At 38.5% G+C, this 144179-nt stretch overlaps 9 protein-coding genes across 14 annotated transcripts in view; 1 reads left to right on the plus strand and 8 right to left on the minus strand.

The window, feature by feature from the left end:
• The window catches only part of doc2a (double C2-like domains, alpha), a 33644-nt gene extending 24753 nt beyond the window's left edge, over nucleotides 1–8891 (plus strand). The window contains exons 8-11 of the mRNA XM_066642347.1: nucleotides 1121–1305; nucleotides 2072–2153; nucleotides 2676–2772; nucleotides 3874–8891. Coding sequence (XP_066498444.1) covers nucleotides 1121–1305; nucleotides 2072–2153; nucleotides 2676–2772; nucleotides 3874–4010 — 501 coding nt within the window. The 3' untranslated portion in view covers nucleotides 4011–8891. The remainder of the gene's footprint in view (nucleotides 1–1120; nucleotides 1306–2071; nucleotides 2154–2675; nucleotides 2773–3873) is intronic.
• A 2565-nt stretch (nucleotides 8892–11456) lies between these two features.
• Nucleotides 11457–14219, minus strand: LOC136665220 (uncharacterized). Its single transcript, XM_066642807.1, has 2 exons — nucleotides 13875–14219; nucleotides 11457–12983 (listed from the first exon to the last, which is right to left on the minus strand). Exons 1-2 carry the CDS (start codon nucleotides 14068–14070, stop codon nucleotides 12250–12252), a joined length of 930 nt encoding a protein of 309 aa, XP_066498904.1. The 5' UTR covers nucleotides 14071–14219; the 3' UTR covers nucleotides 11457–12249.
• Nucleotides 14220–21455: 7236 nt separating this feature from the next.
• Nucleotides 21456–50390, minus strand: zgc:66474 (uncharacterized protein LOC327500 homolog). Of its 3 annotated transcripts, XM_066641731.1 has the most exons (10): nucleotides 50072–50390; nucleotides 46483–46964; nucleotides 43146–43514; nucleotides 37742–37960; nucleotides 37326–37454; nucleotides 34725–35261; nucleotides 34223–34420; nucleotides 33884–34114; nucleotides 30890–32359; nucleotides 28284–30447 (listed from the first exon to the last, which is right to left on the minus strand). In XM_066641731.1, exons 1-10 carry the CDS (start codon nucleotides 50259–50261, stop codon nucleotides 29755–29757), a joined length of 4518 nt encoding a protein of 1505 aa, XP_066497828.1. In that variant the 5' UTR covers nucleotides 50262–50390; the 3' UTR covers nucleotides 28284–29754. The 3 variants fall into 3 exon arrangements, with proteins under 3 accessions (XP_066497830.1, XP_066497828.1, XP_066497829.1); XM_066641733.1 differs by lacking the exons at nucleotides 28284–30447; nucleotides 30890–32359; nucleotides 33884–34114; ... (2 more) ...; nucleotides 37326–37454; nucleotides 37742–37960 and adding exons at nucleotides 21456–23160; nucleotides 23551–23781; nucleotides 24033–24566; nucleotides 25227–25324; nucleotides 27027–27162; XM_066641732.1 differs by lacking the exons at nucleotides 37326–37454; nucleotides 37742–37960.
• A 1463-nt stretch (nucleotides 50391–51853) lies between these two features.
• zgc:66443 (uncharacterized protein LOC406856 homolog) lies at nucleotides 51854–56755 on the minus strand. Its single transcript, XM_066642498.1, has 2 exons — nucleotides 56340–56755; nucleotides 51854–54360 (listed from the first exon to the last, which is right to left on the minus strand). The coding sequence occupies exons 1-2, from the start codon at nucleotides 56608–56610 to the stop codon at nucleotides 53396–53398; spliced, it is 1236 nt and encodes a 411-aa protein (XP_066498595.1). The 5' UTR covers nucleotides 56611–56755; the 3' UTR covers nucleotides 51854–53395.
• A 6936-nt stretch (nucleotides 56756–63691) lies between these two features.
• LOC136664376 (trafficking regulator of GLUT4 1) lies at nucleotides 63692–72098 on the minus strand. The gene is made up of 6 exons (XM_066641536.1): nucleotides 71954–72098; nucleotides 71796–71853; nucleotides 68908–69259; nucleotides 68181–68485; nucleotides 67804–67936; nucleotides 63692–67283 (listed from the first exon to the last, which is right to left on the minus strand). The coding sequence occupies exons 3-6, from the start codon at nucleotides 69164–69166 to the stop codon at nucleotides 67267–67269; spliced, it is 714 nt and encodes a 237-aa protein (XP_066497633.1). The 5' UTR covers nucleotides 69167–69259; nucleotides 71796–71853; nucleotides 71954–72098; the 3' UTR covers nucleotides 63692–67266.
• Nucleotides 72099–72976: 878 nt separating this feature from the next.
• mvp (major vault protein) lies at nucleotides 72977–93833 on the minus strand. 3 transcript variants are annotated; one of them, XM_066642719.1, is made up of 17 exons: nucleotides 93680–93833; nucleotides 90098–90261; nucleotides 87845–88040; nucleotides 87469–87592; nucleotides 86807–86938; nucleotides 86475–86569; nucleotides 85917–86153; nucleotides 85356–85481; nucleotides 83357–83548; nucleotides 80994–81229; nucleotides 79049–79246; nucleotides 78310–78454; nucleotides 76875–77086; nucleotides 76321–76437; nucleotides 75773–75899; nucleotides 74900–75088; nucleotides 72977–73601 (listed from the first exon to the last, which is right to left on the minus strand). In XM_066642719.1, the coding sequence occupies exons 2-17, from the start codon at nucleotides 90256–90258 to the stop codon at nucleotides 73479–73481; spliced, it is 2610 nt and encodes an 869-aa protein (XP_066498816.1). In that variant the 5' UTR covers nucleotides 90259–90261; nucleotides 93680–93833; the 3' UTR covers nucleotides 72977–73478. The 3 variants fall into 3 exon arrangements, with proteins under 3 accessions (XP_066498816.1, XP_066498817.1, XP_066498818.1); XM_066642720.1 differs by lacking the exon at nucleotides 93680–93833 and adding an exon at nucleotides 93533–93621; XM_066642721.1 differs by lacking the exons at nucleotides 90098–90261; nucleotides 93680–93833 and adding an exon at nucleotides 88902–88920.
• A 17995-nt stretch (nucleotides 93834–111828) lies between these two features.
• Nucleotides 111829–118034, minus strand: dnal4a (dynein, axonemal, light chain 4a). Of its 2 annotated transcripts, none has more exons than XM_066642117.1 (4): nucleotides 117908–118034; nucleotides 116221–116304; nucleotides 114877–114960; nucleotides 111829–113252 (listed from the first exon to the last, which is right to left on the minus strand). In XM_066642117.1, exons 2-4 carry the CDS (start codon nucleotides 116290–116292, stop codon nucleotides 113088–113090), a joined length of 321 nt encoding a protein of 106 aa, XP_066498214.1. In that variant the 5' UTR covers nucleotides 116293–116304; nucleotides 117908–118034; the 3' UTR covers nucleotides 111829–113087. The 2 variants fall into 2 exon arrangements, with proteins under 2 accessions (XP_066498214.1, XP_066498215.1); XM_066642118.1 differs by lacking the exon at nucleotides 117908–118034 and adding an exon at nucleotides 117785–117877.
• A 5963-nt stretch (nucleotides 118035–123997) lies between these two features.
• Nucleotides 123998–135974, minus strand: LOC136664562 (neuronal pentraxin-2-like). The gene is made up of 5 exons (XM_066641812.1): nucleotides 134423–135974; nucleotides 130390–130642; nucleotides 128734–128975; nucleotides 127843–128022; nucleotides 123998–126693 (listed from the first exon to the last, which is right to left on the minus strand). The coding sequence occupies exons 1-5, from the start codon at nucleotides 135011–135013 to the stop codon at nucleotides 126460–126462; spliced, it is 1500 nt and encodes a 499-aa protein (XP_066497909.1). The 5' UTR covers nucleotides 135014–135974; the 3' UTR covers nucleotides 123998–126459.
• A 4297-nt stretch (nucleotides 135975–140271) lies between these two features.
• LOC136664563 (chromobox protein homolog 6-like) overlaps nucleotides 140272–144179 on the minus strand; it is a 7833-nt gene continuing 3925 nt past the window's right edge. The window contains exon 5 of the mRNA XM_066641814.1: nucleotides 140272–144179. This exon is cut by the window's right edge and continues 1557 nt beyond it. The gene's annotated coding sequence lies outside the window, so the exon portion shown is untranslated.

Here is a 144179-nt window from a genome sequence, read left to right on the forward strand (position 1 = left end):
AATCACCTGTGCATTATTCACAGTTAAAAAACTAATTGAGCACTTGATTTTACTGTTTCTAATGGGAGATCGTCGGCCTAACAGGAAGAAAAAACTGTTTAGACAAATAACATATGCCAAATGTCTCAGTGTGATACAGAGTGTGAAGGAAAAAACAGTGTTTGCCAAAAAAGTCACTTGCAAATTGTGTATGCTGTTGCAGGAACAACATTAATTTAATTCAATTTAATTTAATTCTTTAATTAATTCATCTGCTCTGTAGAAGTCCTTGCTGGGTCAAGATTTTTTTTAAATTAATTATTCTTGGGCACCTGCTCTGTCAGTATTGATGCGGTTGATTAATTGAGCTGTCTCTCTCTCTCTGTGGCTTTCCACTCTGCTGTTATTGTGGTGATGTGAGGGAAATCAGACACTGGGAAAAAGAGTATAGGGTTTCACTTATTCAAAAAATAATAATTGTGTACATCTACAGTTTAAAAAATGTTAGGTTTAGAGATACTGACTCTAGCCCATATGTTGCTCCACATCAGGCACCCTATAACCCGTCTAATAGTGGACCACCATAAGACCACTACTGACCAGACATAATTGACCATTATCAGCAAGGTACTGACACTGACATGTTATTACATGCTTCCTTAATACAGCATTTCTGCTGATATAGTGGCCGAATATTTTTGATTGGTGGACACTCAGCCAAGCAGTCACACTGTGACCACCCTTTTACATTTAAATTCCAGTCACAACAACCATTATGAATAAGTTATTCATTTCTCAGCCTCAGGAAAATGCAGAAACATATATTTAACAGAAAAGTACAGCCTCAGCAAGCATTTATTACATAATGCACTGCATCATTTAGTGTCCACTCTTGCTTTATTACAGCTTTCATTCTTTTCAAGAGATGTGCTTTTAATATTTGCAAGCATAATTTCCCAGGCTTCAAAAATCAAGTCTTAGAAGTCTGTTGCATTTTATGCATGTAAACATCCAAGTAATTATCTTTCAAAGATAAAAGCTCTAATTATGATTAAAGGCATGGTTGTTAGGGGTCCCATTTATAATATAATCAGAGGTGGAGGTGGCATTATCCTCGCTATTTTTCGCTCTGTTTCTGCAGTGGGAGAACGAGCAGTTGCACAGTTTGGAGGAGAGAGGTCGACTTCTGCTCTCGCTGCAGTTTCTGCCCCCGCCCGAGGAGGGAGATGGAGATGGCCAGCGGGGGGGCTTGTGGGTGGGAGTGCAGAGATGTGCCCACCTGGCTGCCATGGACGTCAATGGCTTCTCTGACCCCTACGTCAAAACGTGAGCGGACTGGGCTTTGTAACTTTATCAGCAGGGCTTTGGTGTGGGTGGGTGATTTAATCCTTATTGGGTTTTTAAGGATCATTTAAAGTTGATTGGGTCAGAACAGGAAGAAAATATTTTGGGTTTGGGTTCTTGAACCTTGCAGGATTAAAAATGGTCAAAAGAGCATTAAAGTGGGTGCTAGAATATAGGAAATGATCTACGGGAAAAGGCGGTAGGCAGAAAAGGATGCGGACAAAAATATTTACACTGAAGTGGGATGTAAAGGTCTTGGCACAGCCCCCACTGTTTTTTTTTTTCTCTATATATTTCAAATCGCTTTACTTCTCACCCACATTGTGTGTTAAAATAAATATTCCTTCCTCAGGCAAAATGGCAAGAGAAACAACACGGCCCCTTACCACCCACACACATGTCCATGTCACTCTCTCTCTTGCTCTTTCTCTCTTACACACACACACACACACACAAAACACAGTAAGAATTTTGGCTTTGATCGTGAAAGAGAGTTTGTGTGTGTGTGTGTGTGTGTGTGTGTTTGGGAGGGAGGGATTGAGAGTTAACAGCAGTACATAAGGCAAATCAAAATTTTATGGAGGCCAGTGGGATGCAGAAAAGCAGAAAAGCAAATAGCAGTATGTTTCAATCGATGTGAGGTGGCACAATGCCTCTTTTCCATTGGTTTGTGTGTGTGTGTGCGCGTGCACCTCCCACCTATCTATATCCTTATTTCTCCCTCACACCCCTACCTTATGCCCCCCAGATATCTGAAGCCAGACGTCCAGAAGAAATCGAAACATAAAACGGCCGTGATTAAAAAGACCCTTAACCCAGAATTCAATGAGGTACAACCTTTTGATGAAGCAACCTATTGTGTGACATACCCACTTTAATGTTTGTATGTGTGTGTGTGCATCCATAAGTGATTGGGCATGTGTATATGTTTCCATGCTTTTAGGCATCTCATAACTTCTAAAAGAATGACAGCCACTGTAAGTGTTAATGAGATGTCTGCTCCAGTCTCTCTAACCATCCCCCATCTCTTCCTATCCTTCTTTCCTCCTGTTGTCTGTCTATCAGATGTGTGTATGTGTGTGTGGGCGCTGAATATCATCAGTAAGATGAGTGCCTCGTTTTCATTCCCTCACTAGTCCCTCGGCAGCACAGGCTACTACTGGCAATTACTCCACTGGGCAATGTGGAAGCGTCCTATAGGCCCCAGTGGCAGTCTGTTCACGAAACCATCACAGGACACTGCATTTTAAACTAGCCACATGGGAAATGATGATTCTCCTGCTCATCTCCTCAGAATTCCAAGTGTGCCCTTCATCTGTTTCATAGATTCTCAATTTCTTTTTTGTCCACAGGAGTTCTTTTACGAGATCAGCCTCTCAGAACTGGTCAGTAAGACGCTGGAGGTCACAGTGTGGGACTACGACCTGGGTCGCTCTAATGATTTCATAGGTGAGATCAAAAAAACTGCATATGGTTCATATGCCTGATAGACACAGCACTGCACTGGCTGTTAGTACGACTGTTCACTCTGAGCTGATTGGGGCTCAATTATTTACAAGCTAGATTCCAATATTTCAGAAAATAGCATTCAATGGTAATGAGAAGCAACATTAAAGCCATGGGTCTACCCCAGGTTTCACTCTTACTGCAAATGTAATCAATCAGCCAAGTATGTGTTTGGTATGCAAAGTCCTGCTTATGCACTCGGTAAATTTAATGACTTAAAAGTCTTCTTAAATTCTGTTTGTTTTACACTTAATTATAGTTTCTGTATGTCATGTCCTTGCCATGATTTAAAATGCTTGTTTGAAATAAATTCCCAAATTCCTTTACAAATTACTGTAATTATTATTAGCCTTTTTTATAGTTATTTATATAATTATAATTATAAGTATTATAGTACTGATGATGAAACACTGATTAACAACTGCTGTAGAGCATTTTGTTAAATGTGAGTGAGTGAATGAATGAGATTGTAAATATGTGTGAGTGAAAACACTTGTGAGTGTGTTAAAAGCTTGTATTATAAAGTGGTCAGTAAAAAGCAGAGGGAGTTCCTCCGTCCCAGAAGCTGTTTGTGTGTGTCATGGAGCTTGAGCGTCTGCGTTAACTCAGAGCACTAAGCATTATGAAGGAATAAACAACAGGTGCAACCATGAGCTCTGATGGAAAAATAGAAACAGCCATAAATAAACTGAATATTGTCTTGCTTGTAGATTTACGTAATGAAAAATCAGTATGTATCAAACATTTTGCTGTTTTATTAATTCTAAGGATTGATTATATTTCCAGTCTTAATTATGTTAACCTGCAATTTTACTTTTGTCTATAATTTGTAAACAGAAATCATGCAATTAAAAAAAGGAAGAAAGTCTTTTAAAGATTTAAGAAATCAGCACAGGTTAAGGCAAGTGCATGATGATTTAGGTATACCAGTGGTCTAGCGCTAATTAGTGGCTATAAGCTTCCATAAATTCCTTCTTAACTGCTTAGGCACACGAACAAAAAGCATATCTGTATCTGTGATGAAAAGATCTCTCTCTCTCACAGGTGGAGTTTGTCTGAGCTGTCACTCTCAAGGAGATGCCCTGCGCCACTGGATGGACTGTCTGAGGAATAAAGGACAGAAGGTGGAGCGGTGGCATGTTCTGACCAACGAACTCCCTCAAAGCACCTGCCAGGAGTGAGGCTGGAGAGAGAGACATGGCAGATAATTAAACTTAAATGATACGTGGTGGGCATTAAGATGCCTGATATGCCTGAGGCAGGGTCTCTTAATGCTGTGTGGAGCAGAGATTCTGGCGGTTACAGACTACAGGGTGAGTGCATTTGAGCAGCTCAGACTTTGTGCATCAAGTACACTTCTAAAATTAAAAGGTCCCTGGTTTAATCCCTGGTAAAAACCTCAGCCATCGGTGGCCAGAAGTCCTAGAGGGCACAATTGGCCTATAACCCACATATTGTTCCTTGCCATTTAAACCAACATAGACATCTATCAGCTGATGTGAGAGATCTGGGCAGTTGATGTTCTTTTGGCAGTTTGCGGCTTTTGGAAAAGAAGCAGTGATTGTAACAATGGTCTCTGAAAAAAGGCAGATGAAAGACCTCACCCTCCTAGTTTAGGTTTTTGAACCAGTAGTAAATTTAACTGAAAAAGTATTTCAGAGTGGAGCATAAAATATACCATTAAGGAGCTTATGTTCTTTATATGTATCTCTCTGACAACAAGCTGTTGAGATTTAGATCCACAAGGTTCTATAATATATGGTAAGAATCCAAACTTTAGACTAAAATAGACAAGAGGAAGTTACTCTGTCTATCATGCACATGAGCTAGGCAGCTAACAGTAACAAGTGGCAATGTGAGTTTCAAAAGTAATTGGAGTGATAAATGATAAATAGCTCTTTATGAGCTAGCTATGAACAGATAGTCTAGGTTAGTGTATTAGCATTGCGTCAGTGTATTGTGTTCAGTGTTGTGAAAGTAAGTAAAACTGCTAGCTAACCAGGCAGACAGAATTAATTGTGTATATAATCCATCCATGAAGTGCAAGGCAATACAGAAATCAGATTAATGTCAGGGTAATATTTCAGCTATTTCAGTCAATTATATAACAGCTGCCAGGGGCGGCACCTTGGCGCAGCAGGTAGTGTCGCAGTCACACAGCTCCAGGGACCTGGAGATTGTGGGTTTGATTCCCGCTCCGGGTGACTGTCTGTGAGGAGTTGGTGTGTTCTCCCTGTGTCTGCGTGGGTTTTCTCCGGGTGACTGTCTGTGATGAGTTGGTGTGTTCTCCCTGTGTCTGCGTGGGTTTCCTCCGGGTGCTCCGGTTTCTTTCCACAGTCCAAAACACACATAGGTGGATTGGTGACTTAAAAGTGTCTGTAGGTGTGAGTGAATGTGTGAGTGTGTGTTGCCCTGTGAAGGACTGGCGCCCCGTCCAGGGTGTATTCCCGCCTTGCGCCCAATGATTCCAGGTAGACTCTGGACCCACCATGACCCTGAACTGGATAAGGGTTACAGATAATGAATGAAAAATGAATATAACAGCTACCATTGTATTTCATACTTTATTACATCTACCATGATTTTTCATTCTTCATTATTACTGTAGTTTTATTATATTATTACAATTACAGTAACATAATTAATTACATCTACAGTTGTATTATATTACTACAGCTATAGCTGTATGCAAAATATGAGCAAATAACATTTTTGTTGATTTTCTAAGTGAAAAGGTTTTTTGAAGACAAAAATTTACAGAAACATCTTTATAAACAATCAGTTTATTTCCTGATTTTAAAATATTGCATAAAGGAAAATACACGTAAAATAGTACGCATAAGTCAATAAATAGAAATAGTGTTCTCAATTGATAGTCCGTATGCTTGTTTTAAATCAGCAAACAAGAAAGTTGCCAATGCATCTAAAGTTTTGCATAGAGTTTGTACCTAACGACATCACCAACAGTGATCGACAGGTTCTGCATCCTGTATTTACTCAAACAAAAAAAACACTGAATGCTTTGAATGCTGTTGGCAACATGTATTCACTGCAGCTCCCTAAAGGAAGTAACAAGGAACTCGTGATAAGGTTTTCATTGTGGACTTGTTTTTTGCTAATTACGTAATGTTTTTTTCCCCCATCCTGTCTTGTCCTTGTCCCCAGTACTTTATAACTCAAAGTGACACCCATGACAACAATTAACAAAACCTTATGTAGCAGGATTGTTTTCATCCGGTCCCTACTCAGTGTGTGTGGGCAGGAGAGTCACAAAAACTGACGCAATCACGGTAATGCGTGCACGCTGACTGAAAGGAAGGGAGGATAAAGAAGGATGATGCACAAAACAACATTCTAATAAAGGAAAAAATCTACCCTCTCTACAAACTTCATTTCCATTTCCAATCTACATGTAGACTATAGGGACAAACATTCATTAAATTCAGGTGTTTCATTCAGTCTCATTTCAACAGGTTTAGAAAATCCGGCACTTACCAATGCATTCTGACTTAACACACATTTGAAAGAACAAGTTATTCTAAGGAGCTCACTGAATTTGAGGGCGCTATTGTATAATGACACCACCATTACAGCGGTGTTCACTTTGTGAATTCTTTATAAAATATCCCGCAATCAACTGAGAGTGGTATTATTGAAAGATGGAAGCATTTAGGAACCACAGCAAATCAGCCACAAAATGACAAATCATGTAAAGTTACAGAATAAGGTCACCAGTTGGTAAAGTGCACTGTGCCTAAAAAAAATCAAACTGCTCACTCTATAACTGCAGACCTCCTCTGGCATTAATATCAATACAATGCTGGGAGCTTCATGGCATGGGTATTTTGAACATCAAAGTCTAACCTCATACATGCTCTTCTGGATAAACAGGCAAAATTTACACAACAACACTCCAAAATATTGTAGAATGCCTTCTCAGAAAAGTGAATTTTTTACTTCAAAGGGGGACCAACTCCATATTAATGCCTGTGGAATTAGAATTGGTATTGGAAATATATAGTATGCATTATGTTTACTATCAGAAAACGTCCAGTCTAATAAAGTGTAAAACAATGTATTTTCACATATCACAAGCTAAATTTCAGATAGCTAATAACTTGATTCTTTTTTATGGAAAAAGCAATCATCGGGCGCAATGCAGGGCAGCTCACACTCAAACTGTCACTCATACATTCACAAACATGGACACTACTGCACCTAACAAAGTGTGTTTGGATTGTGGGAAGAAACCACAGCACTCAAGGGGGAAACCAAACACGGGTGTGACATGACATACACTTCTCACAGACCATGACCCACACAACCACAGAACCGTGGAGCTATGTGACAGTGACAATGCCTGTTGCACCACTGTGCTGCCCCTGTGATGAACATGCCAAAGAAAAATTGTCCAAAATTATAATTGACAATTTAAAGTGTTGTTTCCTTTCCAAATTTAGGATTTTGTTCAGGCATCAACATTATATATAAATTACTGAATTAGGCCCAGAGATCAAGTGTTATATTATCTTTTTCAACATTATTTTAAATGAGATGTGTATTGGTGTATAATTTACAAGACCTCTGTCCACATTATAAAGTCTTTAAGAGACAAGAACCAGGGAACTTTTTTTTTTAAAGAAATACCTCTGTGCTGCATATTTTAGTGTTTTCTTCTCACACATCCACTCAGGAAGGGCTAGATAGTTAGCTGATTAGTTGGATCTTGTGTGCTAGAGAATGGAAAACACTAGAAGTTGCAAGACAGTTGGACCAGGACTAAATAATCACTGCTGTGATTAATTAATGAAATTAATTTGAATGGAAATGTAAAATATCAAAGATGCACAAATTCTGTGTTGCTAAATGTATTACCCACTTGTATTCTTAGTACAAGAGGTTGATGGCTGGGCTAACAGTTGCCTCTTGACCCTGATGGACCACCCTTCTTCCTCTCCCTCTCTCTTTCATTGCTGCACGTTTTATACACATTTTTGTAACATCAGAGTGAATTAAAATCCTCATAGTTCCCCATGTAGCACTATCCTCCTGACTGATTGCTGTAGAAAATGCATTTTGCTGTTTAATGCTTCAGTAACCTCTGCTTCTGGCCAGAGCTGAGAAGAGGCATGCAGTACATCAACAGACTTTGAGGAAACATGCCATGTGCCTGTCGTAAACTCATTTATACTTTGTACCATACAGTATTGCCATGGAACAATAAGAGCCAGTGTTTTGACCAGTGTGGGCTGGTTTAGGATACAGAATGTAAAAACTAAAGACCTGGATTTTTAGTCAGTAAAGTATCTCAGATGTGCTTGGATCTAGGGCGTCTTTCAGAATTCACATATCGATGCTCCTTCCACAACTGATTTTTCACAGGACAGGCTGGGAGCTTGAATAAGATTTCAAGGCAAAGAAAATAATGTAAATATTGTTTAAAATGAAGGAAATTCTATGGGTTGATTTGCTGTATAGGGGGACTAGCCCTAGTCCTGGTCTACAAACCGTCTTGAATGGAGAAACACCATTTAAGGGAAAATGTAGCCCAGGACTAGACTTGATATTTTTCCCAGAAACCGAACCTACACTATTTAACTTAACAAAAAATTGGCTATAAAAGAATGATGAATCAACAATAGATTCATTCAAAACCGGATCAGTGATGCTACGCTGAGATACTTTATAAACACCAGTCCCGTCGTATGATGAAGACTGACTTCATTTATTTATTTATTTTTTTGTAGCATGAAGAAATGTTTACAGCATTTTTAGCCTGACCCGGCAATGTTTTCCAGGGCTGTGAATCTTGCGGTTTTGAATTTCCATTTGCTACTGTTATTTTTATGGGTTTTACAGCCATGCTAATATATTCATGCTAGTTGATTTCTAAAGTTTTGGACTGATATGTTTACATGTGCAGCGTCCTGGGAATGTGTCTGCATGCCCGACGGTGCAAGAGTGAGTTTACATTGCTGTGTTCTCTTGATATTTATTGAGTGTTGTATTCTTGAGGAACAGTGATTACTGCATTTATATGAAGTGTTTATGTACAATTTGGAAATACAACTGGAATGCATTGTTCTAAAAATTAAATGTGTTACGTCATTTCTTTTAATTCTGTAATATTCTGCAACAGAGCATACAACAGAGCACTACTGGTTTCTGTTTCACTCCTTTGAATCCCCTAGTTTCCCCATCTGTGACTCTTTGAATTATACAAGTTAACCTCTCTAGTCCATATTACACTATTGATAATGGGGAGGGTACTGTATGCTTTGAAACTTTAACACGTTTACAATATAACGTGTATTATATTAATTGCTATTTGACAGGTTTTGCTGGGGTTTCCTCATTTGAAGTCTTTCAAAGTACACGGCGACACTGCCCCCTAGTGTATGTAAACATACACAGTAGGAAAAACAACAACAACATAAACAATAAAAATCCCTTCACATAAGTTTAATGCCATGAAGGAGACCACATGACTGTGAACAAGTCAGAAAAACACTCAGTACCGGTACAAAAAAGCAAATCCAAAACATTGGGCATCCCTAGTCTTGATTCTTAATTATACAGCTATATTCACAATTTAGTCTATTAGCATAAATAAATAAAAGACATATAAATATTATTCATTAGCTACTTACTAGTTATGCTGGTGCTGATGTCACCCATCCCTGAGTCCTCCTTTGCCTTATTTCCTAACCTCCAAAAATGGGGCTGATCGCTGGCTTAATATATACAAGCCTCTGATGTATCAAGCTGTTTTCTGGTGAGCAGACGTCAAGAAAGTCTTCAAAATAAAAAAATAAAAATAAAAATAAAAGAAGAAGATCACACTCTCAGAACCTAGTCTTCAAAAATTTATTTTAGTACACACACAAAAACAAAATAAATAAAAAACTTGGCTAGCTCACCAAGAGCAGACTCATAGTTGATGTTTCAGCCTTAGGCTTCAAAAAAGCCTTAAAACTCAAGAAAAAATGAAAATAAAAAAAGAACATAACACTCTCAAAGCCTAGTCTTCAAACATTTAAATAAATAAATAAATAAATCCACTTGGCAACTCACCAAGAGCAGACTCAAAGTTGACATTTCACCCTTAGGCTTCATCAAGTCATAAATATTTGAAGACTAAGTTTTCAGAGTGCGGATTTCTATTTCTTTCAAATTATCATCTCTTTTATTTTTTCAATTCAGAACAACACTAACGGATTAAAGGCATCAGGACAGCGACACTTTGTGCCAACACTATGTTCATAGTTAAAACCATGTCTATCACCAAAAACAAAAAGGAAATAGTGTTTAAACATACCATCGGTGTAAAGATTTTTAAAAGGAAAAAAAAGACAGATATGGAAGCCATTTCACAAAACAGCGGTTATTTTATTCAGAGCTGTCATTAACTACTCTGCATGCAGTCAGAGCATTACTTACTACAGCAGATGTGCCTCTTTCAGCTTTAAGTCTCAGCTACAAAAATAATTATCCATGCCAAGCTTTCTGTAGACAGAATCGCTGGCATCATTATTAAGGAAACTTCCATGTATTTAATGTTGTTACAAGTCGTTCTTAGAGGTTGGGCAATAACAATGTTGTCCGTAAGTGTCCAACGATTAAAAGGAATTTTTTATTTGGTCCATAGTTCAGTCCCTGTCATGCAGTGATATTTCATGTGAAATGCTGCGTTCGGCAGAAGCTTGGAAATAATAAATGGTGTTCCTAGGAATCAGGGCTGCAACGTGTAATATTTTCTCTACATCTTAATTATTGTTTTAAGCAGAAAGTCATTTCCCTTCTATAAATGCATTAATGCATCAAATGGAAACCTGTACTACTGCATTACTATGGAAACTGAGAGTCAATTATAATAATATTTTATGGGTGAACAAATTTCAACCTTGATACATTGTTTTACATGCTGTATACTGCACTACGCTGTAAATAGTTTCTTCAGCCATTCATTCAAATGTAATAAATGTTTGAGGTTCATAGATTTACTCAACCATTTGGCAATGATAATCTGTCCTAGACAATCACTATTCACTTGAACCTATTCTCCAAAATTCCTGTGGTACAATTAATCTGGCCCTCAATGACCAAAAACACTGTACAGTCTGAGAGCTGTATTCATGAAACTGTAAGGTAAAATTATCTAATGTTATAACTGTCCTTTAAGTTAAATAAAAATTCACATGATGCTAAAACATTGGTTAGTGAATAAATGTCTGTATATGCTTTGCAGACCTGACTCCTGGTTACAATTTACAATATAGATGCAGAGTTGTGACACCTAGTCAGCCCATGTGATCCAAGGTCACTAGTCTCTATATGTGAGGCAGGTAAAAACATTTTCATTTGCTAACAAACTAAGGATAGCAATGCCATTTGAGAAGTGAGTCCGTGATTAATTTCATAGTCTTAGGAGGACCATGACTGCTGTAACCCTGGCCACAAAAAGCCCGACCTCATAACTTTATGCAAAACTGTACAAATCCTGACAGTTCTTCTGCCACTGTGTGTGTAGGAACTGAAAATATAAAGTACAAAATGAAGTCATGAATGTTAAAATGAACATTTTAAAATGTTTAATGAAGAAAAACAGTTCAAAGAAAAGACTCAGACACAATAATGTTATAGCACAATATGAATTCCAAAATAGTAACTGGGCTGGTTATTTTATTTCAGTAGTGGGCATGAACAATAGCATGGAAGGCCAAAGCTACAGTCCCTATGTAAATTTTTAATATTCAAACCTAAAGACTGAGCTTCTGAGGAGAAAGTATTTCAATTAGAAATATAAATAATAAATAAAGAGCACAATAAATTAGTAGATCTGCTAACTATTCTTCAAACTGCACATAACCCCAAATTCACTTAAATAAATAGTTTAACTTATAAAAACATAACCTTGACTAAATATTGTGTAACGGGTATGATATTCCTCATTAAAAATACTAAAAACATACAGTCATTTGCAAGCCTCCTGGTCAAATTAGTTTATTTAATAAATTTATTTAATATGTTATTAGATTTCCCAAAACATTTGAGTGTAGAGAAAACGTTTAATGTGTGTGATTTTTGTTGTTTTTAATTAGAAAAACAACAATGCAGTAATTTGGCTGGGATGTTTACATTTCCCATGATGATGACAACAGAGACCACCCCTACGTATTGTTATTTGAAGTAATGATGCAAGAAACATTTTGACAAATATGTCCTTCCACCAAAACAACCCTTAACCACTGGTTGTCATAAATAAGCTTTATAAATTTTGCACTGGTATTAACAGGTAACTAACAAATAAAGGAGTTTTCTAGCCTTCAGGTTAGCACCGTGGTAAATCTATACTAATTTTAAAGCTGGTAAAATCACTGCAAGCAAAGAAAAAAAGAAACTAAAAAGAAAGGTCAAACATCAACACTTCCCATGTTTCATACGGAGATGTTTTAAAAGTGCTGACGTTGTATATTCTTTAACACCCCGAGATATCACTGCCTTGCACATGAGACACACAGCCTTACTGCAGTCTCCCTCTTTTAGAGAGAAATACTTCCATACTGGGCTTGATTTCGCTATGGTTCTCTTCTGCATTTCACAGTGTTTGCTGGTACAGTGCAGTGTGTTATTGCATATAATTCGGTTTGAGTAACTGAATGCAGCTCGAAACTCTACAGGCCTGTTTTGGGAGGCAGACTCTACAGAGTGTGTATCTTCAAAGTTGTATGGCTGTTGACTCAATACATGCTGTGTCCTTCTCTGGTCACTGTTTTCCGAAATCACGTCCCAGTTGTGTGGAGACCAGCTAAGCGTGCTTGCATCTGCATTGTCCATGATATCGGTGTTCACTGACTCTATTTTGATCTTTGCTGGAAATTCATAGTCTGTCATCTCTTGGTCATCAGTCTGTGTGTTTAAGAGAGAGCTACATTGCACAGAATCTTCTGGGAAGTCTGTTTGTTTTTCAAAGGTTTGCCTCGCTTCAGGCTCAAAGTGAGTATCTGTGGAGTAAGAAGGTTGCTCTTTTTTAATTTTCCAGTTTTCTTCTTTCAGTCTCTGAGGTTCAGTCTGACTCTCCTGGGATTCGGACTCCAGCTCTGAGTTTGAGTTGCAGTCTTGTTGTCCAGAGGGCAAAGCTGAGCTGACCACACCTAACAAGGATGAGATAAATCAGTCTGCATGCTTCAGAAAGCAACAAATAACTAGAATTTTGTTTCATTTACTCAAGCAGATACTTACTGCATAACACCAAATTGGATTTGTATTGTTTACTGAATATGTAATTAGTTACATTTTAGGCATTCATATTTAGTTCCTGTTCTGTATTTGTGTGTGTGTGTGTGTGTGTGCTCTGCTTGGAGATTGGGTCACATCACTGACTCTGATGCATTAGCATATTATTTTAAACCCCCGAAAATCTCATTCCTGTCCATTGGAATGACATATTTACATGTTATTTAGTCCAGAAATACCTATAATTCTTTAGTGGTTTAATATATCTCAGCACATACTTCTTAGTTTAATATGTGTGGATGCTTGAATATGCAATATAATAATAGAGTCCCCACATGGAAATCTCGAATTACCATTCCACAACTGGCCCACAGTCCACAAGGTGACAAGATTGGTTTCATAGGTTCATGGCATAATAAACCATGGTTTCTGAATTTGCTTGCTGTACACAGTATCAAAGCTGAAATTTTCAGCCATTATTTCACTCATGATAAAAAAAGATACATGTTAACATGGTAAAACACAATATGAAATGTAGGGTGTCTTTAAACAAAAAGTAATTTCATTAGTGAGAAAGCAAAGTTTAAGTTGTGCCGAATAACTGGATTAAACGCAGGATAGTATGTAAAAGACAAACACTGTAGCCAGGAATTCATAAGGCCGTTTTAATTGTGAAATTATTTTAAAATAACGACAATAAAATATCGCGATATTTACCTGTAACGTTATGGCGATGCTTTAAAATATCGCGATAGGTTACATTTTAGCTCCCCAAGTCGTGTTCATTAAACAACTTTCATTAAACTTACCTGTGGTTTCTTCTGTAACACTGCATTCTGTAATTTTAATCTTTAACAGTTCCTTTAGATGATAATTTTCTTTTCGTATCCGAGCCGTTTCCTCCTCGTACTCCTTCATCGTCATGTTTACTGTGAAAATGATCTCATTCAGTGCCGCAGACAGTCTCTCGGACAGGAACGAGTTTAAACGGTCTAGTTTGGTCATTTTACTCAACTTCAAATGAACTGAAGTTTATTTGTATTCTTGAAAATATATGTCTTCATGCGCTGTTTACCGCGTCCCTGTCTTTAGCGTTACTCATTCGGTGACTCAATAGATGAACACAATGTGACACAATTCAAAGCTGCACTGCCGCCCACTGCACAGGAGAGGCTCTGACAACCACAGCAAGATTCAGGTAGGATTTTAATTCTTTATATTTACACTGTTCTTTTACATGACACCGTTTTTACACAGCTAATAACTACTAAACAAATTTTACTACATACCCAAAAAGACCTTCAAATTATTGGATATGGCTACTTTGACCTCCAAAATAAATGTAGACAGATTTTGGGCTACTACAGCTTGAAATATTTGTCTGAACCCAGCAAGACAGATTCAGACATCATTTGCCGAATGTGTGTTTGCTTAAGTTTCTTGTCCAAGTTCTCACTTTTAGCATATTTTATCCTGATTGCTTTATGGATGTTTTTCTTTTTGTCACTGATGAGCATTTTTTGTGTGTGCACCTTGGACCGCACGGTGGTGCAACAGGTAGTGTTGCTGTCACGCAGCTCCAGGGTCCTGGGGTTTTTGGGTTCGAGCCCCGCTCCGGGTGACTGTCTGCGAGTAGTTTAATGTGTTCTTCCCTTATCTGCATGGGTTTTGTCCCACAGTCCAAAAACACATTTTTAGTTGGATTGACTACTCAAGGGTGTTCATAGATTTGAATTTGTGAATGTGTGTCACCCTGCGAAGAACTGGTGCCCCCTCCCGTATTTGTTCCTGCCTTGCCCCCCGTGATTCCGGGTAGGCTCCAGACCCACCGTGACCCTGAATTGGATGGGGGGGGTTACAGACAATGAATGAATGGCCCATTTCTGCTTGGCAGTTTGTCACCTTGGCCTCTGCACCCACTGTGCAGTTCATGCATTGTTGTCCTCCCTGCCTAGGAAGCAATCTCTCAGACAGAAACTGCAACAACTGCTGTGGTATGTCAGAAAAGAGGCTTTGCATCAATGCTTTCTCCACAGCAATTTCTGACTCTCTTCTGATGTGGGAGACTCCTTCCCACCCTTCTTGAAAATCCAGGGCCATGGCTTATTATTTAGAGGAGATTATTGATGTGGATTCTCCAAAGAGGAAATCTGAAAGAGGATAACAATGATGCACATTCTCTTGCCCATCACCTCATCCACAAGTCCAAGGAGGAGTGCGACACCATTTTGACGCAGCCTGTGTCTAGGTCAATTGATTTGCCTAGCACCAATTAACAGATGTCTCCGACCTGTTGAGACATGCCAATCCTTTGGCCCAATCTTCTGCACTAGTGGATAAAGTTCTGAATGACTTGTTGTTCTGCAGTTACCAGGCTGAGCTACTGAAAGAGCTGGGGGCTCAGCTAGATCTAGTTATGCCAAGCTGTGTGATCAAATCATGGTTGTTTTAGCATGGGAGGAAATCTTGATTGTCATGCTCTGCATCTCTTGTGGCACTGTCCAAAGCAAAGCAGACCAGCAGTTCCACAACCCTGGTTTGGAAGTATCTCCCCTCCTCTGAGGAAAAGTGACTTGCCACGCTTTCAATGCTGTTCCATACTTTTTGGAGGCTGGTTCACATCAATCAAATGTAAAGATGTTTACCTTCACATAGGCATCCACCCAGCTCTGAAAATATGAGGTTACAAGTGGCTTAACAGTCCAGTTAGGATTCAGTCTGGCTCTGCACATCTTTACCAAGTGTATTGTGGCTGCACTAACACCTCTATGGGGAGTGGACTTTTAGAATTTCAGCCTATAATGATAATTTTCTACTCGGTTCCCCCTTCTCAGGCTCATGGTGAGAGAGAGATACCAATTCTGGTGTCCCACATCTCCAACCTAGGATTCAATATAAAACACACCAAGAGCTGTTTCGCCCCCAGCCAGGAGGTAACTAACCTGAGCCTGAATCTAAACTCCATCTCATTCCACACCATGCTCTCAGTATTGAGTACTGTGTCATTCAGACACTGCGTGTCTCTTTTCCACAGGGGCCAGTCTGTCCGGTTTAGAACATATCTTCATCTCTTAGGCCTGTTGGCATCCACTCTGTTGGTGGATAGGGAGGTTGTGGACAGGGAGGTCATATATAAGCAGCCAGGGATGCATGTGCTTCCTTCAACTTCACAAGCTGACACACAAACTTCTCCAATGGAGAAGCACACACTTCAGCTTGCTGCATGTGAAAGACCACATGAATGTTGGAATGTTGGGGCAGACTTCCGCCCCAGGGGAATCCTTTATAAGGAGACATAAGGATGTTGCTTAGGGTGAAAATAGATTAGGGTGAAATACAGCAGACATACACACAAACGTGATGCCCTGTTTTCTCACTGACACACAACACAACTCTTGGAATAGTAGGGTAATGTCTACTTTGTGTTCCCATCTGAATCGCCTACCAGCCACTCTAGCCGGATTACTACACCTAGGATTACGCCTCCTCCTGATTGCCCAACAACACCTCAGACATATAGAATGCACTAGAAGCTTTAGACAATCTAATCAGCCCTGTCTTTTGGGTACTTTTGCTCAGAGCTTAACTTGTGTCATCTCAATGCTTGGCTCAATGAATGGTGAAAGCTAGCATTTTAACTTGTACTACCATGTGCTTACAACCCACTTAAGGCCTCCAAGCTCATTCTGCCTAAGGCACTATTTAAATAAATTTGAACGCTGCATGGGATTGCTCAAGATGTGTGACGGCATCACTGTCTACAATGAGCAGGTGGGAGAAGGAGTTAGAAACACAGTGAGCACACAAACAGGAAGGAGGAAGAGTCTCCTGCAAAGTTTTCTCATGAAATATAGTCAGACAGACTAGAAAGGTGAAGAAAAACAGGAAACAGGAAACAGTAAAATTTGGACAAATTTTAATGTGACAGACAATTCAAAGGCAGAGTGTAAATTGTGCCAAGTTAAAATTTCATTACAAACAACCCGCACAGGCCAATGCAAACTCTTCATTTTTCAGTGCAATTAGAAAAGACAAGCAACCCCATCAAACGCATTTGGGATGAACTAGAACAGAGATTGTGAAGCAGACCATCTTACTCAACATCAAATGCTCTTCTGTATAAATGGGCAAAACTCCCACAGTCACAGTCCATAATTTTGTAAAAAGCCTTCCCAGAGTGGAAGATTTTATAGCTGCAAAAGGGGGACCAACTACAAATTAATGGCTATGGATTTAGAATGGGATGTCATAAAACCTCCTACAGGTAAAGACATTCATATATAGACACAATTTAGAGTAATATATTTTTAGGTGTGTGTGTTTTTGGCACTTTTGTAAATATCAGAACACTGTTTAAAAAGTACTTTTGTTTGGTAAAGATTCTTAAATTAGTTAATGTTCCCACTTTTCACAAAGTTTCAGAAAGCATGTGTAGGTATAATGTAAAAAATAAAACAACATTGGTCAACAGCTGGCTTGGCAGCACTCTTCCTGTTAAGTCGACCATTTAATATCTGAACTATAACTGCAATCCTCTCATCTCATAATTACTCATATCTGAAATACTTAATTTATGCATCAATTTAGGTGTTTGGCATCAAATATCAATCAAATGAATGAATAGGCCTTGATTTACTGTGTTCAGGAGTATTTTCCTCTGTTAAGAAGAATCAGATTACTCAATACATAAAATAAAAAATAAACTAGAAATTAATCTGAATTGATAAAACAAAAATATCTAATGAAAAACCACAAACGGTTGCAACTGACACTAAGCACTTAGCAGCAGTTCAGACAGTCTATATTTTGCAGTCATTCCCCAGCAGAATATCCTCAGGTTTCCTGTCTCTGAAACAGAAAGAGCCAACTTACATGACAGTAAACACCTAAATATTTTTTGTAAAAATGGGGTATTCAGTGGGAGCTTATGTAGATGACGTTGTGTTCTATGGTGGCCCCCTGAGTCACATAACTACGTTTACAAAGCAAACAAAAACTCAGAACACAACAGCATTAAATAGAACACAAATACATAAAATGCTGCACTGAAAAAAAAAACGATGCATAAACTCAGAACACAACAGCATTGAAGAGAACACAAATACATAAAAAAACAAACACTGCATTGGTACATAGTATTTAAAACACTCAACTTATTTCTGATGGTTGTATGGACTACTTATTAGAAATAAACCTTTTATGGAGCATGGAACTTGACCAACCATTAAAAACTTTGGGGATTTTGGATGCCATTTACTTAAAAACTATACAGTAATATCACTTCATATTTCATAGCTATGTAGTATGGAAAACACTGAAGAAGAGTAAGCTTTCTGGTATCCAAACTTCTATCCATCGCTTCTCTCCATTATTGACTTCAGGATGTTTCTTGCTTTGCTAAGGCTTTTTTTTTTTTTTTTTACAATGTCGAAATATACAGTGCTCCTTGCGGCTGGGGGCATGTCCGGTGTGAGCTATTCTCCAATACAGCATTTTTTTCAATGCTTTGTAAATGTTGTTGTGATGTGACTCAGGGGGCCTCCATAGTGTTTGCTGTAGACGACTTGAAACTGGAAAATTATTTACCTTGAAATAACTCCAGCAAACAGTTTTAGTTCATATCACATTTGAGACTGGTTTCACTATTAAAAAATCAAGAGTCACCTGTTTGCAGAGCTAGCTCTGTGCTGGGTTTTCTCTATTGACTGACAGTATCTGTTGATTTTTTGCCAGAATTTGGTCCAGTCTTAACAGTGTGTTTCCTGTAGATAGAGCAACATAAGTTTAATAATTTAAAAAACATATCACTGTGAGACACTTTCTAACATCTGTTTCAATATTGAGGGTTGTTCTCTAGTTTATTTGCAGTTTGTACAACAGCATAGGTTTAAAAGGGAATATTTTCCATTTGCTTCAGTTAATTTCAGTTACACATAAGTACACGTGGATGTTTTCCTTAGTTGTATCTTCAAAAATATGCAAAGATTAATACAGATTACAGTGTACATACCTGTGAATGGACAAGACAAAAAAAACAAAAACAAAACAAAAAAACCTGATTGCGCCTTATCAACCAAGGCAAGTGCAAAAGCACATTTAAAGACAAGTTAACTTGTATTCACCATGACGGGCCATGTGGTTTCGAAATCGATATTTCTGAATAAAGCCCAAGTTACACTGCCTGCACCAGTAAGGCCTTTCACCTGCAAAAGATCAAAATCTGACTCTAAACAACATAATATGCAATTTCATTGACATAAATCTGGAAATATTACAACACGTGTTGGAGAAGAGAAACTTACAACTGCATATATACTTACTGACCTGTGTGAGTGTACACATGTCTGCGTAGGTGAAATGCACTGCAGAAGGCTGCACTGCAGTGATGACAGGTGTGCGTTTTGGTGTTCTGCAATGTACTTTTGTTTTCATCTGAAAGATTATTATCCACTTTTGTTGGCTTTATATGGAACATAAAAATGAAGGTAAAAACAAGGTAAATTGAAAGAACATATTTAAACATATTATTATTTGGGTGCTCCAGAGTGGCTCAATCATAAAAATATTAACCCTAAATCTAGGCAATGTTGAGTAGGATCTCCATCAATGCATTGGTGCCTTCATAACTGTTCTTAATTTCTTTGCATCAGCAATTTTACCCTTCATCTTCCTCTCATTATTCAGTATGATGCAAGAAAATGCAATAATTTGTAGGGTGATTTAACTGAATTGACTCAAAGTATTCTCCTCCAAGTGTGTTTAGAAATCTCCTAGAAGGAATGAGTGACAGGAGATGCATCTGTTTTCACTATTACTGGTTTCTGGTTTATTGTAGCTCAGACAGCTAGTTAATACGTAGATGTGAAGATTTTTAAATTAGAAATTGTTTTTGTTGCACTGAAACAAGCATTATATATTCTGAACCAAGATGTTCTAGTTTGGCGTTACATGTAACTGATTTACAATGTTACAATGTTATGATTTAAAAAAATTTGTTTGTGGATTGACATTCTGGAGATTAATTTTGTACAAAATTGGGATTTACTGTTAAATTCAAGTAAAACAAGTATTGCTCACAAAGAGTTCCAATGTTTATACTGACTAATTTGTTTATATTCACATAATAAAATCAATTTTTGAATTTGATGCCTGTAACACATTCCAACAAAGTTGGGACAGATGCAACAAACTTCTAGAAATTTACATTACAGTTTAGAAACATTCCAAGAAATGCAGATGAATTAAAGGCATACAATAAGCAGGAACTAAGAGAATCAGGCCCTGTAAGGACTTGCGCATCAGCGTCCAGGGCATGGAGGATTATATCATTGCTTTCCAATGAAAAACACAGGAACTGTTCTTAACATTGTGTAAAAAAATGACGAATGGATCATTAGAAATTCTCTGAAATTACTTAAATATTTTATTTTTTACATTGATTTCCATTAATGGTTAAGAATTTTCCCTCTCCTGTAATGTTACTATTTTTGGAGATACACGTATGTCATTAGACATTGGCGACTACCACATACAATTGATGTGGAAGTATATATTTGGATTTCACAGATATGCTGCAATCAGTGTAATATTTTTCCCAAAATCTATGGTTATTTCAGCAAAAAGTGTCAGATCTACTTCTGCATGTGATACAACTCCATGGTTTTATAGACAAAGCTGGTGTACTTGACTGGCCTTCCAGCAGTACAGTTCAGTCTGCTAAGCATTTTCATTAATAGAAGGAATCAGTGTCCACCATGCATTGTTGAGTAGCTAAAGATTTATAAGGCTTAAACAAAGAATAGGCAGAAAATTTATTTGCAGTCCTTGGTATTTGAATTTTTAAAAAGTATAATTTAAAATAAAGTGGCTGCAACATTGGGGCATGGTGGCACAACAGGTAGTGTCGCTTTCACACAGCTCCAGGGGTTGTGGGTTCAATCCCTGCTCCGGGTGACTGTCTATGAGGAGTTTGGTGTGTTTTTCCTGTGTCGGTGTGGGTTTCCTCCGGGTGCTCCGGTTTCCTCCCACGGTCCAAAAACACACGTTGGTACATGGACTGGTGACTCAAAAGTGTTCATAGGGGTGTGTGTGTGTGTGTGTGTGTGTGTGTCACCCTGCAAAAACTGGCACCCCTTCCAGGGTGTGTTCCTGCCTTGCACCAAGTGATTCTGTGTGCCTGTCTGAATTATTATTATATTTTTTGTCATCTATATTTTTTTTAAATAATACACTCAAGCTGGTCAGTTAAAAAGAAAAAGTATTTACGTTTGTTAGTTGAGGATAAGATTTGCAAGAAAGGTTCGCACTCAGCAGATTCTTGGTTTTAATTGGTTTTTATGTGTTCTGAAATTTTTTAATTTGAACCAGGTTTTGGTCAAAGAAATCCTTTATGGCACAAGTTTGGAAAAAAAAAATCCTTGACCTAAAATAAACATAGATTGGTGTGAACATTTTTTTATTAATGCCTGAGGATTTTGCTGTTTTACAAGGAACTTTAAACACCAGAGTCTGTTCATTTGGATTATCAGAAAATTACAGCCAATAACTTCTACAGTCTTTAAAAGGATGCTCACAGCAAAACAAAAACAGTCCTTATAAAACACAACAAACATACCAAGTGTGGAAAATAACAATAAAACTACTATACAAAACTAGAGAACAACCTGGTTCAATTTAGAGGCCTTCCCCTTTCAGAATCAGTTGTTTTGTGCACTGTCAATTACAGATTCTGGAACAAAATTAGTATGAAAGTATGAATAAGGGTATATTATGAACAGCTTTTACCAAATATTAAACCACATCATACATGTAGATGTGCTCTTATGGACCTTGGAATTGGTCGGCGCTATCTACCATCTCCTGTCAGTTAGCTGGAGGGCCATCACGTGCGTTTTGTTCCTTTGTTATATCTGTTATAGTCACAACATCTGAGGCAGGGTCAGGAGATTTTTGTGAAGAACTGGGGAGAGAACTGTCATCTGTTTCTGTATCTGCCAATATTTCAGGTGCAGTGTGATCTCTGGCTTGGTCTTGTGTATCACAACATAAAGTGCCATTCAGTGGTTCCACACTGGGAGAAATTTGGGCCAACTCGTTTGTGGTGGTGTCTTTCATACTCAAGTGTCCAATCTGAATTTTACTTCTTGTGTATGTTTCCTTGTCATCAAGGTTATTGGATTTATGATGGCAGTTACTTTTGTCATCATCATCATCGCCATGATTTGTATCAGAGATGTTCATACAGACTGGCTCTGGCTCAGCTACTTGCGGCATGGAAGGAATGAAGTAGGATTCAGAGGAGTTCAATTCTGAAACTGTTGTTGGAGGTACATCAGCAATGCATTGATCTATGTTGCCAATTTCAGACTCGGAGGATAGGGAGACATTGAAACCAGATTCTGTTTGTTCAGTTATACTTGAGATGTCACAAACAGGGGCTCCTGATTTTTCAGTTTCTACTGCAACCAGCTCTGGTTCAAGTCTGTCTCTTATTCTCCCGTCATAGTGTTCTGTGGTCTGCTGGTCCCCTGCTGGTATGTATCCAAGCACATTTTCAGGGTAGGATGTATTTTCACAAGACTTACCATCCAAATCTAACCTAACAAAAAGAATATCTGGATCGTCTGTCTCAGATATAACAGTAGACTGTAAACCAGGCGTACCATTCTGGCTATCATAACAAGCATTCATGTTTTCAAGCAGGGTTTGAGAAAGATGGCACTTCCCTGAGTTAAACACAGCATTTTCAGTAGCAGCATCCACTGCTTTTTTGTCAGAGATGACACTAGCTTCAGAACCGACTGATCTAATGTCATCCTCTCCACAAGGATCCCAGGTCTTGGATTTTGGAATAACTCGTTGTAGAACAATTCTAGGCTGCAACCTAGAGTGGCTTAAGGCATGGACGAGTGGCTCTGAATCAGTTCTTTGATGATTCAAGCTGTGGCTGGAAGCAGCATTATTTGACTGCAGAGGTAGTAGGCTTAAATTTCTACCAACACTTGTATGATCATCTTGGGACACTGGAGAAGTCTTATTCCTAGAAAATGTGAGTTTTCCATCCTTTTCCCTTTCATCACTGACTTTTCTTTCAGCCTACGAAAAGAAAATTTGATCATTTTAATTAATGTAATTTTCAATTATTTGTCATTTTACAATGTACAACGTAGCATGTCTTACACTAATAACTCATTCGTGGCAGTGAACAAAGGAAGCAATCTTTATTCCAGACTGATGTATGTGGTGACATCACAAAGCATTGAAGTGATTTCGTTTTTTTTTTTGTTTGTTTGCTTTTAATACAGCACACAATTATTCAATAAACATCTGAATGTATTACACGTTCCACTCTAATCCTAGTTTTGGACAGTGGCAACAATTTTATTTATTATTTAAAAATAACAACAACAAAAAAAAACTCATTTCTCAGTGGTGTCACTGTGACATGTAGTCTTTTGCTTATGTGTTTCACAGCCTTTCTCCTACCTCCTTGCTAAAGAGTTTGGCAACTCCAGCCCTTGTTCGGTCACTGTAAACATGTTCTTTAGGTGGTTGGTGGGAGCATGGTTTCTCATTCAAGTGGATCTGCATATGCACCATCAGCATCACTGCTCTTCGAAAGACTTTATCACAGAAGGGACAGGAATAAAACCCATTTCCTCCATCTTGTTCTTTTTTAACTGTATATTTCTTGGTGTTAGGATAATCTTGCGGCATCTGAAATTGTGAGCAGAAAATTGTCCAAAAAAATGGAAATTTAAATAAACCATACAATAAATCTTAAATCACAAATACGTCTTTTTTTTTTTTATTACTGATCCCTTGAAGTACAGATGGATACAATCTCAACCCTAATGTATATTTACTTGCAATAAATGGTTATTTAAAAAAAAAAAAAGGTTTAGTAAAATATTTCATACTTTAGTAAAATTATATTGATTATTTTATAGAGCAACAGACAAACCTACCTTTTCAGTTTTTTGTGGGTTCCTTGTTGGCCCTATGTTGTTAAAGCTATGCTGCCTCTCTACGAGCTCCAAGTTTTTGTTTTGCCTCCTTTCCATCATAATCTCTTCCGCTAGACTCTCTATCTCCATTTTCATTCGCTTTTGTCTAGGTCCATCCACAACAATCTCCTCATGTTTTGGGTTCTTCTTCAGCATCTTCTCTCTTTGGTGCATCCTCACATGGGTTTCCAGCCATCCAAATAACAAATACGTTTTGCCACACTCCTGGCACTTGAAAGGTTCCCTTGATCTTCTGCGTCTAGCTTTTCCGGTTGGCTCAGGGATTCTTTTTGAACACACTTCGATTTCTCTGGATTTATTCATTATTCTTTCAGATTTATTACAACTTGTTTTGAATTCTGACTTTCTTTCTGATTCCAGGGTGATTTTGTTGGGCTCAACAATCTTTTTCATTGGATGTTTAGGACTTCTCTCCATCTTGTCTTGTAGCTCTTCCATAACACATTCACTCTCATCACCACTTCCTTTGGACAGCTAAAAAGGATTTAATTAAATGGAAGAAGATTATTACAGTTGAAATCTGTATATTTCATCATTTAGCTTTGTTCAAGCAATGTTTTCTGTAACAAGTGCACTAAGAGTTATTGGCCCTTCCATTGCTCCATGGTCCAGTTCTGATGCACACACACGTCAGTGATTTCAGCAGCAGGTAGGGGTCAGCATGGGCACTTTGTTTTGTTGTTTGCATAGCCTTAGAGCAGTCAAAGTTTTCTGACACCTTTCTATCAATAGCAAACAGTAAATGTTTAATTTGTGCTCTTTAAGCTTGCTCATTTGAAATGCAAAAAGTGTTTAAGTCCAAAAACCCACAATGAAAAAAAACACATCACAGAAAAAAGGCAAGTGACATGATCCACAAATAGATTCAATACTTTTAAATACATATTAAATTTGAGACTGTAAACAAATGTATTCATCTCAATATAAAAGTCATGAGATATATATATATATATAAAACCAAAAACATTTGTACCAATTGTAGAACATGAGACACAGACTGGGCTATATTTATTTTTCTTTTCCTCTCCACAGTAATCTTTCTCCATAGAAGAGATTTACCTCTTACATCACATTTGAGACAACAGTTTTACTTTACACTCCAATTAAAATCTGAAGCAATATCTAATACAACACCTGTTTGCAGAGCTTGCTTTGTGCTGACTTCTCTCCATTGTCCGGTAGTGTCTGGTGCGTTTTTGCCAGAATTTGGTCCATACTCGACTGTCCCTCTCCTGGAGATGGAATAAAAACTAAAAAAGTTTATATGAAAAAAGCCCCAGAATGATCTCACCTAAATATTAAGAGCTGTTTTCTAGTTTATTTGTGGTTTGCACAAGAGTTAAGGTTTTACAACAACGTATCTTACCAATATAAAAATGTGGGCATAATTCATTCATCCAACATGAGCAAGGAATTATACAAGTGTTCCCATCTGTGAAAATGGACCAACCTAAAGGCAACTTAATGGTATTTACAATATAACTGGGGTGTAAGAATTCTGGATGGCCGTCAAAGGTGGCAAAGCCTCTATTCCCCCTGCTCAGAGTGCAAATTGAGAAATTATACCAACAAACCACTATCCTTTAAAGGGTCTGCTCACAATTAGTAGTCTGAGCAGTGCTATTTTCTGGGTCATGAACCAAAAACCATGGAGTGTAGCCTCAACCATCTCATGTATTCTCCCTTTTCGCATTGATAGGTGCCCCACCCCCTGCTATTAGCAGATGCTGTGGTGCTTCAGAAAGGAGGCAGCATGATTTTAAGTTTGACAAGAACATCATGCATGCATCTGCATGGATGTTAAGGCATCGGCTCTCTGGGTGTATTGCCTCTTCTGAGGAAGCTACAAGAGAATCAATGCTGTGGACCACCAAATGTATGTGACTCCAGCCAAGACAGGATCTGCAACAGCATACACCCGAGACGAGGCAGAGGTGAATACCTCAGCAAATGCCTTGCCACTACAGGCTCTCTGAATGCACGACTCTCTTTTGCTCTTTGACCTTTTTTGAACCTCAGCTCAGTTAAGGCTGACCAAATAGTGGTTAACGAAGCATGTCCATGAGCGAAAAATTGAGCTTTGCAGTAAGCTGTGCTCCATGTGAGTAGCTGGATAAGCACGAACTATGGTGCAAGCCCTAGCCATACTGAGGCTATCACTCACCAGCATGTGCTTGTTTAGCTTTCAACCACACAAACTGCAATTCCAGAGTAAGCACAAAAAACAGAATGATCCGTGTGGATCTCAGATAGTGAAAGCATGAGGCAGGATGAGTGCAATCTGCAGTAGTAATGACTTTTGAGTGAACATGACTTCTGAGTGAGACATAAGCTGCAGAGTGGAGGCCACTTTTTTGTGTGAACCGTGTTCAAAGGCATGCTTGATGAAGCAACGATACCTGTCTCTAGACAAAAGTTTACTCCATGAAGCTTAGTGCTACAAGAGAGAGACAGGATACCCAAAAAGCACCTCTGAGTTAGGAAGCATAGTTCTGGACCACCATTGTTGGAAAAGCTTAATACAGCAGACAGCGACAAAAAAGGTTTAACAAACCATTCCATGCACAATGGTGAAAGACAACTCCTGAGATATCACAGCTTTATAAGTCCAAATACATGAAGCACAGTGGGACCGTCCAGAATATGCCAACCTATTAAAAGTGGGCAATGTCACACATGATTTTGTTGGTATCATTTCTTGATGCACTCTGCACAGAGGGAAAGTAGATCCAAAAGGTTTATGGCTTCTGATAGTCAGGAAGCATTAAGAACTTTGCACATAATGACAAATTATACTTCCTGTTCCAGTAAAACCTTTCATCTGCAAGAGCTTACTATTTAACGGTATGATATACAAATATAGCATGTAAATCTGGAAATATTACAACATGCATATTAGAAAAGATGGGTTTGACTGCATATATTCTTACTGACCTGTATGTGTATACATATGTCTGCGTAGGTGAAATGCACTGGAGAAGACTGCTCTGCAGTGACGGCAGTTGAGAGTTTCGTTGTCCAGCAACGTGCTTCCATTTTTAGCTGAAAGCTTTTTAGCCACTGTTGTTGGCTTTATATGGAAACAAAAATAATAAAAGTAAAAATAAAAAAAATGAAGGTAAACTGAAAAAGCAAATCAACCAACTCACATGCAATGGTTATCAGAAAACTGATTACAACTGTTCCAAATCCATTACGTTTATTTGTGGGCTTCAGAGTGGCACAAATTATTTTGACCCTACATTTAGGCAGCATACCTAATCTTGTTTGACCTTCCTCCCGCTCATCACTCAATTTGATACAAGTCAGTACAAGAATTGATTAGCTGATGTAACTAAATTAGCTGGACGTATTTTCTTCCAAGTGTGTTTACATGTCCGGTGACATGCTGCACTTTACATATATAAAAGGAAACAGATCCTACCTTTCTCCTTCCTAGATTGGCAGGAGATACTAATGGAAAGAATAGCCAAAGAGTAGAGAAAATATTTTGGGGAAGGGGGGGAAAAATAGAATAGTACTTAATGTGTGTACATTACATGAAGACAACTTCTCCATTACCTGAACATTTATAACCAAATCATTAAACATGATTGTAGCAAATTAAATATTCACACTCATCATATATAAAGAAATAACTACAAAATTGTTTACCTGTGTTTGATTGAGAGCTTCGTGTCCTGTCCGCTTCATTCTGCATTTGTCACCTTATCTTGGATACTGCTAGTTCTGTTTCATTGTACCCCAGAGAGCTGGAGACCATTCCACTGACTAAAAGGTTTGGCTACACTACTGACAAGACTATTGTTGGGAGGGTATTAGATTGTAAATTAAGCATTAAGCTTACGCTTATTAATTTTATGTATTTTCGGTCAAGATTTGTTGCCTTGTGATAGACTGTTACTGAAGGTTAATAATACTTTTGTTAGTTAAATAAAATTCTGGAGAAAATATTTAATGATTTGGATGATCATTTTGATTGTATTTTATAAGTTCTGAAATTAATTGATGCCTGCAACACAAAAATAGGTAGGAAGCGAAAAATATGAACGGTATACAGAGAATTCAAGTAAAAGAAAAGGACAAATTATTCCTGATTATTCCGATTGATCCAGTTTCCTTTATTTACAGCTCGTCATAATATTTGACACCTTTAGCTCTGTATTGTACAGTAGTTTGAGATGCTGTGAGAGCAACTATTTATAATCTAAAATTGATATTTTCCACTTTGCGGTTTTCAAAATTGGTTTGAAGGTTTGTGATCCAGGTTTGGAAAAGGGTTTTCTCTGCTAATGACAGCCACAAATTAAGTATAAGCGGCAGGTTTAGAAAGAAAGTTCTTTTTTGATATCAGTGGAAGGGGGGGGGGGAGCTAAAAATAATAAAGACAAAATATATAGGCCTAAATATCTAAATATTAGGTGTGCAAAAGTTTTAAAGCAAGTTAAAGCAAGTTTTGTGTAACACTAATTCAAAATTAAAACATTCTCCTGTTTTGTCAATTTATGGTAACCCTTGCATAGTATTAAAAATGACAATTCTCATGTTATTCAACAAAAAACTATAAAAAAAAAATTAAGTAGTTTGAAAATGACAATCAAGTAGAATTTATCACAGCTTTCATTATGGGTCCCAATCAAGTAAAAAGCAATTCAAAAGCAAGTGCATCCATTTTTTTTTTCTGTTCAGTTTGTTTTGTTCTTGGGGAATAATATTGAAAAGTATGTGAGTTTGGTTTAGACGACAGGGATTTCAATGTTAGTGATCTTTTTTGGGGGTCAAATTACACCACAGCTACCATAAAAAGACGAAGGACTGGGAGAATAACAATTTTGAATTAGTTATATGTTACAAACAAGCACTTTAAAACTTATTTGTGACTAATTGTAATTATAAATGCTACCCTTTGGCAGTATTTTGTGGAACACATCTTACACTTTCTTTAAGGAATACTACAAACATCTTATATTCTCCATTTGGATTATTGAAATGTAAAACCAAGAACTCTTCAAGTACAAGTCTACCTTAAACACGACGCATCTCATTAAATAAACAGCAAAACAGATGAAGTTGTAATAATCTATTATTTACAGTGTTGGTCACAAACAGCAGCCAGCGTGAGGAGTAAGATGTCATTATTCGCTAATAGAGTCCAAAGATAAATTCAAATACTGAAAGTAGTAAGACATTGAACGCCATGAGAATAGCAGCATAATACTTAACTCAAACTTTACTTTCTCTTTCTTAGAATGCCAGGGACATATAACAGTTTTTCTAGTAATCTACTATACATGCATGTATACTGTTTATTCTATATGTAATTAAAACTTAACATGGGTATGTCTAACTTCTGTTTTGGTTAATTTCTATTTTGCTGGAACATGAATAAAGAACACTAAAATCAAAGTTACACCCGATCTTTTCCATGTCACTTGTGACACAACCTTAAACATGAAAATGTTCCATTGCTGGTATGCATGACTTTTCGATGCATCTTTTTTTGATAACAAAACTGGACGACCTGATTGTAGGTTAGGGGTTCTGCATTCACTGCTGTCAAAAATGTGAATGCAAAGAGTTCCATTTTTTGTGTCATTTTCTGTACATCTTCAAAAGGATCTTAAACATAAAAATGACTTTATTCTGAATCAGACTTTTTGAATCAGTGGTTATCATGTTGGTCAATTATGGCAATCTGCTCCAACATTCCACCAAAAGACTGCATAGTGCTGGGATTAACTTCTGGTGATGATGCACTCAGTGATTCAGGAAGACTCTGTTGTGCTCTAATATCAATGGGATACACAGATTTTAAATCAAAGTAATTTGGTGCTCTGCTGGGCCTTGTATTTGAGCTAGTAATTTGAGTATGTACACTTCTGTCATCTTCAGGCAGAGTCAACATTTTTTCTGGTTGTTTCTGTTCACATACTAACGCATGGTTCCAAAATTGATTCCTTTGATAAGATCCCTGACAGAAGAGACAATTAATAAGGTCTTCATCAATCAGTGTGTTTGTGATACCAAGTTCTGAGCTTTCCTTACTGCAAAGCTGGCTCAATAATTCCATCCTCTCTTCAGGAGTTTTGGTAAAATGCAGTGCTTCCATCACCTCAGGTTCTTCTGGGTGATCATACTGGAGGTGCAATTCAAGTTTTCTACAGGCTTTCTTGCAAAATCGGCAGTACAGAGTTTCCTTTGACTCCTTTGATCCTCTGCACTTAGTCAATGGTTTTGGGCTTTCTTTGGGGTTCTGGTAATGGTTAACATTTAAGTGACCCCCAGTTGATTTTGTTGTTTTTGCTTCCACTGGTGCAGAGCTGACTGTTGCATCATCTCCATGTACTTCTGATGACTTCAGGAACAGGACGATTTAAAAAGAATACAAACAAAAGACAAATCAGCATTTCATCAAATTGGTAAAAATCCCACTTCCAGCAAAGTTGCTTTATATCGGTTCCCTGACCTCCATGAATACAAGCTGAAACCTGGATTCATGACCACATTGTCCACTGTCTTTTGGGCAATCTGAAATTTGGCTTAGAGAACTCAGTAGGGACTCTAAATTTGTGCAGATTGCCAAGCCCATGTGGCTACATTACAGTAGTACAACAGTTTCTCTTGCAATGCCTTCTGAAGGCTCAAAGGTCTCACATATTTAACTGTTTTCTGACCTTGTTCTCTACCTCTAAATAGCAGTGTTTTTTTTATTAAAACATAAATAAATAAATGCTCATGCTGCACAACAAAAAACTTTAAGTCTTAGTCAAATTCTCCCCTCCAACAGAGATGCATACCTGAAAATGGTCTTGTTTAATATTTGTCTCCTGGTTCTTAATTGTTTTCTTTAGTGTCCTGACGATGGACGATCCCTTGCTGATACTTCCAGAAGTAGAGTGCTCCAGTATATGACGTGACAGGGAAGATAGACTTGCAAATTTTAAGTCACATATAGTACAGGTAGGGGAGCTCTTATGGACCTTGAAATTTTCCTCTGTTCGCTGGTTAGAGCTAGTTAATATCTCCTCTCTGTTAGCTAGTAGCCCATCACAAGCATTTGTTTCTTCTGTAATATCAATTACAGTCATTACATCTGAGGCAAGGTCAGGAGACTTTTGTGAAGTGCTGGGAAGAGAACTTTCAATTGTTCCTGTAGCTGATAATGTTTCAGGTGCAGTTTGGTCTCTGGCTCGACATAAAGTGCCGTTCAGTGGTTCCACACAGGAAGACAACTGGGCCAACTGATTTGTGATGCCGTCTTTCACACTCAGCTGTCCAGTCTGAATTTTATTTCCGTTTGTTTCCTTGCCATTAAGATTATTGGATATATGCAACCAGTTATCATCATCATCATTAGGGATGATCACACAGACTGAATCCTGCTTCATTCCCATGCAGCAAGTAGCTGAACCAGAGGACATACATTCTGAAACTGCTGTTGGAGGTACACCAGCAATGCATTGGTCAAGGTTGCCTTTTTCAGACTCAGAGGATAGGGAGACATTAACTGAACAAACAGAATCTGGTTTCATACTTGAGATGATGTCACAAACAGGGGCTCCTGATTTTTCAGTTTCTACTGCAACCAGCTCTGGTTCAAGTCTGTCTCTTATTCTGCCGTCATAGTGTTCTGTGGTCTGCTGGTCCCCTGGTGGTATGTATCCAAGCACATTTTCAGGGTAGGATGTATTTTCACAAGACTTACCATCCAAATCTAACCTAACAAAAAGAATATCTGGATCATCTGTCTCAGATATAACAGTGCATTTTACACCAGACATACTCTGGATATCATAGCAAGCATTCATGTTTTCAGGTGGGGTTTGAGAAAGATGGTGCTTCCCTGAGTAACCTATAGTATTTGCTGTAGCACCATCCACTGTTTTTATGTCACGGATTTGGTGAAGTTTGTTGACACAAGTTTCAGAATTGACTGATCTAGAATTATCCTCTTCACAAAGTGCCCAGGTCTTTGATTTAGCTATAATTGGATCTAGAACAATTCTAGGCTGCAACCTCAAGTGGCTTAAGGCATGGTTGTCTGATTCTGAACCAGTTCTTGGATGATTCAAGCTGTGGCTGGAAGAAGCACCATTTGACTGCAGAGGAAGCCGGCTGAATTTTCTGCCAGTGCAAACTGAATGAGGTTGACCAGTTTCCATAGGCTCTGTAGCATGTGTGCCCTCTTGGAACACTGGAGAAGTCTTATTCCTAGAAAATGTGAATCCTCCATCCTTTTCCCTTTCATGAATGAATTCTATTGCAGGCTGCAAGGAGGAAAGTTGATCATTAGTAATTCTTTACACGAGAAATGTCCACACTGTATGAAAAAGGTATTTACTTTGTTGTTTTATAATTGGGCCCATATCTTGGCAAGAGGCATCACCCAGCACTTGCTTGTGAGATCATATGTGCCGCATGAGTGATGCTGCAGTGATAACAGCAATTTAAAAAAAAAAAAAAAAATACAACAACCCTTGAAGCATTGTATTTTGACATGTCTGAAAAGCATATCATGGATGAGTGACCGATAACGAGTCATTAAAAAAAAAAAAAAAGAAGATATATATATATATAAAAACACAATGTGCAGATTATTTGCAATGATTGATTATATAGAGGTTATATATATATAATATACAACTTTATTACTTGTGTATTTATGTCACAGTTATGTATCATTTTCATTATAATTTTGCTCAGACACCTCAGATGTCTGTAAATCTGGTTACATTTCATTACATCTTATTTTGTAGGACAAGTGAGACAACTGCAGGCATTGTAAACAAACACACTAAAGAAAAAATATATATAAAACTAACAGCTATACAAAAGTCAAGTTTATTTTAAAAAGTATTACATGAAAAAATAAAATAAAATCCAGCAGACTTCACTGCTCTATATGTCTCTTGTTTAAATCATGGATTGTGATGAAACAGAAATTCACCAGAAAACCTGATGAATGTCTATAAACATAGTTCAGAACAGTTGATTAACAGTAGGCATCCACCAGCAATTTTTGATGCATGGTTCAGCTCACCACCTAGGCATTACTCTGAGGTCATGAAAATGTAAAGAATCTGTTGCATGCCAGTCAAAACCAGCAGAGGTTCCATCCGCTTGTGTCTGACTGGTTAAATGCAATGAACATCAGTTCACTTTTACCTCACTGAAAATTCTCAGATGGTGTGTGTATTTGTGAGCTGCATACACCATTTATGCCTTATGATGTGAAGAAATTCCCAATTGAAATGAACTGGATATAATGTAAGTACATCTACAGCTTTGTTCAAAGTAGTAGCTTGCAAAGGTCTCTTTGACATCACATGGGAGTAGTCAGTCTTAAAGTACAACACAAGACAGGGAACAGATTTTTGTTGGAAAAGCATAAGTGGTTAACCGTTTTTCTTCCTGACTAATGACATTTTAAAAAAATGACTAAAAAGACTGGGCAGTAAATCAGATATAGTCCACTTTTACCCAGTGTGAAGATGGTCTTACAGGGATACCATTAAAATACTGCATTAACTCTCAGGGAACGCCGTTTAAACTGCAGTAAAATTAATCCAAATGCTCAATTCCAGACTGATCTGGTGATTCGACAAGGCATTGAGGTGATTTTTTTTTTTATTGACAAGCAATTGTTCAATAAAAAGCTGAATGTATGACATGTTCTGTTCTAATCCTAGTGTTAGACAGTGACAATTTATTTTCAAAACAAACATTCCTCAGTGGTGTCATTGTGACATGCAGTCTTTTGCTTATCATGCGTTTCACAGAATTTCTCCTACCTCCTGGCTGAAGGTTTTGGCAACTCTGGGCCTTGTCCGGTCACTGTAAAACTGTTTTTTACGTTGTCTGTAGAAGTATGGTTTCTCATTCGAGTGGATCTGCATGTGCATCATCAGAATCACTTCTCTTCGAAATACTTTAGCACAAATGGGACAGGCATATGACCCATTCTCTCTGTCTTTTTCTTTTTGAACTTTAGAATCTTCAGTCTGTGGATCATCTTTTGGCATCTGAAATTGTGGGGAGAAAATTAAGTAAAAAAACAAAACAAAAACACACACACACAAAAAAAATTGCAATCGAAATAAAACATACAAGAAATCTTGAATCTCAAATACCTGTACATCATGACTTTTCTCTGGCTCATCATTCTCTGTTTTCTGTAAGTCTCTCATTGCTTGCCTGTGGCTGAGCATATGTAGATTTAACCAGTTCCTTCTACCAAATGCTCTGTCACAGTGTGTGCAAATAAAAGAACCAGAGTTCTTTTTTGCTCTGGGAGACTGATTACCAGATGACTCGTCCTTTATCAATGGCTTAAGGGTAGAAAGAGAAACAGTAAGGTGAAAACATGAAAAGAGAACATGGAGAACCAAGTGAAAATGGCTTCTTACTCCTTAATGCTAGACTATCACACTGAACTGAGCTGTAGCTCATTGTCATTTAAAAGGAAATGTCTCTGATACCAGCCATTCTGAACAGGCCTGTGTTAACTCACTGTGGTACTTTGAGCAAAGCATCCCCTTAAGAATTGTTTAAAGATTTTTTTAAACTTATTAAGTAATGGAATTCACAGTTTATTCAGATATGATTACCCTAGACAGGAACAGCCAAACCTACCTTCCCAGCTCCATTTGTGCTCCTTGTTGGCCCTATGTTTTCAAGGCTGTGCTGCCTCTCTATGAGCTTCATTTTTCTCTTTTGCTTCCTTTCCACCACAATCTCTTCCACAAGATTCTCCTTCACTGCTTTTCTGCGCTTTTGTATAGGTCTTTCCATCTTCCTCCTCCTCTTCTGTCTTTGGTTGTCCTTCAGCATCTTCTGTCTCTCATGCATCCTTTCATGGGCTTTCAGCCATCCAGGAATCATATAAATTTTGCCACACTCTTTGCATGGGAATGTTTTCTTTGATCTTTTACGTTCTGCTTCTCCTTCTGGCTCTTCAGGGATTATTTTTGATACCTCTGTGATTTCACTGGATTCATCTGTTATTCTTTCAGATTTATTACAACTTATTCTTGATTCTGATTTTCCTTCTGATTCCAGGGTGATTCGGTTGGGTTCAAAAATCTTTTTCATTGGATGTTTAGGACCTCTTTCTGTCTTGTCTTGTAGCTCTTTATTCCCCCTTTCTGTCTCAGCAGCTCCTTTTGAAAGCTAAAAAGAATTAAATGGCAGAAACAATTACAGTTAAAAAATCCATCGTTCCCATCATCCAACTTTTCTCAAACTATATTAGCAGTAACAAGGTCACTAAAAGTCACTGATTCAAGGCACAGTAGCACCCCTTATAAGAAGTTCTGAGATGTGAATAAGTATGTGGGGAAATATCACTCATTTCCAAGTGTCTGACTATGTATGTTTTGTTACAATCCAAGTGGTGTCCTGTAGTATCTGACATCAGTTGTCGACAGTTACAAACTAAATGTAAACATCAACGTACTTATGTAGCATACCTGTCACTGTTACTGAGAACAGGAATTTAGTATTCATTCATATTACATGATCTACACAAATAAAACGCATGAATATCTGTAATTATATAACCTTTGCTCTTCCTGCCATGTTTTAGCGCTTTCATTATTTTATGGCCAACTATTGTTTTACTCCTCTCAACCTTCACTGTAATTTTATAAAACAGAAAATGAGACTTTTTAGACTGTGTGTAGTGTCAGTTCATATTGTATTACACATTTTTTTAAGTATTGAGAATGTAAATTGAGAAAGTAATTTACTAACTGAAACATATTAACTGGTTTCATTACCAATATCACATTCATAACCCATTATATTGCATGGAATGGAATGTTTCTTCATTTAAAAAAAAAAAAATCTGTACTTTCTCTTCTGGAACAAATTATAATTTAAAGTTGACACAAACCTCTGGATTGCTGCATTCCTTCTGACAGAAGAATTAAGCCAGACTTTACACTATCATTTAACAACACAAACTCTTTCCAAGAGGCCGTGCTTTTTGCCAGGCTGTTATTGTAAATAAGAAGCTGTTCGTAATGACTTGCCTGGTTAAATAACGGTTTACCTAATCAAGTACTGCATTTCATTGGCTTTTGCACAGTGACAATAAAGTTGAATCTAATCTAACATTGTTTGTGTACAATGCCCACCACTGTCGGATACTAAGACGTCAGCAGCAGATGCTTCAAGTCTTGAAAGCAGTGAGGTGGAGCTTTGATCATACCAGGAACACCTCAAGAGAAGATGCTCTGACCCTGTTGTTTTGCCCATACCAAATTGCTCATAACGTTATGTTTGCCTATTTTTTCCTGTTGCTAACACATCAATTTGAAAAACATACTGCCTAATAATATATCCCACACACAGATAGGAATAATGTCATCTTGTAACACTGGGACTTATCAACTGTCAGTTCTATTAATTGTGTGTAATGAGTTTATAGAGGGTCCAGCTGGAACAGGTCCCATTTGCCGGACTGAGTGTCAAAATTATCAGCTGCTATTACTATACTTAAAAAAAATAAAAAAAATAAAATAAAAAATAAAATAAAAAAATTCGGCTACTGTTATAAGATTTTAACAGCACAAGCACAGTTTTTGTTTTGTTCCATTTACAATTCAACATAGAACAATTTACAGTATATATTCCATCAATCTGAATGGTGAATCTGAATAGAAGCCTTTCACAATGCAGAATGTCCTTTCCTGAGATTTATGTGTTCAGGCCCCTATAAGCACTGTCATTACTGAAAGACCCATGAAAAAACATCTTTTTGAAGAGAAACAGCAAAAAGAGGGATAAAAAGATGTGATGATTTGATTAAATAAAAAGGCAGACTTGTCTGTGTTCCATTGCACTACCACTCAGTAAGGATAGATATCTGGGCAAATAAAACACAAAAGGAATGAGCCCCCATTAAAAAACTTAGAGGACGGTTTTAATTATGTGTACGGCAAGACTCAAAATTTTGCATGCAGCAGAGATACTGTTTTAAGCTATGTCTGGAATGAAGAGAGTCACAGTGTACTTCATTGGCATGACATTTACTTCTATTTTCATTAGCATTTGGTTGTCTGTAAAGCAACAGCTCTGAATTCTAGCTAAACTTTTGTAAATTTAATCACTCTTTTAAAGCATGTGCTATACAAAGATAACCCCATCAGATAACCTTTGTTTGTTTTTTGTGATGCAACATCAAGGGCATTGTGGTTGTACAGGGAATGGTATCTACAAAATAACACCAACCTGAGACATGGCACGCCGAGGCCTCTTACGAGAAGAATTCAGAGAGACATTATGTGGAAAAACATCACTTTTTGGTTGTGTCTTAAATAAATGACTCTTAATGTCATTTGTCCTTTTGTCCTTTGTCAGCTACAAATAACAAAAAATGAAGGTAAGCTAATCATGAAAATGATGACATGCAAATGTTCAATTTACATGAGTAACTATGTATATCAGTAGATGCAAGATTAACATGATGAAAAGGCTAGGTGCAGTTCATTCAACTGACATATTACATGCACTTACTCCTCCTGAATTTGCATTTCAATACTAAAAAAGTAACAATAATTTAAAAAGTTAAATAATAAAAAAGGTGATATAGTATGTTTGCACTACATTGAAGCTCTAGATATCAAATATTAAAAAGTTGTAGCTACCTTTTTTAAGACTGGGGTTACTGTCTTTTTCATCTTGTTACTTCGAAGCTGCTTTTGGTTTTTATGGACAAATGCACTATCCCGTTTGTGTGATTCCAGGTGAAAGGACAGCCAACAGGAACGAACAAATACCTTCTGACACTCAGGGCACTGAAATTCGGAACGGTGTCCTGCTTTGGCCCTTGCAACCTTGGTTTGATTTTTTCTAATTACTGGTCTCTAAAAAGAGGTTAAAAAGCAATAGATCAATCAAACTCAATGAAACATTCGGACTGGTAGACAGGTTAGATTTTGACAGTGATTTTGTTTCCCCCACTGACCCTGAAATCACAATCAACACATTAACTTCTGTTCCTCACTATATTTTAATTTTAAATATTTAAAGTTTAGTACTACTACCTCGATACTATATGAAATTAGATTCTGTAAAGATGATATTTTATGTGGAAATGGCACAATTGCACTTTCTGTTCCCACACTCATTCACAATTATTTTATTATGGGGGCTGATGAGATGCAGTCATTTAGATATTTTAGTACTTTTCTGAGATCTACTGCACAGTCCTACAATAATGGCTAGACTCTTGGCCCACCTCAAACCTGATTTGGATAAAGTGGTAACAGAAAATTAACAAATAAATGTAAAAATCGGCCAGACAGTACTATATTATTTCTTTTTGTAATATTCTAGATAGAGCACAGTTCACTAATGGCACAAACAACGGGTCACACAAGAGGGAGTGAAATGATATTTACCTTTGCAAAAAAGGAAAAAAGACCCCAAAAAAAAAAAAAAAAAAAAAAAAAAAAAAAAAAAAAAAAAGACGCACAACAAAACACCAAATCCAATACTGCATGGGCACAATTTACTAATATACAGGTACAGCTTCCATATGCATGGCAGACACTTTATAAGGCATTAAAACAATTTCTAAAAATGTGTGAACAGAGTCTTATGGTCATGCATTAATCTTTTTCAAAAACAGATGTAAACAAAGCCCTAAAGGCATAACATTACTATTATCAGTTCTGCAGCTCTTCAAGGAATGTGTATTTTGTGGGATGTATTTATTTATTATTTTAGTACTGTCAGGCAAAATTTGTGACAGTATTGGATTGAATTAATTTTGTTTTCCTTCAATCAACAAAACAGCATTTTATACCTTAAAAAGGATTAGTTTAATTTCTAAAATCAAGCAATAAATTACTTTTTTTTTTTATAAATACAAGTGTCTGCTATGATGGAAATTACAACAGGGAGATTCAATTAATTCAATATATTCATTACGAATCCCATTCTCATACCGATTTTTTTATTATTATTGTACATGACTTGACATCTGAATTTTCAGTGCAGCGAGGTTACTAAAGCCCCTGGGAAGACATTTAGAATTTTTTATAATTCTAAATTGGGTGTTATGTGAAATATTCAGAAAAGTAAAAGAAAATAACAGAAATATAACAAATCTCTCCTCAAAAATGACCAAAGTACACTCCTCAGAGCTCTCAGAGTAAGGTGTGGGCATGGTCCAATATACTAATATCCGTGTGTGACTGGCAGCTTTCTATCACTGGAGAACAGAATGCTGTGTATGTTACCATGGCAACACAACATGCACATTCATTCTGCTGTAGTTCTTAAGTTGTTTACATACTTCACATCAGTTGAATGGGCAGACTGATAATGTAAGTCAGTACTCTAAAATGTATGACTACTGAAGTAAAACCAAGAGAATTCGTTATTCCATACATGAGATCTCCACAAAAAACCCACAAAACTGTGGCGCCACAAAGCCTGAAGAGCCCACAAGCAATTCACACACACACACACACACACACACACACACACACACACAGGTCATACCAAATTTGAGTCTGTCAATCCACTTGTTAGTAATCCTCATGCTTGGGTAAACAGTGCTTGCAAAAAAAATAAAATAAATAAATAAATATATGTTCCCTGTGGATCTTTGCTATGGCTGTGTAGCTTGGGCTCTCTGCTTAACGACACATCAATCGAGTCTGTAGACCAATCAGGAATGATGCTCAACCAAGGAGACGGGGAAGCAACCATGTTTCAGTGCCTAACAAACATGCACTGCGAGAGACGACGCAGAGTTTTATATGGCAAAAGCAAACAAAATAAACAACAATCAAAACAATAAATAAGTTTTCAAGGCATAGATCCCTTTTGCTGTTTGTCCTTTCCCTACTGAGACCATTTAAACACAGGAGAGGAGTGAGGAAGGTGCCCTGACTCTACAGTCAATCGGGGAAAGCTCCCTCCTTTCAACACATCTGGCCTTAAAGAGGAAGAGTACTGGGTTAGAAACAAGACTAAATATCAGAATAAATCTAGGTGAGTCAGAACTTTTTTCCTGTTTAGTGAGGGTAAAAAGCCATTTTGAGACGTGCATGAAATTAGTTTGTCAAAGAAAATAAAATGTAAAATGTTGCCATTAAGCTTTGATAATACAGTTTTTTTCTGCAGTAAAATGAATAATTTTCCTTATGAAGAGTTTGGGGTCTTTGAAAATTCCAAAGAAGATTCAAAATTAAATTTAGAAAAGTATGTTTTGGTTTTTTTTAATCATATTTTGACCACTAAAGATTTATTTCAATATCTTTAAAAATTCGGAAGGCTTTTCAGTAACATTACTTCTTAAAATTGCCTCTTTTTTATTCACTGCCTGAAGATTTAGGAATGTCATTTCTGGTGGAAATTAAAAAAAGAAATTGGAGTGTTAAGAGGTTAAAAACCAGCATGAAAAAGAGCCATGATAAAATCGATCCTACAAAAGAAAAACAAAAAACATAATGTATTTTTGCCATATCGCCTACCCCAAAATGTGTTTCCAGGGGCTTTAAATAGATATTTAACTGCCATTTGTTGTATTCAACTTTAACTAAATGAAAAAGAAACTTTAGAATTCAAGTTATCTTCACCCTGTAATACATTATATGAGATTCTGCTGTTCTATAGTGCCTTAACTTTCTAAATGTAACATCAACGTTTGAGCTGGCCAGAAAAAAAAAATCTTTATTCAAGTAAAGTTAATTACTGAATGAACAACATCCAAATTAAGTAATTTGAGCTTCGTCAAATAATTTCTCAAGTCTCAAGACTAATGTAAAATTTTGAGAGCCCCAACAGTGCCTTTGGTACCCTATTTGATTCAACTGCAATAAAATAAAATCACATTTAGGGGTGAGTAATATAATTATTGGAATTACTGTATTAATTATACATTACATTTTATTTTACAATATACTTTAAGCGTATTACAAATGTTAACTTTTTTTCCTTTTTACTTAAAGGCAGAGGTGGAAAGTAACCATGTTAATGTAATTAAGTAGTTTGTGTCCTTGCACTAAGTAGTTTTTAAACTCTGTAACTTTATTTTTACTTAAGTACACTTTGCTTGAAGTATTGTACTTCGCTACATTTTATAATCACATTCGTTACTGGGTAAAAATGTAAATAAAAATGCAAGGAAAAAAAATTGCACACCAGAAAATACCGGAGTGAATGATGGGCTGGAGAGCAATCTACCACTAATATCACAAGAAATATGGAGGCAGACAAGTCCGTCACCGATGCAAACCCAGCTGAGTGCGAAAGTCCATCGAATTCTGAGTTGCTCTGGAGAGAAATTAACCCCTGGCCATTTTTAAGGGACCACTTTGGCTTCGAGTGCAAGAAAGGCAATATCTTAAAACTGTAGTGTAAGCTGTGTTTGCCAAGAAAGAAATAGCAGCTTATGAAAACTCAACATCAAACCTGTGCATGTACAGGTACATTAAATGAAAGTTGTACCGTTGCATTGATAGTTAGAAATAAGTTTCCCTATTTTAGTAAGGGGCTCAAATATTGCAAAAAAAATACAGTGTGTGTTGGTTGGTATTATTGAGCCGTTACCTCTATTGATGTTTAACGACACGATCAGCATCAATTTTAATTTTCTCCTATACTTTCATATTCTGTATGTATTAACATATTTCACTGAACTTTGTTGCACATTTCTCTATTTGAGGTACTATATCTCTGTTTTTAAAGCACTGTTAAAAAAGTAACTCACTATGAATAAATTTCAAATGCACTGATTTTTACTTGAGTACATTTTTATACCAGTAATTTTATTTGTACTTGAGTAAAATTTCATCAAAGTTACTACTTTTTCTTGTGTAGAATATTTTAGTACTTTTCCCACTTCTGCTTAAAAGAACACTAAATAACTGCATATTTTGTTTCAAAGTAAGTCTTGTTAGTCCATCTTAATTGGAAGTGCTGTACAGTGTCTGAAATGTTGTACAAAAATAATTCACTTAGTTGTCAGTGGTATTAAATCTGGCACTGCTGGTCTGTTCCAACTTATCCAATACATCAATTAATCATTAAATAAATAAATATTGTGCCATATGGTGTAATGTGAACATGCACCATGATATACATTTTTCCATATAGGCCATCCCTACATAGCCATTTCAGATAATAATAAAAAGTTCCAACTGTCCTGTTTTGATTAATATTGCTTAGAAAATAACGGGTTTTAAAAATACAACTCGTATTATTGTATTCAGAGCAGAAACTTAGATGATGCTTTTTCATTCTCCATAACTCACATTGCTTTCCACTCAGGTGAATAAGAAATCTGTAAAGGAAAGATTAAAAAAATAAAATAAAATAAACCAATAATTTTTTTAAAAAGTCAAGCTTAAATTAAGTCCAACACTGAAATGAAACTCTACATAAAATTACAGATGGACACAATCATACTATTTAAATTCTTAATCTGGAAAATGAAATCCTAAAATCCAAAAATATTTTGAATCTTACCATAAGACAGTTCTTGATGATGCTTTTGAAAATGAGTCTTCAGATAAGCAACACTCTTCTTTCCTTGTGCATTCCATATGGAGTTTCAGAAATTTTAATTTAGCATATATTTAACTCAGGTTCTCTTCAATGCAGACCTGGCGTTTATGTGCTTGACCACAAAAATTCACGCTGCTGATCCAAAATTGTTGTAGAACTAAATACACTTGAAGGAGAATGCTCAATGACCAACTATCCATTAGTGACCTAGTAGGCAGCCACAATTGGTTAAAATCTCTTAGAATCAACAAAGAATGTGGAATTCACCATCGCTTTCAAAGAGGGTACCCAACATAAAAAAGCCCAGCAATAGAAGTTAATTGTGCCACTCTGAAGCAATTCTTTCTACATATTTTAAAGTAAGACTTTAATTTGTCTTTGTTAATGCTTGTTAATTATTTGGTTATTACATAACGTGTGTAGTTATACAAATGAATTTCTTATTACAACCAAACAATTCTTATGCACATATGTAAATACATAATCCTTTCTCCTTCCAGTTACAAAGATATGTTCAATGTTTATTACCTTATGCTTCCGTGGTCTCTTGACTGCCCTGTCAGCGTCTTCGTACTCGTTCTCATATTCTTGGCTGGGAAACACTTTCCCATGGGCCTTCACCATGTGCAGCCTCACCCTTTGTACATTCTTAAAAGCTCTTCTACACTCTAGGCATCGTGGCCATCTTGCTTTGCCTCCTCGCTTGCTTCGTTTTTCCGTAGTGTCAGCTGCACAGCTATCAGTGTTCTTGCTACTTCCAGTGTCAACTTCATTAATTTCCTTGTTGGATGCCATTTCTGGGCTATTGCAGGGAGAAGTCCATGGAGGACTGATGCTAGTTGATCTTGCACTGTGTATCGAAGTGTTCTCTATATTGTCCATAATGTCTTTTGATGGCTATATAATCACAGAAAACAATTAGTTCCTTTTTCACTCATTTAAACATTTTAAATATGGCTGCTGAACCCTAACCCTGACATAGATTGCCAATCAAACTAAAAATATGGAAATATTAAACTACACATAAATGTTAAAATTAACCTTTCATGCTCCTTTGGTTCCTTTTAAATGCAGTTTGTTTAATCACAACCTCTGTTTCACTGTATCTAAAGCCTATTAGTTTAAATTATGTTATAAATGTTCATTAATTGTCTATGTCATTGTCGCTTGTCAACCTGATCACACTTCTTTTAGCTGATGGCAGTTATACAAATCCCATTTCCAAAAATGTTTGGAAGCTGTGCAAAATGTAGATAAATACAAAATGCAATGATCTGCAAGTCTTGTAAACAAGGTTTAAACCTTATATTTAAAAGGAGGTAGTCTGTAATACTGAAAGAAACCATTTTTAATGGGTATTTGAGTCTAGGAATCGGCAGTATCCACTGCCAGCACACTGACACATGTTGATGATATTTAAAAAAGAAAAAAAAAAAAAACCCCGTTTCTGAGAGCAAATTTCAGCGACTGGTTTTGAAGGAACCGAAAATGTTCTACACTGTTCAGAAGCATTGCTGGTCAGCTAACAGACACTTGTGGTTTAGCACGCCAAAAAGAACAGAGGGATGCCCAGTGAACTGAGGCTCAAATCCCAAATATTTAGAGGAAAAAGCTCCATACCTTTGCATGGCTACCGCGCTTGTATTATTTTTTCCTCCCTCCCGTTTTCAGATTGTGACATCACCAGTCAGTGAGCTCACATAGTGCCCTCTCCCTGTGGCTCTCTTAAATGCATGTAAATTAACTGGTTGGCCTTGTACTTTAACTTTTTAATTAAGAAATGTGACACACCACACACATCATAATTTTGAAATACAGCCCTCGTTGAGATTCTGTCCCCATTTTTAACACCATGGTATATGCTATTACCATCCAACTCTACTGCAGTCCAAACTCAAAACTAGAACTGTTGGTATTTTTAAGTAACGAAAGAAACCTTGAACAAAAGGGATAAATACAACTAATCTGTTTCACCACTTCAAGCAGAAACAGCTGGTTGGAATGTAGTTAGAACAGTTCAACAGCCAATGAGCTCTAAACCAAGCAGAAACTACACTGACTCAGCACAACAAATATTCTATGTTTTTTATTTAATGCAAAGCTTTATGGTTATTTTGAAAATTGTCATTTGGTTGGCACTTTGGTTTTTTTTTAATTTTGGTAAGTTACTGTTTACAAAACAAACAAATGTTTGCTGGGGTTCATCTTCTAAATGCTTGAATCCATTTTTGAATCTGTATCTGTTGAATTTGTAGTAAAATAAAACCACTTAATATTAATACATGAAATATTTTTAATTTAACATATTAATATATAATTAATTATTTTGCAATAGTGTGTTCTTGAATTTAGTACAGGTATAGTTCAGTGCTTTGTCATATTGCCAAATATATTGTTATCACCAATATACCCTGAAATATTGATATGTTTTAGGGCCATGTTGCACACTGCTATTGAAAAAAATAATGATATATATTCTGCCTTTGTACATAATGACAACTATGGCATATTTTTGTTACTCAAGTCATTTATGCACAGCAAGAAGGTGAACACCTTCAATAGTTTAGAGGGGGTTTGGTTATATGATATACAACAAACCATGGTTATATGGAAGTCATTGTCCAAACAAAAACATGCATTGAACTTTTGTGGATTTTTAGTTTACTACATCATTTGGAAACAGCAGCAGTCCCTCATATTGTGCGACAGCTTCATTATGAAGGGACCAATAGAAATGCTCCAAAATTACTTGCAATAAATAACTTTATACTGACTTCCTTGTAAAGTTAGGAAGTTTTTCCTTCTCCTGTAAAGTTTATATTTTTAGAGACAATTTTCAGTGGACAGCGATGATATGCAAGAAGCCTTTAAAAAAAAGGGAGGAAAACAACATCTGTTTCACCACCCAAGTAGAGCACCCATTTGAGTTTGAGGAAAGTCAAAGGCCAGAAGGAGAGCTTAATGGTCAGCTTAAGCAGACAGTTGGCATAGATTCAGTTAACTTTTTGCATTTGTTTAGCTATTTACTGTGAAGCTTTATTGAGTGCCATTTTACATGCATGTACTAAATGTCATGAAATATATTATTTTAAACAAAATAAGAAACTGCTGTTTACAAAATAACGAAATGTTAACATTAGTTTTGGGTGGTTTGTTTGTTTGAAACTGTTACATACTAAAACTTTTACATGTAGGGCTGTCCCCAATACCATTTTTAGGCTTTGCTTTGGAGCTACAGAAAAACCAGAGTTTGTGCTGCAGCTCCCTAACTCACACATACATTGTGTGGCTATGGGCACACAGTATACACACAGGTTTGCTTACTCACATCCATGGTTGCAGCACACTGTCTGCTATTGTGTTTCATGCCTGGCAACACAGATGAGATGTAAGTGCTTAAACTTAGCCTGTTTCCTTAATCTCTGATGCACCCTGATGATTTTATGATTTAGTACAGTTAATATTTCATATTGCTCCTTGGCCTCTTTGACACCACCAATCCCTCCCCATCCATCTGCTGAAAGACTCAGCCTCTCCAAGGCACTTTTTTTAAAACCAATCATGTCACTGACATGTTGCAATTTAATATAATCTGTTCTTTTGTCGTATTACATAAATAAAGTCTGGTTTTCCTATACTGTCTGTTTTCAAATTTAAAATGGGCATATATTTAAAAGAAAATTCAGTTTAAACATCTCTAACATTCAGTTAAATACAGGTTTATAATTACTTGTATATCATTGCATTCTGTTTTCTATAAAATATACCAACTTTCCCGGAAATGGGTTTGTATTTTAAATAGAATTTTAAAGTTTATAATTTAATAACATTCTGATCACATGCACAACCGAGTTTTAAAACTTACATGTAATTTGGAAAGACCTTGTAGGTTCTTCTTCCGTGACTTCTCCCCATAGAAGCAAGCTTTGCGTCTGCGGTATGCATAAGGCCTTACAGCTGAGTGAATACGCATGTGGAACATCAGCGTCTGCTCCCTCCCAAACACTTTACCGCAGTCAGGGCATGCAAAAGACATCCTCTGACTCCTGCTCTTTCCCTTCAAACCCTCCACCACCGTGGGATCAGAATCCAGAGGAGCCATATAACTCTCGGTTGAATTCCACAAGATAGTGTCAGGAAAGTCAACACTTGTGACTCTTTGACTGGTCTCAGGATTGACTGTTTCTAGATCAGTAGTGTGCACTGGTGCCATAAGGCTGGCGTCAGGTATAAATGACTGGGAACCAGAGGCATCAATGGGCTCTGTTTTGATCGAGAGGCCCTCAAATACTGGTTCATCATCTTCCACATTAACAAGCTGTTCAGGAACAAGAGGGTCAGCCTCATCTGAAACACACAAAACCAGCTTGGTTAATCAAAAGGTTTCAGCAATAAACATAGCAGGATAGATTAGATATTAATTTCTAGAACTGCTTTAGGCCTATCACACCAGACTTGCTCATCCAGGTCTTTGTGGACCTTGCTTTGTGCACTGGTGCTGAGTCATGCTGGAACAGGAAGGGGCCATCTCCAAACTGTTCCCACAAAGTTGGGAGCATAAAATGGTCTAAGGCCACTTTCACACCTACCACGTTTGGTCTGGACATTCTAACTTTTCAGTTTGGTCAGAACCAAAATTGCAGGTGTAAAATGCAATAGAATCTGGCTGCAGACATGCATTCCCTATCAGATGCGCACTCTGCCTCCACAACGTCATGTACTCTTCCACAATGACAGAAACTGCACAGCGGAACAGTTCTGTTTGGCTGTTTTTGCTTTACAAGTCGATGGATATCTTAATACATTGTAATGTTGTAGAGTTCTGGTGATATATATGATGACCATATCAATATTGTAGCGATTTCTGGTGCTATACGATAACAGCTTCCACTGAACCTGTTTCATGCAGCTGAGCAGTAGCTTTCTATTTCTGCTAACAAAACAGACCTTATCGTCATGGTAGGGTTGTTTATTATTTATTATTATTATTATTATTATTTTTGTTTTAAAAAGGTACCATAATCATCATTTCATCCCATTATTATCAATGTAGAGCAATGGTATATCATGTGTTTAGTAGACATATGCACTTTGTAGTGTGTACCCTGCTCCCTCACTCTCTGTAGGTTGGAACGTGCCTGGTTCACTTACGTGCTGTGTACCTCTACAAGCCGAAGCGCTTAACGAAACAAAACTGCTTTATTGCTAAACTCAAGTCTTTTCTTGAGCTTATACACTCAACAATCAGTCTGAAAAAGCTAACGTCCATTCAGTGTCAGTCATTTAGCACTACAGTAAGTGGTAAGTGGTAAGTGTCAGCAGAGTGACAGGATTTACTCTGGGTTGTTGTCATTCTTAATCCCTATACCATTCCGGAATGTCACATGATACAAAGCTTGTATCAGTTTCTATTCTAAATTTCATATCTTTGTATCAAATTTTGGTTACCTGAGATTTATTAAATTTTGTACAAAAAAAAAAAAAACTAAACCTTGGAGTCAGTCATTTTTTTTTTCAATTTATTAACCCACAATTGTGTTTAATAACACCATTTTATATTAAATTAAAAACAAAATGAATAAATACAGCTAAAACCTAACTAAACTGCAACTACATTAAAACAATGTGCCAAAAATAAAATTCTGAAGTTACAAAACATTTTATTATGACAATTATTACAAACCTTTGACCCTTAATCAGTGTAGTCTCTCACAAAGGCCCACATATCATGCGCAAGTATATTCCTCAACAGACAAAACCTAATTCAGTTTCTGTGGCAGAGAGTGCACTGACGTCATGAATAGCCTGGCGGTGCATATGAGGCACAGAGTGCATGTCTGCAGCCAGACCCTTCTTGTGAAATGTGCCTCGGACCACATTCCGGACAAAGAACAAAAATTTGGTCTGACAAAAGAGATGGTCTCGGTCCGGATCCAACTGAATCATGGTTCGGTTCGCATGCAGTGTGAAAACACTTTTTGAATGGTTTGGAATTTCAGACCAATTAAAGGAAGTTGAGACACCCAGTAAACAATAGAAGAAGAAGAAACTGAAAATAAGTAAACACAGCATGGGGAGAGGAGGAGATATTTCATACACACACAAACAAGCATACTGTAAGTGCTGCACTTGAAGTCGGTGCTTCTGATAATACTGCGATTAGGAAAATTAATCTGTTCATTTTGAGTAATGAGCAAGTCCTCAATAAAGTGGCTACTATACACTGATGTGAGTATGCATCCCATGAATATAACATAAGATCTTAGCAATCCATTATGCATTTCTGAATTCTGTATTTTTCATCTTATTCGATAAGCACATAAGCCGTTTCTGCTCCTGACGGGAAACTCAGTCCACAAACTACACACCAGCATTTATACTTAGGCATTACAATTTTTCATCATGTGTTAACAATGGGCTGCAGAGGGCCCAAGCTTATTGTCACAGTGGCACAGGCCCCCTGCTTCCCAACCCAGAAACACCATTTAGAGGTGTAGCGTTTGAAAAACAAGTGAGCAATAAGATATAGGTTGATTATATTCTGTGAATGAGGTTCTATGTGAATGGTGTGCACTGGGACATCACTGGGGGCCTTTCTATTTGCACACTCCTAACATTCAAAATTTCCAATGGATAGTTTTATACCTTAGTAAAAATACTAATAGACCCTCGAACTTAAGTATAATCTTGAAAAGAGAGTTTAAATAAATATTCTTTATTTAAATATATTAATCCCAGTCACAGAATGAAAAAAAAAACTTTTTTACAATTAATACAGCTATGTGTAATGTCCGTTGTCACCGAGAGTTCCTGAAAAATGTTCACCCTGTGGACTATAGAGGGAGCAGTACTGAGGTGGACATGAAGGGGGGGGGGGGGTCAGTTCTTTTGGAGCGAAAAACTGCTCGGTAGAACGGATTTTAGGATCATTTCCATTCCACATTAAAAAAAAAAAAAACTTGTAACACTGAAGCTGAAAAAAAATCTTCATCTTCAGCTTTGTCGATGGAAACGTGGTTGAAAATAACCGTCACTTTGTGAAAACCCCTCACGGCATTATGTTGTACAAAATGTAGACATGAAACAAACAAAATGTTCCACCAGTGAATAAAACGAAAGACACTAGATAGTGCAGAAACGGAATTGTATTAATAACGGCTGACTAGTTAGCTGGCAGCGTAGCTATGCTATGCTATGCTAAGTGTCTAACGAAATGATACGATGGAAGATGCAGTTAACGTACTTTTACTGTACGTGTTAGCTAGCAGCTGCATAATTTAAGGTGGACCAGAATTACACCGATAAATTTTTGAATACGGAGCCGACTCCAGCCTCAGAGTGAGTTGCAGAAATATAAACCGACTCCTATTACACACTTCATCTCTACTCCGTCTCCCTGCTATAATTTTATCCGCAGCCGCAGGCACCTAATCCGGCTTTGTCGCTGGTGTTACCTGGCCAGTCGACGGGAATGTCGCCCTCCATCCACCTCAGCCTCCGCCGAAGAACCTCGTTTTCTTTCCGCGCCCGAATGGTCTCGGCTTCGTACTCCAGCACCGTGCCACCCACCATCTCCATCACCTGTTCCACCGCCGCCATCAGCCGCTCATTCAGAGCACGGTGCAGCAGCTGCAGCTTAGTCATATCTACCGTCGCTTTCTCCAGATTTAAACACTTTTATCTTAGTTTAAGTACCAAAAACTGTAGCAGGACAAACAGCCAACTAGCTATTTGTTAGCGCTGTTCTTCTTCCTGTGTCTGTGTCCGTTTCCTCTATCGCCGCCTACAGGCTGGAGAACAGTGGGCACTGGATAGCTTTTACACGGAGAGCAGTGAGAGGCCTGTTCCACGAGTTTAAAATATTAGAATTTATTATTTTGAATAGGGATTAGAAAGTTTCACATAATTATGACGATGATATCTCATGACTTAACATCTTATTAAAGTATGATTTTTTAAAAATAGGGACATACATTCACACTAGTATTTTGGGGCAGTGAATACACACATCTGAAGCAGTGGACAGCCATCTTGGGCACCTGGGGAGTATTTTGGGGCTTACGTGGCTTGCTCAATCATAGCATGGGCTATCCAAAAGCAGATCAGCACATCCAAATCTGAGGCCATGGTTACCTCCTAGAAAAACATGACAGTCTCCCTTCAAGTAGGGAGCTAGAACCTACCCCAGGTGAAGGAGTTGAAGTATTTTCAGGTCTTGTTCTCAAGTAATGGGAAGAGAGATCATGAGATCATCCACAGGTTACGTGTAGTGTCTGCAGTAATGCGGTTGTTATACCAGATTGTAGTTGTAAAGAGCGAGAAGAGCCATAAAGCAAATCTCTCAGTTTACTCGTCAATCTGAATCCTTTTTTGCTTGCCCTGTTGCCAGCACAACCCTGAAAAGGCCTAAGGGGAAAAGATCATGAAGATCTCATAAGTCCCCGTTGAAAGAAATTATATGGTCTTTTTGTATCTTTGTGTGACCTTTTGTTATCGCTCTCATAGTCCCATCCCCATTCCCACCAATCATTCCCCCACTTACATCATACCCCTCCTTTCACACCTCTTCTTACCCTTCCTTCCTCTATCTTATCTTTCTTTCTTTGATCATCTTCAACATCCCCTTTACCCCTCCTCAAACTCCCCTTCTTCCTTCAATTCCCTTCCCCCACTACTCCAATGTATATAAGGCCCTTCTAAAATATTTGGTGTTAGACTGGATCGGGACCAGACTGGACTGAGAACAGACTGAATTGTGTACAGAATGTACTGGCTATAGACTGAAATGGTGACAAACTGATGACCAAGCTGTGCCCGTGCTTTTCTGCATGCATGTGAAGGAAACCTCTGAACCTCCGGTTTCCAAACTTCAGATCATCTTAAGATAGACTGAGATCATCCAGCTGTACTCATACATGATCCTGTGTGTGTATAAATAAACTCCAGTCTCCTGACTCTTCAATGCCGAATTTCTAACACAGTTATTTTGAACTAGGTCACTATTTTGATTCCCTTAAGCCTTTATGAGAACCATTGGCATTCTCCTTTAAGACACCCTTTATACAGGTTCAGTTAATAGAAAGAAACAAAACAAGATCAGACAAAAACACAATACACAGCAACCATAAATATGCTTGTTTATTCCTCAAGTCCACAAATGTTCATATAGTTGCAACAATATATAAATCCTAAGTACTTAAGATGTTACTAATTGTAAACAATTGTAAACAAGCCTCTGAAATGGCACAGAGTGATGCAAGAAATTAGATATTCTTTTTTTAAAGAGATTTTTAACCAGCTATATATGCATATAAATATTTGTGATATTTAAGTTTAATCTCATATTAAATGTAGTAATAGAAATGACATTAGGACCAATCTTAATATATCCTCAATATATTCCCACTTGAAAAAACCCTCGTAACACCAAATTGATAGCTTTCAAGGAGAAGCAAAAGAAAAAAAATTCCAAATTTGAAATATAAAATGATTGTTGTCTGTATTATTTAACAATCAAAGTTATTTCAGACAATTTGTTAGTACTTTTATCTTGAAAACATTTATGCAACATGAAGTGAAATGGACTTTTTAAAATGTGAAATTAACAATCAAATAATACAGATATCTTGGTATCCAAAATATTCAAATCCATCCCAGAAATGTTGTAACATTATGTAAAAAAAATGCAGTTAAAACAAGACTCTGTGATCAGGTCATTTGTTTGAACCTTTATTTAACTGAACAAGGTACAAAGAAAAGATTTCAAATGTTTCTATGGTCTTGACTGTATTTTGTAAATATAAATAAATCTAAATTGCATGCCAGCAATACACTTTATTACACCCTTTTGAAATATTCCACTATTAACAGGTAACTATAAAAGGAGCATTCCCCAAAGGCCCAGGCTTTGTGAAAAAAAAAATACAGGAAATCTAATGAAAATTCCGCTTGTGTAGGACAAGGGCACCGTAGGACACCACATTTAAACGTGTGACCTTTGAACCATTGTATGATACTGTATGGAAAACTGTCAAGTTACTACAATAAATGTAGCCACTTAGTCATGACTTAACCCAAATCTGCTGATTCAAGAAGAAACCTGAAGCGGCCTGAAAACCTATTGCACGAAGAGAATTCCATACATCAATTCTATGCCAAAATACAGGTGAGCTTTCTGGGCCCAAACTGATCTCAGACAGTCTGAAAGACTGAATATGTGCTGTATTTAGATGAATCCACGTTTCAGATTGTTTTCAGGAAAAACAGATAAAGAGTTCCCTGTGCTAAAGTGGAAAGGGACCATAGAGATAGCACATATTTCCAATGTCTGCATCTGATGTGTCTTTGGAGGAAATATGTGACTGTCCTCACCCTCCCAATGTTGATGACATTGTGTGTGAAAGGGAGAGTTCAACTTGCACCTAACAGGGTTTTATTTGAGACAAAGTTTAGTTAAAAGGAAAGGTGATGTAACACAGAATTTTGCAAAATACAATCAAAATGGTCAATGAAAACATTGGAAAACATTTCTTCCTACTTTGTCAGATGAAAAAAGAGGATGTGAACTGAATTTCTCCACAAATACGTTTAAATAAGTATTTATAAGAGAGGTTTTTTTTTTTTTTTTTACATACATCCATGACACAATAAAGGCTTTCAAATAATCTCACACAAAAAGTCCTTATAGCACCTTCGCTAGATGCACTGTACACTTTCTGTAGAAAGTCTCTTATCATGTTTGGTAACAAATATGCCTAGCCTATGTTGATATGTCATTTCTACTCTCTTTGCTCTATAAGATGCTGCTTTAGCAGGTGTAGCTGTAGTGATCGAGCCACTGTGAAACTCTTGTCACAGAGTGAGCAGCAGTAACGATCCTCATAATGTTTTCGCTGGTGTTTCTTTAGCGTGTGTCCATCGCTGAAGCTGCGAGAACAGAGAGAACACTGGTATGGCCTCTCTCCAGTGTGTATGCGCACATGCCTGCGCAGATTGCTCCTCTGGCTAAAGCTCTTGGAACACCACGTGCAGCGATACGGCCGCTCGCCTGTGTGTGTGCGCAGGTGTCGCCGGAGGTCAGCTGATTGGTAGAAGCCTTTACCGCACCAGTTGCAGACAAAAGCTCGCTCATGAGCCTGCTGGTGCATCTGCAGTTTTTTCAGCTCACTGAATGACTTCCTGCAGTGTGAACACTTGTACAGTGCTTCACCATGAACCTCATCTGTAACATTCTCTGAGCAGCTTAATACTGTTTGATTCGGATGAGCGGTTTGGATGTCTGTCAAGTGCAAGTCAGAAAGAGGGGCACTCTGGCCACCTCTACTGGGACTCTGTGTCCTCTGAGAGCCTTCGGGGCTGTAGGAATGGCCTGAGTTTGTAGGAACATCAGTGTCTGGCAAACACACTGCAATTTCAGTCTCCTCTGGTTCAATCTTTACCCTGTGCAGTCTCACAACAGGCAAGGACACATCCACACTCTGCTCAGAATTCTGAGCTTGAACGTCTGCAGAAGTGAGAGACTCCTCCTGAGTGACATTAAATGAACATTTCTCTTTCTTGCAATCTGGTACAAGTGTATTTGGGCCATCCTTATGTAATGCAAGTTCCCTCCATCTCTGGACATTTTTCTGTGGTTCCTGCACCTCCTGAAGTTCTTCTCTCTCGTCCAGGCTGATATTCCACTTCTGTGAGCCACAGGGAGAGCTTTCTTCTATGACAGAATTGGATGCATTTTGGACTTTTTCTGGACAGGATGAGACAAAAACAGTGTGAGAAAGACTACTCATCTCTATAAGCAGTCATAAATGTCAAATCTGCTATTTTATTTGATCATTATCATGAATATTGCTTGTCTTAATAAAAAGACAGATTTAGACCAAGTAATGTGTCTGTAAAGAGTGACAACCAGTTTAATTGCATCATATTATCCTGGGACTGATATAATGTTAATGTAATCATTTTAAGTTATGTATTTATTATCACAGATTGTTTTCCTATTTTGTTTATATTTGTTAAAAAAAAAACTATTTTGTTGTCTGCTTCAACTAAACAAATTATGATAAGAATTGCAATACAAAACAACCAATCATAATATTATGAGCGTTTCTTTTTTCACTGATTTCTAGCCACTTAGTCATGACTTAACCCAAATCTGCTGATTCAAGAAGAAACCTGAAGCGGCCTGAAAACCTATTGCATGAAGAGAATTCCATACATCAATTCTATGCCAAAATACAGGTGAGCTTTCTGGGCCCAAACTGATCTCAGACAGTCTGAAAGACTGAATATGTGCTGTATTTAGATGAATCCACGTTTCAGATTGTTTTCAGGAAAAACAGATAAAGAGTTCCCTGTGCTAAAGTGGAAAGGGACCATAGAGATAGCACATATTTCCAATGTCTGCATCTGATGTGTCTTTGGAGGAAATATGTGATTGTCCTCACCCTCCCAATGTTGATGACATTGTGTGTGAAAGGGAGAGTTCAACTTGCACCTAACAGGGTTTTATTTGAGACAAAGTTTAGTTAAAAGGAAAGGTGATGTAACACAGAGTTTTGCAAAATACAATCAAAATGGTCAATGAAAACATTGGAAAACATTTCTTCCTACTTTGTCAGATGAAAAAAGAGGATGTGAACTGAATTTCTCCACAAATACGTTTAAATAAGTATTTATAAGAGTTTTTTTTATTTATTTTTTTTTTACATACATCCATGACACAATAAAGGCTTTCAAATATTCTCACACAAAAAGTCCTTATAGCACCTTCGCTAGATGCACTGTACACATTCTGTAGAAAGTCTCTTGATAAGTTTGGTAACAACTATGCCTAGCCTATGTTGATATGTCATTTCTACTCTCTTTGCTCTATAAGATGCTGCTTTAGCAGGTGTAGCTGTAGTGATCGAGCCACTGTGAAGCTCTTGTCACAGAGTGAGACAAAAACAGTGTGAGAAAGACTACTCATCTCTATAAGCAGTCATAAATGTCACATCTGCTATTTTATTTTATCATTATCAATGAATATTACTTGTCTTAATAAAAAGACAGAATTGCAATACAAACCAACCAATGATAATATTATGAGCGTTTCTTTTTTCACTGATTTCTCACTGATTTTTTCTCTCAGCTCCACTAACCATACAGGTGCACTTTGTAGTTCTACAACTGTTCTTCCATGGTCAGGACCCACACACAGCGGGTAATTTGATTGGTGGATCGTTCTCAGCGATGCAATAACACTGTTTTGGTGGTGCTGCGTTTGTTTCCATAGCACATTTTGTTATACTTTATCATTCGCTGCAGTTATGTATGATTTTACTCACATAATGTGTTTTATCTCAATGTGTTTTTTATATACACATATTTTGTTGGTAAATAAACATTTGGAGTAAAAGGAAATTCATAACTGTTTTGTGAAGCGGGACTTTTATTTTTTATTTACAGTACAGCAGCAGGGTCATGTGCCCAAACCGCTCTCTGTGATTGGCTATTCTGCTGTAGGCGCTTTAACGCTGGATTCCTGACTTCTGTAGCTGGAGTCTATTGGGATCCCGGCCAGATGTTTGCAGCTGTCTCGGTAGCAGTTCTTTACGGTGCTGCAACTTTTTCTCTTATCATTCGAGACCAAAAAACTCTTGTAATGCATGGGGTACGGAGCCTGGTCTGTGTCTCAGTAAGAGCGTGTGTGTTTGTAAGAGAAGTTAGGCTGAAATACACCACCTTTTCCCACGGTCTCCGAGCTTCGCAGCGCGGCTCTCAGCTGCTCCCGGAGCCGCTGGTTCTCCATGCGGCTCTGTGCTGTCTCCTGGCGGTACTCCGTCACCGTGGCCTCCACCGCCTCCAGAATATCCCTCACAGCCGCCGATAGCCGCTCCGTCAGATACGAGTTCAGTACATCCATTTTTGTGACGTTAGAATTCAGTACATCCATCTTAGACACGTTAGAGTTCAGTACATCCATCTTAGACACGTTAGAGTTCAGTACATCCATCTTAGAGACGTTAGTGGAGCAGGAGCGGCCCCGCAGTGGCGGACAAATCCCTGCGCCACAGTATCGCCACAAGGAGATCAACGGGAATAACGAGAGGTTTCACTAAACGCCTTCCGGTTGTCTCTGAGATTTGGAGCAGTGTCAGTTTTACACAGCGACCACAGGCGGGCGCCACAGTCACCGTACACTACTGTACCGAGGTTCTTTCCCTCTCCTTAAGAGTCATGGAGCCGACACGCATTAAAGAGTCGGTTATTAACACGAGGCGACAAACTCCTTGTAAAACTATGACGTTGTTTTAATGGTAAAAAATAAAATAAAATATATAAAAACAATATAATCTTATAATCATACACAAGATAATATGTTAACTATCTATGCCAGTCCATTCACTTAGGGCCCACCACACTCAACTCTAAGTTTGCTAAGGTTGCTGTGGCCGTTTATGATCCGATCAGCAACTGGCTATCCTTATCATCTACGGTGACTCAATGAGCCCAGCCCATGAGTACCCAAACCAGTCACTGTATCACTAGCTCTTTACAGGGGTCATCAGGCAGGCACCTCCTCTGTCGTAGGTGTTTTGCTCAATTAAGCCCACAACACCTCCAGAAGGCTCAACAGTGAAGTCTGGCGTCCCAGAACCACCCCGCTCCAAGACAAGTTCACTGTCCTACCTTGCCCTTTACCGTCAACAACTGCAAATCCACACTGGCCTCCCTGGTGACTAGGGCTGTACCTAGCCCCGCTGGCACTGTTAATGCATGCTCAGTGCCACCAGTTCCATGTGAACATTACATGCTACACCACCAACAATCCCAATAGCACTTCTACAGTGCATTTCCCCAAGTAATCTGTGCTCTCCTTATCCACAACCACTGACTAGACCTTTCAGTTGTTTTTGATAACTCCTTCATAGCTGCCCTTAGTTTCCGGCCCCTGATGCCGAACTGAACAAGGAGGGATGTGGCCGATTTGGCTACAAGTCCTCTAACACCTATCTCCACCGGTCTTACATGTGCCTGCCACCCACTTTCCCTCACCTCAGCTGCCAAATCTGCGTACTTCAGCATCTTCCTTTCGAATGCTTCATCTACTTCATCCTCAAATGGAACCGTTAACTCTACTCTTTCAGAGTAGAGCACCATATCTGGCCTCAGTGTAGTTAACATAAAGCACTCAGAGATCTGCAGCTTTTTTCCTACGTCCACCAGCAATTTCCAATCTTGTGCTTCACTCCATCTACCAATATTTGTAGCCTGCACACTTTCTTGAAAACATTCCCCCTCATGCACAAAGCTAACTATTTTATTACTTAAAAAAGGAATCAATAATAATGCTATATAAAAGCACATGGGAACATCTGCTGATACTAGCTGAAAGTGCATACATTAACACTTGGTTGTCCACATTATGTGGACAAAATATGGCCTCTCACAACACATTCCATAAGCAAAGTCAATCCCAGACTATGATACTAGGCATATATCGAGCCCAAACAACACATGCCAGTGACATAACTGTGCTGTAAGTATCAAAACCGTCCGACAGAATGGGTTCGGTTGTGTCTGGAAAGGGACATTGAATATATCTTGTGCACACATATAGTAAAGGAAGCAGTGCTCCATTTGGGATACAACTACTCTATTTAACCACTTGGTGTCCTTACGTGTGTTCATTTGGTTGTCTCATTAGATGGAGAATAAAAAATTCTGCCACCTCCTGGTGTTATTCAAAAGAGTTTGAATCCGAGAGTGAATTCCCAGCCATCTATGGTGTGAAATGACCATATTTCAAGATTCAAGTTCAGTAACAAGGAAAAGTCTTAAACACACGCATTCTAACTTACACCTGAATATTTTCTTGCAGTGTCATACATTAAATATACCACTTTGACCTAAGAGAATGCAGCATCAATGTGGGACATCATACAGCTTCACTGTCCTTCACACAACTAAGTGCTCTAAATGTGACATAGCTGAAATCGTGAGGCACTAACCTAGCATGTGACAACAATGTCCATCTGTCCAATGTCTGTCCATCTGTCATCTTCCTCCCCCTACAGTGCCAAGGCTATCCCAAATTGTATCTATGTATTTATGCCCTCTGCCTTAATAAGGGGTGCCATCCACAGTTGCGAGCGTAACTTCAATAAAGTGACACTTCATAATAAAGTGAGTGTGGGGAGTGACAGTTTTGTTTTTCTAATTCAGAGCTAATTATTTGGCATTAAAACATGACCTCACTAATGTGCCTGAGATTGGGTACAGTCTGATCCAAGTTCAAACATCTAACGTTCCCAGTGTCTGTTGACTCGTTGTTAATAACATTTATTTAAAAAAAATATTGCTCCTCTCCTGAAATGCTCTCCTATTGCTCCTGAAATGTATGTGTGCACTGCACTATGTACTGACAGAAATCAGGAAGCAGATGTCCTCCTGATTATCATTTTAAATATATTTTTGAATAAGTTATGCATTGTCTGGCTACCCAAAAGGCTTATAGTAAAACAGCAGATGTTGTTCCATTTTCAGCTGCTCAGAGGCGTTGTTGCAGCTGATCTACACAGTCAACATGGCACAGTTTTCACACCTGATGCCTTCTCATTTGAGTGGGGCTTGAGACAGACATTAGAAGTGCACAGACCAGAGAATCCCCCAGTGGCTGGCCAGTAGACATGTAGAGAGCACACCAAACTCCACAAAGATGCTGACTTAAGGTGAGGATCAAATCCTGGATTCCCCTGGATCTGTGGTGTTACTAAAACAATTAGCCTGTTAAAAATCGCACATGTTCTCAGTAGACATTGCTTCTACCACTTTTACTGTTTGTAAGGAATGAACTGTGACAACCAGGATATCCTTAGAATTTTCCAAAATGACATTCAAGTACAGATTCTTTCACTAATTCACTCTTGAAGTATATCATAGATAAAACCTCCACGTGGTCTTCAGTTACATCAGTTCTATAGGGGACTGTGTTATCTTAATTAAACTGAGTGGTCATCTAATAAATATCATTTCCAGCTATCCATAAGAGATTAACTCCTTGCACTGCCAGTAGTCTGACTTCCTGATTTGAATTTAGTCCAGCAAGGCTTGGTGACCTTTCTCTAAAGCGTATCTAATCAGGAGTCTTGTTTTATGAAGGCTGTGCAAAATTAGGCCAAGAGTCCAGTAAAGAGGTGTGTGAAGGGTTTGGCTGAGGGAGAGTAATTGTCTTGTAACAAGTGGAGTCTCTGCCACTTTCACCTGGTCTTCGGTTTCTATCACTGTCACAGTCAAAGCAGCTCTGCAGCTCACTAAACACGGAGACGGGGACACAACCTCTCCCAGTTAAATCAGATTTATTGATCGTGTAATTTGATTCCAATGTATAATTAAATCCCCCAAGGTTAACTCCAGTGTATGGCTTGTTTATCTCCTCCATCACTCTGTGACATTTGCTAATCACTCTCTCTCTCTCTCTCTGCTCTCTTGCCGTTTTCTTATAAAGCAGCATTAGGGACATATTTGTCTGAACGAGAACGTTTTAGAACATTCAGATTTTACATCAAGTCTAGATGAAGTGAGTGATTTACTACTATTTTGTATACAGTTCTCTATGAAAGTTATGCCTTTGTTGTTTATTCATTTGCCCAGTTATTTAAGAGATTCTTCTGAGGAGATTCAATATTAGATAAGCCAAGGAAAGGGTATGTAAAAGGAAAATGAGTGGGAAATATACAGAAGTTTAAAGTGTTTAAAGCTTTCTGCTTTGAGTAATAAGAAACAATCAAGTCCCATTTGCACGGTGGTGCAGCAGGTTAGTGTCGCAGTCACACAGCTCCAGGGACCTTGAGGGTGTGGGTTCAAGTCCTGCTCTGGGTGACTGTCTGTGAGGAGTATGGTGTAAGCGACTCAAAAGTGTCCATTGGTGTGTGTGTGTGTGTCGCCCTGTGAATGACTGGCGCCCCCTTCAGGGTGTATTGCTGCCTTGCGACCAGTGATTCTGGGTAGGCTCCCATTTGTCCTTCCAATAGGTGTTTTGTCAATTGTAAGAATAAATGTTTTTGAAAGTATGTATATCTTTCGAGAATCCATTACTGAGAAAAGGAGAAGAAACACTGCAAATCAAATCAAAAAGAGATGTTGGCCATTTTAGAACAATAAATAGAAATAGACAGACCCTAGACCTCAACCTCACTCAATGTGTTTGGGATTACTTCAGTTGTTAGAAGAGGAAAATGCAACCAAATTCTGTGACTGAATTGCAGGGGGTTTAATGACATTTATGGAACAAACATTTCCTAGCACATACATTGCGACACCCTGCTGTGTATGGGACGCTGACCACTGTCCAATATCCAAATGGTCCACAATGGACCGATGAGCAGTGAAACTGGACCTTGGTGCAATGGAAAAAGACTGACCTGGTCTGGTAAGTCCTGTTTTCTTCTACAGTATGTGAATAGTTGAGTATTTATGTGGTATTTACGTTTGCACCAGGACCCACTGTGGGAAGAAGATAAAATGGTGGAGGGATTGTGATGCTCTGTGCAATGTTCTGTTGGGAAACCCTGGGACTGGACATCAGTTTATCACTTGCCACTGAGCTAAACCACATTTTAAATGTTTTGGTTCTTTGGTGTACATTGCTCTTTTATCTCATCTATTTCAGCTTTTTTTTTATCCTGCATTTGGTTTTCAACTTGCCAGGCCCCTCCCGTCTTCTTCCTTCCTCTGAGCTTCAGCTGCATTATGACAGTTTTTTTTTCCTGCACTGTTATCCCCAGAGTTGTGCTTCCTCGCGCCGTGTTCATTACTCATTATCCATCAGTGAAAGTTTAATATTTTTACATTCTTACTATCCCTAGCTGACTTTGTGGTGACATCTGGGTTTTATTTGGCTGTGGTTTTGTGTTCACATGTGATGCAGGCATTCTTTTTCAGTTCAGTATAAATCTATATTCTCCCTCCCACTCTCTTCCGTCTCAGTTTGCATCACACACCTCCATTTCACTGTTAAACACCTGTCTCATCCTCCCAGATTTTACAACCTATGGATTCCCCAAAACCACCTCCCCCTTTTCCCCAATTCCTCCAGCAATGCTGCTAGAAGCTTTTAATAATTCATGATGCTTTAAGATTAATATGAGATTTTTATTAACACACCAGCGCACACTCCCTTTCACAGAACCTCACTCCTTACTGATCGTTGCCTTGGAAACTGAAATAGTCCAGAATCACATGTTGTGGCAGAGATGGCGAGAGAGAGAGTTAATGTAACTAAACAATCTAAGACACAGATTTAATACAGTGTCCAAATCAGGGGCCACCCTTCATTTATTTAATTCCTGGTCAAAACATTCATTTTTCATCATCTGGGAAAATGCAGGCAATTACAGAGGAGCCTGATCAACTAAATACAATAGAGAATGTTACAGTAGTAATTTAATTAGCTCTTTGCATTTTGAAAGTTCAGTTTATGTGTATTGTTGTATTATCACAACCCAAGCAATCCAAAATAGTGAGAGGAGAATATTAAACCTTTGAGAATAATTAACACTCCACTGCTTTGATACTGAACTTTCTACAACTTTCATTCTCTTAGTAACAGCCTCAAATATAAATCCTGTCAGTAGCACATTCACAGTGGATGGATGGTCAGACACACCTGTGAATTGTTTCAGACCTGACATAAGAGTGGAGCTTGATATTTTTCCTTCTTTCTCTTTTAAAGATGAAAGTTTAAAGTGTTATTTATCTAATGGGATCTGTTTTGATGATCTACCAGGTCTGTTCTTTCAAACTTTAGTAGTCCAATTTCTTTGTATGTTGTAATAACTCCAAAAGATTCACCTTTCCTTAAAATTGTACTATCTTATAATTATATATATATATTACATTGAAGGCATAATTCTATATAACAATAAAAGTATGTTTAACAATAATCTCATTCATTCATTATCTGTAAGCGCTTATCCAGTTCAGGGTCGCGGTGGGTCCAGAGCCTACCTGGAATCATTGGGCGCAAGGCGGGAATACACCCTGGAGGGGGCGCCAGTCCTTCACAGGGCAACACAGATACGCATACACACACACATTCACTCATACCTACGGACACTTTTGAGTCGCCAATCCACCTACCAACATGTGTTTTTGGACTGTGAGAGGAAACTGAAGCACCCAGAGGAAACCCACGAGACACGGGGAGAACACACAAACTCCTCACAGACAGTCACCCGGAGCGGAAATCCCTGGAGCTGTGTGACTGCGACACTAATCTGCTGTGCCACCGTGCCACCCTATATATATATGTGTGTGTTGCAGTCACACATGCTGATTTTTGCACCGTGTTAGCATTCCAGACACAGTGGTTAAACAGTTTATTCACTAAGCTCAATGAATCATTATCAATAATCAGTCCATGACTGAAAGAAGATCAATACAGAGAGCTCTATCAAAGGCTTTGTCTTACATACGGTGTAAATCACATACTGTTGTTTCAAAGCAATCCATTAAGGCATGCACAGGCAAATCTGCACAAAATTAGGATTATAGGAGCAACAGGGCTTATCATAACACCACAAACATTAAGGTAAAAATAAATAAATAAATAAATAAATAAATAAATAAAAAAAACATCAGCCTCTGGCACTGGTGATTTACTCAACTTGAAGGAGAATTTGTGAAAGGAAAGTAATTCACATTCATGAAACGAGAGGGACAGATGGAAATGGCATAGAGTGCTTTTAAAATGTGCATAAAGAACATAAACATTACAGTGAAGTAGAAATGGATTGACCAGGAAAGTTTGGTGAAAAAAGAATGAAACCCAGAGATTAGCACTCTGCTGGTGTCACTGAAAGATTACATGGTTCCTCCTTAAGAATATCACAGAGCAGCATGTGGATTCTGTATAAAGTGTGTAAACATGCGAGGTCAAAATTCACACCTCAGAAATATACCAGAAAAAAACAATAACAGCCAAAGAAGTGACTGCAAATTTCAAAAGCTATGTTGAATATATATATATATATATATATATATATATATATATATATATATATATATATATATATATATAATTACACTGAAGGCATAATTCTACATAACAATAAAAGTATGTTTAACAATAATAATAGTTTCAGAATAGCATTTGTGAAAGCACTATAGTGGTAACAGTCAAGAATTTGCATTACTAATATTCTTCGTAATTAATCAAAGAGTAACACAGAGGCGGAAGTTAGCAGTACAAATATATACATCAGCATATGTACATATGTATATACATTAAAAGATGCTAGCAGTACAGGCAGAGTATATATCTTTAGCCATTAGCATTTCAAGAAAAAAAAACAGGTTCTCACACCGATTCTTAGAGTTTTTGGACTGATGCGGAAACAAAAATATGCATGCTACAGGTTCTTTATCTGCAGGCCTCAAAATGCAGCAGATCTTTTCTGCCTGAGATGTCTTATGCTAACCTAGGACTAGCACTGGATGCTAGTCTTGAAGTGGTTTCAGAACACAAGTCCAACTTGCCAACATTACGTTTTTTTTTTGTCCACCTGACTAGAATACTGAGCAAAGAAGTTTCCCTAAAAATTGTGTGCTATTGTATGAATCATCATCAGCGTGGACCTGATCATTCATATTTAAATCCAGTTTTAAACACTCTTTGAACTGCATTAGCTTCTCCAGCTGAGGTCTGGTAATGCAAAAATGTAAGATGTGTCATAGCCTGGACTTTCTGTTCAATCTAAATGGGTCCAAACAATCAAACCAAAATAGTAGTGAAGTGGGCTACCTCATTTAACAAACGCCATCTAGCAGGGCAGAAATGGACTGCCCTTTAAGAGGTACTTTTATTTTCCTTTTAATGAGGCCACCAGCAAAAACTCTGTACATTGCAGTTGCCGTTCCGAATTTTAAATAAAGGAAGAACAATGCCTCAGCATATTTTCCATATTAGCCATTAGCCTTGTGTCCTCATTACCAAATACTAAAATTTAAAATAGCCTGTAGAATTTAATGTCAGCTGTCTGGCTTCTTTCGTAATCTCAATCCTGCTACTAGGTGTCAGGGAAGATTAAAGTTTTTACTTTCTGTACCTGAAATCCATCCCCCTAATCATTACATTTCTGTGAGACTTAATCAGAACAGTACTAATATGGGTAAATGAGCTTCAGGTTTGATGAGTTATGCAAAGTAATTTAAATATTAATTTAGCAGCACAGTTATGGATCTCATTGGATCCAAGCACCTCCTCAGAAAAACTAATACAGTTCAAATAGGATGGATTTAACACCCAGTATTGATTCCAAAAATTAAAGCCAAAGCCCATGTCCAGAATTCTTGCTTTTGCACGTTCAGACTAAGGAGTGCTTAGTGCTATTTAGCGCCGTCTAGTGGACAAAATTTCATTTGTGGAGCTTAGAAACGTGAAAAGCACGCAGGCTCTCTCTAATGATGGATTTAACCCGCATTACACTGTCTAAACCCAGAACAAGGGTCTGATTGGTTAACAGTGCTGTAAACCTTGTCATATCCAGTGTTTCTGTTCAACATCACATATAAACAAAGTGCTACAAAATGAAGGTCTAGCCTTCAGAAAAGCTGAGCATAAAATTTCAACATCCAGTTTCACCACCTTTTTGTTGTCCATTCAAAATATTCATCATGCTGTAAACAAAAACTTTGGATGAAAAGGGAAGAGTCTGTTGTTTAGGGACTAGGTTTTTTAAATGATAAAATCAGAAGTGATTCTCTGAAAAGAGACAAAAACATTGTGAAAATGTTTTTTGGAATGGAAAATAATAGCTAAAACAATCTTTAAATACTTACCATAAATAATTACCATTGCCAGTCTAATTACTTCACCTTAAACACACATACACACACACACACACACACACACACACACACACAAACACAAACACACACACACACACACACACACACACACACACACACACACACACACACACGCACACGCACACGCACAAATGCATCTTCTGAGCCAAAGAAAAAAGCTGTCCTTCAGAGACTTGGCACAGATTCATTGTTTTGTGCATCCAAAGAGAAATGAATCAGATATAACACGGTGAAGTGAAAATGAGTCAACCAAATGAATTGATTCAGTTGTGTTTATACTTCATAGTGAAAGGGTCCTGATCTGGTTACTGATTGTGCAGGTAAATACTGGCTTCCAGTGTTGTAAACATTAAGATATACAGTGTACACGTCTTACTATTAAATGACTGACTGAATAAATAAATGAAGGAATTTAATGAATAAAATGTAGGTAAGTTAATAAATTACCCAAAAGCTACTAAACCAACACACAAAAACATTGAGACATGATTTACCCTGGTGGTCGAAAGAGTATGGGACAGGCGAAGTAGAGAGGGAGAGAAAAGGGTGCAGGGGACTGTCACTAACCTCCTCCCCTACACACATATGGTGTGCAGGACCAATCAGAATTTTTGTTCCCAATTTTCTCCACACCACTGCATTCCTTACTTCTCTCCATCCCTTGAGTATCGTTTCATCAGCAGTTTGCCACCTCCCTCCTCCCCTCCCTCATCTCTCCATCTGTGGGAAACAAAGGACTGCAGACCAGCTCAGCCCTCCCTCCTTATCACTGCCCCCACTCCCTCCAAATCCTCCAATGCGCTATAGATACCCTCCCAGAGCCAATCAGCATCCTCACAACATGCCAATGTTCACCTGCGTTTCTCATTCCCTGCTTTATCACCTCCCACAAAGCCTGTTTTCACACAAACCCAATGTGTTTTCACACAAATACAGTCTGAATCATATTTAGTAGTCACTAGACTGTGAACACAGACATGAGAACAATGATAGATAGATAGATAGATAGATAGATAGATAGATAGATAGATAGATAGATAGAGATGCTGTAGGAGTGTTCACGCTAGTCTCGTTTACAGTCATGTTCCTCTGGGACTGTGATCATGTCTAATAGTAATGAATAGATTTAGATGAAGATAATGCTTGGCCATCTCATCAGTCTCTCACCATGTTTACCAAGAGAAAAATCTTCCAAACGTCTACAGAAACCTTCTGTGAGAATCATTCACTTTCCCCAGTCTATTAGTAGACACACGTCCTCTTGTCAATCTGCATTTGGGGGGAAATCCTAGCTGTTTTATCTGTGCCATTTCTATTTATTTATCAAGCTGGTGCTATTATTCAAAACCCTTATTCTCTGAGGAAAGCCTGCTTAATGCTTATTTGCTCTTTGTTCTTCTCTCTCTCTCTCTCTCTCTAGAAACACACACAAACACACACCCATGTCACTTGACACAAGAAATGAGATCATACTGGGAGCTTCCTCATTGACATCATTTAGAAATATTAGTCCGTTTGTTGACAAACACACAAAAAAACCCATGCACATTGCCATTTCTCTGGCTTCAGTCATTGTACCTGCATTCAAACGGGTTGGGGAGGTCTACGCTGTTGATTTCATTCTACAGGTGAAAAACAGGGCGTTGTTCAGCCTCAGAGTCTTGTGACAGAGAAAAAAACTGAAAAACAAAACGCTCCAAGTGCTTCAGAATGATGTGGAAGTGCAGGATGAGATGTTCATTATGGATTGGTGGGTTGGTCAGAAATTCTCCCTCTGCCCTGAGTGTCATGGCAACCCTCAGGACTTTAAAATACCTGGAACGGGTATAAAGAGGTGTGTCAGAGGGTGCTGATGGTGACGCAAAAATTAGAAGAAGAATAAAGACATGCAAAAAAACAGAGTGAAAACAACCTGTATAAACTTAGTTTGTATTTGTACTAATTATATAGTAATTAACAATGCATTCATAGTCAGTTATTTTAATTCAGATTAATTAATGGGTGATTGAGTATATTAAAATACAACTTCTAAAATAACACAATGTCTTCTTAAATGAATTGCTACAGTTCCAGTAAAACAAACGCCCTGAAATTTCTCCAGAAGAATAATGGGACAAAATAAGAGGAAACAACATCAGTACGGTAATGATCATAAGTCAATTTAAAATATAAATTGAAGCTTAAAAGCATTACAAATAACAACATATTGAGACATTTCCTGAGACATGAACCAGAAAAAAACGGCTTATATCTGGAAACAGAATTAATCCACCAAGCAATCCCACATACAGCTGAATCACAAATGGCTTCTATCATCACACACAACAATACCCACCTCCCCAGTTGATGACAATGGCGGTAATAATGAGAACAATTCCACCCACAATGGAGACAATTGATAATATTTTAGCATTGCGGCCAAGACGTCGTGCTCCATCCACATTGCCCTGCTGCAGACTGTACCGAGACTGAGGGTGAGAAGTATGCACACACACACACGCACACACACACACACACACAAACAATGTATCAATATCAGAAAGAATAACTGAACAATGGGAAAGGCATTAATTAAGTGATGCAAATGACACCTCACACTTTGAATCTCAGTAAACGGTAGTTTAGCTTTCAGAATCTGTACGCAAAATCATAATAAAATTTGACCTCTTCTACGTTTGAGGAGCGGGGTTTTATGTGTTTACAAAGACATACCATAACTGAAAAGGTCAGGCCAACAATGTTGATGGGCCAGACTGGACAGATGCAGGCGAGTATGGCCAAAATTAGGTAATCATTAGGCTTGGATCCATCCCCTTGTCCCTCGGTAGCGGAGCTGGGTTGGCGGGTCAGTGATGGGCGAGGAGTCCCAGAGTAGCTCATTGACCCTGAGCGACTGCCCAGTCGAGCGTGACCATTAGTGTAAGCGTGACTTTGCTTAGCATGTTGCGGACGAGGAGGAGACGAGCGAGAAGAGGCTGGAGGAGAGGCATCCATAGCAACAGGGCAGACTCCATTACCTACTCAGACAGAGAGAGAGAGGGAGAGAGAGAGAGAGAGAGAGAGAGAGAGAGAGAGAGAAAGAGAGAGAGAGAGAGAGAGAGAGTGGAAGGTAGGACAAAGAAGAAGAGGGATGTCACAGGAGTCAGGATATGAAGAAAAACAGATGGACAACTAGGAAATGGGAAAAGTGGGAAAGAAAGAGAGATTAAATTATTGCTATGTGTCTTAGTCACTCTCTTTGAAAAAAGAACACTTAGAGAAATGAGGAAAATGTTGAGGAAATTAAGAAAACCCTCAGAGGGGTTCATACATCAGAGTGTGACTTAATGAATTCAAATTAAATTGAATTAAATCAAAGGGGTATGACACTGAATGATTAAATAGAGATGCTTTGCTTAAAAAAACATTAAATTCCGTTCTATTTCATGAGTGTGTTTACTTGTTTCCATTGTTTCATCAATGACAGTTAGGCGGTCCTTGGGCAGGGCATCTGTCTGGGTGGGGTCTTCTGGGACAGGAGTGGGTTCTGAGGCAGGGGGGGTGTCTTGCTCAGTTTTCACTGGCTGAGAGGAGATGGGGGCATGGTCAAGTTCACCGTTAGGTTGCAAATCTGTTCCTTGTTCTGTTTTTTGCTGCTCTTCCTCCACATTAATATCTGGAGCAATCACTGGTGGGTTAGCATCCGTGTTCAGAGCCATGTTGTAAACACAGAATTACAGAATTCACGTTTTCTTTCTGTCTGTTGAATATAAAATGTGCCTTTTGAGGTGTTAAGGAGTGAAGTCCAAGAACTGTGGAAAAGAATAAAAATAAAGAATATTATATTCAACCCATTTATGGTTTGGCTGCTACTTTTCATGATTTTTGATCACTGAAATCCCATTAGGTGGTTTGATGGATTTCCTGTACAACTGTTTGATATGCTGTGTCATGCACTTTGAAAAGGTATCAAGTGAACAAAATATGTATGTCTCTTTAAACAGCCTAGTCTTCAGGGTAATTATATCCATTAATGATGGATTAAAAGTGCTCAGGGGGCATGACAGATTAATAACTTAATATATTGTATATAAAATCCCTTGCAAAAGCTTATTGAGTTTTTTTAAGTTTTCACCAATGGCACTTTATATTTTGTGAATATTTCATAAGCAATTGTAAGATTTAAAGGGAGGGTTAAACCTTGTCCTAGACTTCACAGCATTTTGAATAGTTTGATTCCATAGAAATGATGATATAATCCAGGACAAGGCCTAATTTGAACATATATTTAACTGAGCATACTCAAATTACATTTGTCTTGGTGTTTTTGGGCCCCATTCAAAAAGCAGTCCAGGCTTTTTAAACCAGTCAAATTTCAGTGTGATTGCCATTTTTGTGATATAAATAAACCCATATAATTCAAGCTAACTATTTATGCAGCTCAGAAATTACTTGCACATTTTTAAAACAATAGTTAACCAGCACATCAAACTCTTACTAACTAAACGGTTAAGAAACGTTAGCTCATTTTTCTGCCTTTACACCGTACATCAATAAAGGTTCAGCTTGTGCTGAGGTGGCCGCCTGCTGTTTCAGCAGTCCCTTAATGTGGCATTAAAGCCATGTCCTAACAATCTCACCTCAGAGTCTGACTCTGATGAAATATATCCAACCATGCTTCTGTCTCACTGGCTCTGTTTGTCCTTTACCTAACCTCACATTGTATTCAGACTTATACATCTGCCAGTGTTAAAATATGCTGAGAAAGGAATGTGCCCATAGATCAGTACAGACAAACAGCCTGTCCTAACTGAGCAGAGAGGAGCAGACAGCTGGCTGTGTTCTCCACCCACACTCGCTGGGGGTGTCAAATCCACAGGATGCAGACCTGAGCCCCATCAGCCCAATCCAGATTCCACCGCTGGGGTTCCCAATATGTGCGGTTAGACTCTCCCACAAAAACATCTTGTTCAGCCCATTAGATGACATCATGACTCCAGTATACCATTACAAATAAATTACGGTTAAATTTCCTTTGAGGCTGTTGGTGGGGTCACTACTCAAATTAATACAGGCTAAAAATGCTTACTATTGATTATCAGTGGAACATATTTTCATACTGTAAACGTCTCTCATATTGCAAAAATGATTAAGTTTCAGCAACCTCACTCAACCCTAAATGCGTATTTCCGTCTCTTAAACGTATAAACAGATTCCTGGCTCTAGTGCAGGGTTGTTCCAGAATGTGGGCTAAATGCCTTCCACAGAAGACGTTGATTTATCTTACGCCACAGCACCCTAAGCTATATGCCATTACAAACACATTACATGCTGATTTAATTAATCTATAGCCTTTGGAGCATCCATCAATCTGATTAAACCTCAATGCTCACTAAAAACTGAATATTATTTTTTATACGTGGCAAAAGGGCTTGGAATATTTAAGGAAAAATAAAACTTTACATGTACTGCACCTCACCTGCCGTACAATTAATACATGCAGGTTTAGAGTACATGGCATAGCAAGAGAAAACATGTACCATCTGAAATCTGTGTTAGTGCAGAATTAGTGTGAGAAGGAGAGAAAAAGAAGAATTATGACACACCCGTCTCCAGAATCAGTTGCTAGCAGATAATCCAAATGACAACATACAGTCACAGTCATTATAGCACTATATAAAGCTAAGATCTATTATAATCCAAATACCTTTCTATTAATTTGACATGCCTGTTAAATCCTGCAGTAATCTGTAATGCTTGTACTGTACTTAGCCATAATGTTTGTAACTGTGCTGTAGGTACAATAGGAACTTATATAGTCATTATATGAAATGACTAGACTCTCATCGTATACAGAAATACACATGAACATATAGGTGCCTACAAAAACAGCAGATACACTCACACAATGCAACATCAGCATTTAACTTCTGTATCTCTTATTTATCCTGTAGAAATTCTTATGAAAAATATGATAGGGCTTTTCATGGGGCTGAAAATAACAAAACCTAGATAGTTACCAACTTCTATTAATTTCATAGGAAATCCTCATAAGAAATGACTAGATGTTTTACACAGTGATCAAATCTCACTATATATGAAGGAATGCGTTGGACAACAAATAACAGACGTGTACTGTTTTCATATTGATGTGTATGCTTTCCTACTGTCACATATGCTTAGTGTGCATGCGTGTTTGAGAGGGGCAAACACAGGAGGAGAAAACGAGCGTGACACACCCACGAGGCGGCTACACATACACATGCCCCGTCCTGCGCATTATACTGCATAAAACTACATTCTTAAAGCATGAATTTAAAAAAAATGTATCACAAACACTGCACCTACCTTCTCTGTCTCTCTCTAGTGCGAGACCAGGTGGAATATTCCAGCTCGCGCGCTCATGCTGAAAAAATGTAGATCCACACAAGGTGAGGATGGATACAAGAAAATCCTACACTGATACCAATAGCTTAAACAAAAGCAAAGCAGACGAGATAACCTACTGCATTTGTTCTACTGCACCTCCCCGTCTGCCTCAGCAACAATCCCTCCTCTCTCTGTCTCCCACTGTGTGTGTGTGTGTGTGTGTGTGTTTTGGGAGGGAGGAGGGGGGTCGTGATCATGTAAAGAAGGCGTGTGCAGGCTAATTTCAATCGACGAATAAAAGCTGCACCGCGTCTTTTCTCGCCTGTACTCTGCTGATCAATCCCATATCACTCCGCCAGTTTATTTATCTGCAATTTTCCTCACTTCGTCCCACACCTTACACAGCCCTACAGAAGGTAGAGGTTTGGTAAGCTTTGGGAATATTTCATGAACCCCCCCCTCCTGTTTGCTGGGCGCGCTTAGCCTCAGTAAAAGCTTTTTATTATTCACATCAGGCGCCACTGTTCGGCTGTGACCCACTTCCCGCGCTACACCGGTTTTACATTTAAACACGCCGGGAAAATGATGGGTCTGGAAGAGCTACAGGCTAGATCCTTCCTCCATAACATAGTCCCTATAGTTTGTGTACGGTGTTCTTCTCGACTGGGTCCATCTGAATATCCAAGCTTTTAACGGCCACCGACAGTGGCGCAGAATGGAGAAGGGACCCGAGTGGAGTATTTCAAAAGTCCAAATAACGTTTTTAAACATAGAGCAAGACTATGTTTGGGGGAACATAATACACGTTCTCCTGTAAAAATAAACACATATATGAATCCACTTCTTGGCTTAATTTTAGTGAATTGTAACTGTTTTGCTTAACTATCACTTTAATTATGGTAATTTTGTTTTGAAGCTTGAAGCATAGGGGTTTTAAAAACCTTTAATTTTATAATATATTTATTTATTGATTATCTGTCTAATTATTGGACACTGAACAACCCAATAAGCCTTCTAACCAATTAATGGGTGAAGCTTGTGACATGGTGGATGCAGATTTGTCAGTCTTATTTTGATGGCTTAATGCTGACCATTAGCTGAACCAAGAGGGCAAGCCCAGCGGAAGGAATTATACCAATAGTAGACTACACTTTTACAGACACCAGAAAGTTTATTTGTTTTTGAAAAGTGAAAGATCCATCCTACAAGAAATTGCCTGTACACGTATCTTTGGGTTAACTGCATGCATGTTCTAACCTAAAGGAAGGCCAATTCAATGCATCATTTGTAAAATACACTTTCTTTTATTATCATCAGGCTGTAGAGGTATTCTGATAGTATAGTGTGTTAAACTTTGGTACAAGCTCTAGTGAGCTACATGAGGGGAAACAGGAGCAGTAACTATACTACATTACCATCAGTACTGAAAGTACATGTTTTAGGTGTAAAGCAGAGAAAAGGCCCAGTCTTTAACAATTAGACTAACGTGCTGCTTTCATACCTGGAGTGCAATATTTGTCAGGAATAAGGCAAGTGAAAAAGTCTGAATAACAGAAATGAAAAAAACATCAAGTTTGCACACAGTGATATACAGTATAGAAAGTGGTATTCAGGCACATCTTATATAGTTGCAGGAAACTCCCATCACTTTCTCTTGCTCCTTTATTGGTTCTCACTGGACTTCATTGCCCCCAGGAGGCCGTTGGCGGTAGTGAACAAGCTGATAGGAGAAGAGCCATCTGTGATTAGCGTGGACTTCAGACCCAATGCTTGCAGCAATTTCACCTGAAGAAAAAGAGAGCAGAGGTCAGGGAAAGGCCAGGTATGAGCAGTTCATAAACATAATGACTTTAAAACAGGCAATAATTATGATGTACATATATGCAGATCAACCATATCATGACCACCTCTTGTTTCTACACTCATTGTCCATTCACTCAGCTCCACTGACCACACAAGAGCATGTTGTAGTTCTACAATTACAGACTGTTGTCCATCTGTTGTTCTTCTGCATACACTGGTGCCCCCTTTCACCTTGTTTTTCCAGTGGCCAGGATCAACCGAGGACCACCACAGAGTAGGTATGGTTTGGGGGGGGTGTTTCATTCTCAGGATCATTCGCTACAGTGAAACTGACATTGTGGTGGTGTTTTAGTGTGTGTTGTTCTGATAGTGGATCAGACACAACAGTACTGCTGGAGTTTGTCCATGGTGTTCCCTCCTCCCAGTCTGTTACAGTCAGATCCGTCACTACATTAATGAAAATATTCACATGCTCTTATTCTCTGCTGCACTCAACTAAACTAACTGCTTCCCCTTTACTGTTTTACTGTTTTCTGAGAGAATGATGGCCCACTGATGGAAGATTGTTTGCTGGATTCTCCTACGGCCCAAACCAGACCAGCTGCTCACCTTATTATTATTATGTAGCATAATGACACTTCATTGGTGATCATTTAAAATTCAATCTATAGTTTGATCAGAGGAGGATGGGTCCCCTTTGTGAGTCTTCCTCCAGCCTCGAGGGAGTTTTTCCTTGCCACTGTCGCCTTCGGCTTGCTTGCATTGGGCTTTGATTTAAATGTTCTGTTTTGAAACGGTGAAGCTGCTTTGTGACAACGTCAGTTGTAAAAGGTGCTATACAAATAAATTTGATTTGATTTGATTTGTTTAGATGTAAAGACAAAGACAGTAACCCATCTGTTGCTGCAAAGTTGGTGTTAGTCATCTTTTAGGCCTTCACCAATGGTCACATGACACTGTTGGTTGAATGTTTTTGATTGGTGGACTATTTTCCGTCAAGCAGTGACATTTTAAGTGTTTTAAATACTCAAGTAGCCCTGCTTTGTCTGAGCCACTCATACCAGCACAACACAAACTAATACACCACCACCAAGTAACTGACACTGAAAATGATCCACCACCCAAATCATACCCGCTATGTGTTGCTCCTTTCCATAGAAGAACAAGGTAAAAGGGGCATAAAAAAAGAAGGCAGTGCAACACATGGTTTATAATCTCTAATTGTATGCTACAGGTTACACGTCACTCTCTCTGTGTGAGTGTGTGGTGGAGTGGTTTACCTGGAGTTCTGGGCCGGCCCTGGCCATTTCTGTCAGAGTACCACTGCCAATGGCCTCAACAAGCTGTTTGAAGCGCTGGCTCTCAATATCAGACAGTTGTTGTTGCTTCTGCACCTCCAGATGGTCCAGTTCCTTCTTGTAACCGAGCTCCTGGTCCCGTGCTTTCGACAGACGTTGTAGCTCTGCTTCCTGCAGAATGGGTTTATTTCATCAGAATGTTTGAAGGTTTAAAAACACAGGTCTGGTTCCATTTTTATCCTTGAGATAAATGTTTTGTTAATTCTGCTATTTAAAAAATAAGATCAAATGTGTTTAAATATGGTGAGCATAAATGGTATAGAAAAAAGACATAACATTTCTATATATCATTTGTACGATAATTTAGAATAAAACGTATACATGTCTTTAAAAATACATTATAGAATCCTTGGTGAAACATGGCTTTATATTTACCCTAATATAAATAAAAGTAACAGGTTATTTATGTCACAGTTTCTCTAAATGCGCAAACAATCTTGTGTGGAATAATATTAAATAATGATGAAAAATAAAAAGATATTTAGTGACTGATAATATCAGCTTCACAAAGATCAGTCATGTAGTAGCAGGGAGTATTATTGGGCAACACCATGGCAGAGGAATGCTACATGAAGACAACAAAATAACTAATAAAAGGAACACAGAGCCCAATTAAGAAGTAAAGAAAAAGGCAAGAGGAAATGTGACAATGAATTTAATTCATCGTGAAAGATACTGCTTGCTATCCCTCAGTGCAGAAGACAGTGTTATAGTGGGATGGTGAAGTGATGTAGGATGAGAGGGAAAATGAGGAACTGTAAATATTGAAGGATGAATAAAGACACTTTGACATACCGCTTCAATTCTCTGAGCCTCTGCCTTAAGCTTGGCCTCACTGACAGCCGCTTCACCCTGAATTCGTGCTGCTTCTGCCCGGGATTGTGCCTCAGCCTTTGCTGCTCCTGTGCTCTCGACTGCAGCACTACACACACACACACACACAATTACTCAAGTGTCCATATTTAACAAGACATATGTATCACTGATCAGCCAAAAAATAAAAAGCACTGGCAGGTAAAGTGGAAAACACTGATTATCTTGTTGTTACAATGCCATGGGACGAATTTGGCAGTAAATGAACAGTCTGTATTTGATGTTGATGTTTTGAAAGCAGGAAAAATGCCAATGTAAGGTTCTGAGTGACTCTAATATGGCCAAATTGTGACAGTCATTTTTTGTGGTGGCAGTTATGCGACATGTAGTGCATTTCCTTGATATGATGCATATGATGATATATCCATGTTAAAGCGAGTCTTTGTGCCAGCTACTGATCACTAGCTTTTTAAATACATTTTGCTGCTATGCTACTCACTTGGGAGAAAATCAAGCAGGTTCTCCATTACCTGAGTGCCTCCAGTTCCAGCAGCTCTTTCCTGGCTTTCTCAGCCTCAGCCTGGTCAGTGATTCTCTGTCTCTCAAGCCGACCACGAGCCTCCTGCTCCAGACGCTCTGCCTCATGCCTTAGAAAGAGAAGAAAAACATATGCGAGTGATCAAGCAAATGAGAGGAAGACACTGTTTACTTATGTAATTAGTAAAGTGTAAAAAAGATTTAAACACTTACACGCCAAAGATTTTAATTAAATGATAAATATTTTTAAATTTACAAATGTTTACTATACAAACATATAATACGGCTTTTCTCCTGTCTTAACGCAATAAGGTATATATGCATTAGGTTATTAATCTTAAGGTGTATTATACATTCTTTTGGTTACAGTTGTGAAACCTACATTAAGGTTGAGGTCAGTGTTTGCTCCAGTGCAGATTGTAACAGTTTAAGAACCAAACAGATTGAAGCAAATTATGCAATATGACTTAAGAGTACAGTGCAAACAAAATATAACTTAAAAAAAGAATAAAACAAACAAACAAAAAATAAAATAAAAGCCTCTGACCGAGCAGCAGCTTCCTGAGAGTTGGTGGTGATCTCAATGGCCAGCTGGACACTCTTCTGAAGGGCATCTCGTGTGCGCTGATCAACAGGCTCCACAGACTGGATATCCACACTGCTGATGACCAGGCCATTCTGATTAAAACGCAAATTGGAACGCACCGCCAGCTTCTCATCAAAGCCAAACACAGCTGAGCAGATGATACGATTTGAGTTCTGCAATTGGAAAATGACACATCAGGGGGAAGATCATTTTAACTTTATTTCCAGTACTTATTAATTCAATATAAAATAACAGAAATTCCAACATTTTTTCCAACTTTCTTCCAAACTCCAGATGATGTCGTTGAAATTTCAGTTTGCAATACATTTGAACAGAAAATGTGTTTATTAGATAACAACTTTATATTTTTGTTTCAAAACACCCCAAGAAACTCAGGGAAACCCCAGTTCAGGGTCGCGGTGGGTCCAGAGCCTACCTGGAATCATTGGGCGCAAGGCGGGAATACACCCTGGAGGGGGCGCCAGTCCTTCACAGGGCAACACAGACAAACACACACACATTCACTCACACACTCACACCTACGGACACTTTTGAGTCGCCAATCCACCTGCATCATGTATTTTTGGACTGTGGGAGGAAACCGGAGCACCCGGAGGAAACCCACGCGGACACTGGGTGAACACACCAACTCCTCACAGACAGTCACCCGGAGCGGCAATTGAACCCACAACCTCCAGGTCCCTGGAGCCGTGTGACTGCGACACTACCTGCTGCACCACCGTGCCGCCCCCAAGAAACTTTTCATATTATGTTTGTTCAAGAAGCACATGGGGCACAATAAAAATATGCTTTATGAGAGGTGCATTGGCACAATATAGAAATATCAATATTATAATAACCAATAGCAAATTCAAAAGAGTCCAAGGAAGTATGTGGCTGACAATGTTCAGATATAACAGATTCTGCACATCCTGACCAATTCAATTAAACAATTCTCCGGAATAGTGTTTACACTTTACAGTTTATTTAGAGGCAAATATCTTTCTAATTTCAGAGATTGTGTTAAAGAATGTCTTGAGAACACGTTCATTTTGGTAAGGATGATTATCCATGTGTACAGTGTGCTTGCATATCAATATTTATAATTTAGAGAGTGTCCAGTGTTATTGGGGAATATAAATGGGACCGATATCAGCTTTGGCAATGTTTTAATTTAATATCAGGTTCAAAACAGTGATTTTCAAAAAACAAATTCATTATTCAGATGAAGCCATGGCTTAAACCCAGCATTCCTAATATTGGCATGACAACAAATTACATTATATGCCATTGGGGTTTTGTATATTTTATAAAATCTTATGCTACTGTTCTATGTGAAAGGAACTGGGTGGCTGTGGCAGAAAGGAATGAAAATAAAGCAGACTTTGACAGAGACCTTGTGGAAGTCATCAAACTGCACTGAAGCCACGGCTCCTCTGATCCTGGAAGCAATGGCTTTACAGGCATCCCCTACAAAGTCAGGAACAGAGAACAGAGCAGTTGCCTGCGCAGGGTCAGAACGGTTCTTTATATCGAAGTGCCTGAAGGTTGGGATAGGAGAGAGAGAGAGAGAGAGAGAGAGAGAGAGAGAGAGAGAGAGAGAGAGAGCGCAAGGGGTAAAGAAGGAGAGAACTTAATTATTATACTTTAGTAAATACATTGAAATCTGTGTATCAGGTATGCTCTATTTGGGAGTAAATCTACTTGCCTTTGTAAATAAAAAGTAAAAATATCACTAATCGAGACATGTACATAGTAAATGTAACACAGAGACAAAGCAGGAAATGGAACTGAGAGAAAAGTGAGGAACAATTTAAAGAAAATGATGGCTTGATGAAGAGTGGGGAGGAGATAGTGTATGCATGGCCATTTGAAACATCAAAATAAACAAAATCAGTGCACTAATCTTTGACACGCTGAAGTGTATTGGACATGGCATGGCAGTAATACTATATTATCTGCAGTAATGTTACTTACAGCCATGTTAAAGGCCAAGATACCAGATACATTTTGCTGCAGGGCACTGCTGGATTTATATGCACCGAAAAACAAATGCATCTTTATGGAAACCTGTAGGGTGGATTTATCACAAAGAGCCAGAATCATACAGACAGACAGACAGATGGACATGTTACCAGTTGTATGAGAGCTGGAGCTGAAGGCGAGCATGGTCAGCCGTTTCTATGGTGATGATGTCGGTGCAAAAGTCTGGGCCAAGCAGCAGGCAGATGGCTTTAATGACGTTGGGCCGTTTGGGCTTGTCACCAGACAGGGACAACACAGTGAACTGCTCATCTGGACCCAGCATCACAAGATCGGGCCCAAACACTACCCTGAAAAATAAATTATATTTTTGAGATGTAGCCATCGCTTTTACTAAAATAAACACACAAACACACATCAGAGAAAAGGCTTTTTTCTCCCCAGGTATTGGAATGAGAAAGTCAAAGGACAATAATTGAAATAGAAATATTGGAGCTTATCCAGTTCAGGGTCGCAGTGGGTCCAGAGCCTACCTGGAATCATTGGGCACAAGGCAGGAATACACCCTGGAGGGGGCGTCAGTCCTTCACAGGGCAACACAGACACACACACACACATACCTACGGACACTTTTGAGTCGCCAATCCACCTACCAACGTGTGTTTTTGGACTGTGGGAGGAAAGCGGAGCACCCGGAGGAAACCCACGCAGACACAGGGAGAACACACCACACTCCTCACAGACAGTCACCCGGAGCGGGAATCAAACCCGCAACCTCCAGGTCCCTGGAGCTGTTGCGCCACTGTGCTGCCCATGTTAAAATCAACCATGGAAAAACATTTTCCAATAAGAAGAAGTGTTTTTTTTACACTATAAAACATGTATGTAAATTTACATTAGTCACATACTACTCTGTAGTCTTCAAAATAGAGAGGAAGTTAGAGCAAGATAGTGTTAGGCAAAACTGTCAATGTTTCAAGAGCAGTACTGTAAATCAGAGTGTATCTAAGTCTAAGGTTTCTAGAGATCTATTACGTGACAAACACGTTATGTTTAGAATTTACATAGGTTATGTTTATTATAACACTGATATCTGAAATGCCTCAAAGACTCATGACTTATATTTATATGCACCCCTTCATCCTGCACCTGTCTGTTGAAGTGTCATATTCAAGTAAATAGTAAAAAAACTTAATGGTGGGGGATAGCATGTGTAAAAGGAAACCTTACAAAACAGTCAGCATTCCCCTAATGTAAAATCTGCAAGTATCCCCTGACATGCATTAGTGACTCTGATTACGTAGGCAAGATGATGTGTAACACTGTAAGAGCACTTTTTAGCTACCAGAGAAGGAAAACAGCAGCAGATCCTAGTTAGATCACAAACATTGAGTGTTTGTTTTTGTTTGTGTGTACAGATGACTAGTTTAACCTTTGTACCCTTTTAAACTTAGAATTTGTGCTTGTTTCCAATATGGCCAAACATTTCTAATTATTAAGACTGGATGTTTCAGCCTCACCCACTGCTAAGAGGTGTATAAAATCAAATCTCTTGTAGCACAATGGGCCATACTTAAGAGCTCAGTAACTGAGTAGCCCATAAATAATGGCCTGGGGCTCTTCTGTTTTGTCTGGCCTCCTAGTCATATTAATAAGTCATATATCATGTGCCTCTTAGTCATAAAGAGGGTGCTACAGCACAGTATCATTTTAGAATCATACATTTCCTTAAAGCAAAGTCAGGTGGAACAAAGCTCTCCCAGAAGAGTAACGGGGTATTGTAGCAGCAAGAGGGGACACCCAGGGATTTAGAATTGTTTGACAAACACATCTGGTTTCGAGTTGCTGGTGTCCACATAAAGTTGTCTATGATTTATATTTATTGTGTTCTATTCTACTGCATCTTGACTAACATTCAGTTTATGGTAACAGATTAGCTTAGGAAGCCAATAAAATCCAGTACATTTTGTACACTGTACAAACCCCATGAAATGTTGATTTCTATAAAGCTAATATTAACTCAAAGAGTTATATAGTGTGGTTTCAGCATCTTTTTGAGTATGTTAAACACTCCCAAAAAAACCCAACCATACATACCTAGCCTTCTTCTCTCTGTAGTCGTACACCTGGACTGCAGCATTGTGAGGGACGCGAAAGGACACCACTCTGGTTTTGTCTCGTGGGCCGTTGAGTCCACCTTGGTCTCTTTCAGAGCGTCCGGACAGAGGGTCCCGTGAGCTGTTCAGCAGAACCTCCACATTTGGGGGCAGCTCCTTCTCCCACAGTTCCTCATCCTGAGTCAGCATGTAGGTGTGGCCAATCACAGCCCTCACCTGCACAGCCCCATGAAACAAACAAGCAGCTCAGCAATTCATTTCAATTTAAAACACATAGGAATCAGCATAGGATTAAGAAAATCAAATATTAAAGTAGATACATCCACTCCATTATTGCATATATGTGGTCACATTTCACATGTACTCACAATGCCAGATCCACCACATACCTTGCTTTTCTTACCATAAAACATGCTTCATCATATGTTTGACAGGTATGTTTACATACCAGTTATCAATAACCCACCCACCATCAAATATAATCAGTGCAAGGGCTTTGTAACAACAGGGTGGGTCCACTGTACTCTATAAACATTTCACAAGCACTCTGTGGGTGGAGACAGAGGTCAGTAAATGCTTCCTTTGTCAGGGAGACTAGTGTGATCACCGCTGGTTTACATTCTTAACGACAAGCCCTGTGTACCACCCAGATAACCTGAGCCAACAACACATGACAGGTTTAAAAAGAAGTATGATAAGTTTCAGTATGGTTTTCGCAAACGTCACTCTACTAAGACAGCCCTTCTGAGGGTCTCTAATGAATTGTTAATGTCCTCAGATGTAGGTGATGTTTCAGTTTTGGTATTGCTTGACATCAGCTCTGCGTTTGATACTGTAGACCATCGTATCTTAATTGATAGGTTAAGGGATTGGTTGGGCTTATCTGGTACAGTACTAAAATGGTTTACATCACATTTTACTGAGAGAAGCTTTGCTGTGACAATTGGAAACGTCTCTGAATCTGCTCCACTGTCTTGTGGAGTTCCGCAGGGTTCTGTTCTGGGGCCAATATTTTCTCTTCATATTTTGTTATTTTCTCTTTATATGCTGCCTTTGGAACAGATAATAGTTTTATTATTGCTTATCATTTATTTGCTAATGACAATTCGGCTTCAACTTTCATTTTGACCTAGTGAAATCCAAAATTTACATAGGACAGTCATACTAATTGACTGTCTGGATGCTATCAGGGACTGGATGGCTGAGAATTTCTTACATCTAAATGCTGACAAGATGGAGGTTCTGATTGGTGCTCCTGATTCCTGGTGAGTGATTCCTTTGACTCCAAATAATCTCTTGGGACTCCTTCTCCTGCTGTCCGCTTAATTTTGTGTAACTTAGGTGTTATGTTTGAGCAGTCTTTTTGTTTGACACACATGTTTAACAGCTGACAAGATTCTGTTTCTTTCATTTGAGAAACATCAGTAGATTGAGATCTGTAGTTTCAAATGCAGAGCTAGAGATGACTATTCGTGCTTTCATTTCATCTCCCATTGATAACTGTAATACACTCTTCTCCTCGTTTAGCATGTCTGCTCCTAACCACTTGCAGGCAATACAGAATGCTGCAGCTAGATTGCTTACTAGGTCAAAAAGACAATCTCATATAACTCCATTATTAATATCTCTGCATAGGCTTCCTGTCGAGCAAAGGTTTCAGTTTAAAATCCGTCCCCTTACTTATAGGGCATTGCATGGTCAGGCTCCCATGTATATATCCGACCTACTTCATTCACATGTATCAGCATGTTCTTTTGGGTCAAGTAACTTGAATCTGCTATCTATTCCATGTTCTCGACTGAAGACCCGTGGGGATCAAGCATTTGAAGTTGTTGCTCCTAAATTATGGAATACACTACTCAACTTTTTAAAAGTTGCTGATTCGTTGGAGTCTTTTAAAAAGCAATTAAAAGACTTTGTAAGCAAGCATTTGGATAATGCATCAGGCACAATATCTCATACTTTATGGTCTTACAATGTGTATTTTATGTTTTATTGTTATGTTTGTTAACTTTAAGTTGTGAAGGAGGACCTATTTTGTAAAGCACTTTGTGACCATTGTCTGTGACAAATGATTAATATATTTTACTTAAACTTACATATTACATTAAATACAAAATTCTGAATTTTGAAATTGTATGTATTCAGCACAACTTTAAGTACGTTGTTGTCTCATTCAAAAGAATTTCTTCAAGTTTGTGCAAATTAGCAGGAATCTGTATATATATATATATATATATATATATATATATATATATATATATATATATATATATATATATATATATATATATATATTATCCCCCCCCCCCGATACTGTGTAGACTAGACTATGGCACACACCTTTCCAGTCTTAATGTCCCGCACATAGATTCCCTCGTTCTCATCTAGCGGGATGGCCTGCTGGCGCAGGACCACTTCCACAGTGACAGGTGGTACATATTCAATCGGCCCTCGAAGCATCCATCGATCACCGGGGCGACGCTGCACCCCAGCTCTTTTGGCCGTGGCCTCCTTTTCACCATCTTCTTCTTGCTGATGAGGAGAGAGGGGGAAAGAAGGGGTGAGACAGAGAAGAAGGGAAGGGGAACAATGGCAACGGCTTCTGGCAGGTGGGGACAGACACTGCTGCACATGAATCATGCACATGTGTGTCTGCATATTATATGTAATGGTGTTTATGTACGCATAAAAATGCATCACAAATAAGCAGCAAACAAGTGTACAACATAATTGCAAAATTAAAGAAAGAAACAAACAAAATAACATAAAAATGGAGGATGGGGATTAAATAGTAAAGAGGGGGAGAGACAAAAAAGGGTGAGTTAATGATTCAGGCTATCGCCATTATTTCTGTTATTATGTTATTATTATTCTGTCTTATTATCAAGACCTTCCATTATGTATAAGCATTCAAAAATGTGGAAGAACAGATAAGCTCATGTTAGAGTGCTATTAACAATATAACTGTCCGTTATTATGGTTTTATTAAGCCTTATCAATCTAGTAGATGTTACTGAATATAGCAAGTCATGCAGTAGCTGCTTATTACAAATTACTAAGCAGTAAGTAGAGGTAATTATGCATTTCCCAGAGCCTTTGCAATTAACTTATTAAGCCTTTTCAGGCCTGTAGGTGGTAATGAATGGCTTTTTGTCCAACCCCCCCCAAAAAACAAAAAGAAAAAAAAAAAAAAAACCCACACAAACAAATTATTCTAGTTCTTACTCTGACTCACTCCTCCTCACCACACTGTGCCCTAAATAACACACTTTGTGGTTACTGCTTCTGGTTTGTCTTGTGCTTCACTCTGTGTTCTCATGGGAAAAACACAAACTGTTTTTTTTTTTTGTTTATTTGTTTTTTAAAGTTAAATGAAATCTTTTACACTCTTTGTCAAGTACTATGACTCTACTATGTACAAATAAATGTTAATGATAATTAACTTCAATAATCACTTCATTAAAATGATAATTAAATTAATAATCACATCATTAAAAACACAGATTTTTTTGGGACTTAAGCATATTACAAGGACATTATAATATTCTCCTATAATCACAAAGTGTCAGAAAAACTGTCTCTGTGGTGTAACCCTCAAGTGTACATATAGTTTGGACCTTTAGTTAGGGAACATAATGGTACCTTATTCTATTTTATTTTTACACAGATCTATAATGAAAGACACAAATGTGTCTTCCTTTGGAGAAAAGCATGTATGTATCTTTAGGGAACACAACTGGACCTTAAAACCAGTGTTGTTCTGTTTAAAAAGTACATTTACACTGTTTGGACCTTTAGTGACTAATAATGTACCTTAATAATGTCTACCTTCTGAAAGCGTTTCAATTTTTAATATTAATAACAAAACTACATTAATATTTCAGTGTATAGTATTTTAAATTTAAAGGTAATACAGAAACACAGAGCAGATATCTAATGATTTTTATAGCCTCTACAAAAACTTAAAAGGTTCACACACACTAGAACAGTAGAGCCGAACATTAGTGAGCAGCAATTTCTCTACAGTTTTTAGTGTAATCAGTGAACTTGGCTTTTTAAAATGTGAAAGATAAATGACAGGGTGTGTAATATTTCTGAAAGGCTACATGCTTTGTGAGGGTGTGTGATGTGGGTTTTGTGGGGCGTGAGCATTACTGGCAGCTACAGGTGAAGAAACACATTGTTAGTATTCTGGCTGTACAAGTACAGTAATATGCACTTTGTAGCACAGAGAGAATTGTCATGTTCTGTTTGCCTCCTGTGGCACTGTCATCGATTTATCTTTCACAAAAAAGTCTATGCTCAAGTCTTCTTTTGTTTATCTGTTTGTAATTCTTACCGCTTCTGTGTCTACAAAGGCCTCCACAGCACGCAGCACCAGACCTTCTTCCTCAGACAACACATATACGTCCTGAATGCCCTGCTCCAGATGCTCACCAGGCCTCAGGAAGAATGAACGCTCGCCCTTTAAGGTGAAAATAACATGCATATTTTATTTGAAGAAGAAAAGATTTATGTTTATTATTAACTGCACAGATAACAATTATCAATGACTTTATAATTAGCAATGATATGAAGGATCTGCGATCATTTTTCTAATTTAAATGTCTTCAAATAAATTACATTTATTAATATTCTACAATGCCATATCTACTTATGCCATTACCATTATGACAACAAAATTGGTTTCAAATATAATAAATCTGCATAAGACTGAGCTAACTCTTAGTTAAGAGAAACTGTAGATATGCTTACTGGAGTATTATTATGCCAGACACTTTTGTTGATCAATTCAAATTTAATGTAGTTGTAAAATAATAAGCTTAACAATGTAAAGAAGAATATCGTCACACTGCTAAGGCTAGAGGCTATGATGTGAGGAAGTGGAGGATGAACGCACCTTCACCACTCTCTTCTGTCCGAGCTGGGGCTTGCCATCTACTCCCACAGGGTCCAAAATCACGCAGTACTGTCTGCTGCTCAGCGTGGTCACATCCACCACCCCCACCACCTCCTCAGCCACGGAGGGGATGTGAGCCTCCCTGTCTGCCACAGTGACCAGCCACTCCTCCCCTGTCCTTCTGTCCCGTCCACCAGCATCCTTGAATGGCCTCAGAGCTCGCACATGTAGAGCATTCTGTAACACACACACACACACACACACACACACACACACACAGAGAGACAGGATTAAAACAGTAATTAAATGAGTAGTACAAGACATTCTAGCCATGTCTCTTAAGACTTACAAATTTATTAGTCTCATGAACCTTACGATTCTGACCTTTCAGTAAAACTGTAAAACCAATTTAATGTCTTTACCCACAAGAGAGGGAATCAGAGAGAGAGAGAGAGAAGATACAGAGACTGACAGAGCAAAAGAGAAAGAAAGAGAATGAATGAAAGAAACAAACAAAGACAGAAAGAGACAGACAGACAAAAAGAGAGAAAATCGTACCTTGTCAGTGAGGATGAAAGCATTCACAATATCAATGACCTCTTCGTGTGCCCCAGGCAGGTATGCACCCACCTTACAAACCTGCCACTCCTCACCTGTCAACACATACAACATAAATTTATTCATTCGTCTTCTGTAAAAGTGTCATCACAGGGCTCCAGAGCCTAGCCGGTGTCACTGAGAAGAACACACTCTGGACTAGGTGCCAGTCCATCACAACACATGCAAAATATTGATATGCGAATCATTCTACTTTATACAAGCAAAGATATTTTGTGTGTCTGTGTATATATATATATATATATATATATATATATATATATATATCTAACCTGTAACTCTGCGAGTTCCACTGCGGTCCACGCCCTCTTTGCGAGCTCGGAGGCGAATAGCCTGGTTTTCTCTGATGACTGTGGCTTTAATGGTCTCTAGTACTACCACCTCCTTCCTCGGTATGTATGTTCCTGCAGGAAAAAAAATAAAACTTCAGCCACTCTGTTCATATCTGTGGATTATTTGGAAGATTGCAGTGATACATTTGATTGTTGACCATACAAAACAAAAACATTTAATTGCTTTCTCTTTCTTTTTCCAATCTAATAACTCTGGGCAGGCTGTTTTCACTAACAACACTCATTACTTCAGCATTATTGGGACAGGTTACACTGCTGTGGGTTAACTGGACATTTGAAAAATATTAAGCTGTTCATAGTTGTGACAGAAATCAGACAGAAAAATATATTGGGGCATACTTTCAGTTTATGAAACTCAGAGCTTGGCTTGGAGTTTGGATTGGCTCAGAGAGCATCAGGCTCATTTCAACACAACATACCACTGCCAAACATGGGCCCTTCGAATGAACAAAAGACACTTGTTGCACAGTTTCCCATAATAATGTGGGTACTGAGTGTAGTAATGTTTCTTAATTTGAATAGTGAGATGAATGCAAATTATTTTGCAAAAGGAAAGAGATATAAATGGAGGTGGAAATTACCTGGCCCTTCAAACAGCCACTCATCTCCAGCCACACGCTTCTCTCCGTTCTCTTCCTCAAAGTCCAAGAGAGCCTGGAGCCTCAGGGCAGTATCAGGATACACGATTTGCAGCGGAGTCACATTCTGCAAGACAAAGACAGGAAAAATTATATTAATGTATTAATAGTTAATTAAAAAGCCATTTGAAAACACATATAAGATTCATTTCAAAAACTTTACATTTTTGGACACACCCAGTTCATAAAGTTTGTACTTTTTATTTAAAAGATGTGAAGTAACACATAGCTAGATTATTAAAATAAACAAATTACGTCAGATCACATTCAAAACCTGTGATCAGGAACTTAAAGGACTTGAGAGAAGTAAAATGCACACCTTCTGGATCTCTTCTCCAGGGAAGAGGGGAAAGGGGTCCTGGGCCAGACGGATCTCCAGGTCAGCATGGCGAAGTTTGGCCTGGCCAGCGGTGTCAAACTGGACATCGCCTTCATCGTCACGGACCACAGGGTTCAATATTACGCAGTAATGACGAGGAGGGATCATAATCATCCGGGTGGGGGTGAAGAGGACCCTGCAGGTGGACAAGAGTGATTAGAGCGATCAATTAAACAAAATATTAAACTGATATTAGTAAGACAGCTTAAAGCAACCCAAAGTGTGAGAGATTTGATAATGAACATACACAACTGACAGATTTCAATAAAAAAAATGTACTTTTAAAAAGTATTTTCATAAGAATGTTTACCATCCTATCCAAAAATCTTTTTGGACAAATCCAAAAACATGATATAGCTAAGCACCAGCTCTATGAAAGTGTCAAACAAATAAATACAGTGGAATTTGAGTTCCTAACTTGTGTTTATTGATAGTCAGAAAACACGTTATTTCTTATTAATTCAAGGAATAATGTTTCAAAGACTGTTGACACCCCCCCAACGGTGTTTGGAAACTCTAATAGGCGTCTTGCATGTGACGTAGGTGGTGGACAACAAAAATATCCAGAAAATGGACTAAATTTGTCAACTTTAAACGGGCACTTTGGAAAGGACCATCCGCTCACTCCGTTATCTGTAGCTCATTTCACTGGCGCTTTTCCAACAATATGGGCATGTAAGGACACCAACGAAAGGTGTTCAAGAGCCTCTGTAACATGGAGGTAAACAGGGTAAGGACACTCACTTCGCCTGTTTTAGTTGGTGTTGGTTAACGTTAGCTTGACTCGCTAAACTCGGTGGCTCAGATTATACTCGGCTACGTAGCTGCATTACGGAGGTTTATAGTGTCGGATGAATTCGAGTTGGACTTCGATCACATTTACAAGAATAACGGTACCTCTACATTTGAGTTTAGCTTATTGCTAGACTATTGTCATGAATAATGTTGGTTATTTAGCTAGATACTGTCATAACAGTCAGTCATAACGGTGTTTTACCGCGGCGTTGTTCAGCTGTTGCCCACAAGTGACGTCACGGTTGCGTTCAAGAATTTCCGTAGCGAGCTCGGGTTTTTCCGTAAATTTAATAAAATTGTCAGTTTTAAAGCAAATTAAGCTGCTATTTTCATTTTATTTTATACTTATATATGTCAGTAACTAAAATAATGTAATATTTATGGAGGTCCATTAAGTGGTGCTTAGCCTTTAAACCTTTACAGAAAAACACTCCCCTGACATTTCACAAATAGGAGGGTTTTCACATGAACAAAGTTATGAGACCCAGACGTAGTAGACTTTCTAAGTGAAAGTAAGTTAAAAGTCAAACCACAGAATACAGATGTAAATACGTATACCATTTTTCACCAGTTCTCCTGCACAATATATACTTACTTGCTACATTCAAAATATAAACAGGAACTGTGCACTGAAACAGGCATTTGTTATTTATCTGGATTTGTTTGTGTATTTAAAATATTTATTTATTTAATTTAGAAAGAAACAGTGATTTGACAAAAAAATATCCAAAATTGTGCATAGGACTGATGATTAGAACAACTACACTTAAGAGACATCTGCAAAATTTGTTGAATTAAATTAAATGAAAAGTAAGTAAGAACCCTGTTTTTGGGTACATTTTTTAAAGATTTAATTAAAATAACAAGTAAAATGGGCAGCACGGTGGCGCAGCAGGTAGTGTCGCAGTCACAATGAAATCGCACATAACTTAGTCCATTAGTGCAAAGACACTGTATCATAATGCAACTAGGTTAGGGGAAAACAGGCTAAAATCAAATACAGTAATACTCTTTAAAGCATGTTTTATATTATTACATAATGAGGTTATTTCAAAATGCTAAAGCTATTCCAATGAAAACTATGGTTAGTTCCACTACGGAGAAAAACATTTCTGCAATCCCTTTTTTGTACTTAGTGGATTTTTTAAAATAACTGATTCACACCAAAATAATGTAATCAATTGTAATTAAACTGAGTAATTTAATTTAAAGAAATTGTTTTTAGGCCAAAGAAATGGCTACAGTTACACAAGTCAATGATTTCTTACTTAAGGAATAATGTACAATGCATAACCACAGAACGCTGAGCAGGACTGTCTGAGATGTCTGAGACGATACAGAGACAATATCAAGAACAGTCCGGATAGGGTGGGTATTGTGTGGTGTGTGTGAGAGTACCTTTCATTGTCCTGGCGGATGTAAGTGAGAGGACCTATCTCCACCCGGGCAATATTGGTGTTCTGATCCAGCACATGGATGTAGTGGTGGGGTGGGATCCTGATGATTGAGGAGTCAGTGCGTTCAGTGTCCATTTGACTGGGTGTAGGTCTCTTTGACATAACCTGAGAAACGACATATTACAACATTTACTTTTTGATCAAGCCATCTCCAGAATCTTATATGACATAAAATACTGAGCAGAGATTTCCAAGTACATAGTAAACATTTTATATAATGTTTTTTTTTTCCATTAGTTCACATTATTTCACATGTTAATTCTAATTCTTAGTTTCAGAATAACTCAAATGTCATGAGTGGAGGTGAGCAGTCCCTTGGTATGTGCCTTCAAATAGTTTAAAAACAACCTTACTTGTAAATACTGTGAACATGTGACTTAAAATATGAAACCAGGTTGATTCCTTTTCTGTGCAACCAGAACTAACCAGTTTGGTCAAAGGGCTTGCCAGATATACAGGGGTTAGACAATGAAACTGAAACACCTGTCATTTTAGTGTGGGAGGTTTCATGGCTAAATTGGAGCAGCCTGGTGACCAATCTTCATTGCACATTGCACATTGCACCAGTAAGACCATGTGCATCCAATGGTTCAAACATTGTGTCCTGAAGGCGGTGCCATGTATCAGGACGACAATGCACCAATACACACAGCAAGACTGTGTGTAAGATTGGTTTGATGAACATGAAAGTGAAGTTGAACATCTCCCATGGCCTGCACAGTCACCAGATCTAAATATTATTGAGCCACTTTGGGGTGTTTTGGAGGAGCGAGTCAGGAAACGTTTTCCTCCACCAGCATCACGTAGTGACCTGGCCACTATCCTGCAAGAAGAATGGCTTAAAATCCCTCTGACCACTGTGCAGGACTTGTATATGTCATTCTCAAGACGAATTGACGCTGCATTGGCCGCAAAAGAAGGCCCTACACCACAGGTGTCAAACTAGATCCACGGAGGGCCGTGTGGGTGCAGGTTTTCTTTCCAACCACGCAAAAGCCCCACACTACTGAAAGTCAAGATCTACTGATTAGATCCAATGATTAAAAACAGGTGGAATGAGGTGTGGTTTCTGCGTGGTTGGAAAGAAAACCTGCACCCACACGGCCTTCCGTGGATCTAGTTTGACACCCCTGCCCTACACCATACTAATAAATTATTGTGGTCTAAAACAGGTGTTTCAGTTTCATTGTCCAACCCCTGTATGCGTTATTCACTTCTGCAGTCAAGTGCTGTAAGGCCTTGTATTTTCATTAAACTACCAAAGTAGTTGAGCTTACACCCAAAATTATATATTTATCTGTTCCTAACTGTGCATAGCATCTTAAACATGCATATAGAATCTGTACTAAATTTTGTAACTGGGCTCTATCTCGAAAATGTGTTTACAAATAATATTATTAGCACAAGAATTTGAGTGAAAAAGTCCTTTTACTTTTTTGTACACTCTTTGCTTTAATGAAAACACTGTCAATCTTAAAGTGCATGACCTCCACAAGTCTTCTTAACTTCATTTTTTTTTTTTTTACGTTTTCTTCATTTAAACTTTTTTTTTGGTAGTCTTTTTATATCATTCAGTGGATGTTTTCTCATTATTTGCTCAAAAATGGTCTAATGTGTATGAAGCCCTAATGTCTGAAAATGGGTATAAAAAACTAAGTGTTTCAGTCTAGAATGCTAGGCTTTCTCTCTCTGCTCAAAGAAAAAAAACAACTTAATTTTGCAGGTTTTTAGACAAAGATCCCTCCAATCATTGAATAGCATGAACCGAGATGAGATTCTCCTGTGCTTTTGCTTTTTCCTGCTTCATAGGTGGGTAATTTTGACTTATTTTTCCTGTAGATGGATCTAACTAAAAAGAGTGCTGACTGCATGAAAGTAAACACAAACTGAAAGTGCTACTAAAAGAAACTTTTCAAGTTACAAATGAGTTTTTGTGGTAAATGTAACAGCGACAATTTAAACTTCAGCCATGTACAAACAACATTTTTTTTGCCTCAAACATACCATTCCACCTTAATAAAATAACTGAATTATTTGTAGGTGAGGAACCACACTGCATTGGGGCAGAGCTGAATTTGAAGACAGAACATGCCTCACATTACTTATCTCTTATGGTCCATAATCATGATAGTGTTACTAAGAAACCCACCTGAAATCACTGTTTTTTAAGATACAGAAGGTCAAAATGAGTAGACGTCTCTGATGTAATCTCACTCCTATTCATAAAGCTTCCATGAACTTTGGAACATGGTGGATCCTCTTATTAAATCACTTGAAAGAATTTCATGACTCAGGATACTTTTAACTGACATAGCACAATTTTACCATCCAAACATTATTGATGACAAAGGAATCAATAGTAAGAATCGATGGCACTGGATGGTTGATATGACAAAATTATAATATCACATTTTTACTTAATTTAGCCTATTCATAACTCCGCTAATCACACAATGTCTTTAAGTATGCCACTTAATAATAAGTCCTGCCACTGGACAGATGAACATGCTTGCAGGAGAACACTAACTGCCCAGCTCTGTTAACTAGCAGATACCCAGTTTGACAAATAGGATTGGGGAAAGGAAGCTGAACACGTCTTACCTTCTCCTTTTTGAGAGTTTGTAAGCATAACCAATATCCTCATAATTGACCACATACCAAAATATCATCATACTGCCCTCCTCTGTGTAACACAGATGACAAACTGACAAATGACTTACACAATCCCAGTCCAAACAAACCTGGGTGGAGGGCCCATAATCCATCTATGGCATGAAGAAATGAGGCCTCAAATACAGGTTACAGTTTTGAATGATTGCCAAGGCTTTATTATTACTCTAAACCACCCTTTAACCTGCCCTTTCTCAAACAGCAACCAGGTTTTACACAAACATGGCTCAGAGAAGCTTACACACGGCACCTGTCAAGTCACGCATTCATCACTACGTGGCGTAATATGATCCCGTCATTATTTATTATGCTCAAACACTGGCACATTCATATTTAAACTGAATAATATGAGTAAAAAGGAGATTAAACAACACACGGGTTGTACTTATTGAGAGCAACTAGATACCAAGATGGAGTTGTAATGGATGTGTTTTATATGGACTTTCTACGTAATGCCCCTTTAACTAATCAAGTCAAGACAAAGATGGATTTTTCCGCATACTGTTGTTCGGCTAAAAATGTGCGGCACTAAGCAGTAGTGCTAAAGTTGTTGGGAGCAGACAAAGCAGTTTATATTGGTATGGACTACATTTACTTTTCATTATGGGTATTAGAATGCACTTTACACACGGGAGTGTTACAGGGATTTAAAGGTGTTTTTCTCGTTTTAAGTAGCACGGTTATTAAAAGGTTACTTCTGCAATACCTGAAATTCACTGACGCCTCTGTTTCTGTAGCTCCAAGCTCAAAGTCACTGCCAGGAGACGTAAACACCACTGTGGCACAGTTAGCGACGAGTTCGCAGTGACGTCATAGACGACTACATAAAATAAATGAACATAAGCAAACTTACCTGGTCAGGGGATTGTGTTCTGCGTCCGTGTGACGGTTCGTAAGGGCTGTAGTGGACACTTTATGTATTAAACTCTCCCTTAAAACCCTGGAGCTGTGGCAATGCGGAAGAGAAAGAAGAGCATCGATTTCTCCACCCATATCCAGGCAACCTGAAGGGCGGGGCTAGAATTGAGCCGAGGTCTCAGATCGCCTCTCAAACCTAAATTCAACTGACCAACTGATCTCCCACTCGTGAAAAGAGCCAAAGGTCAAATAAACAAACAAACATAATGCGGATTCCACAAGCTATAACATTTATCAGCAGAATACACGAAAATAAATGAAAATAAGTATCAAATATCTGCAAAGAGTTGTCAGTTATTTTCAGCTGGGATTCTAATGCAGTGTATTGACTGGCAGCAGCAACTCGCAAATGTGACTCTGAGTGAGGGGCGGGGGTTGTCTGAAAACGGGTGGTCATTACTAGAAACGCCGTCATATATTGGAAAGAGTATTACTTTTCTTTTTTTCAGAAAAATGTTGTTGATCTTTTCTCAGTACAGAATTTTGTAAAGCTGCTTTGCCACACAGTTGTAAAAAGCACTGTACAAATACATTTGAAGCATTAAAAAATGAACATAGTTGTTATGAATCAGTGCAATCACTAACCAGTAAACAATTAGCCGTTGATTCAACGTTGAAATAACGTAATGACTGCCGTCTAATCAAAGTTCTCTTAAGGTTGAAAACGAAACTTAAAAAGACGTCTAAACACAGACATTGAATAGACGACTATTAGACGTATTTTGGACGTCCATTGACGTTATCGATTGGTCACCACTTAACTAACTTATTAAGATGGATTTTGGAAGTCCATTGACGTTTAAAATATGTTTTTGACTTTTAGACCTATTTGGAACGTCCAGGGACGTTCCTTGTTTACTGGGTATGAGCAAAAATCATAGTAAATTTATAATCATTTTTTAGATTTTTATACCACATCCTGAGCACTGATCATATTGGTATTAAAACATTAGGAATATTGTGCTTGTATATTTCATTGTTTTAGAATATTTTCAAGAATTGTATATATACCAATATGTTAGAATACCAAGATAAATGCTTTTCTTTTAAGTTTCTATGTGGAAGCTGCCCAGCTAACAGGGAACGTTCCCACAAATTAGGCTAACATTATGTAAAGGTTCTCCTAATGTTAGAAGCAAATATTCTTACAGTGACGTTACTTGACCTTGATAAATGTTCTCCTAATGTTCGTCTGAAACGTTCCAGGTGAAAGTTACAAACCGGATTCTAAAAAAGTTGGGACACTAAACAAATTGTGAATAAAAACTGATTGCAATGATGTGGAGATGGCAAATGTCAATATTTTATTCGTAATAGAACATAGATGACAGATCAAAAGTTTAATCTGAATAAATGTAACATTTTAAAGGAAAAAAATGTTGTTCCAAATTTCATGTCGTCAACAAATCCCAAAAAAGTTGGGACAAGGCCATTTTTTACCACTGTGTGGCATCCCCCCTTCTTCTTACAACACTCAACAGATGTCTGGGGACAGAGGAGACCAGTTTCTCAAGTTTAGAAGTAGGAATGCTCTCCCATTCATGTCTAATACAGGCCTCTAACTGTTCAATTGTATTGGGCCTTCTTTGTCGAACCTTCCTCTTCATGATGCACCAAATGTTCTCTACAGGTGAAAGATCTGGACTGCAGGCTGCCATTTCAGTACCCGGATCCTTCCCCTACGTAGCCATGATGTTGTGATTGCTGCAAAATGTGGTCTGGCATTATCTTGTTGAAAAATGCAGGGTCTTCCCTGAAAGAGATGACGTCTAGATGGGAGCATATGTTGTTCTAGAACCTGAACATAGTTCTCTGCATTAATGATGCCTTTCCAGACATGCAAGCTGCCCATGCCACAAGCACTCAATCAATCCCATACCATCAGTGATGCAGGCTTCTGAACGGAGCGTTGATAACAACTTGGGTTATTCTTGTCCTCTCTGGTCTGGATGACATGGCGTCCCAGTGTTCCATAAAGAACTTCAAATCGTGACTCATCTGACCACAGAACAGTCTTCCATTTTACAACACTCCATTTTAAAAGACCCCTGGCCCAGTGCAAACGTCTGAGCTTGTGGAGCTTGCTTAGAAATGGCTACCTCTGTGCACTGTAGAGTTTCAGCTGGCAAGGGCAGATGGCACGGTGGATTGTGTTCACTGACAATGCTTTCTGGAAGTATTCCTGAGCCCATTCTGTTATTTCCTTGACAGTGGCATTCCTGTTTGAGGTGCAGTGACGTTTAAGGGCCCGGAGATCACGAGCATCCAGTAGAGTTTTATGGCCTTGACCCTTACGCACAGCAATTGTTCCAGATTCTCTGAATCTTTTGATGATGTTATGCACGGTTGATCATGATAACTTAAAAGTCTTTGCTATTTTACGCTGGGTAACACCATTCTGGTATCGCTGCACTATCTTTCTGCCCAACAATGGTGGAATTGGTGATCCTCCTACCATCTTGGCTTCAGAGAGACACTGACACTCTGAGAAGCTCTTTTTATACTCAATCATGTTGTAAATTGACCTAATCAGTGTTAATTGGTCTTCCAGCGGTTTGTTATATGCTCCATTTCCTTTTTCCAGCCACTAATTGCTACTTGTCCCAACTTTTTTGGGATTTGTTGACACTGTGAAATTTTGAATCAACATATTTTTCCTTTTTAATGTTACATTTACTCAGATTAAACTTTTGATCTGTCATCTATGTTCTATTACGAATAAAATATTGCCATTTGCCATCTCCACATCATTGCATTCAGTTTTTATTCACAATTTGTTTAGTGTCCCAACTTTTTTGGAATCCGGTTTGTAAATGAACATCCTTTTATGTTTTATATATATATAAATATTCTAAAGGAGTGTATGTGTGGTGTTCTTTAGACGTATATTAGGAAAGTGTCCCCTGTTTTACATCAATGTTTGAGATTAAGGTGCACCATTGAAAGATGTGGATCTATTGATTGTGTTCAACAAAATGAACTTTTTTGTCTTATTATACTTAATTCAGTAATATATTTAAGATAATCTATTACTTTTTATGTTTTACTTACTTTGTCTTTTATCTTCCAAACTGAAATTTCAAAACAACTACATGAAAAACTTTTGTTAGGAGAACTAACATGGAGCCGGTTTTGTCTGGTTTTCTAGATGGGGCTGCTCTATAGGCAAGGTAATAATTGAGGAATAAAATAGATATTTTGATATTATTACCTGTTTTATAAGGTTTGTAGAGCTTTGTAGACCAGTGTTCCGCAGCGGGCAAAAACACTAATTGCTTGTAACCATCAGTATATCTCAAGTATTACAGGTCCAAAATCGACAGTCACAGTACCAAATTAAAGCTTTACGTCTCTGCTTTTCATAGATTGTGCCATTTTCTACATATATATTTAAAATTCCACATAAAGAGTAAATATTTTTGGTCTAAATATACCTTGCCAGGAAAGTTATAGAAAAATATTAGTGGCAGTATAGATATTCAGATCTTTCACTGAGCCAGATTTGAGTCAATGTGTCCTTATAAATAATGTGCAATTATTTGTCATCGTATAACATACAACAGAATGTGTCTTCCGCATTTAACCCATCTGTGGCTGTGAACATACACCCAGAGAGGCGGGCAGCAAGCATTTGGGGGTTCAGTATCTTGCTTAAGGGCACGTCTGCCATGGATGTTCCTGCTGGTCCTGGGGATTGAACCAGCAACCTTCCAGTACCAAGTTTTTCCAAACTTCAGATAAACTATCAAAAGAACACAAAAAGAGCTACCAGATTATGTTTTTGCTAAGTTCTTTGGTAATGTCATGCTTATCAGTGCAAACTTATCACAAGCGAGTAATTTAGTTACAAACAAAGAAGGAATAAGAAGCCACAGGCACCCCTTGCACATGGACTACTTGTAGGTCAAAAACTGAAATGTAACTTCAAGAAACCTTTGTGTTTTAATTGCCCCAAATGGCTTGGGTAGACTGGAAAAATTATTTATATGAACTGATAAATATGAAGAAATACTTAATAAACCTGTTTGTTTACTTTGCAGGTGATGATGATGATGATAAATATTTTTAAGTGAATTAAGCTTGCATGTCATTATCATAGCAGTTGAGTTTTATCATTATTGAATTAGACCATTATTGAATCAAGACTGATTTGGATTTTTTTTTTTTAAATGGGAATGTTAAAAGGGTTATTAAAATAACTACATACTGAGAAAAATTAATGGAATATTAAAAGGACCAGCCTTGCACCCAATTATTTCAGGTAGGCTCCAAACCAACTGCGACCCTGAACTGGATAAGTTGTTACAGACATTGAATGAATGAATGAATGAATGAATTAAAAGGAACATAATTAGAAAAAAATCTCAACTTTTGACTCTGCACTGCTGACTGTTCCTCGTACATGACACAAGGTGCAACAAATCAAAAAAAAAAAAAATAATATGATAATTTGCAAATACTTTTCAACCTATATGCAATTGAATACACTACAAAGACAAGATATTTAATGTTCAAACAGATAAACTTTATTGTTTTTTTGCAAATATTCACTCATTTTGACAACACATTCCAAAATAAGTGTTCAATTTTGCAGCACTTTCCAAAAAAGTTGGGACAGGGGCATGTTTACCACTGTGTACATCACCTTTCCTTTTAACAACACTCAATAAGTGTTTGGGAACTGAGAACACTAATTGTTGAAGCTTTGTATTCTGAATTCTTTCCCATTGTTGCTTGATGTACAACTTCAGTTGCTCAACAGTCCGGTGTCTCCATAGTCGTATTTTGTGCTTCATAATGTGCCACATATTTTCAATGGGAGACAGGTCTGGACTGCAGGCAGGTTAGTGTAGTACCCGCACACTTTTACTACGAAGCCATGCTATAGTATGGGCAGAATATGGCTTGGCATTGTCTTGCTGAAATAAGCAGGGACGTCCCTGAAAAAGACGTTGCTTGGATGGCAGCATATGTTGCTCCAAAACCTGTATGTACTTTTCAGCATTAATGGTGCCTTTACAGATGTGCATGTTACCCATGCCATGGGCACTAACACACCCCCATACTATCAGAGATGCTGGCTTTTGAACATTGCACTGATAACAATCCGGAGAGTCCTTTTCCTCTTTGACCCGGAGGACATAATGTCCATGATTTCAAAAAACAATTTTAAATGTGCACTCGTCAGACCACAGGACGTTTTTCCACTGTGCATCAGTCCATCTCAGATGAGCTCAGGCCCAGAGAAGCCGGCGGTGTTTCTGGTTGTTGTTGATATATGGTTTTCACTTTGAATGGTATTTCATTCAACTTTGAATGGAGTTTTAACTTGCACTTGTAGAGGGAGTGATGAACTGTGTTCACTGACAATGGTTTTCTGAAGTGTTCCTGAGCCCATGTGGTAATATCTGTTACAGAATGATGTTGGTTTTTAATGCAGTGATGATGTTATGAACTGTAGACGATGAAAATCCCTAAATTCTTTGCTATTGTTCATTGAGAAACTTTGTTCCTAAACTGTTGGACGATTTGCTTACTCAGTTGTTCACATAGTGGTAAACCTCGCCCCATCCCCCTTCAGGGATGCTCCCTTTATACCGAATCACCTGTTTCTAATTAATCTGTTCATCTGTGGAATGTTCCAAACACGTGTTTTATTAGCATTCCTCAACGTTCCCAATCTTTTGTTGCCCCTGTCCCAACTCTTTTGGAACATGTTGCAGGCCTCAAATTCAAAATGAGTGAATATTTTAAACAAAAAACAATAAAGATTATCCGTTTGAACATCAAAATATCTTGTCTTTATAGTGTATACAATTGAATATAGGTTGAAAAGGATTTGCAAATCGTCGCATTCTGTTTTTATTTATGTTTTACACAACGTGCCAACTTCATTGGAATTGGGGTTGTACATCCAGCTTCACTTGGGTAGGTTTGGAGTGACGATTTGTATTGGACCTGACAACCCTAGGATATATGCCAGCAGCAGCACAACACCCCACCACCACCCCCACCCCTGAGGAGAATCCCAGTAGTCATGTGATTACTCCACAAACAGATTTAAACAAACAGTATGTAAATAAACACAAGCTGCACAAAGGGATACACACACATTACACACACAAACTGCATGGTGTAATACAATACCAGGCCAGGATTATATCTTTTGAATGTAGTTTGTGGAGCTCTAGGTCTGTGTCCATTGCCTACCTCCTGCGTCAGCTTGTGTCCTGGTCCCTAACCCCTCCCTCGGCGGACTTAGAGTGCTGATTCACAAACGACTGCTGCCTACCCCCTTCCTCAGCAGGCTCAAGGTGTAAATACACTTTACTACATTTCCCATAATCCTGTGTGTCAAGATGATAAACAGGACAAAAGTAGCAGCAGTATTGTATACCTTGAGAAGTTTCTATAGTTTCTGTAATAATAGCTTCTTTTAAGTTATTTCCAAAACTATTCTACTCTATTGGGCAAAGACCTTATGAGGCTTGGGTCAAGTTTTGTTAATTAAAAAAATGCATTTATATTGACGTCATTTCAGTCATATCATTTCAGTAAATACATGTTTTGTAAAGTTTAGCGAACGGGAAACAGTGTCTCAACACAAAATGGCACTGTGTGTGGGGTACGTTTAGGTCCAGACATTAAAAGTCATTGTCCAGAATAGAGTACAGCACCTTTAATACCTTTCCCCTTTAACTATGATGTTCTAGCTATGAAACTGTCCATAGTTATTGCTCCACATCTGCGTATCAAGAAGGCCAAAACCTTACAGGAGGCCACAGTAAGCATGTATCGAAAACCTTCTTGATGATATGGGAATGAGAAATGGATCAGCCTACAGCTTTAGGGTCCATGTGTGCACATACATTTGTAGACTGCCAGAACCCAAATGCATTCTGGATGTTAAATATACATGAAAATCCCAAATTCAATCAATTTTCCATTGTCAGCTGACCTCAGTTAAAGACGTTTACACAATATTTTTTCAACTGTTCCCACAGGGGACCAGTGCACTATAGGTCTTAACCTTAAGATAAACGTGTTTTCCCAAACTGTGGATTCAGTTAAGTGTGCACCATACATATATGACATAATAGTGCCCTATTTTGTTATAGAAGCCAGACCTTTGTACTACAGTTTGTCAATCATGGAACATATCTAATGTCTATAGTGAATGAAAGTCAAACCTTTTAAGGTGGACACAAGATAAGTTTTAGCACAAGATCTGCCCATGTTTGGAGTATTACAGTAGTTAGTTGTTAGAAGCCAGATTTAAAGTACTAATGCAGCAATAAGGAATTTAAGCTGATATCCCTATAGAATGATCAATTTCATATTGCTACTAAGCTAGCGGTGGTGTATATTAAGCACAGATATTTGTTATTCTGTATGCTCCAATTTTTCTATTACACCACTAGTAAATTAATTAATTTACTCATTGTCTGTAACCTTTTATCTAGTGCAGGGTCACAGTGGGTCCAGAGCTACTGGGCCATAAGCAGGAACACCAGGATAGCCAGTCTTTCACAGGGCGACACACCAATCCACCTACCAAAGTGTGTTTTTGGACTGTTGGAGGAAACCCACACGGACACAGAGAGAACTCCTCACAGACAGTCACCCGGAGCATGACCTGAACCGACAACTTCCAGGTTGGCTGCACCACCGTGCCGCCCCCACTAGTAAATGTTTGAACTTAAAGCCTGTCTGAACATGGCAGCATAATGATGGATCAAGAACGTCCCTGCTCATTAACATATATGAGGCAAAGAAAAGGTCAACAAAAAAGTATATCAACTAGAACTGGAATAATTAGCCATATAAAGGGGCAGTTATGGTGATTAGATAGATAGATAGATAGATAGATAGATAGATAGATAGATAGATACTTTATTGATCCCCAGGGGAAATTCAAGGTCTCAGTAGCTTATAGACATCACATACAACAAGCCCTAACAGCAATGGACTAATTAAAAAAAAAAAAAATAAATAAAAAAAATTATTATACAAGTATAATGATATAATATTGAACATGATCATACATCTTTTAGAATGTACAAATATCTCTATAACAGTCATGTATAGGAGAGCAAAATAAATGCTTTAGAGAGGACAACCACAGATGAGAAATATTCCTTATTGTAATGGAGCATTTGCGACTGCCTACACCAGATGGCAGTAGCTGCATAACTCTTTCTTTGAAAGGAAAACACACACACACACACACACACACACACACTCTCTCTCTCTCTCTCTCTCTCTCTCTCTCTCTCTCTCTCTCTCTCTCAACACTTCACACTTTTCAGTTTTCCACAACAGCAGCACATACTCAATACCCATTAGAGTGATTGCATTTATTTAGTTTACAGAGATTAAGTATATTTTAAAATAAGCATGTTTTTACTTTACAGTAATTACTACAGACTAAATGTTGATTTGGATGCAGTGTACATGGGTATATGGCAGTTCCTAAGCAACAGTGGTACATAAATGAGTCCCTAAAGCCAGCTATCTTATTTTATAGCCCACTTTATGGTCATATTTGGAGATAGCAGGCCAATTTAAGGCAAAATAATGTTCCAGTAAAAAATAAAAATAAATGCTGTATACTGAGGTATAAAAGAACAATCTCTCACTCTCGTCCATCTTTCATATTAGCAGAAAGCTCACTCAGCTCACTAAAGGTAAAAAAAAATGTAAAAATGACTGGGTGCTAACAACCAAGAGATGAAACATTTCTACTTTTCTTGCTGAACTCACCACTATCCTTTCAAATATAGTGCTGTGTCTCATCTCTAGATCAAACAGGTATGATCAAACAGTGAGCTGAATTAAAATTAGGAGGATAAGAGAACCTGTCACAACCCATATTTTCACAGAATCGTTTCTTATCTGATTATGTTCTGCAGAGGTGAAACTGCCTTGTAAGATCTAGCTAAACTTTACTATATAAAATTTGGACAAATGTGTAATGAAACCATGGGAAAAGGGCTTCATCGTCATCATCAAATTTTCCACTTATCCATTTCAGGGTCGGAGTAGTTAAAAAGGGCTTTTTATATGTTAATTTTTCCCCTCCTGAGGTCCACTTATGACTCTTCTGTGAGTGTATGCACAAAATGTAGTCAGAAAATGTAGAATTAAACATTTTTTGTTAGAACGTACATGTTACAACTACAGATCTTTTATAACATTCCATCCTAAATCCATAGGCATTAATATGGAGTTGGAGGTTTTTGAGAGGATTGACATCAGGGCTCTCAACCAGACCTTTTACGGACCTTGCTTTGTGCACAGGGGTACAGTGATGCTGAATGGATATCATGATGGAAATCAAATCACATCAGATGGAATGCTATGTTGACTGCCCACTCATATGAAAACTATTTAAATTAAGATTAAAATAATAATAATAATAATGTGCAATATGAATAAAGAGGTGGTTTGTTCATTACAAGTCATTAATGTCCATTGGAAAATGTAGTGTGTAATGATTGTGTGTGTGTGTGTGTGTTGAGGTGGGGTAGACTTAGTTTATTTTCCTAAATTAAGAGCTTCTTTTCACACGCTCTGTCTTTGCCTTCAGAGAGTGAAAGCACTTCCCTGACTACAACAGAGAGAAGAGTCCATTATTGAAATGGCTGAGGTCCTACAGAGTCTTCCGGGCCTTGCTCCAGAACTGCTTGTTGTAGATGGTATGCAGGTCAGGAATCTTTGTTTAAATGATGTACTCAGCTTAACACACCACCCCCTGGAAAGACCATCTGTCTTGTTTGGTGCTGTTCCCATACCAGGCTAATGTTTCCGGTGAGGATGCTTTCAGTGGTGCAGATGTAGAGGTTCTTTGAAGAGCAGTCTGAAGTCCTTAAGGTGTCTGAGGTCATAGAGACAGACCTTTGCCAGAGAGTGACAAGCACAACCATAACAGGTCCTGCAAGATGTAAACTCCAGGGGACGTGACCTATCCACCCTTTCTACCTCAACTCTGCTGACATGCTTCCTTTCTCGTGCTGATGTTAATTAATTAATTCTTAACCTGGGACAAATCCTCCCAGTAGGCTCTTACATCATCCTCAGAGACCAGGCCTACCACAGCAGTGCTATCTGCAAAGTTGGTAATGGTGGTAGAGCCGGAAGTAGTGACCCATAAGTGTATAGTGAGTACAGCGGAGATCTGGACACAATCCTGGGGACTCCACACTGAGAGTGAGGGAGATTGAGACATGTTTGCCAACATATTTATAGCGTTTTTCCAAGTATTCACACAGTTTTCTGGAGTTTTAATGAAATAAGTCTACTGTTGCATGTTTTGGTAAATATACCACAAGGCTGTTCTATATGACCGTGTTTAGTGATTTTTCTTTAAATTAAATTGAGTCTCTGTTTTCTGCCACCGTCAAGTGTCCAGCATTGAGGAGCAAGTAAACACTCCTTGTCAGCCATTTTGATTGGTTCCTTTTATTCTCTCTCCTTGTTGTTTCCATATTTAATCTCTGTATGTCCAGGGCTGTATTTGGAGAGACTTAGATGAAGAATTTTCTATTCATTTCCAGACTAAGGTAGATGACAACAAAAAATATTGAGTTGTTGTAAGTCATGGTTTGTGGATGTGGAGGTGCTCCAGAACCCCAAAATAATGTGCTCAAATAACTGAAAAATGTTTTTCATAATATATCCCATTACACCCTACAGCTAACGTTTTATATATAAAATGGGTGGAACATGGTCTTTCATGGGACTGGTTCTTAAAACAAAATACCCAATAAATTAAAGATAAAAACATCTGTGTAATGTAAGGTGTATTCTAGCCATACATTGGGCATTCCTGTTGTGTCATGTCATCTAGCCGCAAATCTAGGCTAGTAAGTATTAAAGCTTGTCTTCCTGCATACATCAGCTAATGAACTTATAAAAAACTAAATCTCACCTGGAGGTTGTGGGTTCGATTCCCGCTCCGGTTGACTGTCTGTGAGGAGTTGGTGTGTTCTCCCTGTGTCCTCGTGGGTTTCCTCCGAGTGACTGTGAGGAGTGTGGTGTGTTCTCCCTGTGTCCGCGTGGGTTTTCTCCATGTACTCCCACAGTCCAAAAACACACTTGGTAGGTGGATTGGTGACTCCAAAGTGTCCGTAGGTGTGAGTGAATGTGTGACTGTGTGTGTTGCCCTGTGAAGGACTGGCGCCCCCTCCAGGGCGTATTCCCGCCTTGCACCCAATGATTCTAGGTAGACTCTGGACCCACCATGACCCTGAATTTGATAAGCGGTTATAGATAATGAATGAATGAATGAAAATCTCTAAACAGTTGTCCAAAGCCAGAGCAGCTGAACTTTTTCAAAAGTTCCTTGCACAACCAACGCCAGCTTTTTCAAATCTTCAAACTGCAAAATGTCGTTCTAGAAACTACTGATCAGTGATGTGAGGACGTGAGCAGACATGTTTACAAGACATAGCGATTGTAACATTCTGTGCTCTTTGATAAAGCCTACTCTGCTGATGTCATATGACAGACAACAAATTTAAAAACAAAACAACATGAGATCACATCAAATGGCCATCAGTGGGATAAAAAAAAACCAAGAACCAGGATTTTTTAAAGTCTCATATGGCTAATTAAAGAAGAAAATGTAGCAAACATAAACTGGAAGAAGAAGAAATATAAACTCATACTTGACATCAACATTAATGGAATGAGGCATGCATAGATGCAGGGAGCATTGGAGAAGCCTTTAAAGCAGAACTGATGTGCAGCTTTGGGTTTTTATATAACAGGGAGCAGAGAGGAGGCGAGGGAGATGATGGCTTTAAACGGCTGTGAGACTCTGTTATCCCTCTGGAGTCGCTCCGTCTCACTGCCTGCGTGATCTGCACTATCATCGATTTTCTCTCTCTCACACATCACACACAGAAAGAGCAGAACATCAAGCAAGTATTCAGAAAAACACTGTAAAATGTTTTAAATTAGTTGTGCATATTTATGTAATATTTTTAATCGCTAAAATGTTCATTTTTTGTGACAGTCTCATTTATAATTTTTTTTTTCACATCAGTTTAATGTAGTGATATACACCGTATACTACTGATTATCACTAGATTCTGCCTGTGCCTTTAACATATTAATACGCATGGCCAAAATCCATAATTCAGCTGTAATCTACTATTTTTTTCAGGATTTCATTTACAGCACACACAGCCATTTCATTATTTTATAAGCTGCATGTAAACAGCTGTTATATTTCTCAAAGTGCAGTGTTTTTCTGGTGATATTTTGGGAATTGTTTCTCCCTATATACACCCTTTAACAGCTTTATTATAGAAGTAGATCCCTATTCTGGAGGAGCACATGCTCCACGCCCACCCAGCACCCAGCAGGAGAGAGACAGACAGAATAGAGAAGCATCCTATTTGCTGTTAATATTGCATGTTAGCAGAATAGAGTAAGAGCTCAGTGGCAGAGGCTAAATCAAGTATTCATCCACCATCTTTCTGTCCCAACTTTCTTCCTCTACTGTGTAGCTTTCAGATTATGAATTCATGTTTAATGCTAATGAATGAATTTCCTTGGCAACTCTTCATTTTTTATATCTAATCACATAAGGACACCACAATACAATAAAGAATAGGATGCATGATGATATTGTAATCACATATGTTTTAGGAGATATTTACAACATGGTAAATATTTTATTTATTTACTTACGTTTTTTACTTACTTACGGCACGGTGGTGCAGCAGGTTAGTGTCGCAGTCACACAGCTCCAGGGACCTGGAGGTTGTGGGTTCGATTCCCTCTCCGGGTGACTGTCTGTGAGGAGTTGGTGTGTTTTCCCTGTGTCTGCGTGGGTTTCCTCCAGGTGCTCCGGTTTCCTCCCACAGTCCAAAAACACACGTCGGTAGGTGGACTGGTGACTCAAAAGTGTCCGTGAGTGTGTGTGTTGCCCTGTGAAGGACTGGCGCCCCCTCCAGGGTGTGGTCCTGCCTTACACAATGATTCCAGGTAGACCCTGAACTGGATAAGCGCTTACAGATAATGGATGGATATTTAGCATGATGATTTTAATATGTTATTCTATTTGATATGTGTTCTGGGAGTTGATTTTCATAACAGTTTGCGGATGAATTTACAGTAAATGTCTTTGGCCATAATACATGACAAGAGTGTTGGCTTTACTGCTACAACAAATATTAAATATATTAATGATTCTTATTTAATATTACTTATGTGTATTTGTATTTAATACAAATATTTCTCTGTGATGATAATATAGTGTGACCAGACGTCCTCTTTTACCCGGACATGACCTCTTTGTTAAACTTAAAAAAATATCACAAACGTCCGAGATTTTATTTTTCTAGAGCTTACATAGAACTTCGAGAAGTTTCGTTCACAAACTAGTCCCGCCCTCCCCTACTCCGATTGGTTCGCTTGAGTGAGAAAGGGGCGTGGTGAAGCAACCTAAAATCTTCTGATTGGACGGTCTGACTGTAGACCTACCGTTATTGGTCGATAACCTTCTCTGTAAACATTTAATTGGTCAGTCTGTACGCCAGTAGTCCTTGTTTACGTCAGGCAAAACTGATGGACCTACCCTCATCTCGAGCAGCTATGCCGAAACGTAAAAGTAAGTTCTCGGACGAATTAAAAAATAAATTCCCATGTTTTGTGTAGCAGATAAAGGTGTAAAGGACCTAAAAGCACACATAGGTTCAGCTAAGAATACAACAGCGAGGGGTGAGAGCTCATCACTCCAGCCCTCAGATCTGGTCACCCTAGATAATTGTCATGGTACGGTACATCTCTTTTTGTAGGTGGGACATGCCTCTGGACCTCCAAAAGTTCTGTTCAATTCCTCCACAGTTCAGTCCACAGTTATGCCCTTTCCTTTTGGGCTCTTTGTTCATCATTCCTGTGCAGTGTGTTTTTGTTGAAGTGCATTCTCTCCACTTCCCAACAGCAACAGCATGTTTTAACTGTGTGAGCAGGTGGTGTTTATAAAAATCTGAATATATGTATGAGAAGCACATCACACGCTAAGTGTAAGGGTACAAGTGCGTCCTTTGTGTGAGTGTGTACTGTCCATGCAGAAAGACAGAAGAGTCCCTTTGAAGACAGGCATTCACTCTCTCCCAAGATATATTCACTCACTGCCTACCTATGAATATTTCATTCAGTCAACTGTGCGCATGTCAATCTGAGAGAGAGAGAGAGAGAGAGAGAGAGAGAGAGAGAGAGGAAAATAGGGAGAGTGAGAATAATAAAAAAAAGAGTGGTGAGTAAAGAAAGTGTATATAGGAATGAGACCAATGTGCACATATTTGACATGCACATGAGAGTGAGAATGAGAGGTGTGTGGTAGAGAGAGAGAGAAGAAAAAAGATAACATTGAAGGTATGAAGAAGAAATAATAAGAAAAACAAAAGAAAAAGCTACTGAATAAAGAAGGAACAAATATGAGAGGAGCAGATAATTATTGTAATAAAAAATGCTTGTAATCTAACTCATGTGGGTAAACGTGAATGTGCTGGGGGAATAAGTGATGAAAGGGAAGCAATCTGTATTTCCCTCATTTTGTCAGATTCCCTCCTTTTCTCAGCACTGATGCGCTTATAGCAGGCCATCTTTTCTTTCACTCCTTTATCTTTTACACACATGCACACACACACACACACAGAGCCAAAGTTAAACTCATTCGCAGTTATGTAACCTCTGTGTAATCCCACTCTGCATTATTAAAGAATTGCACCATGCCCTATTCATCCTCTACTGATTTGCACATTGTATTACAATATGCACACATCACCTTTCTAAAAATGTGTTTTGGTGGATTATTTGGGCAGTATCCTTCTCTCCTTAACTGCTGTGTAATTGTATCATTGCCACATAAATTTATGGCACCAGAACCTTTCATTGCACATATTGACTTATAAAAAATATCCCCAGATATTATATGTGTGCACTACTCAACAGTGCCCATCCTTTCCATGTTTTTCAGGAAACTTGCTTCCAGTCCACCTTGCTGCAGTCTTTCCACACCCCTAAAGTTCCCATCTTAGAATCTGGTTGCATTTGCTACTTCTTATAATTCAAATAATCCTAAATCCATTTCATGATGCTGTGATCTGGGATTGGCCCAGTTCAATGTTCTAAACAAATTAACAGCTGTTTTGGTTGTTGGTGATGTGGCATGTAAAGTTCACATGGAACTGGTGGCACTGAGTATGCATTAACGGTGCCAGTGGGGCTAGGTATGCTCTTAGTCACCATGAAGGCCAGTGTGAATGTACCGTTGTTGCTGGTTAAGGGTTATGTAGGAACGGTATAGCTAGCTCAGAGAGGGGTGGGTCAGGGACGCCAGACTTCATTGTTGAGCCTTCTGTAGGTGTTGTGGGCTTAATTCATCGAAACATTGATGAGTGGAGGTGTCTTCTTGTTGACCCCTGTGAAGAGCTGGTGGTTTTGGTACTAGTGAGTAGTGGGCTGGGCTCAGTGAGTAACCGTAGTTGTTAAGGATAGCTGGGTACTAATTGGATCATAAATAGCCACAGCAACTTTAGTGGGTAGGTGTAGGAACAATAGTTTTTTTAGGGTTTTTAATTATTTATTTATTTTTTTTTGTGGCTGCACGTAGGAAAAAAGTGTGGTGGGCCCTATGTGAAGCTCTAATGGATCGGCATAGGATATTTCACATTTTATCTTGTTTTTGGTTGAAATAATAATATATTCCCTTTTTCTTGATGTCTCTGCATGCATTCAAAATCATAGTGTTGAGTTGCCAGTGGTAAGACACACAAACACCTGTGGATTTGTTCAGATCTGAGGCTAGAATAGGGTTGGATCTCTCAAAGATAAAATGTTTTGTGCTGTTTATTAAGGAGATACATTTTTCTCTGCAAATTTGAACTTTCGTCACCTCTGAGAGTGTACTGTCAGTAAATCAATGTTATGTATTTCAAAACAATCGGATTAACAGGCAACTCTGGTAGACTATTGTTTTTTCAGACTACTAACATGCTTGTTATCTTTCTGACTATAGATGAGTGTATATAAACACACTTTCTGACTTTCTAAGTTGTGTGAGAACTGTAGGGCCAGGAAAGAAAGAAAGTAGGTTCATTATCTCATTCATATGCTTCTCTGTCCCACCCCTACCTGCCTGCTCTCCAACTGCCCTCACCTCTGTGTCTCTCTCCCTCTGTTCCAGAGCTTTGAGGAACTGTGTGAAAGGCAAAATCCTCCAGCATCCCCTGCTGAGACTCAGTCTGTCCAGGAAGAAAGAACTGTAAACCTTTATAGACTGTTCTGAAGTCAGCTCAAGAGCTTTACATATGATGGGTTTTCCATGGAGATTCAGAAGAAGCTGGTTTCAGATCAGTTTGGCGAGAAGATCTGAGGGAAAAATGGAGAGCAGTTGGAGAGTTGGAAAAAGAAGCACAGATATAGAAACGCCTTGGTGCTGAGGGCATAAGGTGAAGTCAAGTTGAAAAGAAGGTAGATATCACATGTCCGGCTCCTGGTGGGATTCAGAGTAGTGTGTCAGGAACTCACAGTGAGGGAAGCAGTCAAACGGCAGAGAGAAAGGAAGAGATATAAAGAGAGGAGGCCTATATAAATGCAGGTGAGTTGATAAAGGTTTTAGCTGACTCAAACATAGAGCGTACACCCCACAGCATCCCTATTCAGCATAGAAAATACAAGCTGCACATTACTGCCATACTCACTTTGCATTTAATCTTGCTGATAAACCACTATTTAAGTAGAAACCACTGCTGGAGACAGAAAATGGAGAGAAAAATGCTTCATGTGTGCTTTTTAAGACTGTTTCTGCCCTACTAAACCATGGAAGAAAGTGAGACAGAGGAACAGACTATACACTACCATCTTGCATGTTATTGGACAATGACTCAATGTAAAATCAACTATTAGTTCATTTATTTCAATGAAATCTTTGTACTTAGGTCTACTTAGACGTTCTGGACGGACAGCTAAGTTGCCTTCTTTTATCTATAAAGATGAAAGTAAGTACGTACCGAATTTCCACTAAAGTTGTGACATCCTGTTTAATGGAATTAAAGCAAGAATCTGTAATTTGTTAATTCAATTGAAGATTTGTTTAACTGACAAAAACATTTCCTTTGCTTTCACTGAAACACCTAATTATATTTTGTATTTAAAAATATATAAATAATTTGATGTCTGCATCACACTCCCAAAAATTCAGGACAGAGTAATGATTACCTCTGTGTTACATCACCTTTCTTCCAATTGCACTGTTTAATCATTTTAAAACTGAGGATATCAATATTGTTAGAATTTTGCTAATTAAATATTTGCTCATTATGGCTGCTCAACAGACCCTGAGTGCCATTGCCTGGTTCTTCTGTTCATAATGGGCCATAGGAGACAGATCTAGACTGCTGGCAGGTCAGTCAAGCACACACACTCTCTACTAAGCCATGTTGTTGTTGAAATTACAGAATTAAGCCTGGCTTTGTCTTGTGTAAATAATGGATGTACCAGAATATAGCATTATCTTGACGACAGCCCATGTCTCTAAAATCCCAGGGCTTTCTTCCACATCAATGGAAACTTCTCACATGTACAGATCACCCATGGTGTGGTCATTAATGCAATGAAAAATGTCGACCTTTGTACATATCTTCATTTTCATCAAATAAAATATTAATTTCTCATGACTTTCTACTGCCCTTTGGACCTTCTGAGATGAGCTTGAGGCCTGAAAACTCCTTGGCTATATTTATCCAAGTAAAGTGAGTTTCTAATGCCATGCCATCAGAGGGCTCAAAGATCATGGATTTCAACAGTGTTACACTACACAGATTGACACCTCTACTTTTTATTTTTTACAATACCAATAAGTTTGGCACAAAGTGGTGTTTGCAAAGAGTGAGCCTTTGGTGGAAGCACCTTTTTGATCCAGTTATGACACCCTCCGCTTTTACCAATTCACCTGCCTAATATGGAATATTTTAAGACTCAAATGCAGCTTAATGTAAACATTGCACGCATTGTAAATATGTTTGTATTTACGAAATAAAACTTAATTGTTCATTCAAAACACAGTTTATTTGTGCTTTTTCATTTTTAAAGAGGACTAACACGTCACAGATTCAGGTGTTATTGCTTTCAACTCAATGTTCCAACACATTCTTACATAACGTCACTAAAATATATTTGGTATTTGACATTGACTTTCAGGCCTTTTTCTTTACATGTGAATCTACTCCAGGGCTTTCCTCTTGCAGTTCCAAAGCATTAGAAATTTCAGCAATGTACAAGAAGCTTTTACTGTAAGTACTGAATATAAAAAAACAAACAAAAAAAAAAAAAAACACAAAATGTACTGACCTCTATTATTTATTTAAAAAGTCTGGGATTTACATTTGTATTCAAGTTTTCACAGAGGACACTTCACAAATGCTGGTTTGTTAAAGAAACGGGCAAAAAGGACACCAATTATAACAATAAAAAAAAGGACATTAAGGGACAGAGACACAGAGTAAGTTGTTTGGAACAGATGGCATGGCAGCCCACCGAGTGAAGGACTGTACTGTCAGCCAAGGGACTGAGGGAGGGGTGAGCATGAGGGCGTGAATGAAGAAGGGAGGAAAAAAAAGAAAGGGCATTACTGAAAGTTGTGGATGCGTTTTAAGAACACGTGCGAGCTGGAGGGGTACAGAACACAGCAGTCTCCTCTGTATGGCAACAACCAGTTAAAGAACTACAGCAGAATGGTCTGTGGTGAATTCACATGTGCTTCTTATTACTGCTGAATACCGTTTGTATTGGGACAGCACATAAAAGAACATAAAAAAAATCTGTTGACAGGTTTTTCTATAAAATTCTCAACTGAAACCTGAAAGCATTTTTAGGGAGTCTAAATAGGTTCTTCTGCAGCTTTGCTCCTAAAACCCCTTTGGAACCTGTATTTATAAGAGCCAGTCTACAAACATTTTGTAATTCTCTGAAGATATCATTAATGTCAGTGTTTCAGATTAAAAAACAAGAGACATGTTCTAGACTAGCTTCCTCCCTTTGCAGCATAAAGATACAATCAATGCAAAATAATGAATATCAGTTGAACAGAAGATGATCTAAAGGGTCTGCCAGATACCAATTTCTCTGTCAGATATTCAATACTACATCATTTCACATGAACATACACACACACACACACACACACACACTCTCACTCACTTTCACACACACAGGTCAAATAGAAAAAGGACTGCATAGCTGAGACAGTACTGTGAATACAGGTATATAAATATATAAAAGTAGGTAGTGCATGTGGGAGGGGGAGAGGAATTGGTCTGAGAACATTGCTAGGAGCATTTCCACACGCACACAGCCAGACTGCCACCAAAGAACATATATAGAATGTTCTTCACTTCGTGAGTCACTTCGAAGCCAAAGCCCTCCCCAATCACCACGTGCCAGGAGCTCCCAAACTTCTTATCCATGGACTCCTTTATCATCTTTGCTGCACTCTGAGAGACACCGAAAAAAAAAGTGCAAAAATGACTAAGAATGACTGTGAATTATCGAGAGTCATCATAGCCAACACCATATTACCAAGTTCAAAATACAGCATATCAGTCCTGCTTCAATAGGTCAAGGTACTTGATGGTCTGATAATCTATGTGAAATCAGTGTCAGGGATTAATTTCGCAACTGCTGGGGTCCCATAGTAGTAGTGATGCATCTGGCAAGTCAGTGGAACGTCAATGAGTTAACAAGGTTTTTAACTCCTCAGAAATGTATTCATTCACTGTCTACAATGGCACTGTGGAACTTGCACCCACTCACTCCTATGGACATTTTTGAATAGCCAAAGTGATGATAATCAAAAGAATGCTGACCCATCACAGCAAGACAATTTGAAAAAGCTAAACTGTGTAAACAGTCTTGTTTGTATTAAAATTAGGGCTGTCAAGCGATAAAAACTGATTAATCTCAGAATTTCATATAGTTAATCGTGACCAATCTCTTTTTTATAGAAAATTTTTTAAGTGATTTTTAAGTGAAATATTACAATTAAAAATGATGAACATGTTTTATGCTCAATGTACTTATGTTATAAACTGCTGGGATGAGAGAAAACTTTAAGGGAGTTATATTCACTCACATACCAGGCAGTAATACTGAACCTACAGAAAATAAAATTGGATTTATATGAGATTAGGAAGCTGTAGTCTCAAATATGTAATAATATGTAGTAACATATTATTGTGTCTCAGTTCAGATGTGTGTAGCATATGAAAATAAAAAATACATAAAACTTCAGTTGTGCTGGAATTGTATTCAGTCACAGCCTATAGGACTTCAGAGTACGGCTCAAACAAAAATAAATTACACAAAGTTGGACTTGTATTAAAGACATACCATGGTGTTACAGCATATTGAAATCTCACTTAATGCAAAGTACATACAAAGACCAACTCCATCAAACTCAGTAGCTGAACTCAGCCTGATAACTGCAAACAGCCTTTGTTTTGACAAGTGAGCCATTTAGCAAACTTTTGAAATGAAACAGACCTTTCTCCATCACTCACTCACATCTCAAAGGAGAGATGTTGAACTACGGATGGCTCACAGGGCCAAATATAATTTTTGTTAACGGCACAATTTTTTAAAATCACATTAAATTGAGATTGCGTTAATGCGTTGATATTGCATTAAATTTGACAGCCCTAATTAAATTTATTTATTCTATTCCATTTGTTTTTCCAGGATACCAGTTTTTATTCATTTTATAACATTATTTTGGTTATCTACTTACACAGCTTAACTAAAAACCAAACCTATTCTGAGTGGCACTTCTGCCAATGTTCTGCTGTAAATGAAATGTTGCCCACCTCTAATGCAAACAAAGCAATCATGACAGACAGTATATTAAAGAAGGGATAAAGACAGTGAAAATAATGTGCACGCTACTGTAACACTCCAGATGGCAACGCTATGAGAGTCTGGCATGATGTAAGTGTACGGACTCTGGTTCAGACAGCAAGGACTTCCAATACACCCACGACTGTGGACTGGAAAATAAGGCCATGTAAGAAGCCACATCCATACACCTCACCTTATCTAAGTATTTCATGTATAAATTCTGACCTCATTGTTGGTGGCAAATTTTTCACATGCAGTGACACATAGCTCCATGGTTTCTACTCTCATCTCCTCTGGCATATCTGTGTGCTGCAACAAAAATAGGGCAAATATTACTGGTTAACAAGTTAACACCTTAGTTAGAAATATGGAGGCATTTTTGGAGCAAAACACCTGAGCATATGTGACAGTGGAATTTGTAATCACAGAAAATAGTTACACATGTGTATCATTGTAAATTTGAAGTCACAGAGAGTGAATTTAGGAGTGGTAAACAAATTCACAAATTCATTACTGCAAGGGAACAAATCCAATTTGAAACACACAAGTAAAAAAATACCATACACTCAGTTTTGCTGTACTTGTAGCAGTGAACATGTTGCAAAAGACATTCATAAAGTAATTTAAAAATGTGAAGCCATAGAGAATATTTGCACATTTGCAAATCAGTATGTGAATGTGTGCAATAAGAGTTACACACCTGTAAAATATGTATTCTCACAAATACATTGTTTTTGGGTTTAGTTTCCTTGGATTTTCTTGGATATTTGTATGGCACAATCACAAGACAATCACTACATCTGTTCAAATCTGCACCTACAAGCGACAAATGCTGTTTTGTCGCTCACACACACACTAACATTTGCACCAGTCATTTGTGGTGCAAAGAAAATCGGTGCATCAGTAGAACCAGAGGTGAGCATTGTTCAGCGATCGCAAACCTTCTGATCAATCAGAAGAGCTCATTGGGCATGTGTCGGATGCTATTGGTGTGTCGGATGTCTTCTGGCTCTGTGACTGAGTGCCTCCTCAGATAAGGGGGGAGAAAAAAAAAAACCCTAACTGCTCCAGAAAACAAACATGGAGAATCAAGTGTCTGTGTAGTTCTTGAAATGGGGAAAATGGGAAACAACTCTCTCAGAACTCTAACTGAAAACAATAAGAATCGTAGAACTCAGCAGGACGACCCTGAAACCACACTCTGAAATCATATTACACACAACAATACGAAAAAGAAGGCATCTATAAGAAGTATCTAACTATGTTGCATGATTATGAGAAAGGATGTGTGGTTCCCTTTAGGAGTTCAAGGAGATTTTGGTATGAATTGATGTAGTCTGCTCTTTTCGTACTCTTTTAACTCTTTACATGACATGTGGCAGATATGTAAAATATCCAATATTATTTTCAGAGTATGACTTCAAATTTACTCATACTCATATGTGACCATTTTCTACAATTACAAATTTCACTGTCACAAGTGCTCAAGTGTTTTGCTCCAAAAGAAAACTGATAATTGAATATCTACATCGACCCCTAACTCAAACATACAAAATGCATAATACCCACCCTGATGAGAGGAAAACTGTGTAGTCTCTTGTAGTCTGCCTCCTCTTTTTTACTTTCACCCGTTTCCGCCATGATGAAGACTTACTAGAAAAAGACACAAACACGTGCATTGCATGCACTGCATGTCCTCACTTGATATGCAGACTAATCTACTGGTTAGGTTAATGGAGTGTATGAATGCAGTTTAGGGCGCACACCACCTACCTCATGTTTTATTTTGATGTTGTACATCTTAAACCTTACATATTAGTGAAGTGTGATGGTGTTGGAATTATAAAGGGAATGGACAGACAACAGCTTAATTAAATGACAGACTGAGAAGTGCTTATTTTGACTAATATTTCAGACCAATATTTGATAGCCTAGACTTACTTGCAGTAAAATGCCTGCATTTCTATTAAATGTTATTGCAGCTGTAACCCTATGGAGCAATCGTTTTATTTCTCTGTAATACACACTCCAGAGCAGAGAACAAATATCTTCTTTGGACCAAGGAACATTCTCTCACCAGCAGAGGAACTGTTTGTGTGTGTTTGCTTGATTGCTTGCCACCATCTGTCTTAACAGGCAAGAGACTATATGTATGTAATCTACTGCTGATGTGTTCCTGTATATCGGCTGGTGGTAAATCAATCCTAGTTCTTTTATATTTAAATGATTCTTGGTGTCTCAATATGTAAATGTTAAAAGTGTTTATATACTGTCATTTTTAAAAATATGAAAAATATTAGACACTGGCATCAACCTAAAATTTGTTATTGTGCACACTTTTTACACAATTTTCTTTGCATTATACACATCATTTTCGAAGCTTGTGTCGCAGTCCATCCCTCTCTCTCTCTTTCAACATAATCTGAAAATGCCAGCTGATATTTAGTGTGACGTCATAATGAATAACTTAAATTAGAGGCCCCACAGCCACAAAGTCATGGATTAAACTTTACAAATTCATTCTTTCATCAAAATGACATATTTTAAGTTATTTCCAAGACAAAAAAATAACATTATTAACAGTATTATAACATTTATTGCATAAGTCGTTAACGTTAACTCATTACAAAGCTTCGCATTTTAGGAAAAAATACAGAAATATTTAGTAACATATATAGGAACATCCTCAGAAGCCAAAGGACCACAACTGATGTTACATGATGACGATTTCTAACAGCTGAAGAAAATGCACGTAGCGAATATCATAAAATATTAAAATAAACATCCCATAATAGTACAAGAAGACAGCGAGCAAATCTGCTAAACCTGCTTGTAAACAGTACCCTATTGTATTTTAAGTGACGAACTACTGTGCAGCGAGCTAATAAAAGACAATAGGACAATATGTGGGATTAGCTTCAAGCTTTTTTCACCGATTCCCCAAAAGCAATTTGAAACAAACCACATATATGGGACCAGAGGAGAACAAGAACTTGATATTAGCCAAAATTATTAAACATAAAGCTTAAGTTCACTGGAATAGAAAGGGGCGAGCATGTTTGTTTTTAGCTAACGTGCTAAGCTTGCTCGCAAGCTAGTCCCTGTGCAGTGCAGGGTAACTTTGTTACTTTACCGTTAAATGGTGAAGACAGGGAACAGTCAAACTAACAGAAGTTAAACACTGCAGTACATTTTCCCTTATCCAAGCGTATTAAAAACCCTACCGTCGTCTCGTTATGCGAAGAAATAAACTTACCTTAACTACTGTTGACATGGAGACAACCCAGCCATGGCAACCGCCGAGAGAAAAAGCCCACGTGATCTCAGTATTTCCGCTCTACATCTGTTGATTGCTTGGTGCTAGTGATGACGCTGACGCCGCCTGGTCAAGAAGAGACACACATTATTTGTCTTTATTATTTATCAGCTTCACTCACCATACAGGTGCACGTTGTAATTCTGCAATTACAGACTGTAATCCATATGTTGCTCTGCATACTGTCATTGACCTCTTTCAAGTTCTCCTTCAAGGCTCAGGACCACCACAGATTTGCAGATCATCCACAATCCTGCAGTGATACAAGTGGATTAGACATAGCAGTACTGCTGGTGTTTTTAAACACTAAGTCCATTCACTGTCCTCTTACCCTTGATAGTCCAAGGATAAAAACAGTGACAACTTTATCTGTTTCTGCAGTTTGGTCATTCTGTACTCTTTAAAGATCAGGATTCTTTTGGTTGTTATTGGTTACTGGGTTATTTTTCATACCATCAGTCATACTGACGTTTTTCAAAACTCCAGCAACCCTGCTGTGTCTGATCCACTGATATCAGCGCAAGACACATGCCACCACCACATCAGTTTCACTATAGGCTAAAAGGTGATTAATAGAGTATGCAGTGCAACAGGTGGACTACAGACTGCAATAGTAGAGCTATAAACTGTACCTGTATTTTAAATGGAGCTTATATCATGACAAATTAATGTACAATATTGTGTATTTGAATAAATATTTAACCTTTTAAACAAAAATTTGCTGAAACTAGATGTCACACACTGAAAACTACGAACAAATTAATGAGATTTCACCAGCACATCCACAAAAGGTGCTAGAGCTACACATTATCTCCAAAGACACCCCTTATCATAGTGACTTCAGCCACTGTGAGGTCCACCAGTTGTAGACCCAGACATTAAGCTGCATCATAATAAATGATTCAATTATAGTTCCAATATTTATGTCTGTGGCAAACTTCTCTACTTCACTTTTGGGGATTCTCAATGATTGGGTGACATCTTTCCATGCTGTCTGTCAAGTTTTACTTTCCTTAATTTAAAGATATTCCCAGATATTTATGGCAAAATTGTAACTGCACAGAATTAAAGAATTAAATAAAACACGCACCTGTTTAAAATGTATACAGCACACACATTTAATTATCTGCTATAATTAGTGTGTGTGTGTGTGTTAGAACATGTTGGGGGACTTTTTGGTGACAGGGTACTGTTCCTCCAAAGCCCAGGAACATCAGAGGATCGTAAACGTTTTATTTTTTATTTTTTGTTTTTATACAAGCTGCATTTTAACACATTATGCATATTTACAGTTAATTACAGAACCACAATTTTTTCTATTGACTTTCAAATACCTCAAACAGAATGCAATACGTAGTGCAAGGAACATATTAACTGCTGCTTGGGCATAACGAATGTAGGTTCAAATGGTAAAACATTTCACAGCATGTAAAAAATGGTCCTTAATAACAAAATCATAAGGAAATCAGGTTCCAGGGTGCACTGCATACATCTTAAACCAAGACAAATTTGTATTCACACAATTTATATACACTCTCTCTCTCTCTCTCTCTCTCTCTCTCTCTCTCTGTCTCTCTGTCTCTCTATCTCTCTGCCATAATGTTCTTACTCGGAATACCTAGCTAGGTTTGTCTTGAAGCTAGGCAACCTCCTGTGAGATTTCTGTCATAAAGTGTTATGGATTTCTTGCAAGATCCCTCCATCCCATAATTCAGAAGTTGCTTAGTCCAGTAAGCCAGCAGAGGACCCAGCATAGCAGCCACAGAGGCTCAGTTCCCCCTATTACAACTCTCTGGAACATCACAATCATTTAGAAGCTGTAACTGTAAGTAGAAATAATACATAGTCCTTTAAGTCACAGAGCCTTTGTTACATGCACAAATCCTCAACCTTTTTTTTTTCAAGTCAAGAGAGTTTTATTGTCAATTCTGCATATGTACAGGACATACAAAGGATTGAAATTACGTTACTCTCCACCAAGGTGCAGTAACATTTAACAAAAAATAGACTAAATTCAGCTAAGCTAAGTATATAAATATATGAAAGTGAACAAACAGAAGACAAGTGCAGGACATACGATACCAGCAGCTCACTGATAGACATACATGAGACAATGGGACACTGACTGAAGACAATAACCTGATTTTTGGAGGTAGGATAATGGATGTGCAATGCAGTGTAAACAATAGTGCAAAAAAATTGTAATAGAAGGAGGTAGGATACTGGATGTACAGGGCATACTGGATGTACAGGGCCTGCTAAGAGTTTGAGTTAAAGGACACCTTCTCTATGTTATATTCATTCATATCTGTGCAACTGATATGAAGACTAGCACCTTTCCCAGAAAACAAAAAAATTATAATCAGCAAAGCAAAGTACAAAAAAAATGTATTACTTTACACATGTTGTAAAATGTAGCTGTGTGTTGGATTCAGATGAGATTATTCATTCATGGATAGCTCAACATGTACTAATCCATGTAGGAATTATACATTTTATAAGATTAAGGAAAGTGTGCCAGTAAATGGTAACATTTGGATTCAGTTCAAAGAAAGAATGAGAGAGAGAGAGACAGAGAGAGAATGAAAGAGAGCATGTGTCCTCATTTCTTGCAAAGTAGGTCTACACTGTGACCTAATACAGGAATTGTGTGAAATGTGGCCCCTAAATGATTTGAGAAAAATGACACATATCAAATCCCATTGCTTTAATTTCACCAAGTTCAGCCCATCTAACCTAGTTTCTTTTAGGTGAGTGAATCTAAGTTTGTGATACAGTAACAGGGAAAAAATTGGACACCTTTTCAGAGATGGAATAATGGCAGCTGGCTGCTGCTACTGGCTTTCAGAGAGCTGCAACTAACTGGTAAGTGGTAGGTGTCACTAATTGGCCAGTACTGACAGCTAGCTGCCACTACTGACTTTTCAGTCACATTATTGCCACTGACGTCATCAACATGCCATTTCTGAGGTTTTTCCATAGTGACCAATGCAGTGAATACAGTAAAAAGAAAATAGATTATTCACGCTACATATTTCACACAACAGAATCATACAATTGTATCAGTAAAACGAGTGAAGAAACAAAATGCTGTGAGTTGACTAAGCACAGAGCAGCCTTGGCCACAGTATAACTTGAAAATGATGGCGATAACCAAGTTCTCAATGACCAGTTGTTCAGTGGCAATTCCAACAACTGGTCAATGATTGCTATATCACTATTGGTCAATGGCAGGTGCCATAAGCTCAGCTGCTATTACTAATTAGCAGCCATTTACTGTTTTTGTCTGATGCCAGCTACAATTATAGAATGACACCTGACAATTCTATTATTTAAATTAACTGAATTAAATCAAAGCAGTCTATCTAAAATCAGTACACATACATAGTTACATTTCCAGAAATATTGCAAATCCACTTCTAAATTCCATTCTGAAACATTAAATACTTAAACCTGAGCATGTTGAAACACTTTATTGCTACGTGTAGAAAACATATCTGATCACTTTTCTAAGGCCATGTACATGGAACTCACTTAGGAAATTAATAAAAACTTCAAGACCAGCAGCACTGTTGGCTTATGGTATATGTTAGACAAGATTATAGGCTTAGTTCACCAAAAACCAATGTCTGAATCAGCTGTGTTCTACAGCCTACACAGACCATGTTTCCAATACACCCAGACCATGCTGTTTTGTAACAGGCAGTGTCCAGAGAGTACTCTACCTCCTACAACCCTTTCCCAAATGAGCCAGTCTCTACAGCACAGTCTCTTGTCTATCTCTTTAGTTTAGAGTGTTATTTGTGGGCAGCTGGCACATGGGCAAAATATGAACCAGTGAGCCAGTGATGATGACTTAACCCCTTAAATTGCCACAAGCCCACATTGAATTTCTTCCATGTCTCATATAACGGTGTAATATTCATATAATATCATGTTTTGAATCATTTTAGCCTGTGTTATTGTGTTTATTCAGGAGTACCTGGACTGTTCAGTATTCATTAAAGCATTGCTTTTTAACCAGCCATCTTTTTTCTTGTGTTACATTAGCATATTTTTAAAATGAAAACTGCATAGGGCATGTTGTGTTTCGTAGTGATGCAAAACGCTCTATTCTCAGGTTCAGGGATAAAATTACGTGTCATGTGACATTACAAGTATTTTAGTATTAAGTCAGAACATCCATTAAAATGTTCAAGAGCAGATTTTCAACTGAAGTCGTCAGAAATGAAAAAGCAACTGTAGAAACAACCATTTTTGATACTAATTTTACTCAACAAACCTCTGATTATTTGTGTTTTAAATAGTAAATGCATTAGAGATACGATAATCAGAGATTGCCTGTCTGTAATATGGGTGCAGAAGGCTTGGCTCAGACAGATCTGAACCTAACATCGGTTATTCCTGAAGGTGAAGGTAAGCATCATGGATAGAGCAGCTTAATCCATGTTAAGTCTGTTAGCTGGAAAGGATTGCATGATCAAGCTGTAATCAGTCTGCACTCCTGTGAGATGGAGGGGAGAAAAAAGAGAATGGAAGGCTGTAAACGGGTTCAAGAGAGTGATAGACAGATTTCGTAAGAGATAAACAATGTGACATAATGGCTGGACTGATAGAATGGATGGACAGAGAGTCAAAAACAGACAAAAAAATACACATCGAGATCAATCAGGCAAGCAGCTAAATTGAGTGCTTTTGTGTTCTTGTTTGTTTGGAGATAGAGTCATTATAATGATAGAATCTGCATTGTAATCCACACACACACACACACACACACTGCCAGCCTGACAGGATGCAGGTTATATATAGAGGCAGAACAGGCTGGAGAGAGAGCACATTAGAAAGGTTTAAGAAGCAAATCACAGATATATGGCAGGCGTCTGGGATTGGGGGGTGGCGCTCCATTCTGATTATTGGATTGTGTGTCCGACCCGAGTCCTAAACCTGTTCATCCCCTATGGCACGATAACTTTAATGTCTTAGTACAGCAGAGGAGGATTGCAGTGTGCTAAGTCTAATCCAACACAGTCATTTCAATCTGAGGCATGCAATGACTCCAAGGAAAGCCATCTGATCTACATTATTGATTGAGCTGTCAGTTTATAAGATGCAACACTGATTACAGGTGAGACGTCTAGGATCTAAGTAACATTCTTAAGATAATATAAACTTTATTGTCATTGCAGTTAAATATCAGGTGTTACTTTAATGTGCACTAATTGTGGGTTGGGCACCCAAAGCTTGTATAATTTCCACAGAAAAGCATAGTTATTTGGGAAGCTCTGAGCTTAACGTCTAGCCCAATGACAAGCATAAGCTAGAGGGTTATAAGGTACTGGGTTGTAGAGGATTGTACTGTACTCCCAGGAGTGCCATACAAAAATACTTAAGGTACTTTTGTTTGTGATCCAGAACTAGTCCTTGCTTTCTTGGCTTCGGAAACGTGTGGTTGAATGTTATCAATTTCTCAGTGAAATGTTCTAGTTTCTGCTGTAAAAGAAAAGCCTTTCCAGAAGATTCGAAACTAAGTTCCTTCATCAAAAGACTTTTAAACATCACAAATTTCAGAAAATATTTAATCACCATATTGTTGAATTTGTCACCTGTGTGGGTTCCTTATATAAATATAATACCATATTATCAGATCGCCCATCCATAAGGCTGGTGCATCGTCCTGTCCTGTGCTCCGGCTGCTTCCTGATTGACAGAGAGATGAGTAATGTGGGCGAGGGAGGTGAGAAATGCGTGACAGAGTTAAACAGTAGCCTGAGTGAGTCTGGATCATCCTAAGTAGCACAATTGTAACACATTAATGACGCAGTTGATAAAATGAACTGTATAAGACCCCAAATAAGCTACTTCCTTCTGACATAAACGCCTTTATTGCAGTGTGTCAGGATTGACGGGTGGTTGCTAGGAAACCCAGACAGCTCAAATGGGAAGTCATAAGAAACCCAGTGCTTATGTGTGTCCTTGCATTGTTGGATAGCCAAGGCCAAGGAAAGATAGAGAAAGACTTAGTAAGTGTGAAATCAGTTTTACTTTTTATAATAGCTTACAATATTCCACATCTGTTCATCCGATCAAGTGAACACAGCGACAGAATGCATGATCATTATATGTAGAGAAGGATTTATAAAAGTATACAATTTTGAAAACAGAGCATAGAAAAGAAATCAGGCAAGGGAAAGATTAATTTTATAGACATTCTTCTTGCTAATAAAGGTGTTGTAGCTTCCAAAGCAACCACCAAACTAACATTTCTTTAAACAAGAATCATTTCTTTTATGCACATACCAAGTAAATGACCAAGCACAGTGACCACAGAAGTGCAAACTGCACAAACAGCAGGCATCACATTAACAACAGTGAGTGTACCGGACATCTGTGACCTCCACAGAAGAGAATCAGTGAAGAAATGGGACAGAACAGAGGATTTATCAATCAATCATTTAATTAATCAAACTTTCAGTCTCAGGTTTCAGTGTAGAAGTCAATGTTTGCTTTTGTGTTGTACTATTAAATGCCATAGCTTTTATTATATCACTCTCAGAGTATGCAGAAACAGCATCCTCTGGGCATCATCTGCAATTGTCCCAAACACATCTAAACCAAAGATGCTTTTTTCCCCTTGCTTTTGTTCAGTTCTTAAAACTGTGCTTAAAAACTGTATCCTCCGTATAATGCTCTGATTAAGTACAGAACACATCATAATGTGTGAATCACTTCATATGCAATATACATTTGATTGTATGATACACTTTACATTGATTTCACAGTCTTGAAATGTAGTTATATGGAATGTATATTTAGTCATATTTATCCTGTTAAATATAAAATTACAGGTACATACTTGGTGTAATGAAACACACTGCATTATGGATATGGAATGTTTCAGAAGCTCATTTTATAATATCAGAGTCAGTCTCACTTTTAACACAGATTTTCTTAAAAAAAAAAAAAACAAATAAAAAATTCTGATTTTAAAAGGACGGTATTTTTTTAAAATGGTGAATAGATCCTAGGGTTCTGAAATTGCCACTAAATATATGCAGAAATTATGTGATGTTACCATATGCATGTTAACATTAATTAATTATTTATTCTTGTCAGAAAAGGGAGAATGCATAGTATTGCTGGTTAACAGTACTGCGCAAAAGTCAGAGACCAACTTTCCAGTCGCACTGGCCATTTAGTACAAGTTATTTTCAATCCGCAGAAATCTGTAAAACTCTTAATGAACAGAAAATTACAATGATGTCTTAACAAATACATTTATTCAAATATATATATTTTTGCCATTATTACAGCTTTCATGGTTACGTGATTGCTTCACACAATCTATGTCATCTCCAGCCCTTTCAGTAATGCTGTCTGACCTTCTCAATATCTACACAGTTGGCTGTAGAATTTTTCATGAGTGGAGCTTGATTTTCCATTTTTCGCCAAATGATTATCTCCTCCTTATCTTTTTATTTTGAATACTCCTGTTTTTTTTTTATTTTTTTACTTTGACTTTCTTTTTTTGTGAATTATTCATTCATTTATTTTCTGTAACTGCTTTAATCCTGTTCAGCGTTGTAATTGGTCCAGAGCCTACGTGGAGTATTTGGGCTTCCTTTAGAGCACCCAGTGGAAACCAACGCAGACACAGGGAGAACACACCAAACTCCTCACAGACCGTGACCCGAGGTGGGGGTTGAACACACAACCCCAGGAACCTGAATCTGTGTGACAGTGACACTAGCTGTTTTATCACCCTGCTGCCCACAAGTGGATTATCTTGCACTATTCTTGAGGGATATTTGCTGAATAATTATTCATCTGTCCTTAATGGCTTTGCTGATTGGAAATCAAATACAAGAAGGATAGACTTTGACTTTTGAACAGTATTTTATACTTCTACAAAAGGTTTTCATGTAAGATGAAATATGTTTCCTTTGTTTGCATGAAGTATTTATCTTTTTTCTTCACTTTTTCATCACCATAGAAACAGTGTGGCATAAACAATAATTACAAAAATAACTGAAACAAAACAAATTACAAAAAGATACAGTACAAAATAACAAACGAGGAATAAACAGTGTTACTGATGTAACAGTGCTGACCCTTACTGAATGTGATCAAAGTAAAAAGAGAAGACTGCAGTGTAGAGCACTGCCATGTAATATTTGCCTCCACTTTCTATTGGAAAAGTAAACTGCCTGGACACTGCATCAAAGCCAACATCAGGTTCAAAGCTTAAGCCATTTTCCTTTTTTCACCTGAATGGTAGAGTATGCCCTTCAAAATAAGGAAATGTTTCTGTCAATTAAATAAAAGCCTAAATAACCTTATATGTAGCTCCGGGCATTTGCTTTAAACAAGAATTCAACCCCTTGCTTTCCAAATTTCACTGAGTTACCTGTACAAAAGCCCCTGCTAAAAATGACAGCATCAAAGTTGAACATTCTTGTCTTAGCCTCAGACATATCACTCTCTTGTATGACCTCTTACTGCTGTACACTAGCACGGTGACTGCAGTGTTCGGCCGGCTGCTTGGTGACCCCTCCAAACACTTCAACCTCGCGGCTGTTCCATTGGACAATGTTACCCAGCATGCCTGTGCTGCAGTGGGCAAGGGCTTCGAGCTCTGCATGAGTAAGGACCCGGTCCCACAAGTTAAACTGCGAGAGGTCTCCTACCAGAGCACGAGAAGCCACGAAGCGAAGCCCACCCATAGAACTCTGCAAATAAAGAAAACCAAGAATTAGACTACATACACCCTCTAACAGTAGCAACACTGTTCACATCACTGCATAAAACCACTAATATGTAATTAGACTCAATGAACACAAAATGTCTGAATTTCAGACTTAAAAAACACATTGTGTTTAGCACTGTCCTAACAACAGTGGATTTTCAGATTCTGCTTATCATGACATGCCATACATTTTTATTAGGAGACCAGGCCCAGAATAATCTTTGGCATTTCTGCATTGAATTGATGTATGGCTTTCTCCTTGTGTAATATTGTTTCAGGTTACACTTATTGATGCAGCAGTGGAAGTGACAACATTTTCCTGTGGGGTCCCATGCCCATGTGGCTATATGTATCAAAGTTACTATGATTCAAAGTCGCAGCGCAGTGTTTGGGCTTGAAGGTCATATGCAGTTCAGTAGTTGTTTCTATCTATGCCCTACACAAAATGAGAATTACAAAATGAGATCTTTTTACATTATGATGTATAACCCCAATTCCAATGAAGTTGTGTAAAACATAAATAAAAACAGAATACGATGATTTTCAAAATCCTTTTCAACATATATTCAATTGTATACACTACAAAGACAAGATATTTACTGTTCAAATGGATAAACGTTATAGTTTTTTTTGCAAATATTCACTCATTTTGAATTTGAGGCCTGCAACAGGTTCCAACAAAGTTTGTTGCTTGCAAATACTGAGCCTTGGGTGATGTTTATTTATACTCAGTCATGTCACAATGTTCAAAATGATGTAATTTGAATAGTCAATACATTTTTCACTTTTATTTTTCCCCATCCCAAACACAAATAAGTCGGCCAGCCAATATATTAAAAGTAAGTTCCTTGTGCTTATGTTAGTTAAATAAATGTTAAAAAGAATTAACAAAGAGTATTGTTTCTATTGCTTTTAATTTTGGAATGAATGTAAATGTGAGCTGGTGTTTAGAAACTGCATCAGAAATGGAGATATACTATTTTTTTAGACAGTAACAATATATGTCATGTAGCTTGGCATTCTGTATTATATCTGCATGCAAAGCGGAAGTGCAGCCAATTGAGCAATCCTAGGCCCCATGAGTCCACGCTGAAAATCTGTTCTCCAGAGACCAAGCCAGGGAATGACTCACCTGTTCCTGGCCCAGGACGAGTGTTCCTCCCGGCCGGATGGAGTGGCGGGTTGCCAGGTCCTTTCCCTCACCTTTCATCTTCCCCCCTAGGTAGGCGTGCCACACCCCAGCTCTCCTGTTCCAACTGACACACACATGCTGCCACACTCCCACTGTCAGGTTAAGTGTGAACTGTGCCACCTACAGGATGGAGGAACAAAACAATTTTTAAATAGCTTTGCAGAAACACTTCAGTAACACCCCATTTTTCTGAAATCATGGGCTGTATCCCCAGGGCTGCAAAATACATGCATATTAAACCATAATAACCCCAGCCTATGGGGAAAGAGACTGAATCACATTAATATAAAATCTCATGAGTGCCCATTATGATGCTATATTTAGGAGACAGCCTCAGGGATGCTCTTATTATTGGAGTCCTCTCAACACCGTGCTGAAAAGCTACTACAAATTTAAAGAACATCAACAATAAATAGAACTGAAAGGGCCCAATTGTATGGAAATTGAATACTTCCTGTTTAATTGTCTTATTTAAACAGTGATTGGCCTATTATATAAACATTGTTCAAGTGTAAAAATGCATCTCCCACTGCACAGTCTGGTTTACATATGGACACAATGCTGTTTTGTACTAATATTTTATGTTATGTAACAAAATCCAATGCATTTAGATTTATCCACCCATTTAGCCTAAAGCAGCTTGGCTTCACCCACTGCTGCTTTTTGGGCTGCTTTTTAATCAAGTAATCCTTACAGCCCAGAAATGTATATAAATCCTTAACGTACCTGCCTTGCCCAATATATTCCAGAATTAACCTTTAAATGATCAATGATATCTTGAAAAAGACATTATTTCTCAGCAGGTTTCACAGCAGTGGCAACAGTGCGTACCTCATTATTGATGATGAACTCAATGGGGCCGTGCACAAGTTGCTGCAGTACCACCTCATGACTCTGCTCTGACACAGCGTATGAAAATCCAGTTCCCAGGATGCTCTGTGCAGGTTTGAGCCACATGCAGATGGTGAGGGTGTGGAGGGCAGGGATGGAGTGCTTCATAACGGCATACATAGAGCTGCTCTTCACAGGAAACGAGAGCTTGTAACCTTCTGGAAACCTGTTCTCAGACATACCTTTCACAGAGAGATACATGCATAATACACATATATGTTGAGACAATTCACAACGGTCATGTAAATTTTCCCTAGCATTGATTCCTTAGTTTGCATGCACTAGATGTCTAAGGGTACATATTTCATAATCAATTCAACACTAGAAAAGTGTGGAATTGCATGGCCATGACGTTTTGTTAATCTTACAACACTTTCTATGCCTTTATATCCAATATGATGAAATCTATGGTTTATTTCTGCAACAGCTCACCAAGTTATTACATAAATATACACATGAACCAGATCAATGCTGTAACTGATGAGCAGAAGACATGCAGAAGAAAGGCTGCATAATGGGGAAACAGAGATGTATTGGGTCGTCTATTTATAACCTCTCAGTGGGTGGCTAAATATTGATCAGGTTTGCCTCATTGATCCAATGTGTTAATGCAGTAATGAGTAAAAAACACCCTTCCACCAAACGGTACTCGCAGGAAATCTCTGTAGAAAATCCTCATTCTGTTTTTGGTTTAGGTTCTTTGCTGTTTTCTTTTGTTTATGATGTCACTGTGAATTTGTTTAACTTAATGCTGGACACAATTGTATTATTCAAATTATTCAATACTTTTCCAAAGAAAAACATGTATCTACAGAACAGTGACTTTACAGAAGGAGGAACAATTTCAATGGAAGTCAATGTAAAAAGATTTTATTCCAATTAATTTGGAGCATTTCTACTGGTCTGTTCTTCGTGACATTTTCACACAATGTGAAGAACAGCTTCTGTGTTTAAATGATGTAGTAAACGAAAAATTGACAAAACTGGAGATACTTGATGTCCTTGGTCAGTTATGATATATTACAGTATGACATTTTTGTCATGTATCGTTTATTGTTGAGCATTCACACATCTACAAATCCTAATTAATCACAAAGCATTTTACAAAGAATAAATGTGAGGAATCAACTTTACAATTTTTAACATTCTGTAACTGGGCACGGTGGTGCAGCAGGTTAGTGTCTCAGTCACACAGCCCCAGGGACCTGGAGGTTGTGGGTTTGATTCCCACTCCGGGTGACTGTCTGTGAGGAGTGTGGTGTGTTCTCCCTGTGTCTGTGAGGGTTTCCTCCGGGTGCTCCGGTTACCTCCCACCATCCAAAAAAGCATGTTGGAGGTAGATTTGCGACTCCGTAGGTGTGAGTGTGTGAGTGAATGTGTGAGTGTGTGTTGCCCTGTGAAGGACTGCCGCCCCCTTCAGGGTGTATCCCCGCCTTGCGCCCAATGATTCCAGGTAGGCTCTGGACCCACCCTGACCTGGATAAGGGTTACAGATAATGAATGAATGAACATTCTGTAATTCATTCATTTTCTCTAACCACCTTGTCCAGTTCAGGGTTGCAGTCTGAAGCCTACCCAGCATCCCCAGACACTCACCTTGCTCAAGACTGATGATTCGCTGGTGGACGGCATCCAGCCCTTGGTCAATGTGCTGTTGATGTTTCTGTGATTCTTTGCGAAGGACTTTCCTCTCCTCCTCCAGCATCTTCATCTTCCTCTTCAGCTCTCCCTCCAGATCCTCCATTTTCCTCTGCACCGATGTCCCCTGACCCTTGATGCTGCTCTGGACTCTGACTGGGCTTTTCTCTCCTGTCTCAGTGTGGTTGTAAACCAGTGGGGTCATCTCTGACTGTGCACAAAAGAACAGACTATTGTTACTGAAATGTCTGGTTTCTCACAGTATTGTGAGTTTCAGTAAGAGCTGATTAAAAATCAAGGCACGGTTTAGCAGAATATAAGTGAGAACATTAGTAGGACATCAGTGAACATTAGAATTCATTATGTGTTTTGAAAAACTACAGTGTAGAATTAGCTCTGTCTAAAAATGGACAAAACAGTGGACAATATCCAAGTTAAAGGTGTTGGATACTAAATGTGTATAGATATGACATGACATTATTCAGTGCTGTTTGTGCCTTTCCCTGTTATTTGTGATTGTGATTTCTTTTCATTGCCTCATTCTTCATTTAAACAACTTGTTAAGCTAAAGTCTCTTTATCTGTAAAACCTAAAAAAAAATAGTCACAGTGTGTTCATTTCACGTGTTGCCTTCACTGCTGTGTTAGAAAGGATTCTGCATATTCAGCTCCAACTGCGCTGCAGCGTCATTTTAGATTTATGATGGAGGAAAAAAACACCATTACCCCACACTGCAGCAGCTAAGCCAGAAAAATTACACTTCATCTCCTCAAAGCTCAGAATGGCAATGTGTTGTTTTCAGCTGCATCCCACCCGCTACCCCTCCCCCCACCCCCCATGTGATCACACATTCATGGATCATTGTGGTATAGGATGCTAACTGTTACAATATTGATATTGTTTCTCACTTCGCCTTCATGCATCTAAGAAACTCATGACATTTTATTGATGCTCCAGTGAGGGTTCTTCATTAATGTTGATGAAGCTCTACATTATTGATCTTCAGCAAGGCTTTAATCACACAGGCAGTGGCACAAGAGTCCAAGCACTGCAGTGTGGTGATAAAACACAGAAACGCCAATGATGTCTCCATCTGAAGCTGATGAAGGCTGCAGAAGTGTAAATCTCTCTCTGCTTGGTGCTCTATGCTCTGTGCTCCGTGAGCAGGGCAGCAATGAGCTGGAGTCAGCAGAGAGCTGAACTTTATAGCCCCTGCACAACCAGGCATGCTGCTAATCACACACAGGATCTATTAATGTAAACAGATTCTGGAGACCTACACTCTGAGACTTGCCTTTATTAACATTATATAAGTAATTGATGGAATTTAACTCAGGTTTTTCACAAGGTAATTCTTTTCTTCATAAGGCTACATGACACATACAATGACATAAAGGCTTATTCCAATAAGCATCAGTTCACACTGGAACTGCAGTCTTTATTTGCTGGAATAAGCCTCTGTAGAGATATAAAGGCTTACATCTGTGGTTATTTACATCATAAAAAGTTTACGTAGGTGTCATGCAGCTCTGAAACCATTCTATAGTACAGTATGACAAAGATGAATAGCCTCACTGCATACAGTTTAATATTGCACATCCCACATCGACAACAATGAACACACAAAGAACCACCGGAACAAACAGATGGTTCTTCACAAGCTTAAATGACCCTGTTCTGTGATGGGAAAGGGTCCTTAAGAGGGTCCTTTACAAGGTCCATTTGTTATGTGTCAAAGAACAAGCCCTATAATGAACACTTCTGTATTCTAATGTATTGTACTAATATCAATTTTTGCTAAAATGGTACAAATCCAGCCTTAAAATAATTCTTAATGCCAATTCCCCACTAACAATTCAACGTAGGTTTCTCCCACATTTGGGAAACGTTTCCATATTTTTCATTCTAAATATCTGCTTAATATCTGTAAAGAAATGTTTTGTAGTTTTTAATTTTCATTTTGTTGTCACTTGGACTCTTTTTGGCAGAGAGAAGTAATTAACTATGCAGCTGTCAAATCTGGGCGTTTAATAAAGACAGAGACTGGTTCCCCAGATGGATTAAGCCCATCTTGGACTAAATTGCTAATGAAGAATCAACATTGGTACTTCATTTTATTCCAAGTCTAGGCTTAGACATTTAACACTTTAAGTGCTGGAGTTCTATACTTAATACAGAACAGGGTTTCTCAACCAGTGGACGATAGCTAACTTGTGGGGCACATAGTACAATATGGTGGTCCTTAGGGTATTACTCGGGGAGAGACTGTGGTCCATACTGGGCCACTTTGTCAAAGGAAATCTGTGAAAAAAGTACTGACAATTTCTATGTATATTGATCGACTTTTGCCTTTTGTCTTTTAAAATAAAATACAAATAACCTCCCTCAGTTCTTAAAATTTCCACTGAACAACTAACCAGTGAACAACTGGTTTTAAAAACTTACCACCACCTTGACCACTTGTTTCTAGTAAACACAACCTTATGTTACACTGGTCTTATGAAGATTTCCTCTGTACACCGCCACCTCTTCATCCCACATCAACACCCTCTCTCTCCCCCTACCTTCTTCCTCCTACTTCTCGCCCTCATCCCACATCATCACCCCATCTGTTGTGCTGCACGCCTCCTCTACTTTTTTCTTCACTCCTCCTCCTCCATCATTTCCTTCCTCCTACTCTTTTTCTCCTTCACACCACATTCTCCATCATTCCTCTCTGGCCCTCCTTCTACACCCTCCCTCTTCCACCATTTCCAACTACAAATCCGTCTCACTCTTGCCCTGAACCCTTCCTCATTCTAACCTTCATCTCACATCATCTCCCTCGCTCTCTCTCACCTCCAAACACCTCTTTCTCCTCCTCCTCCTCCTCCTCCTCCTCCTCACCCATATGTTTGGTATCTAAATGTTAAGGCACTCCTGGTCAAATGCATGTTTTGTTGCTTTTCTGAGTGAAATAAGTTAACTGTCCCGTAAAAATTCTCAAAAAAAAAACTTTAAATATTTTTTCATTAACTCATTATTTGCGTAAAATGATAAACAACTTTGCAAGGGCCTCGTTGAACGTATATTTAACCCCACAATTTTATACTCAGACTATCTACTGTCTGTGTAAATCAGAATCTGCAGAAGTGTGTGCTCTCATTGCACTTGCTTGAAAAACCCTCCAAACATGTTATCTAACTGAGGCTGCCTACAGACTGTTGCAACTACACCCAGTAAACATTTAGCCATTGATTCAACGTTGAAATAACATAATGACTGCCGTCTAATCAACGTTCTCTTAAGGTTGAAAATGAAAGTTGAAAAGACGTCCAAACACAGACATTGAAAAGACGACTATTAGACGTATTTTGGACGTCCGTTGACGTTATTACTTGGTCCCGAAATAAATTACTTGTATAAAACGCATTTTGGACGTCCACTGACGTTATCGATTGGTCACCACTTAACTAACTTATTAAGATGGATTTTGGACGTCAGTTGACGTTTAAAATATGTCCGTGGCGGACAGACTACTTTTAGACCTATTTTGAACGTCCAGGGACGTTCCTTGTTTACTGGGCAGGTGTTCACTCAGAGCAGAATTTAATTATAGCCTTGAAGGAGAAATCCACCTCATAATTCAAATGCTGGGATATGATGGGTTTAATTCGGGATGGATTTTCTATACAGTAGTGGTGATGAAAAACAGATGTCACTATGTGTGCAATGTTTATAGTTAATAAATAGATGAAAATCTGAATATAATTTCCCCCCTGGGAGACTAATTATACACTTGCTGTGATGAGAATAATGCATCAAATGATCCCCAATAACATGAATATTTCTAAAGCCCCTTCAAGTTTGTGTAGATAATATATACATGAAATAAACATCAACAAATGATTGTCTTTCAGACAGTTTGGTGTAATATCCAATTCATTCATGGGATGCCCACATTAGAATAAAGTTAATCAATTCTGTGAAATCTGACAGCTTTGTTCCTCACCTCCAGCCTCTCTATCCTCTCCTTCATGTGGAGTATGGCTCTCTCCAGCTCCTCCACGGCTCCTCCTCTCCCCTCGTCCCCCATCATTTCTCTATCTTCGTCCTCCACTACTCCTCTCTCCCCTCTCCTCTCTCCTGGAGCTCCGGTTCCTTCGCACTCGGCCAGTTTCTGGGTGAGTTCCCGGATGGTCCTGCGGTCGGTTCGGATCTCATCCTGCTGTTTCTGTGCCGTGTGGCGGAGCTCGTCTGCAGCGGCGCGGAGAGAGCTCCACTCCGCGTCCTCGTCTCCGGGATGCTGTTCTGCCTGCACGGCACCGGGTTCGCACTCACCTCGTGGGACGGGCGTGCACAGCAGGCGGCTGTAAACCAGCCTCTCCCCGCCGCCTGCGACCCCGGGCCCGCTGCCGCTCAGTCCGTAAAATACGGGCGCCTCCGTGGCGTGGAGAGCGTCTACCGCCCCGGCCCGGGCCGCTGAGCCCGGAGAGAACGGAACCGGAGACCCGGAACGGTTGTGGATGAGCGGAGGAGCCGCCGGAGAACCGCTATGAACCGCGGCGATGATGCAGATCACAGCACCGATGAATGCCACCATCCCGGCGGCCAGGATCACAACAATGAACTTCAGGGTGGCGGTTGAGTGGAAAAAGATGAGAAATAAATTTTAAAAGAAAGTAAGGGGACACAAACGCGAAAAACGTGACGGGAATGTCTGAAATGTAAGCGTAAATAACGTGACAGCAAGAGCGCTCTAAAAACGAAAAAGAAAAACACTCCAAGAAAACGCAGCACTGATGAAAACGTGTCAAGAAAGAGTGTTCTACAAATATGTAAAAAAAACGTACTATAGCCCAATTATGGCAAAAACTACAAAAACGTGAATTTGAAAGCTGTTTAAAAAGGAAAAATGTGACAATGACAGCTCTTAGAAATTATAAATATGAAATAAACGAAATCTTTGTAAAAACGAAATAAACGGAGAAAAACACAACACAAGGCTGGCAAACGAACCTACAGTTATTGAAGCTGCAGGTGCTACATCTCTCTCGGTGTTAATAAGTGTTATAAACACCGCTTCTAAAGCTGCCGCTAAATGTTTTCCGCTACAGCACAATAGCGCCCCCTCTCTCCTGATTGTGAGAAAGAGGAGTGGGCGGGACAAAGAAGGAGGAGTGCAAACGGGCTGGCTCAAGGAAAGCCAATAGGAACTCGAGAACCGATTTTCTGAGAGAAAACCCCGCCCACTCTGGGTTCAGCCCGCGCGCATGTGCTCAGTCTGGAGCTCATGGAAAACAAACGACCTCCGCCGCTCCACTGGTTTCGGCAAAGACCTTGGAGGTGCGCTGAGGCCCTGGAACATTTGTTATGAGTGTCTATTCCAACGATATTACAGAAAACGTAGTGTCCGACAACCATTGTTTTAGCCAGTTTATATATTTGTGAATGTACCAACAATTTTAATGGTGGTTTGTAACGGTCAGAATTTTTGCAGTACATTATGTAAACTTGCTTTTTATGTTTGCTGAGTTTATGTGAACATTGTATTTATTTCTGAATGAAAATGAGCACTAATAATACAATAAACAAATATAATATTTCCAGTCTTGAACAGCTACAGCCTACATTATTGTAAAATGTATGTATCATATCCCACTAGCACAGAGTAATCAAAATACTATATAACACGGTACAAATAATATACAGTACCTTACAAAATACTATATAGTACAGTATATTTCTGAATTAACTCCAACATTCTTAAAGGAATCCCGGATATAATTTCTATAATTTTTTAAAGCTAATTTGTATTAGGGCAGCACAGTGGCGCAGCAGGTAGTGTCACAGTCACACAGCTCCAGGGACCTGGAGGTTGTGGGTTCGATTCCCGCTCTCGGTGACTGTCTGTGAGGAGTGTAGTGTGTTCTCCCTGTGTCCTCGCGGGTTTCCTCCCACAGTCCAAAACATACGTTGGTAGGTGGATTGGTGACTAATAGGCGACTAAACACTCAGTGGGTGAAGTGGCAACACTCACTGGCGCCCCCTCCAGGGTGAATTGCGACCAATGATTCCAGGTAGGCTCTAAACCCACCGTGACTCTGAACTGGATAAGCAGTTACAGATAATGAATGAATAATTTGTATTATAGGTGTTTTTTTCGTCTATGTACGTATAAAAGTTAATTGGTCATTTAGACTGATTATGTTCCAAGGGTGGTGCCTAGATGACAACTGTAGGCCTATATAATACTGAAAGATCTTAAGCCAAAGGTTTCTACAAAGCTGAAAAGTTTTTAAAAATGTTGCCTTCCCTTAATTTTAAGGTTTTATAACATTCCAGTCTCAAGGTCAACAGGAAAACTCTTCTTGCTGTTGGCTGGGCACAGTCGTCAAGGAGACAGAGTGGTCAGACACTGACCAGTGAGGACAGATTAATATAAATTCATGTAGCATCAGTTCCAGCAGCTTACTCTGCTAACAACTGACCCTCTACACAGCTTCAAACAACAAATATGCTTCTTAATACATATGATCGAATCACAGTACACACATCCTGTCATCTTCAATCTAATACGTTTTGTTTATTTCACATAATACTTGATCTCAAGCTACACCTGTGAACACAGCATCACCTCAAAATTCTATATTTTCATAAGAGACCACCGGCAAGAAACAGGGCAAGCTTCACGTAAACAATTAAACAATGAAACACATTGAAGCTAAAACTGTGCTCCAGTCTTCGCTAGTTTCCTCATTCTTAAATCAGACAGTCAGTAATGGTCGAATCTTTTTGGTGATGCTTGATACTTTGATGAATAAAGGCCAAATATATCATCTCCTATTCCTCGCAGAGCACAGAGAGTACTAAATCTCAGCAGAGCTGAAGTGAAGAGAGATTGTGTAACAGCTGTGACGAACTCAGGGAAATGGTGGCAATGGGACAGCTGTGTGTGTGTTTGTGCCTTCTTAACAAGCTGAAGTGGAACATTACATTCTGAGAGAGTGAAAGAGAGAGAGAGAGAGAGGCTTACCCAAGTTTTACTAGATAGACAGACAAAGACAGAGACGCTAGACCAATTATTATAGAGCGACAGACAGAGAGGGCTTTATATATTTATTTATTACTCACTCACTCACCAGAAGAAGCAATGTGCACAAGATTGAAACAGCAGAGAAAGTGAAACAATCTGAGTGAGAGACAAGATGGGAGATAGCAAGAGAGTAAAAGCATTATTACTAGAGACAAAGAGAGGTTGAGACACAATGTGTAACAGATTAACTATAGAGAGACACAGGATGCAGGAGGGAGAGAGCGTGAGAGAGAGAGGCCTGCTGAGACCTTTATTGTTAGACAGAGAAAGACAGCCACCCTCAAACCTGTTTAGATGAGGTGCTTATAAGTGATCAGCACTAAGGAAGAGTCATGCGGTGTGATGTATAGAGCAATGTGAAATATTGGAGAGTGGGTATTTATAGAGGGAGAGTGAGAAGTGGAGCACGCTGTGTGTTAATGAAATGGGTCAGCAGATCTGTGGGTCTGCTCAGTTATTGAAACACACATCACACACTTCTCCAATCTCTGCAGAGAGACACACATTCATCACCACATCACACACACAACCCAGTTAGAGGGAAACTGGAGGTTCACAGAGCTGAGTCTATTTTGAGCCCTGCTGTTCTATCCAGCGCTACAAAGCCTAGATTTTATCAGTCACAAATACACTGAACACTACCCTGAAGACAAATGTAACAAGTTGGGTTCCAGCAGAAAAGGCCCAAACATGAACATTTACAACCTGCTGTGGAGCTCCTCTCAGCTTTCACATCTTTATGAAGACTAAAGAAAAACCATTTGTTCTGGCCTGGATTTCCTTCTGATCTGAACGGATGAGGAAGACCGAAGCAGGATTCCTAGTTTCCACACAAGCATCTGCATGATATTAACATTCAACTGGCAGGAAGAAGCCCTGCTCAGCCTGAGGCCTGTTTATTATTATGTTTATAGTCACTCCAGTGTGTCAGTACTGCCCTCTAGTGCCTAGCTGCGAGAAGAACTATGTTTGGTGCTATATAGGACACATTTCTAAAAGGTTATATATAAAACCACACATTTTTCGCCAGCCTCCAGAGCAATTTTAACTTTCAGTAAACTATTTAAACTAATGGTTGATGAAATGGCCCCCTGAGTGTTCATGGTTCTATATAGAACCACTGACTTTAGTAAAGAACATTTTAAAGGAACACTAGCTAGTATTTTTTTTTTTACCTTAAACAGCTTCAAAATCATGATGATGCTTCACTGACCTGTAACAGGGAAACAGAGCCTTGGTCATTGCTCCTCCTGGCTCAGCAATGCAGAAACTGTACTATGAAACTTTTGGAGGAGGGCAGGAGATCAACTGGGAGAGAAGGGTGGCACGGTGGCGCAGTCACACAGCTCCAGGGGCCTGGAGGTTGTGGGTTCGATTCACGCTCCGGGTGTCTGTCTGTGAGGAGTTTGGTGTGTTCTCTGTGTCTGTGTGGGTTTCCTCCGGGTGACTGTCTGTGAGGAGTTTGGTGTGTTCTCCCTGTGTCTGTGTGGGTTTCCTCCGGGTGACTGTGAGCAGTGTGGTGTGTTCTCTCTGTGTCTGTGTGGGTTTCCTCCGGGTGACTGTCTGTGAGGAGTTTGGTGTGTTCTCTCTGTGTCTGTGTGGGTTTCCTCCGGGTGACTGTCTGTGAGGAGTTTGGTGTGTTCTCTGTGTCTGTGTGGGTTTCCTCCCACAGTCCAAAAAACACACGTTGGTAGGTGGATTGAAGACTCAAAACTGTCCGTAGGTGTGAGTGAATGTGTGTGTGTGTCGCCCTGTGAAGGACTGGCGCCCCCTACAGGGTGTATTCTTGCCTTGTGCCCAATGATTCCTGGTAGGCTCATGACCCACCGCGACCCTGAACTGAATAAGCGCTTACAGATAATGAATGAATTAATAGTCTTAAGACAGGGGTCGGCAACCTTTACCACTCAAAGAGCCATTTGGACCCATTTCACACAGTAAAGAAAACACTGGGAGCCACAAAACCCTTTTGAAATTTTAAATGAAATAATAATAACAGGGTTTTTTGCCTTTGTGCTATGTATAAACAAACTACACTGTGTTACATTTATGAAATCAATGAACGACTGCAGAGAAAATGAAATAACATTTCTGCATGCAACAAAACATTTTTAACTCCGAAAAAAGACGTCGGGTTGAAGGTTAAGTAAAATACTCAAAGTCTATTTGAGTCATTGTAGTAATGGGGAATAAAAAACGCCGAACTTAAAATATCCACTGGCAGCAAACAAAAATGCTGTCCTCTCTCTGCGTGCCGTCATTATTTTATTGGAACTGTGCAGTCAGCGGTCAAAAAGTTCAAGAAACCGCACATTGGCGGGTGTCGCACGTTGGAAGTTGTGACGTGTATTAAGAGCGACAAAAATATTTTAAATATTACAATATTTTAGATGTTACAAGATCGCCATAATCTTCATAGAAATACATTTTGAAAATGAACGAACCAAAATAAAATACATTTTAATTAAATACTCATTAATTATTTTCAAAAGCTGAGCCGCATCAGAGGGATCAAAGAGCCGCGGGTTGCCGACCCCTGGTCTAAGATCACCATTAATGCAGGGTAATTAGACTCTCAGCATTGAGCTGTGGAGCAGTGGCACCGTGTGTCAAATGCAAATACGCTGATGATTTGATATGACATGATTTCGTGAGGTCATTAAAACAATGACTTTAAAAGGAGCTTGGAAGCTTAGTCTTTACTCAGAACTGGAGAACAATAGATCATTCCGCCAGTTGAAACATATTCACATTCTATATCTGATCATTTTACATTGAGAAGTGGGTAAAAAATAACTCCTACAGGACACAACAAAAACATAATCTGCAAAAACCACAAACAAGTATTTATTCAGATTTTTTTTACAAGCTAACCTAGGCTCACTACTGTAGAGAAGTACAAAAGTCAATGGTTTTGTCCCCCACACACTTTAGAAAAACTGTACAGAATACTCAATCAAGCTGCTTTTTTACACCATTATAAAATCAACCATTAAATTATTTTTAAAAAATCATTTATAGCACAAACTGATATCAATCCAAATTCCTTTTCTGAGGCTACAACATTCACAACAGAAAGACCACCAAGACTTACACAGACAGACTGCTTTTAAAAATACCTCGGGTGTACAATTCAATCAGCATTAATACTGCAGCACTATAAATAGATAAGGCAGAATTGAATATTATAGATCAAATTTAAGCTATTTATATCATTCTATAGCCTCTGCATCTCTTTCTCTCTCTCTCACACACACAAGCACACATTCAATCTGCAGAGAAGCCAAAAGTAAGCTGTGTATTTAAAACATGGATGAAAGATAGACTTGATGAAAGAGCCCCATTTGAAAAATTAAAGGGCCATTACATAACAGAGCTCCTCAAATACACAGTGAGATGGTGTTACCCTAAATGCACCACCATGTGACAGTGCACGCAGACATTTCATTTGAAAATGGGCATGCGACCCTGTGATCTATTATAAAAGTGACAGTTACACTTAAAATACATTTCACATATTTCAGCTCAGTCTTTTCGTCCAAGAGTCTCTGCAAAAAGTGTGATGCGAGTGATTTTTAAGGCCAGTTCATCTTGCAGTCTGTTGATGCTGGACGCACACAGAATCACGCCAGCACACTGTCTTTGCATGATTAAATAAATTAAAATAACAAAATAAAATCACAATAGCATTCATTTTCTTCTTTAAATAAGAATCAATACACACTGCCAAAGGTTGAACATATTAAGTGCAGTAAAGTTCAATTAATAAAATGATCAAGCAGAAAAAAAAAACCCTTAACAATACATATGGCTGTCATGCACATAAGTCTAATAATAATCATAATCAGGTAAAAGCTCCCAATCTCTACAAGACATCACAAGGAATGAGAGAAATGTTGTTATGCCGGTGTAATCTTGAGTGGACATCTAGGTCCAAGTTCAGCATATGAATTACAAGTTGATAGCTGGTTGTTTGGCTAGTTGCGGGGGAACTGTCCTGGCAGGCATTTCAACATGGAAGATTGTTCCAGTGTCTGCCTGTGAATATTGGGGTTTCTGAAGGGGGTTAGTTGAGCTCTAGACCAGCTTTACTTCCGTGGAAAGAGCTGACACTGAAGCTAGGAGCGAGTCTATAGTGGCATAAGCTAATATGTCATAGACGGCTCCAGTTCAGCACCCTGCAGCAACAAAATGTTCTTAAATGCCCATTAAGAAAAAAGAAAAACAAATGGATTCATTAATAAGTGCATGACTGTGCCAGTGAGAAGTGCTAAGCAGGGGAAGTTATTCTAATTCAGAAAACTAGGTCTGGTCAGGAGTGGCCAATACGCAGCACAGTTTGGTGGTTTCCAAGCTTAAACTCACCTTCTACATCAGGCAAATAACAGCTGGGCTATACCAGGTGTGTTTAAGCAGGGAAATAACTCAAATGTACCTCACATTGGCCCTCTAAGCCCAGAGCTGATAACCAAGGAGCCTGCTTTTATGATCTCTCTGGACCTAAACTCTGTATTCATTGTGTAAACAAGTGCCAACAGAATATAACTTAATTACAATTAGAAGTGATTATAAGATTACAAAGTACATAGCTAGTAGTACAAGCCTTACACGTGTCACGTTTCATTCTATAAATAGGAAGGGCCAGCTTATTTCCTTGTGCACTGAACAACTAAATTTCTCATGTAGTTAACAGTATTTGTGAAGCATATCATGCCACCATGCTGGAAGGATGAGGGCTACTAATGCCACATTACCCAACAACTCAGCACCTAATAACTGCCACATAAGATGAACCACACATAAACTCTGGAGAATCTCAAGCGTATTGGTCCGGAGATGTCTCAGAGTGGTCTTTCGCATATGCAACACACAGTGGGAAATTTTCTCTCAGGCTCGCTCTCGCAGCAGATGAAATGAGTGATTTAGGTGTGGACCTCTGAACATTTCCCACTCTGTCCTCATATGCACTGACTCTGACCGTTCTTGGAGTTTTACTAGAGGATTAGGAGGATAAAGTTGGGGTAATGTCTGGGACGAATGTTGCGGGAGGTAGTTTTCTCACTCACAGCCCCTCCGGGTAAACTCTGGAACATCTCTGGACTACTGTGCAAATGCGAAAGGGGCATTAGATTCATTGTTAACAACTGTGAACTCTCTATAATCCGACTACACACCAACACTTCGGTAAGTGTGCTACTGAAATGACCAAGCATATTTGTAATAACAACTCAGTCGTTTACAGTTTGAGAGATCCAACAAGAGAGCGCGTGATCATTCAGGAGAATACGGGTTGTAGAAACAGATGTTCTTGAGTTCTTATCAATGCCAAAGTTGCCCGGCAGGCCGATGCACAAGAAGATGTTTGTCTTTTGCGGTCTATGACTTTTCTTTTAGTCTCCATATCTCATTCCATATCTTCCTCTTCTTGTGGTAAGTCTTTGCTTCCTGTTTTAAAACATGTTGGTTAGCAGTGTGCGGCTCATGGGTTTGGGGGTTGTCTTTAATTAAAGTCTAACTGGAGGGTAAGACAATTCTATCAGCATGGGAATGAGATCAAAACTCTTTTCTCTTTACAACTGCCACATGGTGGCCAGCACTACTTGTCTCGGAGGAATACAGGGTCTGCCTTCAAATGCCCCCTGCTGAGCTCTCACACTCACTAAAGCTCGGTGAGCGAAAAGAACAATAGAGGCGATTGCAGAACTGGTAATGTGACTCGTCCGTTCCAGCTGGGCCAGGACCACATGCGGAACAAGAACACGCTTGATCTCCACTGTAATTTGTACTGTAAAGCTGCAAATGTATCATGTCTCCCTCAGCTGATATTAACCTACAAAGTTGCAGTAACTGACCTAATAATAAAAGCATGTTGCAATTCGACTCACTGAACTAAGCAGAGAAATTCCCAATTGTCAATCCATTACATATTTGTGTAAGCAGAAAAAGACATTAATATGCTATGAACACATTTTTTTTGCCAACAGATTTGGCAGATTAAAAATAGAAAATAGCTTTTGCCCTGTTTGGAAGTGCTGTTTTTCTTAATATGCGATTACTCAGTTGCACATGAGTACTAAAGCAAAAGGGAAGTATTAACTGAACATCTAAGGATTCATTTAGTTAAAGAAAATATCAATATAACGTTTAACCGTAAAACAAGTGCTTAAAATGCATTTACTCCTCAGGTTAAATCTAGCCTCCCTAGACAAGTCAAAATAATAGACAGTCAAGCTTATTTTCGTTTTCATGAGGATTAAACAGAATATAAAATAAAATGAACTCAATTCAACCAGAACATTCATACTTTGTTTCTCCCTGTGTCCTAAAAGTAGAGCCGTAATGCCAAACTTTTAAACTACAGGGCTGGGTATAAAGCCCTATGGGAAAGGCTGAGATAAGCCTATTATTACTGTTGTGCCATAAAAAAGTGTTAGGTGCTTTCAGACAGTTGATCATTACACCAGCGACTGTGGTGGCAATGCTGGCCAAACACACCCAAATACCTTCATGCGCTGCTCTCAATGTTTGAACACATGTATACACGTACATGGCCATATAAAACAATCTAAGAAGCACCGCAGCAACAATATCATGAAATATGCAATCCTCTTCTTCCGGCTGTGGATATTGTAGATGTGCAGAGGTCAACATTTGACAGCTGATCTAGATAAAG

Source organism: Hoplias malabaricus, chromosome 13 (assembly GCF_029633855.1).
Source record: "Hoplias malabaricus isolate fHopMal1 chromosome 13, fHopMal1.hap1, whole genome shotgun sequence".
Classification (NCBI taxonomy): domain Eukaryota; kingdom Metazoa; phylum Chordata; class Actinopteri; order Characiformes; family Erythrinidae; genus Hoplias; species Hoplias malabaricus.

Coding starts and splice junctions, on each gene's coding strand:
- LOC136665220 (XM_066642807.1), bottom strand. CDS start 14,070: ATGACCAAACTAGACCGTTTAAACTCGTTCCTGTCCGAGAGACTGTCT. Junction 12,984..13,874: donor TGTTACAGAAGAAACCACAG/GTAAGTTTAATG, acceptor CATCCTTGTTAG/GTGTGGTCAGCTCAGCTTTG.
- zgc:66474 (XM_066641731.1), bottom strand. CDS start 50,261: ATGACTAAGCTGCAGCTGCTGCACCGTGCTCTGAATGAGCGGCTGATG. Junction 37,961..43,145: donor AGAGACCACGGAAGCATAAG/GTAATAAACATT, acceptor ACCTCTTTTTAG/AGACCAGTAATTAGAAAAAA. Junction 37,455..37,741: donor TAACCCCAGTCTTAAAAAAG/GTAGCTACAACT, acceptor TGTTATTTGTAG/CTGACAAAGGACAAAAGGAC.
- zgc:66443 (XM_066642498.1), bottom strand. CDS start 56,610: ATGGATGTACTGAACTCTAACGTGTCTAAGATGGATGTACTGAACTCT. Junction 54,361..56,339: donor CTCGGAGACCGTGGGAAAAG/GTGGTGTATTTC, acceptor CATCCTGTCCAG/AAAAAGTCCAAAATGCATCC.
- LOC136664376 (XM_066641536.1), bottom strand. CDS start 69,166: ATGGCTCTGAACACGGATGCTAACCCACCAGTGATTGCTCCAGATATT. Junction 68,486..68,907: donor TGATGAAACAATGGAAACAA/GTAAACACACTC, acceptor CTGTCTGAGTAG/GTAATGGAGTCTGCCCTGTT. Junction 67,937..68,180: donor GCCTGACCTTTTCAGTTATG/GTATGTCTTTGT, acceptor TCTCACCCTCAG/TCTCGGTACAGTCTGCAGCA.
- mvp (XM_066642719.1), bottom strand. CDS start 90,258: ATGTCAAAGAGACCTACACCCAGTCAAATGGACACTGAACGCACTGAC. Junction 86,570..86,806: donor TGGAACTCGCAGAGTTACAG/GTTAGATATATA, acceptor ATGTGTTGACAG/GTGAGGAGTGGCAGGTTTGT. Junction 81,230..83,356: donor GGGACATTAAGACTGGAAAG/GTGTGTGCCATA, acceptor GGGGCTGTGCAG/GTGAGGGCTGTGATTGGCCA.
- dnal4a (XM_066642117.1), bottom strand. CDS start 116,292: ATGGCGGAAACGGGTGAAAGTAAAAAAGAGGAGGCAGACTACAAGAGA. Junction 114,961..116,220: donor ACAGTTTTCCTCTCATCAGG/GTGGGTATTATG, acceptor TTTTTGTTGCAG/CACACAGATATGCCAGAGGA. Junction 113,253..114,876: donor AATTTGCCACCAACAATGAG/GTCAGAATTTAT, acceptor GGTGTCTCTCAG/AGTGCAGCAAAGATGATAAA.
- LOC136664562 (XM_066641812.1), bottom strand. CDS start 135,013: ATGGTGGCATTCATCGGTGCTGTGATCTGCATCATCGCCGCGGTTCAT. Junction 128,976..130,389: donor AATCATCAGTCTTGAGCAAG/GTGAGTGTCTGG, acceptor TCTCTGTGAAAG/GTATGTCTGAGAACAGGTTT. Junction 126,694..127,842: donor TCGTCCTGGGCCAGGAACAG/GTGAGTCATTCC, acceptor CTTTATTTGCAG/AGTTCTATGGGTGGGCTTCG.